The 144,179-nt window shown below is 41.5% G+C and overlaps 3 protein-coding genes across 8 annotated transcripts; all 3 read left to right on the top strand.

Annotated features, from left to right (window-relative positions):
* The first annotated feature begins 2,350 nt into the window (after window positions 1-2,350).
* On the top strand, window positions 2,351-9,784 carry irx6a (iroquois homeobox 6a). 5 transcript variants are annotated; one of them, XM_061701830.1, is made up of 7 exons: window positions 2,351-2,712; window positions 3,598-3,919; window positions 4,807-4,916; window positions 5,136-5,431; window positions 7,137-7,784; window positions 7,861-7,972; window positions 9,387-9,784. In XM_061701830.1, exons 1-7 carry the CDS (start codon window positions 2,699-2,701, stop codon window positions 9,388-9,390), a joined length of 1,506 nt encoding a protein of 501 aa, XP_061557814.1. In that variant the 5' UTR covers window positions 2,351-2,698; the 3' UTR covers window positions 9,391-9,784. The 5 variants fall into 5 exon arrangements, with proteins under 5 accessions (XP_061557814.1, XP_061557797.1, XP_061557777.1 ...); XM_061701813.1 differs by having other exon boundaries at window positions 3,548-3,856; XM_061701793.1 differs by having other exon boundaries at window positions 3,548-3,919.
* Window positions 9,785-92,346: 82,562 nt separating this feature from the next.
* On the top strand, window positions 92,347-109,614 carry mmp2 (matrix metallopeptidase 2). The gene is given in 14 exon segments (XM_061668914.1): window positions 92,347-92,709; window positions 92,801-93,027; window positions 96,338-96,486; window positions 97,765-97,893; window positions 98,126-98,299; window positions 99,506-99,679; window positions 100,919-101,025; window positions 101,027-101,093; window positions 101,177-101,332; window positions 101,411-101,537; window positions 103,552-103,688; window positions 105,815-105,974; window positions 106,056-106,165; window positions 108,599-109,614. Coding segments are annotated over 14 exon segments (1,950 nt in total). The 5' UTR covers window positions 92,347-92,580; the 3' UTR covers window positions 108,703-109,614.
* Window positions 109,615-113,634: 4,020 nt separating this feature from the next.
* On the top strand, window positions 113,635-138,729 carry lpcat2 (lysophosphatidylcholine acyltransferase 2). 2 transcript variants are annotated; one of them, XM_061668899.1, is made up of 14 exons: window positions 113,635-113,903; window positions 114,160-114,302; window positions 118,489-118,706; window positions 122,007-122,119; window positions 122,288-122,348; window positions 123,344-123,402; window positions 123,582-123,616; window positions 123,755-123,806; window positions 130,782-130,864; window positions 130,937-131,062; window positions 131,128-131,281; window positions 133,304-133,402; window positions 133,862-134,003; window positions 137,003-138,729. In XM_061668899.1, the coding sequence occupies exons 1-14, from the start codon at window positions 113,793-113,795 to the stop codon at window positions 137,170-137,172; spliced, it is 1,566 nt and encodes a 521-aa protein (XP_061524883.1). In that variant the 5' UTR covers window positions 113,635-113,792; the 3' UTR covers window positions 137,173-138,729. The 2 variants fall into 2 exon arrangements, with proteins under 2 accessions (XP_061524883.1, XP_061524874.1); XM_061668890.1 differs by having other exon boundaries at window positions 123,752-123,806.
* The last annotated feature ends 5,450 nt before the right edge of the window (window positions 138,730-144,179 follow it).

The raw sequence follows: 144,179 nt of genomic DNA, 5'->3' as shown, positions 1-144,179 counted from the left end.
ACATTTGGTCTTTGAAAAGTTAAGCAAAAGTCCAATAATTCTTCCTATAGCCGATACTAGTGTAGACTTGACCTTGAGGGTCAGAAATTGACCCCTACTACATATGAGTTTCTGACTGTGCGCGATAGACATTAGGCAAAATACTTGGTCTTTACTCGTCGGTGATTAGTACGTGACATTATTTAAAGTGCTAAGTTTTGAATATGCAGCAGACTTACAGTAACATGACACCTTTTTTTGCCATTGCACATCACATTAGAGATGTAGAGGTTGATAAAAAAAAAAAATTATATCACAATATATTGCATCGGTATCTCTTACAGTCTGGTATTGAGGCACCAAAATAACGTTGCCATCCGATGTCGTTTATATTTTAATATGTGGTCTTAATGGTGAGTCTGCTCCCCAACTAAATGTTAACTGGAAAAATTGGATTGGTTTATCCATTGGATAAAATGTGATTAATAAAAAGGGTAATATCACAAAATGTGGCTCAAAATAATGATACGTTTTAATTGACACTGTCAGAGAGGTATTCATCGAACAAACCTGTGGTTGTAGAAATGCCGAGCAACACACTGAGAAACGTGACTAATATGTTAACACTCGTTATGCCTCACAAGAAGTACAAAATATTAGAAAACATTTAGGAAAAACAATGCAATTCTACACATGCCAACTACAACCACAATAACAAACTTATTGTTACACCAACACTTCTCATATGGTGTCAAAAATAAATAAATAAGAAGAAATTTTATCCTTACAAAGGCTCATTGGACATTCTGGTGTACCTAATTTTGTGTCCCTGTTTGTGTTCTTGTCAAAGGAGATCTTTAGTCCTTCTTGGAGGTGACTCTTCAGTGCCCCCTGAAGAGAGATTAGTGTAACTGCAGGCCTCACCTCAGAGAAGGGGGAAGGGGGCCGCCACACGTCAGTCACGGTCATACCCATGGGACTCACTTTTTTATTGACAAGTCCACGCTGTGTCTCACAACGGTGGCTCACGTGATGCCAACTCATGATCACAGTGCGTGCGAGAGAGGGAAGATCTTTGTTTACTAGCGATAGTTAGTTAATAAAGCTTAAAATGAGTTCTCCTTTCCGTCGGTGTGAGCATCGTCCATTTAAAACGGACTCTCATCCAGCCCCACCCCTAATAATTAATTAGACTGTCTTAAAAAAAAAAAATCTCTCAGATTTCACACCTAAGGCATATTTTCACTCTGTTACTTGTTGGTTAAACAAGGGGCGTGGAGCTATTTGTTAATTGATACAATTACGCAGGCGGCGCGTAATGGGCACGCAAGTCTCCAGGCGCACATCAATCACTGCTCTATTGACCTGTCCAAAAATAAATAAATAAAAATAATAATCCTACTGGGGGCGGGGGGTTCCCCTCTCGCTAATAAAGAGCCAGAGGTGGAAAAAGAAGGGGGGAATGGTGCATGCTGACATTCGGAAATATTGTGAATATGTTTTCAGTATTCTTGTTTTAAAGAGAAGGCATTCATAGACGTATTAGAAACAGCTGACAGTATGATGCAGTGCAGTTGTATATCATTGCAAACTACAAAATAAAAAAAACTACATATTTTGTTTTAATCTGTCTAATAGAGAAATATAAAAAAACAATTATTCTGTGATAGAACTCTAATGAAGCCTGTGTAGTGAGGAAAGTATGTTTTTTTTGGTCACTTTAATCTTAAAGAACATATATAAAAGCGTTGACATTAATATTTCCAATATAAAGTTGTAAGACATAATGGTTGATTTATTGTCACAATTCTGTAAATGCGTCAAGTATTATACAAAGAGCTCTGTATGGTGTAGTGCATTTGCAAACTTCAACTATATCACTTCAACTTCATCTATTTTTTCGCTGTCAATGAAAGAAAAAAAAAAAGCATTTCTCTTATATTATGTACGAAGTATTATATCTCCTTGATGAAGGCTGCCCTTCTGTCTAGGGGCTGATAATAGTGGGAAGAGGGGACATTTTTTTATTTTTTTGGGGGAGGGGGGGGGGATTTGTTCACAAATAAATATTTCAGAAAAAAATAATCCACGTGTTTTTTTTATGTGCGTATTTTATGAGACTTTTAATGATAATGAGTGAGAGTGAGTAATATGTTGCCATGGCGATTAATGATGCCCTTTTGAATGTGTGCACCTTAAGGAGGGAGAGAGAAAAAAGCACAGCCTTGTATTGGACGCGAGCGGCAAAGACTTGATCCCCATTCCTGGTACACACCACCGTGGCGTTTCGGGATTACAGTGACGTCACGTCGCTACCCTTGCATGGGTGAATGCTAAAGAACGATAGAGGCACAAATAATAGCACAAGCACAGTCCATATCTTGCAAGTCTTACGTTATCCTTTAAGCCTCCTTCGCTTAACATAACATCCCCCCCCCCCCACTAATGACGCTTAATTTCATTTCTCATCAGCCCCTCGGAGGGGATTATTCATTCGTATAAAACAATCCGCAGCAAAGTCTCCCCTCCTATATGGGCGAAAATTCATGTATTATTGAGAGGGGCGAAGAGAAAGGCCGTGCGTGCGTGGAAATGCGTGGAAGAGCGCGGATTTGAAGTGGAATCGGGAGTCATCGATCCGGGCTGCACGAGGAGGAATTTTTCCTGATGGTTACAAACGAAGGCGCGATGTCTTTCTCCCAGTTTGGATACCCTTACAATGCAACTTCACAGGTAAGACTTTTTCCTCACTTTTTTTTCCCCCCCTCATAAAATATGACTCCATATTTCCTTCACTCAACTACTTCTGTTATTAGAAATGTGTGATTTTATTGACTGTTCCCACCCTCTGTGTGGTGCTTTTGTTGTTGTTGTGTCAAATATTGACACACACGCTCTGGTGTCCAATAACACTGAATTATGAATGAACTCACGTGTCGTCGTCTTTTTTTCTTTTTTTTTTCCTGGTGACAAAAGCGAGATTGATGTCACCCTGCGTGGCGCGCCGTGTGTAATTACGCACATTTCTGACGAAAAAAAAAAAAAAAAAGGCCAAAATGATTCAGGAAGTGCATCAATATAATCATAACACTCCATTTTATGTTTGGAATAAGAATTTTGATGGGAAAAGTTAGTCACTGGAGAGTTTTCTGCTCTTTATTTAACCTCAAATGCAATATCAACACTTACATTTTTACATAAAAGGGCTGGTTACTTTATAGAGTTACTTCATAAAAAACAATTTAAAAGTTCCCTTTATGTAAGTTTACACCAGCCGGGGAAAAAAATAACAATAATCACCCAGAATTTATGTTCAATTTAATGTCCAACTCCTCAATAACGTGTCACGTATTAATAAGAACTGTCAATGAAATGGCACAAAGTAAACGTTGTCATATATCAAGAACTGTCATAAAAGTGACTTACCTCAAACAAATAGAATTCTTTCTTTTTGTCCTAAACTAATTGACAGTCATTTTGCTCTTAAGTTACTTTTTCTTTTGCAGACTTTTTGAAGACTTTATAAGACTTGTATCCGATTGCCCTGTCCATCATTCTCTCTGTGCAGTTTTTCGTGTCGGCAAACCCCAGTACGACTTGCTGCGATTCGATTTCCAGGTCGGTGCCGGCGGACGGCTCCACCGGGGGAGCCCAGACCCCCGCAGCGGTAGCCGCGGCCGCCGCCGCCGCAGCCGCCTCCTTCTGCTGCCCCGCGCCCTACGAGAACCGGCTGCTGGCTGGGAGCCGCACCGAGCTCAACGCGGCTGCCCTGGGCGTGTACGGCTCCCCGTACGCGGCGGCGGCTGCGGCCAGCCAGAACTACGCCAACTACTTCCCCTACGGAACAGACCCCTCCGCCGCCATCTACTCCTCTCTGGTGGGCTCACCTCTGCCTGTTTTGCACGCGCCCGAGAGGGGGGAAGAAGGGAGGGAGACGAGGGTGGGTGAGATTGGCTAAATCGATTGAATCAATTTGGCAAATTATGTGATGACAAACTCTCAAATGCACCAACCAGTCCTTGTTCTTCTCGATAGAAACTTGTTAGAAATGCAAAAAATGTTAATGTTAATGAATTAGAAAGGATCTTTTTTAAGTTAAGAATATTTGAAAAAGATTTTAGGTGGGCAAAAAAAAAAAAAAAAAAAGAGTCAAGCAAAATCTAATCAAATCATTTTCTTTAAAGAACTCAAAACTGTGCTCAATTGCCCAAAAAAACTAAAAGCTAGACAAGTTATCACTAGGCTGTATCATGGTAACTGATCTATTGAGAAAAGGTGATATTATTATTTTTTATTTTTTATTTTTCTTTCTTTAATTCTTTTGAAGCTCCACCATTGGTGCTGGAAGTTCTTAAACCTCTCAAAGATACTGTTGTGAAAAAGTTCATCCTTACAGGTCTTCAACTTTAATAAGTAAAAAAATAAGGTATACTGTAAATTAATGTATGTAAAGAAAAATTGTTTGTCCTCAAGTCTTTTTTAAATTAATGAATAACTGATATTCTTAGTTTTCCATGCTAACTATAATTACACAATTTGACATAGTTTCACATCACATTATTATTAGGCTGTATCAAGGTACAGTAACTAAATTAACTGTGAATATTTATATTCAGTCTTATACATGCTGCACACTACACCCTAAACCGATATTTTGGGGGAATAATTTTACTGCAAATGATAATGTAATTTTTCAAAAATTGTATGTGTTCACAAGAACCAGATAAACTCGATAAACACTCGGGGATGGTTGCTTTTCTAATTGAAAATTGTGTGTTTTAAAAAGTTGCCGAAAAAAAAAAGAAACGTTTTTTTCATTTGTGGCAGAATCCACAGTACGACATGAAGGAGAGTGCGGGCACTTTGCACTCGGGTATCAGTCAAACGGCTGCGTACTATCCCTACGATCCATCGCTGGGCCAGTATCAATATGACAGGTGAGGTTTATGCTCCACTTTATGTCCACTTTGTGTCATTTGAGCTCAGCTGGGCGCGCTTGCCAAAATCTGCTCCGCTTCCACTTTTCATTAGCCAGCCACATTGAGGTCAACGGTCATGGTGTTACTCTGATACCTGGCTTCAAATCTGGTGTATATCGATTTCAAACATCAGAAGGTGTTATGTGCTATCCTTCAACCGAATGTCCGTGTGTACAGATACGGGACGGTGGACTTTAACAGCACAGCCAGACGAAAAAACGCCACCCGAGAGACCACCAGCACCTTAAAAACGTGGCTGTATGAGCACCGCAAGAACCCGTACCCCACCAAGGGCGAAAAAATCATGCTGGCCATCATCACTAAGATGACACTCACCCAGGTCTCAACTTGGTTTGCCAACGCTCGCCGGAGGCTCAAGAAGGAGAACAAGATGACGTGGTCGCCCAAGAACAAGGCCGGCGACGACAGGAAGGACAACATTAGCAAGAGCGACCACGACTGTCTCACCAAAGGTTTGTCCCACACCATTGTGTTTATCTATTCAATTTAATTTTCCAGTCTTTTTTTGGAAACATAAATAGACAGGTTACATTTCGGTCACTACATGCTACAAAACTACATAACTAATTTTCATATTTTACTAGACCAGCGGTGCAATTTTGGGATAGATCAAATCATTTACTTTCACATCAATCGCATAAATGGTATAATCCCATCCTGGAATAAAATTGGTACTGTCAGTCGATTCATACATATTTTTTTTCATGAACAAAGAAGTAACAAATTAGGCTTACTGACAAATTGACAGACAAAAACACAAATTTTCACTCTCACCATTTATCGTTATAATAGAACCCAATCCAGAATGATCACCGTAGAGTCCCACCTACCTAATACTTTGTTAGATTTATATCATCCTAAATAGAACAGGACGTAGTCTATTAAATGATAAACAAAACAAAAACATTTTGTATGTAGCACCCCCCCCCCCCCTCCCCCGTTATTTAAGGAATCTATTTTGTCTTTTTACCGTTTGTATTATAACGGAACATTAAACCAGATGCTAATGGTAGAGTCCAATCTGCCAAATACTAACGTCTTGCGTTAACCCCCATGAAGCAGGCCATGGCTAACAGATGAAAATATGCAGTTCAACAATTATTTTTACTTTTTGTTGGAGGAATGAATTTTCTGTTTTCGCTGTTCGAGTTATAAAGAAAATGTCCAGCCCCAGCATGCTAATGGTAGGGTACGTCTACGTAATATGAATATCTTATATCATCGTCTGTAGACCAGGAAGTAACTAGCTAATTAATGAATGGGAAAATATGCCAGTCCAGAATTTGTTTTTCTCTTTTCACTTTTTACAGTTCAAATTCAACCCTGTCCTAGAATGCTAATGGTAGAGTCCTTTCTATTGAATATAAATGACTTGGGTCATCTTCTATGAACCAGGAAGTCGATTGCTTAATCTTGGTGAAGATCTGTACTTGAGGACACAGTTTTACTCATCTTGGATGTTTTCTACTGATTTAGATACAATTTTGGATTGAGAAATTTGTTTTTTTGTCAGTTCGTCCCCCATTATAAATCACTATAAGGTTAGATATCAAACCAGTACTGTCAATCATTCGTAAACCAATTAAGTCAACCTCCAACAACTAGTAGCCTGCTGCCAATAAAATGAAAAAGTAAAAAAAATCCACACTTTATTTTGTAAGCAGTTTGTTATTTATTTTATTTTTTTATCGATGTTAAATTCAAGTATCAATTACCGTGCATGCCACTGCTAGGCATGCACTCGAAAACCTGAGGAAAATTGTGTTTTCATGCAGATGGTCTTTTTTTTAAATACCAGTGGAACCTTTTTAGACCCAAGAGTTGCCAACAACATTTCAATACCTGCACATATATGAACATAAAGTGCCCCCCCCCCCTGCATATTTGTGGTTAAGCATTTGTGAATTCACGGATTGGCAGATTTTTTTGCTTCGTTATTCGCTGAAAATAAAAATAAAAATTGTGCTCAGCCACGGCCAAAGCAGTAAAAGTATTACTTTGGCATCTTGGTGCCAATGAACTATGTTGAAGTGCTTTGAGGAGCTTCAATTTGACCAAAGTAGTACTTTGCTGCCAGCTTGTGGTATCTTGGTTACAATGCATTATGTTGAAGTGAGTGGAGGAGTTTCATTTGCTCTAACTTTTCATTTCTTGTAGATTCCAATGAGTGTAAGGAAGAAAAAGATTTGCATCTGAGCGATTTGGATGACATGGATGAGGATGAGTGTGACAAGCTGGATGGCGAATGTGAAAAGGTGGTCTTAGATGAGGCAGTGGTGCTTCCCGTCTCTCCCCACAAGAGAGAATGCACCTCTGAGCTTCACTTGAATGTGTCCAACAGCTTCCACCACGCCTTCCCCTACGCCATCAAAACCGCCTTCCCACCGCTTCCTGCCGACTTCCTGGATCCCGTAGCGTCCAAGACCACGTCCACCACGGGAACCTTGACCCTCTCTCACTTTGAAGCGTCAGACAAGCCTCGGATTTGGTCTCTGGCGCGTACGGCGGCGTCGGGCGTCATCTTGAGCCCGCAGCACGCCTCCGAGCTCAGGACGAGCAACCCGAGCGGGGACTGCCACCTCCAGAGGTTGGCGGGTGCCCCCGGTGTTCCTGGTGGACAATGCGGAACCATGAGAGGCCTCCAGGAAGTTAATAGCGTCTCTGGTGTTGTGAACCCTTTTCCTGAGGGTCCTTCTTTGCACTCCAAAGTCTACAGCCCAGGCAGCTACAATCACAAGGGTCTCCAGCTGCACTGTCCGTCCTACGCTGCCCTTACAGATACATGCCAATACTCCAATACTGAAGGTATGTCTTCTTTAACAACATTTATGGACATTGAGGGAAAAAAAGCCAATTTCTCAGGTGTATTATTTTGGGGGAGGATGTGCAGGATTCGCTGGCGCCAAAGCAGCAGAGGTGTCATCAGACCTCAGCCAAGCGTGTGCGACCTTGCAAGATGACAAAGTCACAGCGTTCAGGCCCGTGATGAAAAGGTGAATACACACACGGGAAGCACAATAGAATCACATATAAACTTGCATCTCAGCAAATTTGAATATTGCGGAAAGCTTATTTCAGTTGTTCATTTACTTATAAAAGTGAAACTCATATACAGTACTGCGTAACCTTGACTTACGAGTTCCCCAACTTGTGAGTTAAAAACACTTCCAAGAAGCATGGAACAGATGCTACCACTGAACTAACCACATGGTAAATGGCCAATCCGAGTTGGAGTCAGAGCTCCTGATGCAATCACTTGGCCACGCCTTTTAAAGGCACATATCAGCACACAAATACGTCTGTGTGTGTGTGTGTGTGTGTGCGTGTGTCTCCCATCTTAAAAACACTTTATAAAACCATTTTATTTATTTACATGATCTTTTAGTATGTTTAAATATTGATATTTTACAATGCCATTTTGCTTTGTTACAAAAATAATTATAAATGTTTTGGCCGGGCTGGAACAGATTCATGTTATTTCAATGCATTTCACTGGGGAAAATTATTTGATATACTGAATAAATGTAGTTATGAGCTTGGTCAGGAAACAAATTAAACTTGTAAATCAAGATTTATATAGAGTCACTAAACAGATTGAAATATTTCAGGATTTTTTTTTCCATAATTTAAATTATTACCAAAACCCACAACTCATCATCTTAAAAATAGTATAGTAATAAGAAACATTGAAAATTATATATAAATTAAGAATGAATTGTCCTTCTGAAAGGTACGTTTCTTTGAGAAAAATGAATCTGTTTAATATGAGTTTCATTTTTTTAATTCAACTACTGGAACCAATTAATCTCTACCATATTCTAACCTGTTAAGACGCATCTGGAGCTACAATAAGTTTAAGACTGTCCCTCATTCACTTACTGGACATTTCATGAAGCACATCTGTGCAATATATCACAAAGTGAACAACGGTCAGTTTTGTTAGACACTGTCACAGCGGTACAATGGAACCACTCAATTTGAATTGTTTCCCATAGGAAACTGGAAAAAGACAATTCCGATAGCTTTCCAAGTGCTGTTTGAAGTAGCATGTTAACAATTCATAACAGTCAAAGAAGTGTAAAAACCAGTCAGCCCCTGTTAATATCGTTAAGATAATGACAAAGGCTGTGTCGTATTCTCTGTCGAAATCGGGAATGGGAAAATTAGATATAAATGTATGCAAATGGTTATATTAACATAATAGGATATTGTTATATTGATACCTCACTTAGAGTATCTTCGTAAAGGCCGGATTTCTGCGAGAGCACTTCTTTTGGATCGCATCTGATTGCGCAGGTGTACCTAATGAAGTCATTTCTAGGTCCCGCGATATTATCACAGCTGAAATCCACTCCAAACACATGCTGCTGTCATACTTGTAATTTTATTTTTTTTCTCCCCCTTTAGATGAATGGAGACCGTACAACAAGTAGGAGGTTAATTATGCACTAATGGGCGTAGAGGCCTCAGTGGGACACTTGTGAGCACTGCATGTTGCAGTCAGAGCTATCAAACTGTGGAACATTTTGCACAACTTTTGTTTTTTTATGGTGTGGAAGACTTTATGCAAAAAAATCATACATATGAGGATTTGTGTGTGGCAATCATGTATCGTTGCAAACCAATTTATTTATTTGTCTATTTATTGTTCAGCGTGTTCTCTGTGTGCCCCTTAACCGTTCTGTTGAAAATGTGAATTGTGGCGAAAAAAATGGTTGGCGATTAAGTTAAATGTTATGTGTTGTTATTGTGTTAAAATGTGAACTTTTTTTGTTGTTGTCCTTTTTATTAAAAAATGCATTTTTTCCAAGACTTGTTTGTGTGTCGTGGCTATTTAAAGAGCTGAGGGGTAAGGGGCGAGCAATGAAACATGGAGGATGCAGATTTGATCAAAGTTGACCGCCCCCGCTCGATGTGCGTGAGCCAAATCCACAAGTCGAAGAAGAAAGGCGTCGTCGGCGTGGTTTAATCACCGATGACGTGGATCGCTTTGTAGCCGGAGTACGGCAACGCATGCTGAATGATGGCGCATCCCCCATGTGCTGCTCTAACTTGGCATTGTGTTCATTAAAAGGTCATTTGTAGCATCAATCCGTTCACACGGCCCATCAGTGTTGCTTTGATTGGGCTCGTTTGCTTTCAGTCCGTTTTGTTATGACTAACTAGTGGAAGATTATGATTTGTAAAAGGATGATGACAAGATGAAAAGTTTTTATCCTAATGGTACGGCAGAGGGAGGTGGCACAGTGACCTCGTGGTTAAACAACGCTTGTCAAACCTTTTACACCAAGTACTACCTAAAGATATATTTAGCTCTCCAAGTATCAATGACCAACATTAAAATACAGTAGTAATATAGGCACGAGACAGATTTTTTTTTAATCCTAAAAAGTATATTTCATATTATTGTAAGCCACTGTAACATGATGTACAGTTTGAACACTGTGCTTAATAGAGCTGTACCGTTACAGTTCGGGATGAATACATTAACCATTATACCTCTAGTGGGTGTGACTATTTGATACAATAAAATGAGAGTTTGGACCAATATTTAAGTCATATATTTCCAGAAAAAAATTTATTACTGATTATCTAATAATTAAAAAAGACAAAATGACATTCAACTTTTCACATCAACGTATTTGCCGAGAATCATTACAACCGTGGGGAGAATCATTCGAAGTCATTTAGGATTGAAGTTTTCATATTATTCGATAGAGTCCATTTCGAGGTGCTGTGGTGGTCATCTCGGGTGTCCTTGGCCATGGTAAATCCTGCCAAAATAGATGAAAATGAGAGGTGGGCCAGGAGGCAATAAATACATGCGATTACATGATGATGGGATACTCAAATGTAGCTGATAAACAGAGAAAAAAAATTGAGAGGTCACCTGTGGGTAGGACACATTCATTTAAAGCAGGGGTGGGCAAAATGCAGCATATGGGTCATAGTTTACATTTTGATTTAAATATAAGAAAACAACAACAAATAATGTAAAATTATTTGGTTTTATTATTAAGCCAAAGTAATGCATTTTTTTGTGTTCTAGCATGACTGTGCCCCAATGCATAAAAGCATGCTTGGGTGCGTTTGGTGTGGAAGAATTTGAGAGCCTTTACCTCAAACCCCATTTAATGAAGATGGCCAACAAAACTAAAGGTGCATTTGTTTCATATGATCCTATAGATGCTAATGTATTTATACATGCTGAGTGTGTTGAAACTCAAATGTTCAGTTGACACTGAACATAGCAGCACAGCATCTCCTGGTCTTTGAAAATTAAACATTTTTGATGCTATTTTCACCTCAAAAAGGGTTTTTTGCACAACTATATGCTTTGTGGGAGCAGTTTAAGGGAAGCCCGTTTTTCTGTGCCCAGTGCACAAAGCAAGGTCCTGAAAGCATGTCGTGATTAACTGGGTGTGGAAGAACGAGAGCCTTGATCTCAAACTTCGTCAAAAACCTGACCTTGTATTCCAAACAGCATCACACGTGCATTTCTTTGATGATATGCTAAACTACTCAACTAACTACTATATCTAAACATAAAACAAAACATGAGAGGTGTCGTGGCTGGTCCACCAAGTCCATAAACCACTAAAGGCAATATAGGGTCTACACGGTAACAAATGTCATGCAGCCCAATGAGTCTGCATGTGGTGTTTTAAAAACAGATAAATGATATATGGTATAGACACACATACTGTAACGCAGAGAATATATTTTATGTCATTTTCTTTGAAGAACAAAACAAAGACAAAAGACTGAGAGATCTTAAGCAGATGCTTGAGAGAGGGTACTGGGGGATGAGAGGTGGGGGTGGGCACAAGGGAGTGGGGGCACGTTATTTGTCCGACATGTCTAATCTGAGGTCAAACATGAAATCTGTAGTAAACTTCCATGTTTCGCCTTAATAAGTTCCTTAGGTAGCCTCAGCGTGGATGGGCAAATCTCCCCAATACACGTTCATCTTGGTGAATTACATTTTTCATTGGGAAGGGGAGGGGGAGAAGAATGGTTAGCAACAGGGAAGTTGGGTGGGGGTCTCCACCCTGCATAATCCAAAACAGATTTCCCATAATCTGAGAATGAGGCACAAATATGCAAAAAGAAAAACAAGCGCGGGTAAACATGAATGCTTAAATAGGTTTGACAGAATTATTCATCTGTGGCCAACAGCCCACCACCATGTAGCCCACCCTGCTGAGGTCATTGATCTTTTGTGGGTGTCATAAACTGTGCTCTTTTCCAGTGTCATGGATCACACTCTTACACTGTACCCTTGTTGATTTTGGGAGAATATTAACATTTCTCAACACCATACCCTGCGGAAGTCAGTCCTGAGAACAAGAAGCTGAAAGACCATCGGTGAGCAAACTGTGGCTCGTGGGCCACCTGAGACTTTACTACTACAAATGTTTGAAATTTACAATTATCAAGAGACCTTTAATATTTTTATGCATTAATTGTTTTTTTTTCCATTAATCATTGATAAAATAATTCGTTTGGTATTGGTTAATAATCAAATAAAATAAAAAAATATAAAATAAACAATTTCACTTATATTTAACATTTATTTTATTAAATAATTGGTTAATGAATTATAATTACATTAATTATAAATATCCACCCATCCATTCTCTGTAGCGCTTATCATAACCAAGGGTCACAAGGGTGCTAGCCTATCCCAGCTGACTTTGGGCGAGAGACGGGATACACCGTGAACTGGTCGCCAGCCAATCGCAGTAATTATAAATGATAAAAATAAAAAGGTGTATGATGTTTTATTGTTAAATTGATGAAGATACATTTTTTGTTTTTATTTTCCCATTTTTGTGGTTTATTTATTTAACAGACTCCAAAACTAACACAGTTAGTAAACACAGTAACATACTCCAACTGACCTGATTTATTTGTTACATGGTGAAAATGTACATATTTTAGGGGTCCTGAATAGCATTATTATGTTTATTTTAATCATAATAATGGGCTTAAAAAATGAAAACCATAAATATATATATTTTTTAAATGTTGCTTTATTCATAATTACCCATATTTTAAAACTCAACAGCCACATGAAAAAATATGCAAACCTAAAACAAATAAAAAATAACTCCACTAATATTAATCACGATAGTTACAAAGTTAACTAAAAAAGGTCAAACGTTTCATAAATAAAAATACACTTTTGTTGGTTTAAAGTTACAGTTGAAAAATCAATAATTACATTTGCAATTGTTATGCATTCACCATAACAATACATTTTAGAAAGAAATTGTAATTTTTGTTTTAGATTGCCTTGTTTTAACAAAAAATATTAATATAAAGTGTGTTCCTTCTAGGCAGCACATTGGTCCATTATGGGTTAACTTCTGACAAAGTGCTGTAAGTGGCAGCAATCACGGACCATTGAGGACTCCCGCTTAACAAGCTGGTAGCCGCCGTGTCAAAAGAATCTGAATTATTGTGACGCCTCTTGGTCTAAATAGGAAGCCCAAGTAACAACAACAACAACAATGTCATAAACAATCGTTTTGGCCCGAGGACTAACAAAAGTGCCAGTGCAGAGGTGCCATTTGATGTGTCCCACGCCGGGCAGCCCGGGCTCTTTGGGGTTCAATGTGCACCCTTCATTACATTTTCTCAATGCAAACAGGATGGCATATTGTTTGGGTTCATGTCTCTCTCTGTGGAATTTCAGATTGGTGATGTCGCTACAAGGTCCCTACTAATGAGTTTTGTCAATGACAATCATGAGCCTGCCGGAATGAAAAGCTGGCTTTGTGCGCTTTCTGGGGTTGGATGTTCACTAGCCCGTCTTTGACCCGTTCCTCGTGTCCCAAAACATCCCGGCCTCCATTCCCAAATCAGCGCCGGCCTCTGATCTTCTCCAACACCTTTGTCTTCGCCGCATTTGTCCGCTGACGTGACGCTAATTGAGCGTGGCACAAATTAATGTTGGTGTGCCGCCATTTCCCAGGGACCTTGTTTCACGTTTAGACCTTAGCCCTGGTACACTCTGTGGGGCGCCCTCTCCTTTGGCCCGCAATCTGACTTCCAGCAGCACGTCAGATCGCTGACAAACTCTTTGTAAGCAGGGCTCATAAATTGAACAAATGACCAACTTATTTCTTATTGGGTAAATCAAATGTAATACCACCAAAGTGGCTGAACTCCTGACTTTTGAAGAATAGTCTTTTTTTTTCTTTCAACAGTCTTCAGTTCAGCCACTTTAATGGTGTAATTGCTGATGTAATACAACTGAAGTGCCTGAACTCGAGATTTTTTGTGAAGTGCAACAAATGAAATATTGTTCAATCGCCAGGTCAGTCACCTGATTTAATCCAATATAGATATGTTGTTTGTCATTTGCCTTCAAAAAGTCTGAGTTTTTTTCACTTAAGATGTTTTGATACAACTGTAACAGATCTGAAATCATTGCACTCAAGACTTTTTGAAGGAACATTTTTCCAACAGCCAAGTCAGTCACCTGATTTAAACCCTCTTTAGAAAAAATAGTTGCTCATTTACCATCACAAATTCTTGAGTTAATCCACTTTAGTTGTGTAGCTGCTACTGTAACACAACTAAAGCGGATGAACTCAATACTTTTTGAATACAATGAAAGTAATCTCCAATGGCCAACTCAGTCACCAGATTTTAACCCAACAGAGTATGCTTTTCACTTATGGGTGACCAAAGTGAATGCAGCAAAACTGAGATGACTGACTTGGCAATTGAAGAATATTAAATTTATCTACATTCAAAAACATTAATTGTGTTTGGCACAAATTAATGCTGTTGCTGTCTCAACCCAATAGAGTATGCTTTTCTCTCAAGGAAGACTAAAGTAAAGGCATCAAGATCCAGGTGACTGGCTTGGCCATTGAAGATTTTTATTCTATTTTAAGAGTATGTTTTTGCGAAGACCATAGAGAAAATGTTTAAAGCAACAACTGAATGTGTAGACAGTTAAGGTTTGGCAAAATGTATGGAATTGTAAAAGCCTTAACATGTAAATCAATACTTTTTTCAAGGCAAAAAAAAGATGGAAGATTCCTCAATGGCCAATTTGTTTGCCTGATCACAACCCAATAGAGCATGACTTTAACTTACTGAAGTAAAACAATGAATGCAGCAGGACTCACAAACAAGCAGCAACTGAAGGCAGCTGCAGTGACAACCTGACAAAGCACCTCCAGGGAGGAAATTTTGTGTTGTTGTCTTTATCATTCATTTGTGAACAACCAATTCTGCCTGGAAACAAGTGACAATGAAAAAAAAAAAAAAACAGCAACTGAAGGCAGAGGCATTGAAGGTTTGGCAAAGTCTTCATATGCAGTTGTGCAAGGGTGAATAAGGCCACAAGATGAATTTTCCACATATTTTTAAGTCATTACTTTTTTAACAGGCGGCACGGTGGGCGACTGGTTAGCACATCTGCCTCAAAGTTTTAAGGACCGGGGTTCAAATCCCAGCCCCGCCTGTGTGGAGTTTGCATGTTCTCCCCGTGCCTTTTCTCCGAGTACGCCGGTACGCTAGGTTAATTGAAGACTCTAAATTGCCCGTAGGTGTGAATGTGAGTCCGAATGGTTGTTTGTTTATATGTGCCCTGCGATTGGTTGGTGACCAGTTCAGGGTGTACCCAGCCTCTCGCCCGAGGATAGTTGGGATAGGCTTCAGCACGCCCGTGATTCTAGTGAGGATAAGTGGTACAGAAAAAGGATGGATGGACTTTTTTAACGCAAATACCGTATTTTCACGACCATAAGGCGCACTTAAAAGTCTTAAAAGTCTTAAATTTTATCCAAAATGGATGGGGCGCCTTATAATACGGCACACCTAAAGTTCCAAAATCTGTAAATGTTGTTGTGTGACTTTGATGAGCGCTCCGCTTGACTGACTGGGAGCATTTCCTGCCGACACGCTGCTTATAAAGAGGAAAGGTGGATGTGACTGAGGACAGCATGCGGACGTTAAAGGGGGAAGGGTGCACTTGAAAGAGGACGCTAAAGGCACGCCCCCAGTAGGTATAAAGCGCCGGTATGTGCATTGTGCAAAACAACATCGGTTTGGCTAAGGACCCGGAAAATGTCACCTACGAAGAGACACGCTTATGAAGCACAGTTTAAACTGCAAGCTATCAGTTACCCGGAGGAACATGGGAATCGAGCAGCCGCGAGAGAATTCAAGATCAACGAATGGTTTGCAAGTAGAGGAAGCAAGAAAACGAGCTTCGCCAAGTCAAGAAGACGAAGCGCCGGGCAAGTTATGCCACCATATGTGAATGGATTGTGGATGCCTGGGCTAAGGTATCTGCTTTGACTGTTGCCCGAACTTTCGCGAAAGCCGGCATCATTGCTGAACAGCCCCCCGGCAATGAGACTGACTCCGACATTGACGAGAGGGAACCCGGCATGTTTGATGGAGAACTTGCCCAGCTGTTCATTTCAGATACAGAAGATGAGGACTTGGATTTGTGGATGAGGATTGATAAAAAAATAACGTGAGTACATGGTTAAATACTTCAATAAAGTACAACTGAACTCAGTTTTGCTCCCGCTGGCTTTTTAAAAACATTTGCTAGCATGCATGCTAGCGTATGTTTTCGCGTGCATGCATTCTACCGTATGTTTTAAGCTAGCGTATGTTTTATCATGCCTGCGCCCAATAATACGGTGCGCATTATCCATCCATCCATTTTCTGAGCCGCTTCTCCTCACTAGGGTCGCGGGCATGCTGGAGCCTATCCCAGCTGTCATTGGGCAGGAGGCGGGGTACACCCTGAACTGGTTGCCAGCCAATCGCAGAGCACATACAAACAAACAACCATTCGCACTCACATTCAGACCTAAGGGCAATTTAGATTCTCCAATTAATGCATGTTTTTGGGATGTGGGAGGAAACCGGAGTGCCTGGAGAAAACCCACGCAGGCACAGGGAGAACATGCAAACTCCACACAGGCGGGGCCGGGGATTGAACCCAGGTCCTCAGAACTGTGAGGCTGACGCTCTAACCAGTCGGCCAGTGCGCATTATGTATGTGTTAAATACAGAAATAGACCCCGTAACTGAGACTTCGCCTTTTAATATGGTGCGTCTTATGGCCGCGAAAATACGGTACATAGAATATTCCTCAATGTCCAAGTCCGTGGCCTGATCTCAACCCAATGGAGCATGCTTTTTCCTGACTGAAGACAAAACACAACGCAGCAAGACTCACAAACTCAAGGCAGTTGCAGTTGCAGTCAAGGCCTGGTAAAGAATTGACAATCTTTTTTTTTTTTTTGAGAGAGAGCTTCTAACCTTTTCTAAATTGTTTCTACCCAATTTGTTATAGTATCGAGCAGGGGTTACCAAAAACTGTCCACTAGAGCAGCACGATATTGGAAAAAAATAAAACCTGCGATATATATATTGCGATGTGAAATAATATAGGATCAGTGCTGGGAAAGTTCTTTTTCAACGTGAAGTAGTTCAAACTTCAGTTCATTGTTCCAAAAATGAACAAGTTCAGTTCATTGTTCATTCTTCAAAATTTTAAACTAACTTCACCGGTCCAAAAACAAACTAATTCATAGTTTTTTTTTCAGTATGTTGCTGATGGGCTGTTACCCTCAAAATACTGTCAATTCCTTTCCCAATTGTTGCCACCCATTCAGTCCACACTAGTAGCCAGCTGTAGCTTTCACCCTACAATCTCAAAAACATGAGGAAAAATATGTTGCTGGAATGGTGTTTTTTTTTTTAAATGGGGAATTAAAACAAAAACAGAACTTTTTTCCTGAATGTGCAAACAAAAACACGCAACACAGTATGACAGGAACGATGGTGAAAGGACATTGATGACTTTGCATTCCTTGAAGCTCCGGCTGACTATATTGACAAAATCATTTATCTACTCTTATATTCCAAAAGAAAATAAATTCCATTTGATCACAGTTTGATGGTACAGTGTTTAAACTAAAGCATTTTGATACAAATAATAATTTTCCTACTAGTTTCATTCTGAAGAGCAAATAGAGAATCCAGCAGTGCATTCTTTCTATTAGCATGACCAAACAGGTCCCTCTGCTGGTCACTTATAATATTACAGTTGATTCACTGAATATTACAGTACACCAAAATCGCAGCAGACCCTACGATGTGACTTTTGCGCACACATACATCGTGATGACGATGCACAAACAAAATATCGTGCAACCCTAGTGCTTGCCGGTACTAAAATTAGCTCACCATTGTGATTATATACGAATGTAGTTGAACTGATCATTAAAAAATTTTAAAAGTTGCAGAGATTTATAGAAATGGGACAATGACTGTTGTTGATACAGCTTTTGACTTTGACTTGAGTTAAAGTGTTGCATATTGATATTTATTTGTTTCCTAGCTGTCACGTTTGGGGTTTGGTCGAACGAGGAACGCAAGGACATGAAGAACATGGAGGACCCAAGTGCAGGGAAGCAGGGAGGCAATGCAGTAGTGCAGGAGTATATAAAAAATTATATTTAATTCCAAAAACAAAGGAAAATAAAGATCATGAAAAAGTCTAAATGCTAAATGAGCAAAGTACAAAATCTAAACACAAAGTAACAAAGAAACACTTGAGTAAACAAGAAACAAGACATGACTGGTGAAATAACTGAGCAACAACTGGCGACTATGACATGGCACGGACAGAGACAAAGACACCTGACAATGACATACTGCAAAGACATGTGACAACGACAATGAACCGACAAGAAATTAAAGAAACCAGGGAACTAAATGCAAACAGATTGACGAGACAACGAGGAACACCTGGACAAGACACGAGTGGCTGGAGAGAGCTGATTGGTCGACACAAGGTAGATGAGAACAGGTGGACACAACAACCTCATGAGCACACGACAAACATGGAACACAGGAAAACATGGAACAAAACTAAACACAACCCAAACCAAAACACAGACCATGACACTAGCAGGTGAAATAATTGTAGATAAACTGAGAGAACATTAACATGACCAGTGTCTTCACATAGATGAATGCCATTATTAATAAAAACAGTTAAAGGTTCATTCATTCATCTTCTGTTCCTCACTAGGGTCGCGGGCGCGCTGGAGCCTATCCCAGCTATCTTCGGGCGAGAGGCGGGGTACACCCGAACTGGACGCCAGCCAATCGCAGATAGTTAAAGGTAATTTGAGAAAATCTTACTTCAGGCGCATGTATCTAACTCATTGTTCATCACATTAGTCAGTACCCAAGAAGTAGCTCTCAGTTTTAAAAAGGTTGGTGACCCTTGGTATACGGAGCTTTTTTAGGAGCTTTTCGCCTGCCATACTCTCTCCCTGTTGGCAGTCAGTAGAAGCAGTGAAATGTAGCGAGAGGTCATTTACGTCGCTTGGACTGTGTAACTACTGGAAGAAGTGCAAATGGTTCTCCGGGGACGCTGCGAGTTTGGATTGCTGTGTTTTCAGAGAAAACACGTGCAGCAGCTCACTTGCAGACATTCTGTGAGTCCAGACCTCTGCCAGAGCCAATAGAGCTAAGATCATTCTCTTCGGAAACTACACTTTCTTCCCATGCAGGAGCCATAGTCCAACGTTCGTAGTAATACTTTTTTTTTTTTTTTTAAATGTCTATGTAAAATTTTCTGTGGAACTGGTACAGAAGTCAAAAGATGCTTTAGAAACACACAGTAGGACGCCCCAAATCTGTTTTTACATGACTGTATGCCATAAAAAAAAATCTGATATGTTTTTTGGTTGTACTTCAGCTCCTTGGTGGAGATAAACAAACAGGTCAAGAAGACCCCTCACACAGTAAAAAGCAAACAATCATAAATCTCAGCGCTAAAGAGGCTTTCATTTCTCTTTTCAGTGTTAAACTCCTGTTATCTTGTTTGTTCGGTTATGTTTGTCCGTTTTGCTGCTGCTGTCCTTACTGGGGTTGGCGTCACAGGCATCAGCATAATCTTTTGTGTCATTTTAATGCCTTTTCATAATCCCTACTCCACAGTCCACACACACATTTCATTTTTAATCTCCATCGCTCCTTCTGTTTTTCTTCTCCTCAATGTTGGCCTTTTAAGGCCTCCGGTGAAGCGTAACATAATAACTGCAATTGTCAAACTAAAAATGTTGATGACACCATAATATCATTTAACTGTTGAGGGTAAGGTTGAACCTCAGTCAAAAGTCAGTTTCAATAGTAGGAACTTTTTAAGTTACGGTGATGCACTTTCAGCAGTTTATTGACTGGGACTTATTCTTTTCCTTTCGGCTTGTGCCTTTAGGGGTCGCCACAGCGTGTCATCCTTTTCCATGTAAGCATATCTCCTGCATCCTCCTCTCGAACACCAACTGCCCTCATGGCTTCCCTCACGACATCCATCAACCTTCTCTTTGGTCTTCCTCTAGCTCTCTTGCCTGGCAGCTCCATCCTCATCATCCTTCTACCAATATACTCACTATTTCTCCTCTGGATGTGTCCAAACCATCGAAGTCTGCTCTCTCTAACTTTGTCTCCAAAACATCGAACCTTGGCTGTCCCTCTGATGAGCTCATTTCTAATTTTATCCAACCTGGTCACTCCGAGAGTGAACCTCAACATCTTCATTTCCGCCACCTCCGGCTCTAATTCATGTTGTCTCTTCAGTGCCACTGTCTCTAATCTGTACATCCTGGCTGGCCTCACCACTGTTTTATAAACTTTGCCTTTAATCCTAGCAGAGACTCTTCTGTCACATAACACCCTTGACACCTTCCTCCACCCGTTCCAACCTGCTTGGACCCGTTTCTTCAATTCCTGACCACACTCACCATTGCTCTGAACGGTTGACCCCAAGTATTTAAAGTCATCCACCCTTGCTATCTCTTCTCCCTGTAGCCCCACTCTTCCCCCACCACCCCTCTCATTCATGCACATATATTCTGTTTTACTTCGGCTAATCTTCATTCCTCTTCTTTCCAGTGCATGCCTCCATCTTTCTCACTGTTCCTCCAGCTGCTCCCTGCTTTCACTGCAGATCACAATGTCATCTGCAAACATCATGGTCAACGGGGATTCCAGTCTAACCTCATCTGTCACCCTATCCATCACCACTGCAAAAAGGAAGGGGCTCAGGGCTGAACCCTGATGCAGTCCCACGTCCACCTTAAATTCTTTTGTCACACCTACAGCACACCTCACCGCTGTTCTGCTGCCCTCATACATGTCCTGTATTATTCTAACATACTTCTCTGCCACTCCAGACTTCCGCATGCAGTACCACATTTCCTCTCTGGGTACTCTGTCATAGGCTTTCTCTAGATCTACAAAGACACATTGTAGATCCTTCTGACCTTCTCTGTACTATTCCATCAACATCCTCAAGGCAAATAATGCATCTGTGGTACTCTTTATAGGCATGAAACCCTACTGTTGTGCGCAAATACTCTAGCCTCCACTACTCTTTCCCATAATTTCATTGTGTGGCTCATCAACTTCATTCCTCTATAGTTCCCACAGCTCTGCACATCACCCTTGTTTTTAAAAATGGTCACCAGCACACTTTTCCTCCATTCCTCAGGCATCTTCTCACGCGCCAGAATTCTATTGAAAAAGCTGGTCAAAAACTCCACAGCCACCTCTCCTAGATGCTTCCATACCTCCACAGGAATGTCATCAGGACCAACTGCCTTTCCATTTTTCATCCTCTTTTATGCCTTTCTAACCTCCTGCTTACTCATCATTGCCACTTCCTGGTCCACCACACTTGCCTCTCCCTTCTCTCTCATTTTCCTCATTCATCAACTCCTCGAAGTATTCTTTCCATCTAGCTAGCACACTGCTGGCACCAGTCAACATATTTCTATCTCTATCCTTAATCACCCTAACCTGCTGCACATCCTTCCCATCTCTAGCCCTCTGTCTGGCCAGCCTGTATAGATCCTTTTCTCCTTCTTTAGTGTCCAACCTGCCATACATGTCATCATATGCCACTTGTTTGGCCTTTGCCACCTCGACCTTTGCCCTGTGTCGCATCTCAATGTATTCCTTTCGCCTCTCCTCGGTCCTCTCAGTGTCCCACTTCTTCTTAGCTAACCTTTTTCCTTGTATGATTTCCTGTACTATGATGTTCCACCACCAAGTCTCCTTCTCTCCTTTTCTGGCAGAAGATACACCAAGTACTCTCCTGCCTGGATGCCGTACTTACCCATCACTTCTTCATCACCCCTATTTCCTTCACCAACATGTCCATTACAATCTGCACCAATCACGACTCTCTCTCTGTCTGGGATGCTCAGAACTACTTCGTCTAGCTCCTTCCAGAATTTCCTTTTCACCTCTAGGTCACATCCTACCCGTGGGGCATAGCCACTAATGACATTATACATAACACCCTCAATTTCAAGTTCCAGCCTCATCAGTCGATCTGATACTCTTTTCACCTCCAAGACATTCTTAGCCAACTCTTCTTTTAAAATAACCCCGACTCCATTTCTCTTCCCATCTACACCATGGTAAAATAATTTAAACTCTGCCCCTAAACTTCTAGCCTTACTGCCTTTCCACCTGGTCTCCTGGACACACAATATATCAACCTTTCTCCTAATCATCATGTCAACCAACTCCTGAGATTTTCTTGTCATAATCCCAACATTCAAAGTCCCCACATTCAGTTCTAGGCTCTGTGCTTTCCTCTTCTCTTTCTGCCGAAGAACCCGCTTTCAACCTCTTCGACTTTGACCCACAGTAGCTGAATTCCCAACAGCGCCCTGCAGGTTGACGGCGCCGGTGGCGGACGTTGTTAATGGAATTCTTTGGATGAACGCTCATATTTGCCGGATGCCCTTCCTGACGCAACCCTCTGCATTTATCCGGGCTTGGGACCGGCCTACAGTTTGCACTGGCTTGTGCCCCCCATAGGGCTGCATTAGTTTATTGACTGGGACAAACAATCAAATACACAAATACAAAATAGAACACTTGCGGGGATACAGTATACCACACCCTCACGCACAGACTTGATGGCCAAGTTCCTCAGGTCACTCTCAGGCCGTTAAAGGCACATACTACACTTAGCATGTATTTGTGACACATCTTGTCCCAAGCAGTGGCATGCAAAGTTCAGTTGCTGCCTTGTTACCTATTTGTTTGCGTTCTTTTTTTGGCCATGTTTTTTTTTTTTTTTATAAACTTAAAATCTATAAATAAAGCCCAGGCCATGGACATTTATTTTATTCCCCCCAAAATCAAAGTTTTTTGTTTTTTGTTTTTTTTACCTCTAATGTTGATGGTTGATGTCTGCCCTAACGCGTTGAAGGGCCAACACCCCATAACCCCCCCCCCAACACACACACACTCCTTTTGGCCAGGAGACGGCAAAAGTGAATTGTCTCCAGTTTATGTCTCCAATTTCCTGAGTTTGAGCAAACACCACCGATGCACATTTGATGGCTGCAGCGTTCCATGCAAACTGTTTCCCCCTCCACTCCTGCAAAACGAGTTGCCGGTGGCCCCTATAATGAACTGCCTGCACTACCAGGACACTGGCTACTCCTACCGAATTAGCTTCATTGATATCACCGCAGGCAGGAGAAAAGCTCACAGCAGGCTAAGGGTGTAACAATGTGGTGTCGACAGCACTTTTCCGCACCGATTTGAGCTTCCTGCTCTCGCCGGTGCTCCAGTGCAAGAGACTCTAATGGAGTCTCCGCACCTGCCTGACGGCTGCATCAACTCCGCTTACTGTTAGTGCCGCAAACATACCAAGGAAATGTGCAGCACAACCATGATGATGACAAATAATCATTTGCATGCTGGTGAAAATCTAATTAAAGTGGATTTTCGGCACTTTATCGTACCACTTACAAAAAACATGGGATTTGACATCAAATCTCAAGGCAAAATCTGGAATAGGAAATCTGGAAATGTGTAAACTGCCTAACGACAATTAGGGAATGAAATAAGTATGCTTACATTAAGTTTAGGAAAATCAAATTACAACCCCTGCAACTTAAATGGTGCCACCGTCGAACAACTCAGGATTTACCTTCCTGAATTGCCGGAGCAGATGTGGAATCAGCACAACCATTGATTATGGAACAGAATGGATATATTTACATGCTGTTAGAGAAAGTAAAAGTACAGTGGATACTCATATCTTGAACAGTACTGTGGTCGAACAACTTGGGATTTGTCTTTAAATTTCAAGGAAAAATCCAGAATTGGCAGAGAAAATGTGGAAGCAGCCCAACCACGATTATGAAACACAATATGTACCTTGACATCCTGTGGGGTTTCGTAAAATTTAATTACAACTCGATCTGTTGGATGGTTTCGCAATTTAATTAAAAAAAAACCTTGCTTGGCTAATGAAATGTGGAAGCCTCCCAACCATGGTTTATGTAATGAAATCACATTTACATGACGTTTGAAAAAAATAAAATTACAAGGGATGCTTTGAACTTTAACAGTACCACAGTCGAGCAACTCGGGATTTGACTTAAAAGTTCAAAGAAAATTTCCAAATCAGCCAACGATATGTGCAAGTAGAACAACCACAATTCTGGACCTCATTCGGTACCTTAACATAGCATTTTGGAACATTTGGACATTGGACCCTTGTAAATTGACCGGTACCGAGGTCAACCTATGGGCCAGCCGTGGCCCAATGGTTAAGCTCATCGCCTGCCACTGTGGGGGACCTAGGTTCAACACCCCGACCAGACCATCTGCCAACATCCACCTGACTCACAGCTGTGGTGTCCTTGAGCAAGACACCGCTACCCCGAAATGCTCCCCAGGTGCTTCAGCTGCCCCCTGCTCCAGTGTGTTCCACAAACATGTGTATGTGGTCACTGTGATGGGTTAAATGCAGAGAGCAACTTTGGTGTACATACATGCATGTTCATGACAATAAAAGGTGATTCTTCTTCTTCGGTTCAATTTTGATTTTATACTTCAAAACCCCCCAAAAAATCAAAGAAAATCCTGAATCTACTGTGAAAATGTGGCAGCACAACTATGTAATATAATCAGTACATTTACATTGCGTTTCTGAAAACAGTGGCATGGTGGCAGACTTGTTAGCCCATCCACCTCACAGTGCTGAGGTTGAGAGTTCAAATCCAGACACCGGCATTCCTGTGAGGAGTTTGGATGGTCTTCCCCATTCCTGTGTAGGTTGTCTCAAGGTAGTCTGGTTTCTTCCCACATTCCAAAAACAACCATAACTCCCTAAAATTAGTCTCAATAATTAACACAATATCCTGTGAATGTGTCAATAAGACACACAAATTAGTCTCAAAATCACATGGCTGAAAATGAACAGTAAATTGGTCATTCTGGATAAACTCCTTCTAGCAAATTCACTCAAATGACCCTCAATTGGAAGCAGCTATAGCTACTAGACAAATGTGTGTTGCTAAAACATTTTTTGCATATGTGAGCGGAGTATGCTATCAAAATTTTATGATCATTTTACGTAATCGCCATAAAAAAGAGGGTATAGTGCCCGTTCATCGCTGTTCGCAACTTTGCATAATTTTTCTTTTGCTTGACTATTAACAATTTTCCACTTTAAAATTTGCTTATACCAGTGGCGGGCAGTGAGTTTGGGACCAGGGCCTTTAGTGACCTCATGCACCCCTTAATATCAACATTACGTCGCAAAATTAATGGACAAAAACGCTACACGTTAAACTATGTGTGACATTCTTATGGTAAAAAAATGTTTCATAATTGGGTTTGAACAGCATCCTGGAAAAGGTTGTGTTTGAATTTGACACTATCGTAGTCAAAGGTACAAACGTGTGCATGTAAAGGCACTGAGTGATGACCTCACGACAACTCAAATCACGACCGGCCCGTGTTGAACACAAACGTAATTTACGACGCACGGGCAAGCCTCCCAGCCTGTAAATCAAATCGGGCTTTCTTTGAAATTTGATGCATGGCGGCTGTCGTCTGTCTGTGGAAACAAAATGGCCTTGTTTATGGCAAACAAACAAAATAAATGGGCTGGCATAAGCACGATAGAGAGGTAGGCCGCAACTCGTAGACGAGCTAAACACGCTTTTTTGTGGCTCTTGCTTGCCAGCGGTTGACGTGATTTTGACACCTACGCGGCGGCCATGGGGCAGTCCCGACATGCTCCACATTCTGCAGCAGCAAGGTAAACAATGAGGAAGAGGAGTAGGATGAAGAAGAGGAGAGAGGGCATACAAAAACCACACATTCTCCACGTTCACCCATTTATGAAGGCTCATAAAAACACAGGCCTCCATTATGTCTCCTACCTTGCCCGGAGCTGTGTCAAATGATGGGGCATCATGATTATTTTTATTGGGCCATCTTATTCCAGCTATGACTGATGCCTGTAAGCGTTCCCATTTGCACTTTCATCTGTGCTGACTGATATTTAAGCCCCCTCGCCTGCCTGTGTCTGACCTGTTCCTAAGGAATCTGGACCCTTTATCTCAGTGATGCTAATAAATGAGCCTTCAAAAGGGACCACCATGCACGCATTATCTAAATATAATAAGTGACACATTGCATTGGCTATAAGTCATAATCATCAAGAAACACAAGCAACAGCAATGACTTCCCTCTGCTGGTCCGAGTCCAAACTACATTCAAGTCAATCACCAGTTGTGTAAAAATAAATCTGTGTTTGTATGCAATTATTCTTCAAATCAATTTCCGTCAAAGAGTCGTCTCTGTTTTGATAGAAATTTAAATATATATATTTTTAACATTGCACGTGACAATAGTGAATGCCACCATAATAAAATATTTTTGTCCTGTTATGGTAAGAAAATAGATAAATAAATAATACAGTCATATAAAATAAAACATTTTGGGAAAAATCCAAATAAAGGTAGGCCGAATGCAAAGAAATTTTAAAATGTACAATTTTCAAAACTAAGTCAAAATTATTCCTCTCAATGAGCAATGTCAAACATGAAAGTAATGGCTAAATTGATGAGTTCCAGCCATACTACATACTATATGTACATGCTTTTACATTGCCTCACATTTCTTTAAGTCTAGTCTATCTTATATCAATATTTTCTTTGTTGATTGCTTTTAAGAACACACTACAGCCAAAACTTTTATTCTGCATGTTTTATGCTTTATAGTCTAGTTTTAGAATTGCAAGGTGGACCGGTTCAAATGCTCTCTAAGGGCCGTACATGGCCCATGTGCCAGAGGTTGCCCACCCGTTGCGTTAACTCATGCTAATAGTTTTTAGCTTGCTGTATGGGCTTTGCAACACTAAAATAATGCTGCCAACGACATTTTAGCGCTTGTGTTAGCTCGCTGAGCCTCATCGCAGTCGTCATTTTCTGCATCTGCTCCGGATTTTCAGTGGGGTTTCTATATCAGGCCTTTTGCGCCGGATGCCAGTGGAGCACATTAAATTTGTTACTAATTTTGAACTTGGGATGGCGGCTCGTCGAGCCGCCGCTACTGCCACCACGACCACAACACAAACAAAGCATGTGGAAGAGTGGCTTTCAGTGTATGATGCACTGTAAATGTTTAGACTTTTTCAAAATAACTCTGCGTAATAGAATTAGTGGCAACGAGGCACCCCACTGCATGTTTTTCAGGCCAGGGAAACGTATAGTACAGCCTTATACAGCAATTTCTAAAAACAAATCACATCAAAAAGGTACACACCAGCGCGTACATGGTGGAAGGCAATGCGGGCAATACTCTTTCACTGCAGCAAGAAAAGCTCTGATTCTTGTTCCAGTTTCACTTTGCAATTTTTGAATGTGTGCAAACAACAGAGTAAGGGCTGACAGCACACTGGACAGGAAGAGGAAAAAGACACAGTCCTAAGATTCACTGAAAAACTCACCTATTTGATGTTTTTGCGCTCAGGCCAAAGGCATGTCTAATATAAAAATATTACTTGGGTGCCATCTAGTGGCATCTTGGTGAAAAGGTATCATGTTGATGTAAGTGGAGGAGCTTCATTTATTCAAGCCATATCCTTGTCTAATAGAAAAAAGTGCCACCTTTTAAAGGTTGGCATCAATTACACAGATTCTCGCTACCCCTTAGCCCCTGCAAAAGGTAGGGGAACACTGTAGTAGCAATCTGCAAAGGTTGAATCAAGGCAACTGGACTTTCCTTGTTTATTGCAAATGTTTCACATTCCATCACTGCTCTGTAATAAATCTAAATAGCTTATTAGAAGGAATGAAAATCGTCGCTTATCCTGGTCAAGGTCGCTGGAGCCTATCCCAGCTGACTTCGGGCAAAAGGTAGACTACAACCTGAACTGGTCACCAGTCAGTCACGGGGCACATATAGACACGGGCAATCATTCGCACTCACATTCACATCGTCACTGAAACAACGCTGCCCCCACCAAAGTCAGGCGAGTGTACCACTACACCATCAGTGACTGGAATCAAAAGTGCACTACAAAACAACTGATGTTTACAGAGAGGCAGGCACGACAGTAGATGTGTGGCGTGGCCACTTGTTGCTCGGCAGCATTTGTGGGGCACAATCATTTGTGCCCCAATGACTAGTGAAAATGACGGTATTCCCACTCTTAGAAAAATATGGACATGCGTTTAAAAAAAACCTCAGAGGCAGTGTTATAATCAAAGCCCCACAACAATTATTAACCTGCATATATTAATAATATAATATAATTTACAATATTTTATTCATGATTTGAAATGAAAAATAAAACAAATAAATATACAACAATACCTATCACATATAATGTATTTTTTAAATCAAATTCAATGTATTACATCAAATATTAATACAATTAATCAAAGTGAATAACTGTGATTGGCTGGCGACCAGTCCAGGGTGCACCACGCCTCTCGCCCGAAGTCAGCTGTGATAGCCCCCAGCACGCCTGCGACCCTGAGCAGTATAGAAAATGGATGGATGGATGAATATAATATAAATACAATCTATTATATTAGCTATTAATCAAATCAAATCAAGAAAGAATGCAAATTAAATCATTCAAGCCTTAAAAGGACTCCAATATTACTTTCAGTCTGCCAATTTTTGTCTCCAAATGTCCTGTCGTGTGAGTTAACACTGTCTTCCAATGTACTTTAAAAGCAGATTCAACACATAGTGTAGCCATGTCCTTGCCTTTTGAGGTGTAAAATAATAATGAAATCAACATCCTGTTCCCATGGACACGTTTCATTTCTCACCTTGTGTATCCGCAGTGTGTTTGTGACCTGTGTGAAATCACTGCTATAAGCGGCCAACACAGATATTGTGAATTTTAATCTGCAGCCACTGATAAAACATGCAGACACACACGCACGCACATACACGCACACACGCTTCATGAGGTGGATGGAAGAGAGTGTTGTTAAACGTGTCACCCATGGAACTGCAGTGACCTCTAGAGACAGCTCCCTCCACATACAGTGAGCAGGCCTGCTGAAGTGTGGCACCCATACCTTGGCGTGTGTGCGTGTGTGCGTGCGTGCGTGCGTGCGTGCGTGTGATCCAGGGAAAGCTGAGACTGTGGACAGGCTGGAGGCCAAGTCTGGATACATTCTTGTCTCCTCGAGTGGCATTTTTGTAGGAAAATTTAATTGTGTGGCACTGTGGAATCAACTACTTGACCCCAGTTGGGGTCAAATTTCACCTGTTTTGACTTGTAAGAACATTAAAAATTCCCCAAATTGTCGAATAATTTTTTCGGCTTGAAATTTGACCGCTTTTTGTAAATTAGACCCAAAATTTACAAAAATGAAAACATTTTAAAAATGTAATTCTTTTGTACAGGTGCACAGTAGTGTACATTGAGGCTGTTCCAGGTCAAATTTGACAGATGTCTACTAAAATGGATTTTAGATTTACCAATGTGTGTTAAGGTGCACGGTACAAGGTACTTTTATTGTCAATTTTTCAACATGCGTAACATACAGAGGATTGAAATTACAGTACTCAAGGGCCCGTGTTGCTACAAAAAACAGCTTTTATATTGATGTTATTATTTGTGCTAAATAAACTAGAGTATATGCAGTATAAAAGGTATTAGTTGAAGGTGCAAATATCAAAGGTCAGGTGAAGTGTGCAACATAGGGTCAGGGAATCAGTTGGAACAGTGTTCTTGAGGTAGTTTGAAACAATCCTGAGAACTCTCTGTGGTCCCACCACATTTGGAGAAGTTCCTACAGAAACGTGCAACGGTTGGTCTTGAAAGGGTCATGGCGACATTTTTAAACAGTGAAAAATGTAATTAGCATAATAATTACCATACATAGAAAACATAGGGAACAGAAGTCATAAAGAAGTCAGAGGGTGCCTTGCCGCAGGTGCAAGATCAGCACATGCAAAAACAAATGTTAAAAAAAATTAAAATTCCCTCTCCTCTGAAATATCAATTAAGGATTAATAATTCATTTATTAACGTCAGACAGGCTATTAATATATTTTGTAAAGATCTGTTCATATTTTGATATAGACAATTATTATTAGGACATTCTTGGTGCGGGTCAAAATTGACCTGGAACACATTTGTGCATGAAAAATGAACGGTTGATCAAATTCTCTGATGCGTTTAAATGTAGTCTTTAAATGACAGTGTTGTGACAAGCAAAGATAATGTCAACTATTTGTGATTCGTTACTCAGTAAAACTTCAATAGAATTTCTCAGATTCTTGTTCACGGTCACGACACACGTTTGCCCTGTCCATTTGTTGCTACAAGGAGAATGTGGTTCCCGTCGCTAATGAGAAAAATTGACAGCCACGTCCATTCGGTTGTTTGACCAATAACAAATTAGGGGCTTATTTATTAGTTACGGCTCTGTATAAAGTATAAAATGCATATTAGACGATAAAAATAGTAGCAATAAATAGCACAGACAATCCCAAATCATTGGTGATTGATGATAAAATGGTGATTGATGATAAAACTCACTTGTTACCATAGCCACGGCTATTTGGTTGTTTGTCCAAGAGCAAATTAGGGGAGCAGTGTCCCTGGATTGGAAAAGGAACCCAGAGAGAATTATTAATTTGATATTGAAAAATTCCAATAATAGAACGATAAGGTTTACTTATACACTTTGCATTTGTTTCACTGCTCTGTATCAAACATCAAATGAGTACTACAAGAAAATAAAACAACACAACCAAACAGAAGGTGATAGAGATTTATTATATAAAATGTAGCTGACTGGCAAACACGATATATTTAAAAGAAATCACAGGTTTGTATGGCCACTTTTTGCTCAGCAGAAGTTCTGCCTAGCAACAAGGCAACCCTTTACACAAAATTAGCATTCAGCATTCATGTGCTCAGTACGCTCTTTCATCAGCAAGAGAAAGGAAAGGGAACGTTGGCAGGAACAGAAAGTCACAAAAACGTCACGATAATGTTTATTTGAGCCAAATAAATCAATGCAATCATTGCACCAACTGATGAAAACTGGTGGGCCGCTAACCCATTTGCCCATAATGCAAAATCACCACTGTTTTCATAACTCCCAATGGATTATCAAGCAAGTGGTAAAAGCGAAAGAATAGGTTCAAATAAATAAGACAAAGAGGTAAGAATACAGCACCCGTCTAGACTTGGTTCAACTATTTTCCACCCATCCAGTCAGATTAAATAACATTTTACGGTTCATCCGGGTGAATAAAAAAAAAAAGCTTTTGATAACGTCACGGATGGAATTTTCTCTCACTCGCTTTCCGGCCGGTGTGGACGTCCACATTACCTCCAGTTGCACTATGAAAGCGGCTCACTTGCTTCAAAAAATGATTATACGGCATCTTCAAACGCGCTGAATGATTTGCTATGGCGTCTCTTTACAACACAATTCCACCCCAAAAAAGCCCAAGAGACAAAATTATCCTGAAGAAAAAGTTCCAAAGCAAAGATGTGAATTAACATTATATGCGGACTGCATTTGAACGTCAAGTAGAATTCATCTCACTAATATGTCACAGTGCATTTAAATATACTGTATATAAAACAAGCAATTCATTCTCAAAATGTGGTACGTGAAAGAATCTCTGAATGAAATGTTAAAAATTCAAACTGTGTATATTGTTACAAGGACTTGTTTCTTATTTTGTTTGTTTTTTAAAGCCAGTATAGTATATTTGATAAGTACAGTTGCATTTAACTTTTAAGTGCATTACATTTGCATGCAGTCTTTTAGAAACATTTGTTTTAAAACATCCATTTAGGTACACTTTTTATTTCACTTTAATGTGCAATACATTTTAATTGAATCATTTTTAGGTCATTTTTTTTTCTACATTCCTCTATTTGAGATGAGTGCGTAAAGCTACAGTGGCTTACAATAATGTTAAATGTTAGGAATAAAACCTGTGCCTCATTTTTTTGTGAACACTTGGACCCACTTTGTGACTGTATTTTAATGTGGTGGTATTTGGGGAAACAAGTATTTTTTTAGGTAAATTTTATATTTTAGGCTCATTTGGTCCTATCTGCAATTTTCTAGCAGTTCTACCTTCAAGAGTCCAGTGATGTAGGATCTGTAGTGTCACACTTTTTGGGGCCCTTTTTCCTCGTTTCCATACAGTGTTATAATATGTTATGGTTCGGTATTTTTTCATTCTGGTACTCGATTTTCTGGCATTTCTATCTTAAATGGTCACAAAATATCCAACATGGACTTCCCAACTTTTCAGTACCCCTTCACTGTGGTGAAATGAAGTACTGTATACTGTACTGCTTGGAGGAAACGTGGCTTTTCGTTAGGGTACTAATACTGGTTGACTGCAAAACACAAACCTGAATAGGATTTGCCAGATCTGAACTGTGCCTTGACAAACAGAATTGTACCGCTTGGTAGACAAAGGAGGAACAAAAAAAACTATTTATTAACAGCGTTGATTGCAGATATTGTACTGTTCACGTTTATCTTCTATAATGGTGAGTTCTGGTGTTTGTTTATATGTGCCCTGCGATTGGCTGGCGACCAGTTCAGGGTGTACCCCGCCTCCTGCCCAAAGATAGCTGGGATAGCTCCAGCACTCCTGCGACCGTTGTGTGGACAAGCGCCTCAGAAAATGGATGGATAAAAATGAATGAATAAAAAATCAAAAATAACAAGTGCAATTTTAATTAACTGAAAATAAATACAGTTAAAATTAATTAGAATGTTATATAATAAAATCTACATAGATCAAATAAATGCAAATAAAATACATTTTGAGTAAATAAAATTAATACAACTGTAAAAATATAAAAAATATTGTTTACATTAATGAAATTACAATGAAATGATATATGATGAAGATGACAATAGAAAAGGTCAAAATACACAATACATTAACTCTGTAATTAATTAATTAAATATTAAATCAATACAGAAATATATTCTTCATTGAATAAACTATCTATTTGATTAAAAACAATTCAATGATAAAAACACACAAATAGAGAAATAATAAATAAAACCCATAATAAAAAAAAAACTTGTAGCGACTTTTGTCAACAGTTTGGCCCTGGCACAGGCCAGTGATCTTTTAGTTTTGTGTCATACAGCAATAATAATAATAATAATAAAAACAATAATGCATTTTCTTTGTAACACAATACATTGTAGTGTTCTGTACTATATTCTCAAAAACAGTTGCAATATCAGATAAAAGAAGTCATAGTTCAAACCATTTAAGTTGGACAATTTTAACACAATGTAATTAATATGTTTATATATCTCAGTACGATTCTGTGCAATTGTAAACCACTGCAAACGAAAGCAACAATCAATGGATCCCATTAGATCGTGAAGGTGTACCTAATGGTGTGTCCATTGTGTTTAAGATGCCAGCCCAGAATAAAGTACACAAACTAACAATGTGACATTTCCCGGTGTTGTCTGGCACACTATGTCCAGTTGCGCTCTCATTTTCTCATCCTAAAAACATGCGTGGTAGGTTTATTGAAGAGCCTAAATTGCCCGTAGTTGTTAATGCTTGCTTGTTTATATGTGCCCTGCGATTGGCTGGCGACAGGTTCAGGGTGTAAACCGCCTCTCGCCCAAGGGATAGCTGGGATAGGCTCCATGACGCCCGTGACCCGCATGAGGATAAGCGAAAAAACAAAAATATTTGAAATATTTTAATTGAAATCTAAATTGACATTTTAAAATTGAAATTATTGGACCATGTCACATTTCTTCTTTGTGGATGAGTTTGATCGAGTCTTGCTTTTATGATGTCACACTACGTACGCAGTTGAAATCGCTTTAACCATCCCGGAAAGGCAAGACTGATTTGAAGGGTACCATAGCAAACCAAGCTGAATCCTTTGTTGTTAAGTGGGCGAACCTTTCTATAAGCGAGGGGACAATGCAGGTGATCCTGCCAAAAACGTGGGCTGGCGTGCTGTGGATTTACAGTACTTCCCCCATTAGCCTATAGCGTACAGTAGCAGGGTCGATGCGCAGATGCCCTGAGTGGTGCCATACGGATGATGGTTCATTAGAGCTGCGATGGAAGACATGAATCAAAGTGGGACCGGAGAGGAAACAATCAATCTGCCTAATGGGAATTCCCTGTGAGGAGCACGGGCCGGCCTTCCCCCCGCATGATCACACAGATGCAGACACTTTTATAGGTGACCCCCCACCCCCAGTTTGCCACCCCCAAAAAGACACCAAAGAAGCCCCATAAGGTGCTATTAGCACAGTGGGTGGGTTGCTCCCATGGGGTGATGTGGTTTCCCAATGTGACGCCACTCGCACATGTGTCCTCATCCTTCACGATGCGGGCGAGGAAAAAGGAAGCGATTTACGGTGTGGATGGCTCGCATATGTGTGTTTTTACAGTACGCAAGGTCAAGGGTAGGACATCACTGTAATGCTTTTTGGAAAACTCAGTTGAGGACTACTCATCTATTCAGTGCCTTAAAATTGGAGTTATGCTAAACAGAGGCTGATCTTTGAACCGGGCTAGGAGGATAATGTCTTGGGCAAAGGAGAGCAAAGTCTTGTTAGCAACCATGAATCAGGCCACCCGCTGACATTATTTGAAAATTGCTTAGTTGCATAGAACTCCCTTTAGTGCTGAACGGACTTTCATAAAATTGATTTTCCGAGTACAGCCTTTTAGCAGCTATAAGCTTGAAATATGAACCCTTCATAGCTGAGAGCATTTCATTTTTTTGTGGCCCCGTGACTAATGATCCAGAGGAAAGGAGGAGTGCGTTTGAAATTCTCCTCGGCGAGCCATTTCCATAATTAAACACTGCTAATTATAGAGCTTTGGATGACTTTAAACAAACACTCGCCACTTTTCACGCCCTCAATTTGGAGATTTATGCAAATGGCGTGATGTCGGCGCAGATGTCAACCGTCACCATTTTTCTGGGCGGTGGAAATCGGTACAATTCCCGACATTACAGATGTCAGATTTCCAAATAAAACAACTTTGTGTGTCTCAGTGTGTTCTTTCTGGAACGGCAATTCTCCATACTACTGTAAATGGTGAATTAAGGGCACATTCGCACAACATGATTTGACTTTTTCATACATACTACAGATGAACAGATCCTCAGCACGTGACTAACTGCTAACTAGCTATCATTGGCAGATCACTAGTTGACTTTGGCAGATCAGTAGCACAGGACTAGTTTCTATCTGACTAGCAGTCATTGGCAGATCGCTTGCAAAGCCTTTTATGACTTTGCAACTAAAGTATAACAGATAATTGAACACAAGTCTGCCTTGATATGTGTGTATTTAATTATGAATAATATGAATGTCAGCATGCCTACACCATGGGGTACGAAAAACGCAAACATCCTAACATTGTATGTAGTTTGCATTTTTGTGATGTTGGTCACGATGAAGCATAGTGTGACTTTCAGATAACTGAACGCATATGTATTTATGAATACTTTAAATATCCATTCGTCAGTACGCTAACATTTTCGCCTTGTTGTTGTTGGTTTGTGAGAAAATACCTTGAATTTTTACATTAGATATGAGATATTTTTCACAATCAGGCATTGCACAAATAGCAATACGGCATATGAAAAAAGCTAAAAATGCAAACATACTTGAGTTGTTGTCAGCAATTTGTCAGCAAATACACTACATTTTCCCACAATGAATCGTTGCACCAATATCAGATGACTGAATGTGAATTTATTTATATTTAAATATACATCTATCCGTCAGCATGAGTGCAGTACTCTGTAAGAAACAAGCTGAAACCACTCACATACTTGCAATGTTGTCGGTAGTTTACCCTGCATTTTTATGATATTTCTCACAATGAGGAGTCGAAGCAATATCAGATGATTGAATGTGTATTAATTTATTAATATGCATCCATTCTTTGCCACAACTATGAAAAAAAAGCAAGCCAACATCCACGCATTGTGGATGATATCCCCTGTCAATTTATCAGCCTTTGACAGCAAGCCACTAGAAGCCATTATATCAGACAAATTATATATGAAGATTAACATCGAGTCATTTGTTAGAATGGGAGCAAGACCAGTAATTCACACATCAACAGCGTTTAAATTATTTAAAAGATGGGAAATCATAATTGGCCGTATATTTTTTCCACCATTCTTCTCTGCCCCAGGTACTTGACATTCACCGGCGGTTTGTAATGTAAATGACATGGGAGGGGGGGAATAAGGAGCTATCTTAACACCAGAGAGTGATTGACTCGTGAATGGATGCGAGGCGGCTACAGGTGGCGGTCAATTATCATTTGAATAATCGAGTATCGGCGCTTTCCAGTGCCGAGTGTGACACATTTTTATCTCCATGCATTTCAATGAAGTCTGAAGACCGGTACATAAAAGGTTATCACCTAGGAAACATATTTGCCCAGGCGCAAGTTAAACAGGCAGCTGAGATCGGCATAGATATTCAATTTAACCAGTCAACCCTGACCTATAAATATTTCAACAAAATCCCTAGCGAGGATACCCCCCCCCCGACACCCCACCACCCCACCACCCCAAACCCTTCCTCTTTCACGCAATTCTATTTCAGCGGCTGGAGATGCAAGGAAGGACGTACGGTTAGAAAGTCAAACACAGTGTAGCTTATCTATTAGGAGGATTGTTTAATGCATCTGCCCCTCGCCCGAGGGATGTGCCTCCTGAAAAGGGGACAGATTTACACTAAAGGGGCCTACGAAGTTGAGCTGAACTAATCTATAAGTTGTGAGCTGACAAATCTGGCCTGACACGACGGAGCGTTCAGGGGGAAGACTCGCAGGACGGGCATTAATCACAGCGAGAGCTCAGGCACACTGGGGATGCCTCAAAGTGAGCTGGAGGTTACACAGGCGAGGGGATTAATCAATACGGGCCCATCACGGCGGCACACCGGCAGCACTTAAGCCCCCCGCGGTACCCCGGGCGCAACGCACTCAACCGAGTCGGGACCGACGCTCAAGTAGTCACAGAGATCCAGTTCAGAAGCAGTTCATGATGTAGTTTACAGATGGATGCTGTACCACATTCACTTTCACACACTTGACACGTTAAGTACAGAATTTTTGCCTAGTGTGTCATGGTTTGGGTTAGATGGTGAAGGATGGGTTGGTTAGAGTTGAGTTTAGAGGGTTAAGGTAATGGGTCAGGTGTTAGGGTAAAGGGTTAGAGTTACGGTAAGGGGAGGGTTAGAATGCTGGTTAGGTAAGGGCTGCAGAAAAAGTAGGGTTTGGGCTTGGGGTAAGAAGTTAGGGTAAGTGTAGGGATAAGACAGCCTAGGGTTAGGGTTACGCCCGCCGTTAGCTTTAGCGTAAAGTTGTGTTTGGCGTTAAAGGGTTAAGGTTAGGGGTAAGGGTCTGAGTGTGTCGTGCCCTGCTCTAGTACACCTGGCTCTCACACGGTTCAAAAGCGTGAGTGTGGTGTGGGCTATGGTTAGGGTTACGGTTAAAGTGCTTTGTGCTTTTTTTCGAGCACAGTACACTTCCCTGGCCCCTGGCATGGTTGGAAAAGTTGAGCCAGGGTATGCTTTCTCACGCACCGAAAGCCGGCCACACACTGAGTGACGCAGCCGTACGCAACTGAACTGGACAATCAGAAAAAAAATATTGCCGTTGACTCACACTCGCACATATATCCAACTACCAAAGGAAAAAACTCCATTATTGTGGAGCAATGTTTCGAGACGCTAAAGTACAGTATTATTTTTTATTGAACCGCAAACAACATGACACAATTGTCGAGGAAGAAGCGGACTTCCCTGGCCTCTGTAGCTGTAATACGAAGAAAGGAAACAGCTGAGAAATAAAGGAGAGCATGTGGCTATTTGAGATGCTGTTGGCCAATGATCTATCGTCCCATTCATGTTGCACTTGTGCATTTCGGCGACAGACTCTCCACGCTTCACTTTTTAGGCACAGGTACATATAAAATGATAAATATACTTAAGTATTGTAAAGAAAAAAAAAAGAATATAAATATATATATATATATATATATATATATATATATATATATATATATGAATCCATCCATCCATTTTCTGAGCCGCTTATCCTCATAAGGGTCGCGGGAGTGCTGGAGCCTATCCCAGCTATCTTCGGGCAGGAGGCTGAACTGGATGCCAGCCAATCGCAGGGCACATAGGAACAAACAACCATTTATATATATATATATATATATATATATTCTGTATATATTGTATTGGTAAGGCTTGGCGGTGGCTGGTGGTAGTTATTGTTTTTTGTAACTGTGATATGGCACGGTGACCGACTGGTTAGAGTGTCAGCCTCACAGTTCTGAGGACCCGGGTTCAATCCCCGGCCCCGCCTGTGTGGAGTTTGCATGTTCTCCCCATGCCTGCGTGGGTTTTCTCCGGGCACTCCGGTTTCCTCCCACATCCCAAAAACATGCATGAATTGGAGACTCTAAATTCCCCGTAGGTGTGACTGTGAGTGCAAATGGTTGTTTGTTCCTATGTGCCCTGCGATTGGCTGGCAACCAGTTCAGGGTGTACCCCGCCTCCTGCCCGATGACTGCTGGGATAGGCTCCGGCATGCCCGCGACCCTAGTGAGGAGAAGCGGCTCAGAAAATGGATGGATGGATGGATATGATATGGCATTATTGATTGACCATTACATCTGTGACATTGGGATGCCAGTCACTTGTGATTTAAATTTCGAATTGCAGAAAAACTAGTGGTCGACGGTCGCCCCCTCATGAAAAGTAGCGGTATAACACTGCACACTTTGCGACAGTTCAGTGGCTTTCCATTGCATCGTTCGGTGTGTAGCCTAACCCAAACCTGCACATGTAGAATGATTATATCTGCCACATTGCATCGTAGAAATAACCAAAAAGACTCAAAATAATCCACAAAGTCATTGACCTCTGTACTGTATGTGTGCTCATTCACATGCATGCACAAGCATTGACGTGTATTATAATCAGTAGCCCACGACCGTTTTTACCACCAGGTATCAATGATCACCGCCACCTTGCAAATTGGAAATAGAGAGAATGACTGGAAAATCTGAAGTAATGCAGTGTTGTATTATCCACAGATTAGTTAGATTTAGGCCATGGAGGCTGTAAAGTTCGTCATTAAGGTTAGCATGCATGCTAACGTGGCATAGCGGCAGTTTTATCTGAATAGGACAAAATGCCTTCATACAAAGAAGGCTTTTCGTCTTCCTTTTACTTAACTCTCCTACTTGTTGATCTGTTTGGCACCTAATGTGACACACAACCCAGCCACCACTTTGTTCTTTTTCAAACATTTTCTATTGGTTCCTTCCCACACGGATTGGCTTCAAATTTGAGATCTCACTTCAATTGTGTTGGGATGATACCATCGTGTCGCGACAAAGACTGGTGCCACCCGCCCCTCCTTTTGGGTTTGACTCTTCCAACCACCACCCTACCTACCCACCCTCACATCCCGACAGCAGATCTGTCAACCCCCACGTCCACCCGCAAGACCCCCTCATTTCATCCAGTCAACGAGAGTCGCTGTAGCAGAAAGCAGACAGTGTAGCAGGAGGTGAAAACTGCAGCTATTTGTCAACGTGGCGCCCGTGTCAAGATGTCATGCCCAGGGACATCACCCCCACCGAAACCCCTCCCACCCATGTATGTGCAGCTGGCCTGTTAGCGGAGGAGACAGGCCTTATGGTCACAGCACCAGCATGCTGTCAAAAGTGCTTGAGTCTGGCAATCACTGAGTGCTTCCTCTCCCTTGCTCTTTATCCATCCAGCGATCACCACTTCTTATCCACCCCACTCATCCGTCATGACCAATTTTTCTCCCCCGGAATACTTCAGAGCTGCTTGTTTTTATGATCCATCCACTAAAGCAATCTGCTCATCTTTATCTGTTTTGCCCTGCAAGAATAGAAATGAGGAAAATATATATTTTTTACCACTTTTTCTTGAAGTGCCTTCATTTTTTTGGGCTCCTTGTCGTTATCTCTGTAACATCTTTAGCTTTTCAAGGTCCTTTCAGTGAAATCAAATGCAAAATGGGGAAAGCTGAGTAAATGACTTGAATAGTTTGGGGTTCCCTGACAGACTTAGGGAGACTTTATTGTCGTTCAGGTATGCACAAGTGTATGCCGAATGACATTAATTGCATTTGGTTCAGCACAGCATTTAGAATATAAATACAAAATATAGTCATAAATAAAACAGTAAGCTATAAGGTTGTTCCTGTTTATTTCAAGCCAAAGAATGGAGTATTGTTTTGTGATTCAATTTAATGTAATATTTGAATTTACTGTTTGTGACATGGGCCGATGATTTTTATCAGTGTAAAAACTGATCCACAGACGTGACTTCTGCACTTTGTGTCCTTCAGCAGTTCAGAAGAGTCATCTATCCATGTTCTGTACCTCTTATAATCACAGGGGTTGGTTAGGTGGAGCCGATATCAACTGACTTTGGGTGAGAGGCGGTCCACACCCTGGATTAGTCACTAGGGCAAATAGAGCCAAACAAATCAGTCAATTTCACACCTTTGGACAATTTAGAGTCTGTAATATATCTAAAGAGACAACTTCAGAAATCTGAGGCGGTTGTGTTAACTACTCTCTCTGATTTTTTCCTCCTTTAATTCTATTAATAGTATCGAAGTATCGAAGGGATGTGAGAGAATCACTCTATGAATGTTCTGAAGTCCTGTTTCCATGCCACTGAAAGAAGAAGAAGAAAAACCTTGCCCAGAAGAATTTTGCCAAAGTGTAAAAATCCCCATAGCTGGCATCATGCTGTTCTTCTTTAGACAGTTGAAACTGACTGAGACTAACTAGCCATCCATCCATCCATCCATTTTCAACACCGCTTATCCTGGTTAGGGTCGCGGGACGCTGGAGCCTTCGCGGGACGCTGGAGACTTCGGGCGAAAGGCGGACTACACCCTGAACTGGTCGCCAGTCAGTCGCAGGTCACATATAGACACGGACAACCATTCACACTCACATTCACAACGTCACTGAGTGGGAACTGAACCCACGCTGCCTGCACCAAAGTCAGGCGAGTGTACCACTACACCATCAGTGACCTGAGACTAACTAGTAACTAAGTAATAATGTTAGACCTCAGCAGAGGTCTGTTGTTCATCTTTTGCTGATCTGTGTAAAAAAAAACAAGTCTTCCTGTTGACCTCTTCTGCGGGAAAAAGCATAAACATCCCAACGTTGGCGTTTAGATGTCACTCCACCCTAGAGACCTCCAATCTGACCAGATTACGAAGACGAGATAACAACAACAGGAAATAAAATCAAGTAACATATGAGACATGAAAAAAGAACATTAACAGTCCAGTATTCACGAGTGGCAAAATCATGGCTCTGTCTCGTCTTTAAGCTCCTTTTGGACTTCTTCCAGCGAAAGTGCGGAGGATTTACTACTTTGAAATACAAGCAGCATATTCATGGGTCACACGTGGCAGATTATGCCATTTTCTCTTTACTCCAGTTTCATAGAGGGTTTGACAACATTTTACAGCGTTTAATACGAAATCTAATTTGGTCATACAGGATTGGCTGCTCTTTCCTGACAACTTTGACAGCTCTGTAATTGTTTTCGTGCCTTGTCTCTTTTTCAAGTGATCGTGGTCTTCTGTATCTGCATTATTCTCCGTCCATTTTTATTTCCCATTTTTACCTCGACACCCCAGCCCGAGTCCATCTGCTACTTTTGCTGCACCTTCACAAAAAAACAACAGTGGAATTCCCTGTCCTAATTAGCGAGCGCACCCTCACAGACGGCCGAGGGGGTGCAGCACCTTGCCTCAGGAGGCCCTTTTATTGAAAAAGCAAATAAATGAGAGCGCAACTGGACATGGTGTGCCAGACAACAGCGGGAAATGTCACATTGTTAGTGTTTGTACTTTATTTTGGGCTGGCATATTAAACACAATGGACACACCATTAGGTACACCTTCACGATCTAATGGGATCCATTGATTGTTGCTTTCGTTTGCAGTGGTTTACAATTGCACAGAATCGTACTGAGATATATAAACATTAATTACATTGTGTTAAAATTGTCCAACTTAAATGGTTTTAACTTCGACTTCTTTTATCTGATATTGCAACTGTTTTTGAGAATATAGTACGGAACACTACAATGTATTGTGTTACAAAGAAAATCCATTATTGTTATTATTATTATTATTATTGCTGTATGACACAAAACCAAAAGATCATAGGCCTGTGCCAGGGCCAAACTGTTGACAAAAGTCTCTAAAAGTTTTTTTAATTATGGGTTTTATTTATTATTATTATTTGTTTATTATTTCTCTATTTGTGTGTTTTTATCATTGAATTGTTTTTTAATCAAATTTATAGTTTATTCAATGAAGAATCTATTTCTGTATTTATTTAATATTTAATTAATTACATAGTGAATGTATTGTGTATTTTGACCTTTTCTATTGTCATCTTCATCTTATATCATTTAATTGTAATTTCATTAATGTAATCAATATTTTTATATTTTTAAAGTTATATTAATTTTATTTATTCTAAATGTATTTTATTTGCATTTATTTGATGTATGTAGATTTTACAATATAACATTCTAATTAATTGTAACTGTATTTATTTTCAGTTAATTAAAATTGCACTTGTTGTTATTTTTGATTATTTTATTCATTCATTTTTATCCATCCATTTTCTGAGGCTCTTATCCACACAACGGTCGCAGGAGTGCCGGAGCCTATCCCAGCTATCTTCGGGCAGGAGGCGGGGTACACACTGAACTGGTCGCCAGCCAATCGCAGGACACATATAAACAAACAAGCATTCGCACTCACATTCACACCTAGGGGCAATTTTAGAGTTTTCAATTAACCTACCATGCAGGTTTTTTAGATGTGGGAGAAAACCCACGCAGGCACGGGGAGAACATGCAAATTCCACACAGGCGGGGCCGGGGATTTGAACCCCGGTCCTCAGAAATGTGAGGCAGACGCTCTAACCGGCTGCCCATTCATTTTTATTTTAACCTTAATTTTATTGTTTACAGTTTAAATTTATCTATCTGTTATCTGGTTCTTTGTGTGCAGGATTATGTAAAAATAAAATAGCACTTAGGCTATCTGACAACGCATTATCTTTTATAAATGTAGATTGTTATGATACAGCTCTTTTAGTGGATCTCATTACATTGTGTAGGTGTGCCTAATGAAACAGCCACAAGCACTGGCGTGAATTTGTTCTTTGGTGCCACCATGCCGTGCCTTAGCCACCATGCCGTGCCTTAGCCAGACATCCTGGACAGATCTGCGGCCAGGCCTCACGCCGATCTGCTCCACAAACTCACATCAAAGTTGTAGTGCTGGCATGTCCGACTCAGCGCGCTCTCAAAGGCATCTGCTGAGCACGTGGATGGTGGTCGGCTGGAAGGAAGCTGTAAGATTCATGGTGCTGAATGTGACATTCGCTAACTGCATGATTGATGTCCCTCATGATGTCACCATTGGAGACTAGTTTAAATGTTGAAGAGTGATTTGGTGGTGCCAGGGATAGACTCCATTACAGTACAATTTGTTTATAGAGTCCAAAAACAGTATATCCATGCGACTCCATCCATTCGTTTTCCGTAGTGCTCCCTATTAGGGTCATTGGTGAGCTGGAGCCTATTTTAGTTGACTTTGAACAAAAGGCGGGGTACGCCCTGGAATGGTCACCATTCAATCACAGGGAACATCCCGTTTAGATAAACATTTACTCACATTTACACCTATGGACAATTTAGAGTTTTCCATTAAATTAACATGCAGGTTTTTGGAATTAAGAAAACCCATGTCAGCTCCACAGTCCACACAGAGATGTTCCAATTAAGATTCGAACACAGATCTCCTGACGGTGAGGCAGACACCCCACCCACTATAACACCAAAAATGAGTTCCACTCCAGTAGTTTGGGTGTTACTAATGTCCATTACAAAGTGCCAACTCCCACAAAGAGCAAGCATATTTCATCTCAGCTCCATCTGCTGGAGCTGGTGGGACAGTGCCCCACCAATGCAAGCTGACTATAACCACAAAAAGACCTGCACTTTTTTTTTCTTATCCCAATCTGTAATATATATAATATAGATGTAATATATAATATGTGTATTTCATTGGTTCCTTCTTGACTTGAACCACAGGCCATTTCTTCATGAGGTTCTTTTTAATGCAAATCAAATACAGTACATACAGTAGTTGCCCTGTGATTGACTGGCGACCAGTCCCAGGTGTAGTGCACCTTTCGCTCAGTCAACTGGGATAGGCTCCAGGTCACCTGCAACCCTGGTTAGGATAAGTGATATAGGAAATGGATGGAATTACATAGTTTTTCTGGTAAGTAAGCACTGTAGAGGGTTTTCTTCCAATATATTGATTATAGCTTTCTCACTGTAGCACAACCTTTTCAAAATAATGTACTTGTTATACCAAATATTCAGCCTGTCTTTCCTGTTTGTCACTGGGTTGTCATTCCTGAAGAGCCAGATTAGAGGAACAGCCTGCGCCATTCACACTCCTGCCTTGCCACTCTGCTGACATACTTTGCCTGTTAATGGGGGCTCCTGCGGGCCCTCGCAAGGGGCCCAGTCAAGTCCGTGTCATAAGTGGGGGGACTTGTGGGGGATGCAGACAGCACAGGCGGCGACCAGGGTGGGTGGTTGGTGCTGGGCATCTGTGACTGGCACCGGCATGAGAGCGCTTTTCATTTCATTTCCCCAAACACACACACATCGACTCAGTGTAATGGGCAGGCATACAAGCCGAGGCACCACAACACATGTCAGGAAATACTTTCTGTGTCATCTGAGCCGACGATCATTTTGGACGGCGACAACAGAGAAGCTACCGAGAATTAAAAAGAGAATTTCAGGAATTCCATAGAGATGGCTAAATAATTTGCAGCCACTGTAAAACCAAAATCACTTTAAAATGAAGACATTTCGGACTCTATTTTCATCCATCCATCCATTTTCTGAGCCGCTTCTCCTCAGTAGGGTCGCGGGCGTGCTGGAGCCTATCCCAGCTGTCATCGGGCAGGAGGCGGGGTACACCCTGAACTGGTTGCCAGCCAATCGCAGGGCACATACAAACAAACAACCATTCGCACTCACAGTCACACCTACGGGCAATTTAGAGTCTCCAATTTATGCATGTTTTTGGGATGTGGGAGGAAAACGGAGTGCCCGGAGAAAACCCACGCAGGCACGGGGAGAACATGCAAACTCCACACAGGCGGGGCCGGGGATTGAACCCGGGTCCTCAGAACTGTGAGGCTGATGCTTTCATGACCGACATATTGTAAATACAGCGCGGCAGGCAGCGTAAATCTGCGCGGAGGCGTATTAGACCTGGTTTTCATAATTTCGCAGACGCACGCAAGACGTGTTTAAAAAAGGGCTGTCTGGCCCGTTGTGGGAGAGGACACAGCTGACTTCATTCGTCGCCAATCAAAAAGGCTCCTCTCATTTCCTTTAAATGTGGCGCAATGACAATGACAATCTCACATGGAGACATCTCTATGCGGAAGAGGACGCAGCGATCTGTGCGTGAGTGGAGCATTGTCATTGTTCTTGGCCGATGTGGCAACAGACACTGTGAGCGGGTATCCTTATTAAAATGCAGAATGAACTGGTGATAACGGGTGCCGACTCAAATATGTCCGCGAATGTCATGTATCGATCTATCTCCACTCCCAATCGTTCATGTGCCGTACTCCCCACTCATAGCTGTGTGCTGGCCAGTGGGATAAAGCAGTTCAGAGAATAGATGGAATGATGGATTGATGGATGATGATAATCACAATAATCATAATCATCATCATCATCATCCTCATCACCATAATGTGTTCAATTAATTGATTTCTAGAACGATTCAGAGGGTTTGATACCAGCCCTTCACATATTTATGAACGTATTACATCTCATATCCACCACACATCTGCAGAGCTCAGAATCTGTCTGCCTGTGCCCCGATCAAATTCACATAAATCGCCTTAGACCAGCGGTCTGACCTACTACACCGGATTTAGACGTAATTCCAGTAGGCGTAGGTTTAGACCAACGTTCTGCCACCAAATTGACACATGCGCCAGGCGCATGTCAAAGGACGTACCCTCATTGCGCCGGTATGCCCAGCTATTGGCAGACCAGTCTGCCAAATTGGCACAGCAAGCCTTGCACTAACATGGAAATCAAGATACGCCAGGTTCTGCACTCGACCCCAGGTCTGCCATCTATGAAAATAGATGATTAATTAATGTGTAATATATAGTGTAGTGCAAAACCTCTTTTATGGGACTCATAATATCAGAAACAAAAACCTTCATTTCGACGGATTAAAATAAACATTTATTAAAATGACATTTTTACATAACACATACAGTATGTACTATATAAAATGCTGTAGTAAAATTTTATTTGACCAAATCTATATGATGAACAATTATAACAACTGTTAATTGTAATATTAATTATAACTAATCAATTGAATTCAATTTAATTAATAACAAAGTTATTACTGCATTTATTGAATTCAAAATGTTAGTCCTATAATTAGTCCATTTAAATTGTATCAAAGGGTTGATTAAATTTACATTTTAATAGATTTGTATTTATTTAAATTGTATCATAATATTATATTTAAAATGTATATAATTAAAAATTTTGGCGGCACGGTGTACGACTGGTTAGAGCGTCTGCCTCACAGTTCTGAGGACCGGTTCAATCCCCGGCCCCGCCTGTGTGGAGTTTGCATGTTTTCCCCGTGCCTGCATGGGTTTTCTCTGGGCACTCTGGTTTCCTCCCACATCCCAAAAACATGCGTGGTAGGTTAATTGACAACTCTAAATTGCCCGTAGGTGCGAATGTGAGTGCAAATGGTTGTTTGTTTACATGTGCCATGCGATTTGCTGGCAACCAGTTCAGGGTGTACCCCGCCTCCTGCCCGATGATAGCTGGGATAGGCTCCAGCAAGCCCGTGACCCTAGTGAGGAGAAGCAGCTCAGAAAATGGATGGATGGATATTTAAATATAATTTATTTCATTAAACTTGGATTGGTTTTAATACAACTTGATGTATGTATTTGTTAACATTTTATTTACATATGTACTTACGTGTTTCATCAACATTTTATTTACGTGTATATTTAATTCATTCATTCGTTTCCCGTACCGCTTATCCTCAAAAGGGTCACGGGCGTGCTGGCGCCTATCCAAGCTAACTCTGGGCGAGAGGTGGGGTACACCCTGAACTGGTCGCCAGCCAATCGCAGGGCACATACTTTATATACAAACAAGCAAACAAACCTACCATGCAGGTTTTTGGGATGTGGGAGGGAACTAGAGTAGCCGGCGAAAACCCACGCAGGCACGAGGAGACTGCTAACCAGTTGGGGCCCGTATCGCCTATATGTATATTTATTTAATTATTAGTTGTTTCTTGTTGATATACTGTTTTCTAATTTATTAATGTAATCAAAGATTTATTTGTATTATTAATTGTAATGTTATGTGGTTATATTTGTTCAAATTTGATTCATTAAATTTTGATTTCCTATATTACCTGGTTGTTTGTGTGCAGGATGATGTAAAAAAAATAAATTAGAGAAATGCTGTAAACAATTTCTGCAAAACTGTGACCAGCAAGTCAAAGAATCACCACAGGGTAAAATAATCACACTTCAGTTGTTGTTTCATCCACTTATGTAAACCATGATAAAGTCTAAAGGATTGTCTGGTGGGATACATTGCGGTCTTCTCCAATCATGCATTCTGAGTGATATGCCCGTATATATATCAGGTATACCTAATGTTGTGGCTTTCATTTAATTTTAATTAAATAAAAAAATGTAACACAGTGCAGCCGGACGAGGTAGCACGGCGTGCATACATGCTAACACACATTAACACCCGTGAAACACGTCTCTCATTCTCCCCTTAATGGTCAACCATTAAACATTCATTAAACATTCACTGATGGCGAGACAACCTGCACCAAGTTTAATTGGCAAAAACATAAATAAATGAACACCTCAGACAATAGAATTGACACTAATGCTTCGGGAGCAAATACATGGCAATAAAAGGTATACGAGTTAGGTCAAACATGTTTGATTGCACACTGTTCTCATTTGAATGTTGCTTTAATTATATTATATTATATATTTTTGACTAAAACACAAAATACGCTAAGTGGGAAGAAATTGGAAGGGGGTGGCAGCTACTTGGGGTATAATGCGTACAGTACATTTACAAACACATATATTTACACAATTTAAGTCTTTTAAGGCGGTTTCCTCCCACATCCCAAAAAATGCGTGGTAGGTTAATTGAAAACTCTAAATTGCCCGTAGGTGTGAATGTGAGTGCGAATGGTTGTTTGTTTATATGTGCTCTGCACGCCCGCGATCCTACTGAGGATAAGCGGTACAGAAATCGGATGAATGGATGAAGGCTTTTAAGAACATACTGTATATACAGTACATGTTTTTGTTGACAGTGAAGACTATGAAGTAGTACAGATTTTTGTAAACATTGAAGACAATCTTCAAAGAACATAACCTATATAGAGTACAGGAAGTCCTCGATTTACGAACAAGTTCCGTTCCTTCGCTGGCGACGTAAAACGATTTTCCACGTAAGTCGGATTTCACAGTTAAAGTCGAAATTTACGGCAAAAAATACGTCTGTTACGGGTATTGTCCGACGTGATTGTGACAGCAAGCTCAGTGTGTGTGGGCGTGTGCGTCGATGTGTGAGTGACACGGGACTGCACAGGCGTCGTCCGGCGGGACTGTGAAGGAGGAAGGAGGGCGCGCCGGTGCGAGTGTGTACAGTAGCAAGTGTAGTGACGCCGACCAGGGAAGAGTAGAGATTAGCGGAGGACCTAATAAAGCCATTAAAGCTGCGAATCGGTGCTTCGTGCTTTTATTGTTGCCGCCACCCAGCTCAGGTGTGCAACGAGAGAAGGAAGTTAACCCCTACGTCTCCCGACCACGGTCAGGTGACCGTAGCAGGAAAGGTTAACACTGCGTGTAAAGAAACTAAAATACATTAAAATAAAAAAATAAGATGCTGTACTTACCATTAATGCTGAGAGTGTGAAAAAAGGCAAAGATACTCCCGGCACACAGACACAGACAATCACTATGCACTAGCTAAGCAGAAACACTATGGTTCTGGGACAAAATGGCGGACGAGGCACGGGCGTCGTAAAGTCGAAACGTCGTAGGTTGAGTACGTCGTAACTCGAGGAGTTACTGTTTGTGTTCCACACGTTCTTTTTTTATGTGCCGTACTACGTCCTGTTGACTTCTGTGTTTTCTTCCCAGCAACGTGTTCTTTTATGCAACGTTTTTTAACTTGGGATATGTGCTCCGTGAAGTGGCGGTGCAAGAACTCAATTTGCCGTCTCGTAAAGACGCTAAATCCAATGCCGTCAACAGTAAACACGGTAGCAACAGATACGATATAATATGATATGGTGGCATCTACGTCACTCCATGTCATGATACTCGGTGAGCAGTGAAAAGTTACCATATTATATATACATTCGTAACATGAGACATTACATATCATATTGGAAAGAAATTACACCTTTTTCACAACCCATAGTTATCAGTATTCATTCACACAATGTGAAAAAAGATTTGATTTTCTTTATACTGATTTATAATATGCTCAATCAATTTTTGATAATTTTTTTAGGGGAAAAAAATTGTATTATACACACAATTACTGGATGTGTTTTTGGGCGCATAGAAGACTGTGAACCTAACATAAAATGTTTTTCTTAACACAAAGAGACTGAAGCTGATGTATTTCTCCAAGTTTGTTTTTGTCAATGTCTTCAAAGAAGATAATGGATGTTTTTGTCAACAATAAAAACGACTGAGACATTTACTTTAAGACTGTAACATATTACACTGTACATGTTTTTGTAAGCATTAAAAACAGTTTAGTCGTGCTTATGTGGTTAAGTCTCCACAGTCCACACCTCCAGACTGTTTATGTACTTTGGTGCTGTTGTTTTAGTTAGCAATAGAGTTCCCACGGGCTCATCAGTCAACTCTTTACTACAATTAATGAATTACTCAGAGGTGTTTATGTGAGGGAGGTGTTTATTATTGCCTTAGGTAGATGATGCACCTTCTGTTCATATGGGGGCCACTATTTGAGGAAATACAGCAATTTAACATGCATAATGCATATGTCCAGGATTTACGGTTTTCTGTCAGTCACTTTATTCAGACGATACACATGTCATGAGTTGAATAAACTGACAGCCTAAAATAATGCGATCAGTAGTGATATAAGTCATAAGCTGTCAGAAATTATCACATACATGAGGCCTAATATATGTAGACAGGGGGCGAAACACAAACGTACACAGTCCTGCACAACTCTCTAAACCCTCCATCACTGAGTGGCGAAACCTTAACCTCCATTCAGAACAAAGTGAGGGCGACGCAGGCCCAGTTAAGAGGGAATCAAAGGGGGTAGGGGCGTGGGGGCTGCGGTTTAGCAATTCAAGGGGATCAAATGCTCGCCTCACGAGGACGCCGAACTGCCGCGTCGAGTGGAATGAAAGCGAGCTCTGTGGCGGCGCTTAAGTCTGGCGAGACACCCGCTGAGAGGGAGCAGTCAGGCCTGGAGGAGCCTTCACACTATTAAGGGTCAAACCCCCCACCTCCAAGCCTACCCGCCTCCTGCTTTCCCCCACCTCCAAGCCTACCCGCCTCCTGCTTTCCCCCACCTAACAATTTCTCAGCAGGTACAGCAGCCAGGTAACCCAACACCAATGGTAGGGCTCACTCGCCGCAGACACAGTGGCGGAGGAGGCTGGGGCACTTTTTTTTGGTCATTATTGTGTTGGCATGGTCGCTTATTTGGATTTGATCGAATATATATATATATATATATATATATATATTTTTTTTTTTTTTTTTTTTTTGCAGTTTTTTGTTTTTCACATCTCCCAAAGTGAACGATGTTAAGAAGTGACAACAATGTTTTTTGTTTTATTTATACTGTATATAGTCTTAGAATTTAATGTAATTTGTTTTTTCATATTTTACAATTCAATTAATACAGTTTTAATTCATATTTTATCATAAAGTTTATCAGAATTTTTGCTGACACATTTACTTTCATGTCAAGTTGCTCACAAAGAAGACAAAAATATATTTAGATAAGTTGTATTTTATTTAAAATGAATATGGATTTAGTAATTAAATTTTGTGAATGAATTAATTTGTATTGTCATTTTATCTTTTTTGTTATTTCTTCAATTTAATGTTTTTCTTTTCTTTTCACGTCGAAGTATTTTCATTACTGTATATTTATTTGCATTTAACCTCAGCCAAGGCAAACCTGTCAACAAAAGTATAATATAATTTGTTTGCATATGCAGAATTATGCCTAAAACTGTGCAACCATTTCCGGCAAAACTTAAACAAGCACTTTATCCAAGCGGTTCAATGGAACTGCAATTTATCTTCAGTAGTGTTGCAGGTGTGCTAGCGCCTATCTCAGCGGACTCCGGGTATGAGACGGGGTGCAGCCTGAACTGGTTGCCAGCCAATCGCAGGGCACATTACATTTGGGATCGATATGCTGTTTTCAATGTCATTCAGGACTCTTTTTACTTTTACTTTTTAGAAAACAACAGTGGCTTTTCAATTAAACGAAGGTGGGAAAGAGACGCAGGCGATGACAATGTGGGTCAAAGATTATCCTGCCTTCTGCAGGGGTGCGCGGAACAAATCCAATTTTTGCAACTTAAAGCAGGCCAAATAGGATATTGTTCATAATTACAAGCTAAAAGCTCCCCCGCCGAGTACAGCAACAATGGCCTTAATTACAGTTTTTTTTCTCTGCTAACCTCACCACAAAGTAAAAACACAGAAGACTAAATTTGGCATTGCCGCTCGCGGCAACTCTGTGTGCCAATTTTTGTCTTCACGCGCCAAGACAAATCATATTAACGTGTAACCAAAGAATACATTTGGCCTCAAACCGACCAAGTGGTGCCAGTAAACTTCATTAAAGAGAAAACACTTTTAAGGGACCTCTCCTTAATGAGTGGTAATTATAAATAAGCTCCTTCATGGAAGCCCCCCATCATGGGTGGGCTCGCCAGCTTGAAAAGAGGGCCGGCTCCGATGACAACCTTGTCGCTATAGCTTGCATAGTGGACAAAGGGCCATTTGTCAACATGGTTAAGCAATAAAAGGCTAGAACTTTGGCGCTGATGGATTGAGAAAAAAAGTCATTGGATCAAATTTAAAAAGCATCAAAAAGGGAGAGCTTGAACTCGTGTGAACACGTAAGATGAGATGATTTGAAGGCTACAATAGTCATTAAGTGGTACCAAAAACCAAAACGACATCTGAGTGGGACACTGATCTACCTCTGACCTTTTAACATTAATAATTGTCATACAAGTTTAACAATAGGTTAACTGCTGCTGATAGTAAGAAAAATTAAACTATTTTAAGATAATGGTTATTTGAGGTTTAAGGTGACTTGTAGAGCCGCACCACAAATGAGGTGTGTCAGAAAGGTTTCAGGACTAGAGTCACAAAATATATATTTCAAATACAAACTACAAAGTAAAAGTTTTCCATTCGATCTAATCTCCTTGGAGTCTAATGCACTTTCCCGGCCTTCCCTGTGATGCTGTCATGCACTCCTGGAAAGATTGTTCTTGGATCCTCCGCAGCTTCGTCGTCAAGGTCATTTGATGTCATCCACGTCTTCAAAACAAGTCCCCTTGATGACCTCATTGACCTTGGGAAAGAGGAACAATGTCTGGTGAGTAGGGAAATTGCTCCAGCATGGTGAGGTTCTTCTCAGCCAGGAAGTGTCAGATGCTCAGGGCATTGTGATCCGGCATGTTATCATGGTGAACCAGCACCTGCTGGTTGATCATCTGGCCCATATTGAAGGGGAAAACTAATTGGTTGTTTGGTTTTCGAATATATATTTGGTGACACCAGTCCTGGAACTTATCAGACACACTTCTTATGTCACTTTATCGTTCATAATGGTCATACAACTGTACAAAGAAGTTAACCACTGCTATTTTTCAGGCAATAAAACTGTCAGTCTTAGCTGTAAAGGAGATGCTATTATTTATTTATTTTTCACAATTTAAAATAGTTTTAATAACATGTCTGTGACATGTTTTCATACAAGTTCCCCAAAGATTAACAATTTTACCATACTTTACACACTTGTCACATTTCTCGTCCTACTAAAAGTGCCCCGTCTCATGCCAGTGAGAGACTATATACCCTGCCTCATATACTTCTGGGCCAATGGTGAGTCTGACCTCCAATAACCAGACTCCTTTTCTTCTGAGAGCAGAACCTGGATGGGTAAAGTGAGTCCTCATAAAAAAATAGCATTTGACTACACTGTGTCGTATGCCCCCTTTAATATGACAGTGGTTAACTCATATTTACACTTGCCAAGAAACAAATATTTCATTATTATTATGTTGTTAAACCCCATGTGGCTGAAAACCTTTCCTCCTTGGCTGAGGTAACAAACAAATGGAAGCATAACCTACTTGAGATGTTGCGAGTTGTCATCGGTGCGCCAACAGGAAGTCATCTGAGACTGCCAGTGACAGGAAGTTGATCCCTTCCCATCTCCAAACACATTGCCGCCTCCTGACAACTTCACCTCATTGTAGTCAAACGCCAAAGCGAGCGGATTTAAAGATGACGTTGACACGTGAGGACCCAGAAGATGCTCGATAGTGCGCGCCTAAACGCAAATATTTGTTTGAGGTTCAACTTGCCGCAGATGTTATTCCCCGTATTGGCGTGATGCTAAAACGGCACGCTGACAGGATGTTCACAAGACGGCAATGATGCACGCTGATACGACAGCTCGCAACTGTGATACCTGCTTAGACAAACCCTCTGACAACAAGCTAAGCGCGTAACAACATGTGGATTGTTTGACTTTCTCCTAGTCTCCCGGCCTCTCTTGTTGATGCTAAGCTACAATGTTTACACGGGCCCTCCAGGCTATTTTTACTTTCCAGCAACCAAAATAGCAGTCAAACCCCCCTAGCCACCTCCCCAAAAGACAAATGTGCATTGATGAGGATAAGAGGAGAAAGGGACAAGACAATCTCGGGGGATTAGAGGCACTAAAACACCCGCGAAGCACTCTCGACCGTCTGTCTACGTTTCTTTTGGGGAGGTAAAACAGAGGGCTAGAGTACTGCTCAGTGAGGATTAGGAGGCGTGTGGCCCCCTTCGCTTCCAATCAGGTTGGCTTACGAAAGAATAAACTGATTCAACACATTGTGAGGTTAATTCTGCCCTTTTGACGGGTAAAACTCCCGTCAAAGTAATATATGCTCAAATTATACAAATATGTTATTCAACACTGACAAAATGTATCAAATATTTGTTTTTGTTTTTTGCAAAATTACATATTTATGTGTAGTACTACATTGAGCAAAAAGACCTACAAGTCTACAATCTTAAAAGCAAAAGCTTTGCCTTTTTAAGCCAAAATCTTGAGTTGCTAACGTGACTGCATTCTGTAATTATTATTTATTATGTCGGTCATTGATTTGCAACAATAGAAGCAAAGTATAAGAGGCAGTCTTTTGTAGTCAGGAAAATGTAAAACTGACTGAAAAAAGGTCACACCTAAAATTTTGACCCCACTTAAGGGTCTATCTTACTGGCGGAGACGTTGCCCAGACTGTCACGGCTGATCAGTCGCGGCAAATCTGGGACGAAAATATTGCTTGCGCTCTCACCAGGAATATACTTGGGAGACATCTCTGGACAACTTGACAGCAAGTTCACCCAGAACACAGTGATATAGGCCTATATATTATTTAAATAAATGTAGAATATAAATTCGGCCTCGGCTGTGTGAAGTTTGCATGTTCTCCCCGTGCCTGCGTGGGTTTTCTCTAGGTACTCCGGTTTCCTCCCACATTCCAAAAACATGCACAGGAGATTAATTGAAGAATCTGTATTGCCTGTAGATGTGAATGTGAGTGTGAATGGTTGTTTGTCTGTGTGTGCCCTGCGATTGGCTGGCGATCAGTTCAGGGTGTGGCCCGCCTCTTGCCCACAGTCAGCTGAGATAGGCGCCAACACACCCACAACCCTAGTGAGGACAAGCGGTACGGAAAATGGATGGATGTGTGTGTGTGTGTGTGTGTGTGCGTGTGTGTGTGTGTGCTCACATTTTCCAGTGCAATCCCTCGCCATAATCTACGAGTCAGGCTGTTAAAACCTCAGACTTCACAATCAGAACACTGCAAGAGTAAAGAGAGGTCCATGGGATCTTAAAAGCGGAGGGGGAGGGTGCTAATCATTTTACCAACTGGGTATATGGACTGTAGCTTCTGTTTGAGGCTCACTTGAGAGCTCCTTAAAAGGTCTGGCAGTGTTTTTACTTCGGAGGTGAATGAGGAGCATCAAGAGGCGTCTGCAGACCCTTCAGAAGTCCACAAACCCTGCTTCTTCTTCTTTTTCTTCCTCCCTTAGCCTCGACAAAGAATAAAGGAAGAACAGGAAAATTCAATAATGCCTTTGAGAGGAAGGATTACCTGAGGAGACACGAGCCCCTCCTCTCCCACTTCCTCTTTCTCCCAGCGTCCCTCTTCCAGATACTTGCACTTCCCATCTTGGCTAAAGACACTCATCAAAACTTCTCTTTGAAGCCACGACAGGCAATTAACCTCCCCAGGGTCCAATGGTACAGATTGCCTGGGATGTGTCACACATTTCAGAAAGGTGGGGTTAGAACGGGCTTGTTTGTTTGTTAGTTTTTATTTATTGTTGATTTCTTTAATGAAGTGGCAGATTGGAGACAACCCATTTCTGTCAGTGCAGAAGAAGTAAAGTAGGCTAAACCTCATGAGGAAGGTCCTCGCTTCATCGTAAGCCGCAAGCCTTTGCATGCCGTTAGTTGTACTCCTGAGCGCTTCCGACGAACAACGCGGCGAGTAAAAGGAGCCCGACGTCTCGCCAATGTTAATGAAGTTGTGGGCACAACCACAAATTGATGAGGTTGATGCTAATTTAATTTAATTAAAAAAAAATATATCACCTGCAAACTCATCTACAATTAAGTTATTACATTAATTCCATTCAGATGGAAATTGCATGAGAAAGTGGAAAAACACTAAAGTTGTGTAAAGAGATTAATTAAAATTTTTGGCCACATAGATGTCATTGAAGAAGATGGGCAGACTGCAGTTGATGAAATGCATTTTGGGTAGTGTTGTCATTGCTCCGAATAACTTTTTTTTTTTTTCTTCAAATTTTAAAACACCCCTCCTGGAACCGTCACCTTATCGTGGTGGAGGGGTTTGTGTGTCCCAATGATCCCAGGAGCTAAGTTTTATGGGGCTTCACGCGCCTGGTTGGGTCACCCATGGTCTAAGCACGGCTAAAAGACCCCTATGATGAACAAAACAAATGGACGTAAGTTTCCTTTGCCCGGACGCAGATCACCGGGGCCCCCCTCTGGAGCCAGGCCTAGAGGTGGGGCTTGAAGGCAAGGGCTTGGTGGCCGGGCCTGTACCCATGGGGCCCGGCCGGGCACACCCCGAAAGGGTAACGTGAGTCCCCCTTCCCATGGGCACACAACCTGTGGGATGGGCCATAGGGGTCGTGTGCAGTGTGAGCCAGGCAGTGGCCGAAGGCAGGGACCCCCGGCTACAGAAGCTGGCTCTAGGGACGTGGAATATTACCTCTCTGGCAAGGAAGGAGCCCGAGCTGGTGTGTGAGGTCGAGAATTTCTGACTAGATATAGTCGGGCTCACTTCCACACACGGCCTGGGCTCTGGTACCAGTCCTCTCGAGAGGAGTTGGACTCTCTTCCACTGTGGAGTTGCCCACAATGAGAGGCGCTGAACTGGTGTGGGTATACTTATTGTCCCCCCCCCCCCCCTATACATTGGGGTTCACCCCGGTGGACGAGAGGGTAGCCTCTCTCCACCTTCGGGTGGGGGGACGGGTCCTGACTGTTGTTTGTGCCTATGCACCAAACAACAGTTCAGAGTACCTACCCTTTTTGGAGTCCTTGGAGGAGGTGCTGGAGAGTGCTCACGCTGGGGACTCCATTGTTCTGCTGGGGGACTTCAATGCTCACATGGGCAATGACAGTGAGACCTGGAAGAGCGTGATTGGGAGGAACGGCCCCCCCAATCAGAACCCGAGCGGTGTTCTGTTATTGGACTTTGTGCTCATCACGGATTGTACATAACGAACACCATATTCAAGCATAAGGGTGTCCACCCATGCACTTGGCACCAGGACACCCTAGGTCACAGTTTGATGATCGACTTCGTGGTCGTGTCACCGGACTTGTGGCCGCATGTCTTGGACACTCGGGTGAAGTGAAGAGAGGGGCGGAGCTGTCAACTGATCACCACCTGGTGGTGACTTGGCTCCGATGGTGGGGGAAGATGTCGGTCCGACCTGGCAGGCCCAAACGTATTGTGAGGGTCTGCTGGGACCGTGTGGCAGAATTCCCTGTCAGAAGGAGTTTCAACTCCCACCTCCGACAGAACTTTGCTCATGTTCCAGGGGAGGAGGGGGAGATTGAGTCCGAGTGGACAATGTTCCGTACCTCCATTGCTGAACCAGCAGACCGGTGCTGTGGCCATAAGGTAGTCGGTGCCTCTCGTGGGGGCAACGCCCGAACCCGTTGGTGGACACCAACGGTGAAGGATGCGGTAGAGCTGAAGAAGGAGTCCTATCGGGCCTTTTTGGCCTGTGGGACTCCAGAGGCAGCTGATGGGTACTGGCTGGCCAAGCGGCGTGCGGCCAACGTACAATTCCCCCTCATATTCGCATTGAAGTCCCCCAGCAGAACGATGGAGTCCCCACCGGGAGCGCTCTCCAGCACCCCCTCTAAGGACTCCAAAAAGGGTGGGTACTCTGAACTGCTGTTTGGTGCATAGGCACAAACAACAGTCAGTAACCGTCCCCACACCCGACGGCAGAGGGAGGCTACCCTCTCATCCACCGGGTTGAACCCCAACGTACAATTCACCCTCATATTCACAAATATGGACAATTTTGTCCTTAATGAACCTAGCATTCATGTTTTTGGAAGGTGGGAGGAAGACAGAGTACCCACAGAAAACCCACAGCGCAGGGCGAATATGCAAACCCCACACACATAGGTCTGAGCCAAGATTGAAACCCAGAACCTCAGAACAGTGAGGTAGACATGTTGCCACTAAGTCACTGTGCTGGCCGCTCCCTGACACTATTTGAGGACATCTTAACCATCAGTATTACGAGATTTTGTAGTGGAATCACTGCTTTGTATTGAAAATAAAAAACATTTTGTATTAAGACAGGGAAAAAAGACTATATTTTCTCTGTGTTGATCATTTAAAAAACAAATACTAATTTGAGACATGTGCTTTTTGTTGGACAGTGACAATAATAGAAACAAAAAAAAAGCCAAAATCATGGAGGGGCTGACTTGTGACTAATTTGTACAGAATCGCCTTCTTTAGCGCTCCCTATTGACGGGAATGTCTGGTCTTGCTACAAAAGGAAATCACCCAGCATTGTCCAATCGCATGAAAGCTTTGAGCTCATTTTCAATTTTAATGAGTATGCCATTACTTCTCTTGTCTTTTCCCCTCCAACAAAATTCCCCTCCAACAAAATGCATGTGTGTTTTCGAAAAATGTCTCACACACTTTTGTTAAGCTCAGGGAAGCCTGCGCCAGATCGCCTAGGGCCACAAGCCTACGCACCCCCACCCCACCCTGACTTGTTACCCTTCCGTGTGCACTCCTCTAAATATGAGGACAAGTGCTTCCTGCCACGGTGCGGCCCTCCCCAGGTAGTGAGGCGGTGAGGAGACAGCTGTTCTCTGCTTCAAAGAGGGGTGGCTAAAAAAAAGAAAACTAGATAAATCATTCAGCTTTTGTTCCACTATGCCACAGAGCTGCGATCACAAATCCCTTTTTTTCCCGGCTCTCTTTGTTTCCCAAAAGTAAAAAAAGGGGTGGGGATGTGACAGTAAATCCGACTTCCTCTGCAGGTTTTGTTTATGCTGCTCCATCACTTGAAGTTGTCAAATAGGAAATGACATTGCTGTCATGCTCCATTTTAGGCAAATTTAGCAGGAGAGATTCCCCATTGAAGTATACTGTATGTTGCTTAAGAATAATACAGTACAGATCTTCAGGATTCTCGTCCTAATTGTGGTGTGAGTGCCTTCCAGGCGTTGTGCAAGATTAAATATATATATATATATATATATATATATATATATATATATATAATAGCGGTTCTGTGACATAAAATCAAGCTTGTGGAAGCACATTTTTTCATTACTTTTTGACATGTTTTGATCATGTTGGATTGATTAAACGTGATGCATTTCAGTGGGTTTTATTCTAACCTTTTTTATGGTGTGCAAGGGAAATGGGGTGTGGCATCTCTAACAGGATGTTCAAGAGGCTGCGTGACTTTAGAGGTTTTGGACAGGCCTAACAAAATGCATATGTGTCTCAAAAAATGTTGGCCATATTTTTTCAGAGTGGTGCAGGAGCGTGAGGGTAAGCCTTCTGTATTGTGATGTTTAAGCAGATGCGTGACTTATAGGCTCTTGGACAGTTTCTCCATCAAAATGCCTTTGTGTTTTGAAAAATGCACTTTCGTCAAACTTTGGGAAGCCTCAACTGACACAATACGTGCGCCCCACCCCCACCTCTTCTCTTTTTAATTATTTTGTCTCATTTGGATCTTTTTTGCATGATCAAACGAACATAATGCCTTTAAATGGGCTTTGTTTTGACTCTGTTTTCGGATAGTGTGCAGAAAAAATGGGGTGTTTCTTCTCTGTTGTTGAATTCGGTGTGTGGCTTAAAAATGTTGGTTAGACCAATGCAACGGTGTGTGTGTGTGTGTGTGTGTGTGTGTGTGTTTGTGTGTGTGTGTGTGTGTGTGTGTGTATGTTTTACTTGTTTGATGCCAGCACTCCGGACTCTGACGGCCTTGGGCAGATTACATTTACATGGCAACACAGAGAAGCTGAAATCTAATTGGATACAAAATAAATCTACTTAATACGGTACTGTACATTACTGGAAGCTGGGCAGTCAAGGCTGCAAGCTATGAAATTAAGACAAAAGACTGGTGGAATTTAATTAATATATATTATATCCATCCATTTTCTGTACCGCTTCTCCTCACTAGGGTCGCGGGCATGCTGGAGCCTATCCCAGCTATCTCCGGGCGAGAGGTGGGGTACACCCTGAACTGGTCGCCAGCCAATTGCAGTGCACATAGAAACAAACAACCATTTGCACTCACATTCACACCTACGGGCAATTTAGAGTCTTCAATTCACCTACCACGCATGTTTTTGGGATGTGGGAGGAAACCGTAGTGCCCGGAGAAAACCCACGCATGTACGGGGAGAACATGCAAACTCCACACAGGCGGGGCCGGGATTTGAACCCCGGTCCTCAGAACTGTGAGGCAGTAGTGCTAACCAGTCGCCCACCGTTCCGCCTATATATTATATATCTATAATATTATATGTTTTATCATATTATACATTATAATAAATATTAAGAATAATTCATTACTTATTTATTTACATTGTAGTTGTCGGTCAGTGCAGGCCAGCTGAGAATACTTTGAAGGCCCTCAGTGTGCATTTCTGAGTTTTGTAATGGGAATTTTATGATTTATTTTATGACTGTATTCATTATTTATTGTATTTTCAGTATTTAATTTTTTTTACATTTTTACTGTTAGTGTTGTCCCAAGAGGTTCATAAGGTGAGAGACATAACTGTCCTGTGTTCCAGCTTCTACGCCCAATGCTGCAGGTATCTGCTTGTTATGCCAACACACAGCTTTAAGAAAGATTGTTTTGACTCAGATGACCTCAGTATTGTACACATGGCCTGAATATAAGGAATGTACTTTAGCTTTTATATGTCATGCATAGCATAGCATAGAACCGGATGTAAAACTGTTTAATTTCTTATGTGGGCAGAACCAAGTTTCACACTGTATGGCTACCAGTTTTCACAGTTTGTGATCTGTTGATAAGACAAAGCTTTCCATTTATTTTTTTCTACAGCTCTGAAATTCTACTACAGGTTTGAATATTGAAAAAAAAAAAAAAAAAAAAAAACACACACATTTTATATGCCCCCCTAAAATGGAGTTGAACATATTAGCTTTCCCTCAGGCTTTATTATGATGGTAAAATTAATTGGTATGCTTAACATGGAAGATGACTGTTATGCTGCCTCCTGTTGAAGAAACCATGATTTCAGTGTGATTAATGGTAAAAAGTGACAAAGTGACAGCTTTCTTTGTTAACATGGAATTAATTTATTCATTTAGCGCTTCTTGTCTTACCTCCTTATACTCTACGTATTTTTGGTGCTTAATTCTTCTAAAAGGCCTACGATGCATACAGAACAAAACAATAAATCAGAATCTGACCTATTAAATTGGATTTTCGATAACGCATAACTTGGAGATTCTTTGTTTGAGAGGAGGCTTGGCGATAATTGAAAAGCCAATAATTCAATGATTCCGGATGCAGGCTGGCATTAATAATCTTTTTATTATTTAGTTCTTCATTTCCGGCATAACAATAGCACAGTGTATAATAAGATCAAAGCGAGCGGGCTAATAATGGGCGAGCCGAGGAGGAGCAGAGAAGGAGGCTTTTACAGTATGTCAGTCAAACACTTTGAAATGGTGTCTAATTCTGTCTCGCTCTGTCCACCCCCCCCCCCCCCATCCCCCTAACCCACCCCCACATCAATGGCGCCCGGTGGCCCTCCAGCACCCGCTAAGAGCACAAAACTGTCTTTAATCTATTCTTCACTGTTACTGTTGAAGTGTTTCATGATTACATCCTCTACCACTTTTAACATTCGTCTTACATTCTCACTACATCACTGGATTTGTAATGACAATTCACTTTAAGCACCTTTGTGTGGCAATGCAAACCTTTTCTTTTACATTTTCTTTGATGGACATTCATAGAGGTGGTGAATTTGGGGAAGAAGAATTTGGGGAAGAAGGTCAAAAATCTTTGATGCTGTATTAGTTGGAGAAGGAAAAAAAGTGTCACACTAAAGGAATAAATTCCCACTACTGAATAGGGAAAATTGTATTTTTATTTAATGAGGGACAAATTTTATCCTATGAGAATAAATTATATTATCAGAATAAACATATATCTTTACGAGAAAATATTTGTAAGGTTACAAGAATAAATTCCCAATATTACAAGAATTTAGTCAGAAAAATGGGGATAGAAAATTGGATGTACTGCTTGTAAATTGTGAGATTCTGCTGTACTTACTGTAAGGACAGTGGCTTACTAATTTTAGCAAAATAAATACAAGAAAAAAACAATGTTATGAGCACAAATTTGCTGTATGAATAAATATTTGTTTTAAAAAGAGGAACTCAAAATGTTACTACAATAATGTGTTTTTATAGGATAATAATTACTTTGTCATAATAATACAACAACAATAAACTGGTATTGATGATTATTGAACAGACCTTCATAAGCACTAATCTTCATTGCACTTTTTATTGCTTGAAAGTTGTACTATTAATATTAGCCACAGTACATGTAGAACTTATTTTTACACTTACAAGCTGATTAACTGTGCTAAACAGCTTATGTGTCATAAACAGTACTTAGAAGCATTTTGATGGCCAAATTTCGACACTTTGAACCAATTGATTGCACTGTAGTTCCATTATTTCTTCTTGGGCAAACTGATTACAAAATATGTTGGCATTTGTTTGAGTTGTAACTTCTGAGGGGCCACTATGATTGGTTTTCTAAACAAACCCAGCAAGTTCACTGGCATATGTCATGGTTGTCGAACGCCATACATTTTTTGATTTCTCATTTTCGGAACAGGAATGGTAAGGGGAAAGTTGAGTCCTGATTTCAGATTTGTGGAGGGAAGCACTGAGACCAGAAGCTCTGGCCACTCGCCAGCACTAACTGTACTGTCGCTCCACTTCCCGCTGAGACAACATCCATCTCCCTCGTCAAGGCCGATACTCTGTTTATTCCCACATTCATTTGTCATGTCCCCAATCAGCCGGATGAATGAAAACGCCACGGCCGTGATGGATGAAGGCTCTAATTAAGATGAAAACAAAAGCTCCAGTCACCTCTTCATCCAACATAGGAGGTGTTGTAATTACTGTCAGTCAGCTGCAGGTCATCTGACAACAGACGGTGGTGGGATGTGGAGGGGGGGTTTTCCATATATTTTTTGGGGGAGGTGGTGGTGATGCTTTTGTTTGTTTGTTTAAAACAAAGAGTGCATGGCACTGAGAATTGTATCTGAAGGAAGTCCCCTCGGAGATGAGTTATTCAAAGGCATGCAAATGACACGGCTATGTGGTGCTTTACAAGGGGGCTATGTTCATTTGGATCTGCTTAATTGCTTCATTTCTAAAATAACTCGCCGCTTGTTTACTGGCGCGAGCAAAAGTGAGCACTGAAGCTGCACTGCATTTGATGCATCATTTTTTGTATTTTTTTTTTTATTGTGTCTGGATTATTCTTCTGGCTGCCACTCATCAAATAGTGCATGGAATGCTATTTCACTTCTAAAATGTAGGGACATACTGTACGTATATTTTTTTAAAGGATTCGCAAAAGTATTTGGGCCACAACAAAAAGAAGAAAAAAAAATAAAACTTTGAAAAAAAAAAATGTTGATGAGAATATTGTATTTATAAAAACAAAAGTATATTGTGAATAAATAAATTTGAGGCATCAGTTTTACAAAAACAGTTGCAATTTTACTCGAGTAAAGTTGTATTTTTACTAATTAAAAAGGATGGTGTGTTCCATCCATCCATTTTCTGAGCCGCTTATCCTCAGTAGGGTCGCGGGCGTGCTGGAACCTATCCCAGCTGTCATCGGGCAGGAGGCGGGGTACACCCTGAACTGGTTGCCAGCCAATTGCAGGGCACATACAAACAGACAACCATTCAAACTCACATGCACACCTACGGGCAATTTAGAGTCTCCAATTTATGCATGTTTTTTGGGATGTGGGAGGAAACCGGAGTGCCCAGAGAAAACCCACGCAGGCACGGGGAGAACATGCAAAGTCCACACAGTCAGGGCTGGGGATTGAACCCGGGTCCTCAGAAGTGTGAGGCTGACGCTCTAACCAGTCGGCCGCCGTGCCGCCAGATGGCGAATTACCAGAATAAAATCTTATTTCGATAAGAAGGAAATGATTAACAGAATAAAGCCATAATTTCATGAGGATAAAGTTACAAAAATGTCAGGACAAAAATTTAATATAAGAATGAAAAAGATTACAATATTACAAAAAAAAAATAATATTTTTTTTCTTGTAATATTGTAGTTTTATTATTGTGATTATTTTTTTCTTTACTTGACGAGTTGTTTTCTCAGACAATCAAGACCTATTTGTCATAAAACTGTAAATTTATTCCAGTCAAATTAAGATTTTATTGTAGTGATATTGACTTTTCTCTCTCTTTTTTTATCACAAATTACACTCTTTTAACATTAAACTCTATTCTTGTAATATTACAAGTATTATTTTTTTCCTGTCAGGATTTTGTTCTCCTAATTTACGATTTTATTGTTTTATTCTTCTAATGATATTAATTTATTCTTGTGTTTATTTTTTTTTCAGTTTGGCTCTAATACTCATCCGTAAACATAACACTGGCTTCCCCATGCAAAATAATAACTACCTTTTCAAGCCTCTTCTGATTGCAAGCATCTAAACATACCTGTAGCTAAGTCAGGTGAGAAATGAGAGTACTAGTGTATTTCACTATATGTGAGGTGTTGACAAGAATGTTGGAAAAAGCGAACGCAGCGAGGGGAGGAGACGCTGGTGGAAATTAATCAGGTTGGTCAGATGCAGAAAAACCATATTGAATTACGAATAAAAAAGCATATCAGTGGAGGTGAGCCATGCGTGACACGCCTGTAGTCCCCTTTTTTGACATGCAGCTATGCCAGCAGAACCTTCAGCGATTTTTTAAATAATTGAAAAGAATCAATTATTGTCAATGCAACGGGGGCAGCCAAGCGTGTAACATACGACATATCAGCGTGTTGCACTTCCCGGAGGCAAAAGCGCCCATTTGCACTATCTTTTGTCACACCGAGTGGCCAGAGCAAACATTATTCAAAGCTAATACACACCACATATATCCCTTTGACCACGCCAGTTACATTAGCCAAAGCTTCTTTGTTAATAAGTGTATCATATATATACTTGCATGAGGTAGAAATGAGGAATGGTGGCAGTATTTTCAGCTTTGCTTCAGTCACAACTTGAGCAAAGCTTCTACTGAAAATAATAAATGAATCATGTTAATATTTAAACAGACGAGTAATAGCAAGAAAAGGTAGCGCTGTATGCAGGTGAACTAATACACAATGTTTATGGATGTCTGTGACTGGCTTTCATCAAAATACCCCAAACAGCAAGAATTTATAACTTGGCATGGACTGTATTTTCACTCATGGAGGCAGCACTTCATCACCAAGATGTAACATTACATTGACATATTGTCCTAATAGTCGGTTTATGTATCGGAAAAAGTGTCCAAAAGGATGTAGTTTCTCGAAGATGAACTTTGGCAGGACACGAAAGCAGGATACACACAGGGGTTATACAGACTAGACGACTAGTGGAGAGCGTGACGTCGACTAGTCTCTAAATCACGTGTTTCTGGCTTGAGTAGGAGGCACAACCACTCGAAGCAACAGATGAGCGTGCTGACTGAAATTAGTCCGTCACCTTCACTGATTAAAATTGTCTTCTATTTCTGAATGTGCAGCTTTGGTAACTGCGGAAGAACCGGGAAAAGGAAAAGAAAGCCAGGCTCCAGCAGGATTTTCAAAATATTTTCAGCCCGCACTATTAAAGTGGAAGGACAAAAAAGAATTATTTTACCCCACAAAAAGAGGTCAGGGATTATTTGCAAACAATTCAAATGCCCCCACCAAGCAGGACCAGCTGCTCTGGTCGGCCCAGAACGAGGACAAGTCTCCTCGTTTGTCCAAGTCATAAAAATGTTACCAGGCTGTTCCAGCGGCAAGCACATGTCGCGACAGGATTCTTTCACACGCTGGAAATACTATGATGCGACAGCGGGTGAGGAATGTCTGTGTTCTTGTGTTCTAATGTGTATGTTCTGCCTAAATTCGATGTATCAACTGTCCATTGTTGGTGAATATACGGGAGATTATTGCAAAGATGCCTGTGAATATTCTCATTCATCCAGTTCATTTCATTTTCAGGGCATTGAATCGATCGCAACTGGACTGTTCTGATTAGTTTACAAGATGTTGAGCATAAATAGTTGAGTTTCTCCACACTAACTCAGGCTAGTCTGTCCTAACTAAGCCTTATTGCATGAACTAATGAAGCCTGCTCGGATGTGAGGCAAAACATCTTTGAAGAAAACCAGAAGTCGAGTTGCCATCGATTCCGTGCCCTGAGAATTACTGCAAAACTTTCCCTTCTCCTGTGATTATTTTAATTATAGAACTATACTGAAAAAAATGACCTCATCAGTGACTAGTCCACATCGATTAAACAAATCCGAAACATTTCCTCCTAACATATACTGATAATCAGGCCGAATTTAACATTTTTCTCCCCTTTCGATCAACGTCAGCAGAGGCCCATTTATCGGATGTCCCTTAAATATTATCCAGAACGATTATCCTGTGGTGTAAACCAGCCAAAAGTGCAACCAAATCCCTTAAAGATTATCCAGAACGATTATCCTATGGTGTAAACCAGCCAAAAGTGGAACCAAATGTAGTTACAAGGTAAGATAACAGATAGCCTTCCTTGTTTTATTTCTTCTTCTTTTACTACTCTTTTATTCTTCTTTGTATTTTTCAGCAGTCTTGATGCTCTGTGGCACCCTGCTGCCTTCCACAGGTCAGTCTTGGTATGATGGGCATCTGGTTTGAGTAATGAGGATTGCGATCGCCGGTGGAGAAATACTGTAATGTATGTGGTGTGATGTGTTGGTCATCTCGAGTACACCACACACTATAAAAGCAGCGATGAAAATCAGCATGTGTGAATTGTGAGTATGACTGATGATAAAAGATTAAAGTAATTAGAGGGGGTAAATCCATTCTCTTAACCACTTATTCTCACTAGGGTCGCAGGAGTGCTGGTGACTCTGGGCGAGAGGCGGGGTACAAATAATCATTCACACCTATGGACAATTTAGAGTCTTCAATCAACCTACCATGCATGTTTTTGTAATGTGGGAGGAAAGAGGGACTACCCTAAGAAAACTCACAGAGGCACAGGAAGAACATGCAAAGTCCACACAGGGGAGGCCGGATTTGAACCAGGGTCCTCAGAACTGTGAGGCAGATGTGCTAACCAGCCGTGCCGCCCAAAGGGAAGGTTTAAAACATGAAATTAAATTCCAAAAATCATCTACAAAAGAATCAAACAGAAGCTCAACAGTCCAGATGGGACTTTGAGTATTTCTTCCCCCGGTTGCAGTCTTAATCTAAGCCTTTCAAAATAACCCCAATATTGCCTAAATATTCTTATTATGTACATCGCATAACCTGCTCTGCTTCCAATCATCCCCAGAGCTGCGCTTGAGCTTCATATTGGCGAGGACACACGTAATCCCTTGTTCGCCTGAATAACACATCACGAAAAAAAAAAAAAAAAAAAAAAAAAACATCATCTCAAGTCCCCGAGTGGCAAATCTCTTTTTTCATGTTCTCCCTGAGTGGACCAGCCTTGTTATTTATTTGGGAACAAGGCAGGGAACACGGATCAGAGCTCCTGCTAAGGACTTCCTAAGGACAGAACCGCTGTTTTCACATCATATCCGGTGTATACAAGCTGTAAACCAACCCTGCTAGGGCCTGAGGCCTTTGTTAACACTTGTTTATTGGGCCTTCTCTCACCAGACACACTTGCAAATATTGATCACTACACGTTTTCTGACATTGTCCTTATCGCCACGACAACAACCTTGGAAAAATGAACAGTATTAAAAGAGAAAGATTGCTGGTTATCAGTGCTTTTTAGGGATGGGAACCACAGAGTAATTCATGATACTGTCGCTTTTGTTTTTTAATGTTACAGATAAGGTACTGTATAACAATACAGTGGTTGCATGATAAAAGTTATATTGTAAGAAAATGTCCCTAAGTGAGAAGTAACCTGCTAGGTCATAACCTTACAAACCACGGACTAGCCCCTCGGTCATAAATGGACAAACCAGGACGTAGTCTGCTAACAAACCAACAAATAAAGAAGTAGCCTGCTCGGTCATGAATTTACCGTAATTTCTCGTGTATAATGCGCACCCATGTATAATGTGCACCCCCAAAGTTGACCTCAAAATTCTGGAAAACCCTTCTACCTATGTATAATGCATTTTTACAATGCATGATTTTGTTTCTACCCATATGATCAAAACATGAAATATTTTTTCAAATAATTATTCTGAAGTTAGGCACTTTATTTGAACATGTAATACTTTTTTTATTTACTTGCTCTTATTTTGAAATTCACAGCCTTACTTTTATTTAGTAAACGAGAAAACCCATAGTTGTGTTCATATGTTTGATTAGCCAGGCAGAATTTGTAAAATGGGTAAAATTTTTGAAAGAAAACATGAATGGCTAGCCGAAACACATTTAATTGTATTTTAATGGGATTCAAATTAAACTGTCTAGCATTTCAGAAAAGCATTATCATTAAACAAAACATAACCATAAAGAAATGAATTATGGTGTTGTTCAGTCATATTTAAAAAAAATTAAAAAATTAAAAAAAAAATCACAAATTCTGCCAGGGTATGTAAACTTATGAGCACAAATGTACATACAGTATATGCAGTCATACGTACCCCTCTCATATTAGAATGAAAGTGAACACCTTTCTCATAACGTGAATGTGAGTGCGATTGGTTGTCCATGTCTATGTGTCCCCCGTGACTGGTTGGTTTCCAGTTTGGGGTGTAGTCTGCCTTTCCCAGCTGGGTTGGGCTCCAGCACCCCGCGACCCTGAACAGGATAAGTGGTGTTGAGAATGGATTGATGGATGGATGATGGAATTTAAACACCAATGAAGCCTAAACAGTGAATATTGTAATCTTTGGTGGCTCTGTGGTGGGAGCTTATGTTAAAAAAAGACATTGGAGACAATTAAAGTTCCTACGGTTGCTTTGAACCGGTGTTTTCACCATTCACCCGAACCAGGAGGACATGCTTAGCCCCGTTTTGCTGAATGCGGAAGTAAGTTAAGCAAATACTGGAATGTGACATTGAACATCAACAAATTGATCTGATCCAGTTACATTAATAATGTATCATGAGAGTTGCATTTATATGATACACCATGATATGGATACCCCTAAATCTTATGATAACTGTTCTTGTTTATAGGGCTGCTTTGCTGCTTGGTCGTCCATTATTAAGCTCACCTCATCTGTCAGAGCGAACGCTGAACAGACCTGACAAAATGGATGGCTATATAAAAGCAGGTATGAGCAAAATTATGTGGACTCAATGTAGGGGGTAGCACCCATGATGGATATGACACCGGATGCCACATATATCTTGGGAATGGAGAAATTAACTAACTGGTGGCCTGCATTCATATACTGATATACAGAAATAGGATAAGCAGAGGAAAAATAGCCAGGTCCTGGTGATTGGAAGAGAAGGTTTTCTTTAGCCAAGGTTATGCTACAAGACCCATACAAGGTCCCCCATTGCAAGGTGACGCAAAGAACAGCTAATGATGACTAATATGCCCTATGCACAGAAATGTAACAACACCAGCGATCAATGCGCCACATTACTTCAATTTTTCTTTCTCCCCCGACATGTACTGTTGGAATAATGTAAATTTTAAATTCGACAAAGACAAAGGACATGAAAACATTTCGTTGTTTCATCAGAGCAACTTTCCATTACACGTTCAAACAGCTTTACACCCAGCACTGCCTCTATAATTGAAAGTGCGTCTCCACAGCATCAAAATCGGATGTTAATTTTTTTTTGTTACCTATAACCAAACTTCACGCAGTGACAAACAACTCTTCCCTTCGCAAAATGTGTGGGTGTTGTTTACAAGTTTCCGTCATTTTGATGTCAATCCCTTCACACCCCACCACCCCTTTCACCTCATTGTGACACAACGGGCTGCATCCAATTCCACACTCACTTGTGACATCTATCGTGACATGCTCCAGTAATGTGGGGGAATAATATCTGTATTCATATCAATTCACACCCAAAGCAGGGTTGGCACTAGGTTATAAAACCTCTGAGCCAATGTGGCTAAACTGTATAAAATCTCCTAGCCACACTTCTGTGTACTCTGTGTACACAGCAAGACATGTGTTTATGTGGTTAACCCTTTAGCCACACTTAGCCAGTCCTCATCACTAGGAAGCAGATAAGCTTGTAACGATTTGGGCCCTATCAAAACTACCTAGTCTTTAATCGGAACTAGGTTTGGGAAAATACTCTAATTGCGAGGTTGTTTTCTTTTTTTTTTTTTTTTTTTTGAGACAAATATTGCGATTTTGATTTAGCATTATTGGGGTAAGTTTGTCTTCAGCATGATTCACTAAACACAAGAAATAAATTATTCTATAGTATGACCAACATGACATTGGATACAGCCAACAATAAACAACTATTTCCTGTTCGCGAGCCCTAAATGTTATGATTAATTGAAATGATGAACAAATTTGTATTTTACTATTGAATACTAAAAAGAAAAACATTCCATCAAAGTGACTTATTGATTTAACTTCATGCCTTGTACAAATATAATACTGTATAATGATGCTCTTGCCAGTAGCAGTAGCACTGTTGTTAGCCAAGTACAGAGATTTAAAAAAAAACTTTTCAGCAGGAAGATGTGATTATAAAAGCAGTTGAAATGGTCAATTATATTAAATGTTGATTAATGTTCTTATTAATTACAGTAAGTGCTGAGGTGATTCACTTATTTAATGATCCTCAAGAAGGATCGTAAGGACTTTATCAAGCTTAGGAGATTCAAAATCTTGGTGGTAAAGATACATAATTGTAACAGACAACATGGTCAAAATTACAACCCCAATTCCAATGAAGTTGGGATGTTGTGTTAAACATAAATAAAAACAGAATACAATGATTTGCAAATCATGTTCGACCTATATTTAATTTAATGAATTAATGTTCAAACTGAAAAACTTTGTTTTTAGCAAATAATCAAGCTTTGAAGGTGGAATTCTTTTCCATTCTTGCTTGATGTACAGCTTCAGCTGTTCAACAGTCCGGGGTCTCCGTTGTCGTATTTTACGCTTCATAATGGGCCACACATTTGCAATCGGAGACAGGTCTGGACTGCAGGCAGGCCAGTCTAGTGCCCGCACTCTTTTACTCCGAAGCCACGCTGTTGTAACGTGTGCAGAATGTGGTTTGGCGTTGTCTTGCTGAAATAAGCAGGGACGTCCATGAAAAAGACGTTGCTTTGATGACAGCATATATTTCTCCAAAACCTGTATGTCCCTCTCAGCATTAATGGTGCCTTCACAGATGTGTAAGTTACCCATGCCATTGGCACTAACACAGCCCCATACCATCACAGATGCTGGCTCTTGAACTTTGTGTCCATAACAGTCCAGATGGTTCTTTTCCTCTTTGGCCCGGACGGAGGACACGACGTCCACAATTTCCAAAAAACAATTATAAATGTGGATTCGTTGGACCACAGAACACTTTTCCACTTTGCATTAGTCCATCTTAGATGAGCTCGGGCCCAGAGAAGCAGGCAGCGTTTCTGGGTGTTGTTGATAAATGGCTTTTGCTTTGCATAGTAAAAGTTTCTAGTTGCACTTACGGATGTAGTGCCAAACTGTATTTACTGACATTGGTTTTCTGAAGTGTTCCTGGGCCCATGTGGTCATATCCTTTACACATTGATGTCAGTTTTTGATGCAGTGCAGTGGTCACGGGCATTCAATGTCGGTTTTCGACTTTGCCGCTAACATGCAGTGATTTGTCCAGATCCTCTGAACCTTTTGATGATATTATGGACCGTAGATGATGAAATCCCTGAATTCCTTGCAATTGTACATTGAGGAACATTGTCCTGAAACTGTTCGACTATTTTCTCATGCACTTGTTCACTTGTTGCTCCTTTTATACCCAATCATGGCACCCACCTGTTCCCAATTAGCCTGTTCACCAGTGGAATGTTCCAAACAAGTGTTTGATGAGCATTCCTCAACTTTCTCAGTCTTTTTTGCCAGCTGTCCCAGCTCTTTTGGAATGTGTTGCATCCATAAAATTCGAAGTTAATGATTATTTGCTAAAAACAATAAAGTTTATCCGTTTGAACATGAAATATCTTGTCTTTGTAGTGTATTCAATTAAATATAGGTTGAACATGATTTGCAAATCGGCGGCACGGTGAGCGACTTGTTACAGCGTCTGCCTCACAGTTCTGAGGACCGGGGTTCAATCCCCGGCCCCGCCTGTGTGGAGTTTGCATGTTCTCCCCGTGCCTGAGTGGGTTTTCTCCGGGCCCTCCGGTTTCCTCCCACATCCCAAAAACATGCATGCTCGGTTAATTGAAGAATCTAAATTGCCCGTAGGTGTCAATGTGAGTGCAAATGGTAGTTTGTATCTATGTGCCCTGCGATTGGCTGGCAACCAGTTCAGAGTGTACCCCGCCTCCTGCCCGATGATATCTGGGATAGGCTCCAGCGCTCCCGCGACCCTTGTGTGGATAAGCGGCTCAGAAAATGGATGGATGGATGATTTGCAAATAATTTTATTCTGTTTTTATTTATGTTTAACACAACGTCCCAACTTCATTGGAATTGGGGTTGTGCAAAACTCCCCTTTTGTCAGAATATTAATAATGTTGATGTTGGGGAGGGTGTGTGTGTGGACAACCACCAACCACCAAAGTGGTTGTCATGTCGTGCATTGATGAACAAGGCAGCTAGCTAGCTGCGAAAGATAATGTGAATTGCAGGACACATTGACCATCGACACGTTAAACGTAAATTGCGGTAATAGGCTTCAATTAGGTGCCAAGCGTCTTCAGGTCTTCTTCCCCGGCGCGTCGCTCCCCACAGTTGGGAAACCCCGTGAGCCTGTCTGCTCAGTGAACAGCATCTGGACGCGGCTCTCCCGAGTCTGCACTCGGTGAAAATTGAAGCATTTTAAGAAGCGGGGGGAAAAACTTAACCACTAACATTGTTAACACACAGCAAAAAGAGCACGCTCAACTTAACTTTTACCATGAAAGGCTTTTGACGCAGGCGATTTCAATTTGCCAGCGTGGCTAACAAGGGCAATATTCGTTTCGCCACATCCTTTTTCAACTAGCCATTGGTAAGGTGGTGAATGGGCAGCGCGAACACTGCAAAGAGTTGCAAAAGGACATTTGTGGATTTGGCTCTGAACATGTTATGAATAGATGGGTATAATTAAATTAATTTGTTTTTGATTGTTCAAATTTAAGAGCGAAAAGAATGTTATTGATATGAGTTGTGGGGGCAGGATAGATCCGACTACTTGGTAGCAAACAACAGTGAGCAACAATTAATTCAACCCCAAATTGGTAAACTGCCTAAACAGGTTACCGAAGAAACACCGATGTGCTGTGAACCAAGTTTGTAGTAAATCATCCAACCAGCAGAGGGAGCCATTTGATTCAGACCCATACTTAGACCCTAAACTGGTTTCCCCAGAAAAGGAAACAGGAACTGATTTGTGAAGATAGCATTTCGAACTCTAATAAGAATTGTTGTAAAATTTGCAGTCATATATATCCGGGGTAGTAACCTGCTAACTAACAAATGAAATCAGGAAGTTGTCTGCTGACAAACATCATTAAGTAGCCTAAAAACTATCAAAACAACAAGAGGTAGCATGCTTCAAACTAACAAAACAACAAGAGGTAACATGCTTCTAACCATAAAAACAAGGAACTAGTCTGCAAGCTAAAACAAAACAGACAAACCAGTAACAATGGACACACATGAAATTAGTCTGTAATCTAATAAACTTGGAGCCAAATGGAAGCCCGTCACCAACCAGATCCAATCTGCAACAGTATCGCCTTGCGGTTAATGATTTTTTATTTTTTTTTGGGTTACACATATTAAGGACTGTTTTGCCTTGGTGGAGGTATGTTGTTTTATTTAAACGAAGATTAAGAGAATTGTTGGAACTTAATTATTCATTCAACATTGTTCAAAAACTATGGAAATACATGCTTTTATTTTACATAAAAATGATCACAATTCATGAATAATCAAATTTATTTGAATACATTCTGTGTATAACTAGATATATAGACTATAATTAGAATAAAAGGAGGATATTAAAAGGGTCATAAGAGCTCTTAATAGCACACATTTGCTGAATTCTGTCAGCAAAGTGCGCTACTTTGTGATAATTGCAGTCATTAGCCTATTCATTTAAAAAAATAAAATAAAACATTCCCCAAGGTTTAGCATAATAATGCTTTCAAGCTTTCCGGAGGCTGTGCTGCACATAGCCTCCGATAGCAAAATTCCAGGTACTGGAGTGATGAATAGCAAAAAGATCCTATTCATTCGTCTGCTGTGGTTTCATGTGGCGGTGGCGCGCCGTCGGGGCCTTTGATCAGCTCGGCGGAGACAATTCAACACCACCCCAGCGCCTCAGCCCCTCACGGCACGCCAGCTTTACCTGCTGCTAAGTCAGGTATCACAGCCGGGGACCTTAAAGAGGCTTTAACCTTGCCGCCTCATCGGGCTGACATTGATTCATGCTAGGGCCCCCGCATGGATTTGAGTCCCCAACACAGCACCCAACCCCCCCTCCCCCTTTTATGTTAGGCTGTTTATGAGAATATGGAGATGGTGTTCCCGACCTGGGGCTTTGGGCCTGATCTCCCCCACCACCCAGCTTCCCCCAACGACAAGCCAGACCCAACCTCTCGACGAATCTCGTGTAGCTCACTTAATACCCGTAAGAACACGGCACACGACGCTCTTCATCTTTGGTAACAGAAAGGAATTTGAGCGCAGATTAATATTATGAACAGTAATATTCCCCCCGTGGCATCTGCATGTGCGGTGGATTACAGGGCTCCGGCGCGATTACCGGCAGGGGGAAGAAGGGTTACAAGTCCAAAAAAACTTTTCATCTTCACCCTTGGCACAAATGCGCATGCATGAAAAGACATATAAAAGTATTAGCAATAGCGTGTGCGCCTGCTGTCTTTATTAACGCACTACATATTTTTAGATGGGTACAGCACTTTTCACCTCTTGTGATGTTCTTTATGGCACCATGAAAGCCAATATCTGCATTCCTGCCTGAAGACAGATATATTTGTATACATTTAACTTGATCCTTGAAAGATCCACAAGTCACTTTGATATTCACCTGCTAAAATCTATCCAATATATGTCAAGATGTGCTAAGCAAAAGAAAAAGAATAATCACGATTTGATACATACCTTGGTTTTAAAGTCGATTCACATTCAATACACTCAAGCAGGATACAGACAAACAGGCCAAATTTAAGCTTTTTCCCCTCTCTGGCCAAGCTAAAAAAAAATGATGCAAACTGTGAAGCGCACACAAGCCAACATAAAGACAGTAAAACTATTGATTGTATTTTCACTTATGGAGGCAGCACTTCAGCCGTATTACATTGGCAAATTGTCCGAATTGTAGATTGAATGGCCAGAAGAACAGTTTGTCGAAGATGAAGTATGGCAGGACATTAATGCTTGGTATACACATGAATATAATCGGGCCACATCTGAGCATTTTTCCCCCAACTTCTGCAGCATTCAGCAATTTCTTTGTACAGTGTGCAATGATAATAAAGATTCCAAATATAATTCTAATTTCCCCTCCCTTATGAACAAAAATATTCTGATGTCTCTGAAAGATTATCCTGAGTGATTCCTCCCCAATGTGGTTGTAAAATGGTCATGGCGTACAATCGTAAAACCTGTTCATTATGTACGATCGCTGAAACCTGCAGGAGACGATTATCAGTGGAGACTAGTGATTGTCAGTGAAGATAGCATTGTGTGTGTGTGTGTGTGTGTGTGTGTGTGTGGTTTGCTGTGTTGGTGATCTCAAGTACACCACACACTAAGACCAGTAAGCACACAGACCAATTTTTCCCTCGTGTGTGTAGTCTCTCCCATTTTAAAAATTGGTTAAGGTGCTCAAAACCTGTAGGTGTGACTGTGTACCCCGTCTCAAAATAGAATTTTGAAATGTGAGACCCCACAAGACAAAAAATCATTAAGTATACTGTAACTGTGACTTTAATACTATGTAATTTATATGCCATCCTGTAAAAGTGAAGTCAACGTTAATTACAAAAACAAATGACCAGCATATTGTTGAATCCAAAATTGTCAATGTCATATTATGGAATTAAAACCTCATAAATCCACCATAATTATGACTTTTTAAAATAAGGAGATGCTCTGTGTTCTTTAACAGCATGTGCTGATAAAACTGGGTGCCTAATGAGCTAATGAAAACATGTCTTATTACATCATCTGTTTTTCTCTCGCATGTGTGCATATGTGGTGTGTTTTCACACTGTAATTACACTTTTCTACACTGTAAGACTGTACTGAACAGCAATAACATATCTATACTCTGCAATTGTGCTCGTATCTATTATTTGCGCAATACCATGAAGGATTTGATTTTTTTCTGTCCACTCGTCAATACAAAGGAGGCAGCAAAGTACTTCCTAAATGTCAAAACTGACCAGTGCATAGTCTGAAGTTGAGTAAACTATTTTATTATCTTGGGTCTGTTTTTCTCTCGCATGTGTGCATATGATTAGCTTATCAAGAAAGGAAGCATACACCGCTAATCTCCCATAGGACTGCATTAGGGATCCCTCAGGGCTGGATGTCCGGCCCACTCTGGATATTAGTTTTCAGCGAGGCATAAGGAGGACTTGCCAGGTTTTTTGTGACTCAGCTCGCTTTAAGCCTCATTATACCTCCTTGCCACCGGCCTGACGCCAAGCCACGCGTGCGAAGCGGGTCAAGGAAATCTCCCTAGGGAACTGTCTTTTTGACACGAGACTCAGCAATTTCCTCGGCACCTTTCGTGTGAGGATAACACTCGGCCCACTGTGGGCCATGTGCGAGCAATAAGTCGAGCCTAATGAATGCCAGGCGGTGAGTGCAAAAAGGGGGCAAAGAGGGGGCCTCTCGTGTCTGAAATTATCCGTGGGGAAACACTCTGACACACTGTTCTGCTGCGTGAAAAGAAAAGAAACAACACTGTTTCCATTTAGAGTTAAGTCAGAATCATAGTGCGCCAGAGATCGCACACGTGTGTGACGGATAACCGCCGGGGCATTTCCCGTCTTTAGGCAACCGCTGTTGACTTTGTAGATTCCTGCTCGGTCTGTAGGATCGAGCGGAGGAAGGAAGTCGAAGAGGCATTGCTGTGTGCCACCATGCGGAGTCTGAGCTCATCAGAAGCTCATAAGCCTCCAGTTCAAAGAGCAATCTGATAGGAAAGATGCCTTGGCAGTGGTTTCCTCCCGTGTGGCTGCCAGGAGAAGGCTTCTGTTGGCCTGCGCACAGTAGGCATCAATTAGAACGCTGAAGGGTGCCATCCACTTATTCACAAACACATGTGGCATTTGAACGTGTGGGAAGTTGCTGAAAAACAATCACGCAGGGCTGTAAAACTGCAATCTTATAAGCCACAGGCTTTTATTTATTGTTTTTGTTTCTGATTTATATTATTGTGCATTTTATATCATGTAAAAAAGAGTTATGTACAACATTTAATGTAAATTATATTATTTTCATTGTATTACTTGAAAAGATATCAATTCAATGGTCAAGTAACATAATATAATCAAATTAAATAGTTAAATTAGTTACTTAAAAATTTTTTTTCATACATTTTTACATTTTACAGAAATAGAAAATACTTACACGTGCTGGAGCCTATCCCAGCTATCATCAACACCCTGAACTGGTTGCCAGCCAATTGCAGGGCACATAGAAACAAACAACCATTGGCACTCACATTCACACCTACGGCAAAATTCCATCCCATTACAAAAAGATGACTTGTCTTTGCTCTCCATTTTGCAACCATTTTGACTTTTTAGCAAAATTAGATGATTAAATGTAGCTAACAACCAATAGAAACACATTTTATAGTGTTATTTGTTTTTAAAACACTTTAAATGTAACTTGCATGATTGTTATCGGAGAATCACAAAAGGATTGTGTCAGCTGCCCACTAGTGGTCAACAAAAGCAATTATATGTTTTTTTTGTTGTTTTTTTTTTAATTCTTATCTCTTCTAATGTAATCAGGATAGCAGAGAAAAACACTCCAAATAAAATAGAGAATTTGAAGATATTGTATGTTTTTGTGCATCAAATCTTGCATTAAACGTTAACCAGGAATTTTTTTAGAGATTTATTCAATGTTAATGTTTGTGTTTATGATACAAAATACAAACTATAATATTGTGGAAGCAGATGATATTAAAAATTGTTACATTTTAGTGGCGGCACATCTGCCACAGGGTTCAAATCCGGCCTCGTCTGTATGGAGCTGGAGTGCATGTTCTCCCCATGTATGAAGTTTTTCTGAGTACTCCCACATCCCCAAAACATGCATGGTAGGTTAATTGGAGACTCTAAATTAGCTGTATGTGTGAATGTGAGTGCAAATGGTTGTTTGTCTCTATGTGTCCTGCAATTGGCTGCTGACCAGTTCAGGGTGTACCCCACCTCTTCCCCGAAGTCAGCTAAGATAAGCGCCAGCACGCCCACGACCCTAGTGAGGAGAAGCTGTTAAGAACATGGATGGATGGGTTACATTTTAGTTTTTAAAGGTGGCTCATAAAAAAATTAAACAAAAAACAACAAAACAGATGCTAAATTATGTTTTTGAGGACAGCCTATCATGATTCCAAAATGTGAGAGACCCCCCCCCACCCCCACAACACACACACACAACCACCAATAGCTCGCGTTATAATGCATCAGTCACAGCTGCTTTGTCGTTGACAGGATTAGCATTTAGGGCACATGATAGAAAAACCATCTGTTACAGCTCTAAACCCTCTCAAATCCCCTGATCTGCCATTGACAATTTTTAGATCTGCAATGAGATATACAGATTTGAAACAAAAGCATTTAAATAAATAAATAAACATTTCTCGTTATTTTATCGGGATTGACAAGGAATTTTCTAATTGCAATAAACAATGCAATTTTCTAATTGCATGCCTTCATTAGGAAGACATCGAGATGACGAGGCCAAATAATACGACTTCTGGCAACGGAGTCAAAGAATGAGGCAGAAATCTATACTTGATGCCATTTGCATAACTTTTGATGGCGCATGGGGAAGAGCCACAGATTAAGAATACTACTGATGGGTTGATCGTTAACACTCGTTCACAAACCGCCAGCACTCCCGCTTGTCCAGTGCCTTAGTAAAGACAAGTGTTCTACATTGACCTGTTTTGGAGGGCGTGTTGTAAGAGCCTGTTAGCAACTGGATGAAAAATGTGTGAGGTGAATACAAAAGTCAAAATGTAGAAAGAAGCATACAATGCACGCCTCCCATTCAATTGCATTTGGAGTCCTTCAGGGCTTGGTGCCCAGCCCGGTAGATGTTTTTGTTATGGTTTTCAATAAAGGCACGAGGACCTGCCGTTCTCAAACACATTACTACTACTAGTTAAGGACCCAAAACAGAAAATAAAAGGAAGTATGTCATTTTGGGTTGATGCAGCCCTTTGGGTGAATTCCAGCACTCGTAGTTTGACAAATCCTTACTTTGGAATTCCCAAATGAGCTCCAGTCGGAAACCATGTAATGTATTTGTGACTCTCAAAACTTTTTTGCCCACGCCATTTTATGTCGGCGGGGCATGGCGAAAACATTTGACAGTCATTTCAAGTATTCACCATGAACTCGTGGGTGTGAAGGCCGGTTCATCACTGCTTGGCTTTCGTGTAATTTCTTTTATCATCGATACTATTAGTAGAAATGAGGTTCGTCTGAAGCATAATTCCTCTGAATTTTTATTTGCACAAGGGGAATAAATCATTAAAAGATCAAAATCAGAACCTCACTTCAATCAGATGAAGAAATAATCATGGGCTTTGTGTAAGGGCAGTATTGATGGAATTTGGGTCAACTGTGAACATTTCGAGGTGGCCAACCTTTGCCCTTGATTTAGCACATTGACGCCCAGGATACACAAGGCCACAACGTACAATGTTGTTCAGTGTTTTAAACATAACCTCTCTCTCTCTCTCTCTCTCTCACACACACACACACACACACACACACACACGCACACACACACACACTTTTGCTCTTAACCTCAACCTAACCCATTAGATTTACACTTTGTCATATGTGGAGGAATTACTTTAATCACAACTGAGATAAATCCTACCATGACCCTAACAGTCGCCCTTTATAGGGTGAGGAACCACATGCCTCACTGAATTAATACATGTGATTTCGCACTGAATTAATACAATAAATTAACTAATCATATAATACAATTAAATAAAAGTATATCATGTGGCTATAATTCATTATTGTTATATTTTTTGTGATTTTTAGTGACTTTTGAAATAAATTACAGAAATAAGTAACACCCTGTGGTGGGTTGTACTTTTTATATTCTTTATTTCAGGGTTTCTTTTTATTATCCGTCCATTCATTTTCTATAACACTTCTCCTAATAAGGGTTGTGAGTGAATTGGAGTCTATCCCAGCTGACTTTGGGCGAGAGGCAGAGTATAGGATGAACTGGTTGCCAGGAAATCACAGGGCATACAGTATCTACACAAACAACCATTCAAACTCATATTCATAATAATAATTTAGTCTTGAATGAACCTGATATCCATGTTTTTGAAATGTGGGAGGAAGCCGCAGTATCCTGTGAAAACCTACACAAGCATGGGAGACAACAAGCATTATTATCATTATTATTTTTAGGAGTAGTAGTAGTGGCAGTGGTAGTGGTAGTAGATATACTGTATTGTGAAGGTAGTAGCTGTGGTCATGGTTGTCAGGTAGTACAGTAAATATGAAGTTTAGTAATTCAAGGGACTCTTTGATTTAATTTCGAAATAGTTTTAAATCTCTGTTTTGATCATTTCAAGATCGTACGTGAAATTACATGTGCTTTACTTTATTAAATAAAGACTACAGTAGGTGGCTTAGCATTTGGGGTCCCTCAGGGCTCACGAGCAAGTCCAAAGGATATTTTGGTTTTGTTGGTTCTCTGTGAGGTATAAGGCCCTGCAGACCTATTCTGGTTTACATTTGTAGTGTTTTTTTTGTTATCTTTGATTTGTATTACGATCACTACCTGTTGATTTAGTTTTTACTTTGTGTGGTGTTGAACAAATTATATATGAAAAATGCCTTGTAACAACTTATAATGTCAAGTTTAGCAGTATAGCCTCTAATCTCAAACGTTTCTCAAAGGGCTTCACAGACCCAGAGTTGGCAATGACTAAAGACATCCCCAAGTCAAAACCCCCCAATCGGGCAAAGAAAAACTAAAAATCCCATTTGGGGAGAAAAGAAGTGACCACAGATGGAGGGATCCCCCTTCCAGGATGACCAGTCTGCAATGGATGTCGAGTGGGCAACATTTATCACACACTATGGTGCTGTACAATGTTCATTAAGACGCCATAAGAGTCCATTTAATGAGATGAAGCGCCAGAGGTAGTTGCCTTCTGGATAGTGGTTCTGCCGCAGGACCTGGCGCAGTCTGTCAGAGCAGAATCCTCCACAGTAATGTCTCTGAGGAAGTGGTCCACCTCAGATCTTGTTTCAGAGGGTCGGTACGGAATCCATGCAGCAACACCCTCAAATTTGGTCATCGCCACCTCGTCCCCTCCCCAAGCAAGAGAGGAAGGGGGAGGAGAGAGGAGAAGCAACAGTAAAGTAGGCCTGCGTGTACTTTAACTAAATGCCAAAGTGTAAAAATAATAAGATTTAATCATTACTACTCTGCTACCTGAGTAGTAGGTCAGGTAGCCTAAGGTCTAATAATCGTGGGTAGAGCATTCCAGAGTACCAGAATCCGAATAGAAAATGCTCCAGAGCCTGCTGACTTCTTTGTGGCTCTCAGACTCGCCAAACTCCAGCGTGTTGTGAATGTAGGTATTTGGACGGAATATATGGTATCACTAAGTCAGCGAGAGTAGAGTGCTAAGATATGTAATATTTTACGTACGTAACAAAACCTTAAAATCGCATATCAAGTGGACCGGGAGTCAATGGAAGTTGGCCTCATTAATCTGAGCAAAGTTTGTTATCCTTGTCAATGTGACATTAGATAAATGTCCATCCATCCATTTTCTTTACCACTTATCCTCACTATGGTCGCGAGCTGCTGGAGCCTATCCCAGCTATCTTCGGGCGGGACACGGGGTACAGCCTGAACCGGTCGCCAGCCAATCACAGGGCACATAGAAACAAACAACCATTCGCACTCACATTCACACCTACGGGCAATTTAGAGTCTTCAATCAACCTACCACGCATGTTTTTGGGATGTGGGAGGAAACCGGAGTGCCCGGAGAAAACCCACCCAGGCACAGGGAGAACATGCAAACATAGGCGGGGCCGGGATTTGAACCTCGGTCCCCAGAACAGTGAGGCAGGTGTGCTAACCAGTCGCCCAACGTGCCGGCTATTAGATAAATGTGGAAATCTAAATATTTTAATATTTTAGACCAGAGGTCCCAATTTTATACTTTTTTATGAACTGTAAATAAACAAAGACAGGAACATACACGCACGCATGTGTATATATAGAGTATGCACGCATGCGCATACGTACACACACACACGCGCACGCGTACGCGTGCACACGCACACACAGACACGCACACATACACAAACACACACATTCACACAGTGAGATAATGAAATCAGGTCTCATTGTGCCCCAGATACTGAGGAATATCTCCAATATAATAATAATGTGTTGGATTATGGCTCCATATCAGCTCTTGTGTGTGCAAGAAAAAGCACCCGCCCTTGATATCAACAGGATCAGTGGATTAATCACAGTGAGACACACACAGATGGTCAGACGGGCAAAATTAGAAAATATGCAATATGAATACATTTGTCCCACGTAATACCAAGTGTGATTCATCTATCAAAGGGATATAATGGCTTGATGCATTGGTGTACTTAGCAGAGAGACAAAGTTAATTTCTTTATAGGCCAAACATTTCCACTGATACTGCGCGCTGCAGTATAAACGATACTTCTGGGAAAATTACGTAAATTAAATGTAAGCCATCTATCTAGCGAGCAAAGCAGCCTTGTGCATTAATTCATTTGTATGCAGCACTCGGGGAGTGCCTAACATGTAATATATTGTTTCATACAGGACCTTCCATCATTTTGTTATGGCTTTTATAAGGCAACAATGGTGTTTTTATGAATTACTTCAGCATTAGTAGGATTCTTTTTTCATATGAAAATTGTCATAATTTACGTAAATGACAATTTTTTTTCAAACCATCTGTTATGCATCTGTCAAAATACCCCAAGGTTAAGCATTTTAACACGTGGACGCAGCATTTCATACACTATGCTGTGTATATGTGGTTTATGGACACGTCATGTTGTTTGTTAACATTCTTAATTGTCATACAAGTAAAAAAAGAAGTAAACCAGTTGTATATCCATCCATCCATCCATCTATTTTTTATACCGCTTATCCCAGTGGTTGTCAAACTGTTTCTCCAAGTACTGCCACAATTATCAATATTAAAATATAACAGCATCGTAGGTTTTATTTTTAAAAGTTTTTTTTATTATTATTATTATTATCAGAAGCCACATTATATACAGTTTGCAAATCAGCCTGGTGCTGCTTAAATATAGGAAAATATAAAAATTGTACTTTTAAATAATAATTAAATTAAAATGTATTGTACGTAAAAGTTAATTTAAAAAATTGGACATACATAAATGTTTGAAAACAAAGATTTCTACAGAATTAAATACAAATGCATTGTACTTAAAAAGTAAATACAGAGGTACCGAGGTGGTTAAAAACCAACTTTCGTATTCAGCAAAACAGGTCGAAGCACTTCCTGCAGGCTCGGGTAAATGGCGGAACCCTATAGCAGGAGACAGACACCCGTACGTCTACAATGTCTTTTGTTTTACACAAGATGTCTATGTTTAGGCTTCATTTGTGTTTACATATATCATATCATATTTGTATAAATAAAAGCTATATATGTATTTTACTTTTGTCTGAAGACACCAGTCTGAAGACACCAGCCATGACGAAAACAGAATTTCAGTCTCACTTCAAACCACCGTTGTCATCAACCTGCAGTTATGCTTGTTCTTCCAGGATAAACAGGAAGTCCGCTAACCTGTCCAGCTTCCTCCCAAATTCCCAAAAGGTGTATTAGGGTCATTAAAGACTCAAAATTGTCCATAGGTGTGAATATGACTTTGAATGGCTGTTTGTCTACATGTGCCCTGTGGCTGTACCCAGCCTTAAAGTCAGCTGGGATAAGCTCCAGCTCACCTGCATCCCTAACGAGGACAAGCCCAACAGAAAATGGGTGGATCATTCACTGCTCTATCCTGCAGAGCCCTCTGCTGTATCTGGTAGGGCACTTTCCTACTTTCCCGTAATGCACAATCAAATCAAAGAGTTCCTTGAATAGAGTGTCATCGTCAGACTTCAGTTGATGAGAAAGGTAATATGCTAATCTTCACCACCGACACTCCCCAATGGCCAATGGGGGCCCCTGTTTCCTGCAAGAGGTCTTTCTCAATATCCTGTAAACATGGCACGCACGTCATCTGGCACAACAGCAGATGACAGGTAGCAATAGGAGGAGCAGGAGGCCTTCCGCGGTAACTCACACATCACGCAACAAGGATAGAGACATTTATGTTTCAACGAGAGACAACGATTAACAGGAGAGGGAGCCGGCAAAAAGGAGGGAAAGAAAATTGTGTGTGTGTGTGTTTACGCATGCGTGTGTGTGCATTTGTATGTTTTGTTGAGCAGTACATATATACCAGCCCATGCTTTTAGTCGAGCTCTACGCTTTTCATCACTTTCATCAACTTCTTTTGACAACAAGTATATAATATAACAAGGATAACAAGTGAATCAGCTCTTGTTGGTGGAGTCTAGGAAGTTGAGGTCTAGCTTTCAAAACGGTTTTGAGACCAGCGAGGCTTGGATAATAGTCTCGGGCCTGGTCGTCATCTTTGATGACGTTCCATTTCCATCTTAGTAGAAACTTTACACGTGACAAACAAATCAAATTACCCACAAAAATGCACCAGAGTCATTGGGCGAAAAAGAAACGCCAAAGCACGTTTTGAATATTTCACAATTACTAAAAGCAATCCCAGGTAGCAATTCATATTTCATGACTGCATCCTGCATCACCACCTCGGCGTATCTTTGAGGCTAATTTGTTTCTGACGTGAGTGAGACATTAATATTAGAATTTCTTTAAAGATTGCAAAAGCAAAGTCCATGATGACTCCCCCAGGGAAACTACGTACAGTTTGCTTGTCCTCGACAGGGACGACCTTCTTTTTACACTGCAAACAAATCTCGGAAGAAGATGAGACAGCGACAATGAAAGTGGGTAGTGAAACCGCAAGTGGTTTGAGCACTCGAAACCGCTCCCTTTTCCTTTTTTTGCACCAGCTGCATCACCATTGGTGTTTTAAGACCTTGTTTTAATGCTATATTTTGCTCTTTTTTGTACTCTTAACAATAAGGCAGCACGGTGAATAAGCACATTTGCCTCACAGTTCTGAGGTTCGGGTTTTGAATCTCTTTTCCAGCCTTCCTGTGTGGGTACTCTGACTTCCTCCCACGTTCCAAAAAGATGCATGATAGGTTCTCGAAAGACTCAAATTGTCCATAGGTTTTAATGTGAGTGTGAATGCTTTTTTGCGATTGACAGGCGATGATCAGTCAAGGGTTTACCCATGCTCACGCAAATTCAGCTGCAAAAGTCCCCAGAGTGGACAAGTGCTATCGAAAATGAATTGATAATTAACCATTCGCTACTTTTCCAAATACTGCAGGATTACTGTTTTCGCTTGTGCAATGTTCTATAAACTTGATATTCTGATAAAAGTTGAGCTCGAGTAGACTTTCTGGCAGTGAATGCAGTCCAGCCCCTGTGTCCTACAAACACACACAAATCATTTACACGGTGTACTCATCAAAGGCAACTTTCCCTCGTCCCCACTGAGGCCTGACGTAGAGCTTCCAAATCAACGTCCCTGAGCGCTTTTCTAGGAACCTCCACCGCTGCCAAGGATGCGATGAATTTTTTAAATACAGCTGTTGACCTATTATCGCGATACCCCCTCTCTTTTGTATAATGGCGTGCGTTAGACACATCAGTGTTTACAAGGCGTGCTTGAGGAGAAACAGAATGCAGCCATTACAGGAGGCAATCGAGCTGTCGCTGCGGGCCTGGTGTGCAAAAAAAACAAATTGTCAATCAAATGCCGCCATTCTTTGATTCGGCGACACAACGTGCAATAATGATTACCCCGCAGTGTTTAACTCCTCCTATGTCTTGCCGGCATCATAAATAATATATGCCAGAGATAATGGATTTATGCTTAATAATTCATCATCGAGTGATATAGTGTGTGTCGCTGGGTTCTGTAACACAGCGCTTAGCCAAATTAAGTTATCATGAAACAGATTTATTGACAGCGCTACTGCCGAGTTCATTTACTCAGCAGCCATTGCTTAATTACTCCTGCGAATGCAGAAATAAACAATGCCGACAGACTGATTCTAAACCACTCAGTGTCACGAGAACCTAGAACGGATGACTTTTATTTCAGTGTCACTGTTCTGTACCAGTGTCATCGACACAGATTGGGGGACAAAATTCACCAGGCGATTTTCCAGTATTTTAACATGTTGTTCTGTACAAAAGACACAGCATAGGGGAATGGAAAAGTAAACCCATACATGTATGAACAGCTCCAATACTTAATCTGGGGATGAAGTCCACCCAGCAATTTTTCGCCATTTTTTTCTGTGTGGGATTCCTGTGTAAATCGCACCGTCACAGAATGGGAGGACCATGTTGACAGAGCAATGTTTTCCTTTATTTTTGTCGTTGTCATGGAATGGGGAGGACGGTCCTGTCATGTCCGATGAGTATATGATGCCATATGCTCGTTCAGGGTCATCCAGCTCATCAACAACTCCCATCATTAATAATGAGGAACGGATGGCTTCTTACAGGAATCCCAGCACGGTGGCCTCCTCTCGTGACCACGAATGGGACATTCTGGAAGGGAAGGTGGGGCGAGTCACTGGTCTCCAGTTGGCTCGCTATCTTCAGGCACACTTGTTTAACCCCCATCCAGCTGCACAGACCTCAGGCCTGGATGTCAGACCCCCACCCCCTTACACTCATCCCTGGCTCACTGCAGCCCCCTGGCTTTTGCGAGGATGAGGACAGATTCTGTGATGGGCCATCAAACCAGTGCTGATCAGTCCATATGGCGGATTTACAAATATGCCAAGCAACGTTGCCCAAACAGTGTAGTTTGGGCATGTGGTTAAAAATAGCCCAGGGGTGGGCAGACTTTTGTGCTCAAGGGCCAAATTTGATTAAGATTGTGAAAATGTGAATTGAAAACTATTTATTTTAATAAAGATAAAATAATTCATTCAGATTAAGTATAAATAATACAATAAAATGTATTATTGATACTTCATTTAGTTATGTTGTAAAAGTATTTTACTGATATTATGGTATTTTATTATTTACAATAAATCAATTATTCATTTATTTACGGTAATCAAAGTGCATAGTTGTGGTTCACTATTCACAAATTCAGCTATTCATTTTTATTTCTTTGTAACCTATCCCCAGATATTTGCCGAAAAAGTCACCTACGCTGTACAGGTATTTTGATTTTTGTGCTCTTTGTGAAACACCATAATATTCCACAAGATGGCGCCAAATCCCTGTCTAAATAGGAAGTAAATTGAAGTGATCAGAATCAGAATCAGAATCATCTTTATTTGCCAAGTATGTCCAAAACACACAAGGAATTTGTCTCCGGTAGTTGGAGCCGCTCTAGTACAACAGACAGTCAATTTACAGAACACTTTGGGGACATCAAGACATTGACAAAAAACAATTGTGCAAAAAGATGCAGAGTCCTCGAGCACTTAGAGCAGTTCGAACGACTAATATTGCAATAGTCCGGTGCAATGACCATTGTGCAAAGGGTGCTGAGACTTCAAGGAGTGTATGCGGTTTAAAGTGACGAGTAGTGCGATCATTTGGGACAATATTGGTTGTGCAAATGTTACAGATACTCCTCAATCAGTGTGCAAATGGAGCAGATGCTACTCTGGCATGAGTGGCCAGTATATGCAAATAGTGCAGCATGGCGAGACAACTACAGTGAGTGCACGAGTAATACATAATTGGCCCCACAGAAATATGACAACGAACTGATGCAGCTAAACTGAGCTACAAACTTTGAGTTTTGGGGAGGAGCTAAAGTTGGGTTATCTGTGTAAATTATGGAGTGTCTTCACAACAAATGCATGAACACTCGCACTCAGTGGACTTTGTTTTTTTTTATCAAATCATCTGTAAGCCATTTATTTTTTAGGAAAATTAAATTACTTGTGACCTCGTGAAGATAAGCCTTTCAGAAAATGGATGGAAAATTAAGTTGAAATATATTAAACTGTTTGGAAATTATGTTTTGTACAGTTGAAACTACTAGGGTGTCAATTACTTGCAGTTTTGTGATAGGACTCTGTCCAAATTCCCTATCAATAACTGGGAATTACTTAAATGAGACAAATAATCAATAATAATTAATACAAGAAATATTTCTCCACTCGGTCACTGACGGCATAGTGGTACATTCGCTTGACTTTGGTGCAGGCTGCATACTTTCAGTTTCCGCTCAATGATGGTGTAAATGTGAGTCTGATTGCATGTCTGTCTCTATATGTGTCCTGCGACTGACTAGCAACTTCTTCAGAGTGTAGTGTGCCCTTTTGCCCGAAGTCAGCTGAGATTGGCTCCAGCACCCCATGACCCTAAACAGGATAAGTGGTTGTAGAGAATGGATGGATTGATAATAGCATCATTGATGAGGTAAACGCTTGGTGGGTTGGAACAAAACGGGCTGTGAGCAGTCCACAGGCCATACTTTGCCCACCACTGCAATAGTGGCTTTTACACAGAAATCCCACAAAATGGCTTCAATGGTTACAGCTCGTAAGGGCTTTTCACTCTGCACATAGCAGGGCGCAACACGCCGTGGACGAACCCATTCATTGTGTATGAGCTGCAAAGGCGCGACAATGGAATGCTGCAAGGTGGGTGATTTCAGAGTGCTAAAAGCAATAAACAAACTAGCAAGAAAACCATCCATGGTAGGCCGATAAACAACCACTTCCAAATATCGGCAAGCTTGCACTGGAGCGTTGTCGTCCATGTGCCCTGCGGGGAACACCCAAAAAAGCAAGTGCAGTGTGCAGGCCTTTATACAACCTCCAAAAGTGGAAATTCTCTAGGTCGACCTTGTCCCATTTAATATTGGTCGACAGCTGTCATACAGAACAGCAACGTGGCATAATGGCCATCTGCCACCGTGTATTAGGTGTTAATATTAAGTCCACCATCCGAGCACCAAAGAAATCCAAATGAAATTCAACATCTAAACACATGCATGCAAAAAAAAAAAAAAAAACAGTTGATCAAAACACACAACCTGAAGAAACCAATTTACATGCAAATCAAAACCTTATCATCCTTTTTGTCTGCAGAATTGCGCTCAAACGCACAGAGGCATTCAATTAAGTTAAGCCTAGCTTCTCTCACAGTTTTTACTGGAAGAGACTATCGGGCCCACGTGCATTTGATTGGCAGTCATTCTGACATTCCGGGCTCTGCGAGGGATCAAGCATCACTTAAGAGGAGACGCCACACATGGAATAAGCGACAAGCGCCTGGATGTTGTCCGTAGAACAAACTCTAATTTCACTTCATAAAACTAACTGTAGCATGGCTAAAGGGGAGAGGGGAGATATGATTGTATGATACACCACCAAATCTTCTTTGGAAGCAATCGTCTGTCAAAAGTGCTTCAATTCACTCTATTAGAGCTCGTTGTGGCACGTTAGCATTAATTCGCCACAAGAGCGGAAACAAGCGGATGTCAAGGGGAGATGGACTTAATCCGAAATGTATGCCAGGAATCTGAAGTACAGTAGAGGAGTCGCACAATTGGGGCCTGCATTTGGAGGTGCAAGGCATACTTTGGCCACCAGAGGACAGTAAAGTTATGTTAGAAATTGCTTCACAGTAAATCTTTATTATTATTAGTCATGCATTTATTCATTTTCTCCCACATATCCTGTATTATGACGATTTGAATATATATTTTTACTTAGTGTTTCTGACATTTCATCTAATACATACATTTCAGTATTTAATCATGTATATATTATGTGTGTTTTAATAATTTGATAGATTTAGATTTAGTTATTTATTAATATTAAATCTCATCATGTGACACTGATGTGGCCTCCTCGATGAGTCATTGCCGGTCTCTTCTGGTAATCTTTGTAGGCTGGACACTCCTGGGAAAGTTCATCACTGTTCCATGGTTCACTGGAATCCTTAAGCTTTCGAAAATTACTTTGGTAACCCTTTCTAGACTGATAGATGTCAATTTATTTCTCAACTGTTCTGGAATTTCCTTGAATCATGTCATTTTGTTGCAGCTATTTTATATCTTTTGGCTGATTTGATGTTGTCGGGACAGATTCTGTTTAAGTGATTTCTTGATTGAACAGGTCTGGAGGTAATCAGGTTTAGGTGTGATCAGTGAAAATTAACCAAAAACTGTGATTAGCCACAATTAATTCATGATTTAACAAGGGGGCCATTCCTTTTTCACACAGGGCCAGGTAACTTTGAAAAAACAAATGTTCCTTCATAAATTAAATCACCATTGAAAAGAGCATTTTTAGTTCACTTGGGTTATAGTTTTCTGCCATTTACATTTGTTTGATGATCTTAAAAATTTAAGTGGGAAACTGCAAAAATATATGAATTTGAGAAATCGTTTTTCACGACAATCTATATGTAATATACAAAAAAATCGATTGATTCATCAATTGTCTATATTACTTATCCTGTTTGAGATTGTAGGGATGTGCGTAAAATCACTTAGTAATACAATCCATTTATTAATAATGTAATATTTGAAATTAATTCTTTTAATACATGAATTAACCAACTGGGCAGCACATGACTGGTTAGAGCGTCTGCCTCACAGTTCTGAGGACCGGGGTTCAAACCCCGGCCCCGCCTGTGTGGAGTTTGCATGTTCTCCGGGATTTCTCCGGGCACTCCGGTTTCCTCCCACATCCCAAAAACATGCATGGTAGGTTAATTGACAACTCTAAATTGCCCGTAGGTGTGAATGTGAGTGTGAATGGTTGTTTGCTTGCATGTGCCCTGCGATTGGCTGGCAACCAGTTCAGGGTGTACCCTGCCTCCTGCCCGATGATAGCTGGGATAGGCTCCAGCACGCCCGCGACCCTAGTGAGGAGAAGCGGCTCAGAAAATGGATGGATGGATATAATTAACCAACTGTACGACAAATGGCAAATGCAATGAAACATTTTTAATGAAAGGTATTCCCGGACTCTGGATAAATGCTTATGGGCCCGGATCAAAGAATGCAAAGGGCCTTACTTGGCCCTCGGGGCATACTTTGTCCACCCCTTAGACAGACACTACCTCCTACTTTCAGCTCTGCTTTCTTCACGGCTCCGAGGCTGCACACAAAGAAGGAAGAAAAAAAGTGCAAGTGTAGGCAAAAAATGAGAAAGTTGTGAAAGCTTGAGGTGCAAGGAAAAAGAAAGAAAGAAAAAAACTGCAGAAGAGCAGAGGCGACCCATGCAGGAGGACCTTCGAGAAACTTTGAACAACTTTTAAGGACACTTGAAGTTTTTCAAAATGGATTACGTGTCCATGAGTGTGTTTTTGCTCCACTTCATCCACTTTAAATCGACGTCTGCTGCCCCTTCTCCTATCATCAGATTTCCTGGAGATGATACTCCCAGGACAGACAAAGAGGTTGCACTGGTAAGCTTCTTTTAGTCTTCTTTTGCAACAAAAAAGTTATTTTGTTTTACATATGTACCCATTTTCCACTTATTTTTCCTCCGTTTTGTAGCGCTACCTGAACAAGTTTTATGGGTGCCCGCAAGACAGATGCAACCTGATGGTGCTCAAGGACACCTTAAAGAAAATGCAAAAGTTCTTCTCCCTGCAAGAGACTGGTGAGATCGACGCCAAGACCGTAGAGATCATGAAGAAGCCCCGCTGTGGTGTGCCAGATGTTGCCAACTACAACTTCTTCCACAGAAAACCACTGTGGCAGAAGAAAGACATTACCTACAGGTCAGACCATGGACTTTTAAGGACATCTTTAAATGTTGAAATTTTGAATGTGAACCTTGAAAATGTTTAAAATGCCAGAACATGATGAAAACTGGAAAAATTCTAAAATACTAATAGTTTCTATGCTAACATATAGCAGGTTAACGACCTGAATTCAATGAATCTTGCCCAGTCATCCAGTGTCATTTTGAATAAAAATATATCAAATGCTAACATGCTAACAGTCGATATGTTAACATACAGCAAGATATCAGTCCGAGTAAAGAAAATGCCAAGACAGCTCGATCAGCCCTGCGTAGATCTTGTTCTCTATTCAGCTACCGTTTCTGAGGGTTAATGACATTTTAACATGCAAGCAGTTGTTACGCTAACATATTGCATGATAGAAACCTTGGTCGAGAAAATGGTAAGGTCAGTTGATACGTAAGGATTTTACATCTTCCCCTGTAGTTGAGTGTCATTTCAAATGAAAATTAAACAAAGGTTAACATGCTAACAGTTGGCATGCTAGCATACAGCAAGATAGCAAGCAGTCTGAGGAAATAAAGATCCATCCATCAATCCATTTTGTAACGCTTATCCGAGGTCGGGTCGCGAGGGCAGTAGCTTTAGCAGGGACGCCCAGACTTCCCTCTCCCCAGCCACTTCATCCCGAGGCGTTCCCAGGCCAGCCGAAGGACGTAGTCCTGGGTCGTCCCCGCTCCTCCACGCGATGTGGAGGAGCAGCGGCTCTACTCTAAGATCCTCCCGGATGACCGAGCTTCTCACCCTATCTCTAAGGGAGAGCTCAGACACCCTGCGGAGGAAACTCATTTCGCCCGCTTGTATCCGGGATCTTGTTCTTTTGGTCACAACCCACAGCTTGTGACCATAGGTGAGGGTAGGAACGTAGATCGACCGGTAAATCGAGAGCTTCGCCTTTCGGCTTAGCTCCTTCTTTACCACAACGGATCGATACAAACTCCGCATCACTGCAGACGCTGCACCTATCCGCCTGTCGATCTCCCGTTCCATCTTTCCCTCACTCGTGAACAAGACCCTAAGATACTTTAACTCCTCCACTTGGGGCAGGATCTCATCCCCTACATGGAGAGCGCACGCCACCCTTTTCCAACTGAGGACCATGGTCTCAGATTTGGAAGTGCTGATTCTCATCGCAGCCGCTTCACACTCAGCTGTGAACTGCTCTAGTGAGAGTTGGAGATCACGGCTTGATGAAGCCAACAGAACCACATCATCTGCAAAAAGCAGAGATGCCATACTGAGACCACCAAACCGGACCCCCTCTATCTACACCTCGGCTGCGCCTTGAAATTCTGTCCATAAAATTTATGAACAGAATCAGTGACAAAGGGTAGCCTTGGTGGAGACTCGTTACCCTCATCGGAAACGAGTCCAACTTACTGCCGGGTATGCGGACCAAACTCTGACTCTAGTTGTAAAGGGACCGAACAGCCCGTATCAAGGGGTTCGGTACCCCATACTCCCGAAGCACCCCCCACAGGACCCCCGAGGGACACGTTCGAACGCCTTCTCCAAGTCCACAAAACACATGTAGACCTGGTTGGGGGAACTCCCATGCACCCTCGAGGACCCTGCCGAGGGTGTAGAGCTGGTCCACTGTTCCACGGCCAGGACAAAAACCACACTACTCCTCCTGAATCTGAGTTTTGACTTCGCAATGGACCCTCCTCTCCCGTACCCCTGAATAGACCCTACCAGGGAGGCTGAGGAGTGTGATCCCCCCGTAGTTGGAACACACCCTCTGGTCCCCCATCTAAAAAAGGGGGACCACCACCCCAGTCTGTCAATCCAGAGGCACTGTCCCCGATGTCCATGCGATGTTGCAGAGGCGTGTCAACCAGGACAGCACCACAACGTCCAGAGCCTTTAGGAACTCTGGGCAAATCTCATCCACCCCCGGGGCCTTGCCACCGAGGAGCTTTTTAACCACTTCGGTGACCTCAACCCCAGAGATAGAAGAGCCCGCCTCAGAGAACCCAGACTTTGCTTCCTCATGGGAAGGCGTGTCGGCGGAATTGAGGAGGTCTTCGAAGTATTCTCCCCACCAGCTCACAACGTCCCGAGTTGTGGTCAGCAGCGCCCCATCCCCACTATACACAGTGTTGATGGTGCACTGCTTCCCCCTCCTGAGACGCCGGATGGTGTACCAGGATTTCCTCAAAGCCGTCCAGAACTCTTTCTCCATGGCCTCACCGAACTCCTCCCATACCCAAGTTTTTGCTTCAGCGACCACCAAAGCTGCATTCCGCTTGGCCAGCCGGTACCCATCAGCTGCCTCAGGAGTTCCACAGGCCAAAAAGGCCCGATAGGACTCCTTCTTCAGCTTCACGCCATCCCTCACCGTTGGTGTCCACCAACGGGTTCGGGGATTGCCACCAGGACAGGCACCGAGCCCCTCTCTGGGCAGACGTGGCCCAATGGTTAAGATCATCGCCTGCCACTTTGTGGGACCTAGGTTCAAGACCCCGACTGGACCATCCACCAACATCCCCTGGACTCACGGCTGTGGTGTCCTTAAGCAAGACACTGATACCCTGAAATGCTCCCCAGGCGCTTCAGCTGTCCCCTGCTCCAGTGTGTTCTACTAACATGTGTATGTGTGTTGGCTGTGATGGGTAAAATGCAGAGGACAAGTTTCGTGTGCATGCATGTATGTTCATGACAATAAAAAGTGATTCTTCTTCTTCAACTGGAGTAACAAAAGCACTAAAGCAGATTGGTAAGGATTTTATATCTTGTCCTATAGTCAGGTACTATTTATAATGACAAATGACGAAATGCTAACAGTTGACATGCCAACATATAGCAAGATGGTGACTAAACAAACGTCCAAAACCATGCTCACATGTAAACAGTCCCTGAAGGGGCCTTTTAAAACCAAAAATGACTGTTCTAGAATTTGTTCGCATATTCAAGCGGACCTCGACTTGGCCCCGTTTAACCCTCCGCACTTAAACAGCCCCTCCCTCAACATTCCCGAACACCCCCCACTACCCACTGGGCCATGACACTGTTATTTTTACTAACACCAGTATTGTTATGCAGTAAGCGTGTGTCAGGACTTGTGTTTGAAGGTTTACAAAAATATGCAGTTGGTTTTACCAGATCAGTGCTTTTATGTCCCCTCTCATCTGCTGCCTGCTGCATTTTTCGCCACATGATTCATGGTCATGTTGTTGGCTGGAACCCCCCTCCACACTCCCCCCCTCCAGCCGAATTCTTCCGCAATCTTTGTTTCTTTGAGAAACGTTGCATCTTCTTGAAACAACATAATAATTCTCTGCAGAATCCTCGGTTACTCTCCAGATCTGGACGAGGAAGTCATCAACGATGCTTTCTTCCGAGCCTTCAAAGTGTGGAGTGACGTCACGCCACTCTCGTTCAGTCGCCTCATGGACGGAGAGGCTGACATTATGATCAATTTTGGCCGCAACGGTATGAAAAAACCCACTCCAGTGTTATCCTGGCCACGTCAGCTTCATAGTTGTAACAATATGTAAAAAATATTTAAACAACAAATAAATGCAGAAATTGTTAAGAGATAAGTTAATACAAGTAATGTCAAGCAGCTATTCACAATACAGTACAACAATTGGAAATACCCCCCACCCAAAAAAAAAAAAGTTGGGTAACCTAAAACATTTGCCTGTACCCTATTTTCCTCAAATAAATAGCCTTTTCTTTAATAGACGCCTGTTGAATCACATGCAGTGACCAAAAACAAACAAAAAAAGTCTCCTGTGTTAATTAATGGAATGCCCCCAGTTAATCGCATGCTGCACCATCCACTTGAATAAATCATTGCCTTCGCTCTAGATAATAAATTGTTTGAGGAGAGGTTTGGGGAGGGATGACCTGCATATATTCAATTATACACCTATTGTAAATATTTGAAAAAGAGTTCCTGTAATTAACTTAAAACATTTGAATATCACTACATGTACAATATTGGGCTCAAATAAAAGGCGTCTCCGCTTCCTCCACTTGAAAAAAATAAATGCCTCCAGTCTTACTACACAAATTGCCCCCAATTAATCTGAGTGTATCGTTCACTCTTGAATAAATCAATACTCCTGTTTTAATAGACACTGTGCCCCAAAAAATTGCCAGTTCACTTGAATAAATAAATGCCACATCTCAAATAGACAACTTTCAGCTCGAGGGAAACAAATAGCAAATGGTGCCACAACTGTAGTTACTTTAACTCGGACTGATATCGCCATAAAAATGCATTTGTAAAAATAATACCTGTAATAGATGTTTGATACTCACCTTAGTTGAGTGATCATATGCTTTTCCACAGATCCTGTAAAGTGACCTTTTTAAATTACATGCCACAATTGGTTAATCTCGCACTGGAATAAATTAATGCCATACCTCAAATAAATGTCTCCTTTTTTTCAAAGTCAAGGAAGATAACTGGTGGTGCTACAACACTGCTCTAACAACTTTTACCATGACGGATAATATTATGCGTCCTGGTCGATATCATTATCACAACACAAATGATCAAGCACAGCGTACATGACATGTATAAAGCTGAAGTTTACGGTGGAGTTTAATTATGAATTAGCCAATGCATTGAAAAAAAGTGGCTAAATCTCCAAACCATCAGCAATATATTACTCACACTATACTGTGTGGCATTTGTAATGTTGACTATTGCCAACGTCTAATCCTGTAGTATTGTATGATAAACTGTGTCATCAACAGAGCACGGCGATGGTTACCCATTTGATGGCAAAGATGGCCTCTTGGCTCACGCCTTCGCTCCCGGACCAGGAATAGGCGGCGACTCTCACTTTGACGATGATGAGCAGTGGACGCTTGGAGAGGGCCAAGGTAAAACTGCCAAAGTTCTGCACCTCATCCGCAGCAAAGTACAGCTGACATGCACATTACGACAGCGCCCATACAACGCCAACAAATGTAATTGTATGAACTTTCTGGCACTGCTGCATGCATAAATCCTTCGCCTATATGGAAGGTGAACAGAACACAAAAACTCCCTTTTGCAGCAACTGACCCAGATGAGTTAGAGAAAGTTTAAACCTATTGGTTCTCTTTCCATCAGTGGTAAAGGTGAAATTCGGCAGCGCAGATGGAGAGTTCTGCAAATTCCCCTTCCTGTTCCAAGGCACCGAGTACAACAGCTGCACCTCTCAGGGCCGTGACGACGGCTTCTTGTGGTGCTCCACCACTTACAATTTTGACGAAGATGGCAAATATGGCTTCTGTCCTCATGAATGTAAGTCATAGCCTTGTTTGGCCTGAGAGACCAAATCGTATTGAATTATTTCTGCTGTGTAAGACTAACAGAAAGTAGGCTGGGTCGCGTTTCCAGAAAAGCATTTTTTTGTTGTTGGTTTTAGAGGGAACTTGTGGTGGGTTTCTTTCTAAAGATACTGCCCCACTTTAGGAAACTGGGATTTATCAAAAAACATCATTTGTATCTATGTTCCTTGTTTGGACATGCCTGTCATAGCTATGTGCCAAACGTGTTTCATACGACGTTAACATGAGTGGGGCCAATTCATTCTGGAGCTTTCTATTGATGTTTTTTGGGGGATTACATCAAGAACCCTTTGCCTTCTTAACAAAAGCATTGTACACACACGGCGTTTGTTAACATCTTAACTGATTTTTAAAATGTTAGCGACTATAATTACATTTTTCTCCGTGGAACTTATCCTCAGATTTTTGAAAAAAAACACCTGTTTGCATGTTTTTGTAATTTTTCCATAATGTCCTAAAATGCCACTAGATGGCGTCAAAGCCCAGGCTAATAGGAAAGTAGTAATTGTTGTCAAGAAAGTATTGAGTATATAGAAAGTATTGAGTTTATAGTTCTTTGTATGTCATGGAGTAGCCCATGTTTAGCTTGGGTTGTTTGATGGAAGTTGCAGTGTCTTCACTGCATGTACATGCGCACCTCCGCAGCATTAATTCAAAATCAAATCGCCATTTATTTTTAAGATATGTCGATTCCTCACCTCTCACCAATTTGTGACAGGTCTTGGTCCCTATCCCCTGCAAATAGTGTGTGTTTAACGTATACAAACACTCAGCACAACCAATTGACCCTCTGTGTACGGCATCAGCGTGAGCCTTTGATTGCTTTATGATTGAATTTCAGGTCACAGTCACAGAGTTCATGGCTTGGCCAAACTCGGTGTTGACCAAAGACATCAGGATTTGCGATCATAAATGGTCGTGACTCGTGATTTAACATTTACAATTGTCAGCCATGGCCATTTACAGAGTATATCGGGGAGGCAAAATCACTCTAAACACATCCCAAACCACAGGACAATCTTTCCTGATAATCTTCAGAGATCTCTGAGAGCTGGGCTTTTGCTAACTTTAATGGCAAAGAGAGGGAAAATGTTCAAATTTGGCCTGATTGGTGGTATGTGTGACTCTCGCTTTGTTTCTCTGAACCTTTGTATTGCAGTGCTCTTCACCCTGGGTGGAAATGGCGACGGCACACCATGTAAATTCCCCTTCACCTTCCAGGGCGAGAAGTATGACGGCTGTACCACCACTGGTAGAGATGACGGCTATCGCTGGTGTGCTACAACCGAGAACTATGACCAGGACAAAACCTACGGCTTCTGCCCTGAAACTGGTTGGTGGTGCCTTCTTCTTTCGGATTGTATCAGCTTTGTTTGCAGGACGGTAGACTGCCTTGATGGGTGTTATCCTCTCCAGGGAAGTTTCATTTGCGGTTTTCCGGTCTTGTTCATGGTCTGCCAAAGGCATGTGAAAATATTTCAATGTGCTTATTTTCCGCTCGGTCAAGTGGGACTGTTTTTAAGGTTGTGAGAGAATCAGGGTGATAGTGACGTATGACCATTGGGGTTTCTGTGTGGTTAGCACATTTACCTTATGGTGAGAAGCTTCTGGGTTTCAATCTCACATGGGCTATGTGAAAGTTGTGGTTAGTGCGTCTGCCTCACGGTTATGAGGTTCTGGGTTTGAATCTCGGCTCTGGACCCTCTGCACGTTATCCTGCTTGTGTGGGTTATCTGTGTGGGTTTCTCTGGCTTCCTCACATATTCTCAAAACGTATATGTTACATAAATAAAGAACTCTGAATTGTTGGTAGGAGGAAGCCCAGGTAGTTAGACTGTTGGCACTGCCCCATTCACTAGTATCAAGTTACCCATGAAACCATGTTGTCTCTGGTGAAAGTTTACAAAAATATCTGGCGTAAAATGCGTACTGCAGAGTCAGCTGTTGGTGTTGGTGTTCGGCTCGCCATCGGCATGTGTCTTCAAAAAGTCAATCCAGCGCTTTTTTATTTCCTCATTTTTTTGGGAGCTTAACAAAAAGTCACTGAGCAGTTCTGTAATTTGAGGCATCCAACGAAGACACATGTTTGGGGTGTAGCCATCGTTAGTTTGATAACTGCAAGCTGGAGTGGTAAATGGGCCTTGTTATGGACACTAAGCACAGCAAACTCACAACAGAGCAGCCAAAAGAAATGACGACACTTTGCACTTATATAGTGGGTGAGGGAACCCGCGCTAGAAAGTATACACCGTGTTTTAGCCCCACCCACAAAATCAGGAAAATTCAAATGGATGCTTAAGCTATATCTCAACAATTCAGCACTATATTGTTGTAATGTCTGCATATATTTTCAGCAATTATCTTCAAACATATTTAATGTATTTAGAAACAAAACAATGATATCTGCTAGAGCACCTTAAAACATTCATTAGACACATGAAAGTCTAAAGGCAATGACGTTTGTGTCATTGTCATGGTTAAACATCAAACTGCATAAGGAAAATCACTTTGTTTTTTGTTTGTCTAACATGTGGTTGTCATAAAAGTCATTACAAGAGTCGTTCTTTTGCAGCCATGTCAACCGTGGGAGGTAACAGTGAAGGCAGCCCCTGTGTCTTCCCGTTCACATTCTTGGGAGACACCTACGAGTCCTGCACCACGTCCGGACGCAGTGATGGACAAGATGTGGTGCGGTACAACCAGGAGTTACGATGATGACCGCAAGTGGGGTTTCTGCCCAGATCAAGGTAGTGACCAATGAATGCATATCCAATCGTTGAATCCTATCTGCAAAATAAATATCACATTTCATTACGTGGATTGTTTTCAGGCTACAGTTTATTCCTGGTGGCTGCTCATGAGTTTGGCCATGCCCTTGGCTTGGAGCACTCTGAAGACCCTGGTGCACTGATGGCCCCCATCTATACCTTCACCAAGGACTTCCGACTCTCTAGCGATGATATTAAGGGCATCCAGGAGCTCTATGGTGGGAAGGAAATACCATACCATCACAGACTGGTTTTATTATAGTCCGGGGAATAACGATGTAGCCTTATATTTATAGGCATTCCCACAGACAAGCCTCTACCTCCAACCCAGGGACCCGTGACCCCCATGGACATCTGTAAGGAGCCTGTTACTTTTGATGCTGTTGCCCAAATTAGAGGCGAGACCTTCTTCTTCAAGGACAGGTAAGCGAACAAGAGGTGCAGCATTGTTTTGGACCAAATTTGATTCCAGTAACCACACATATACCAGAGGATTTGCTCCATTAAATCCTGCTGAGTATTCTATATACAATACAGTATATCTATTAATTCACGCACAGCTGCCACATTCACAGCACACTCTCATTCTGTTTAATCTTTTAGCCTGATAGATATTTGGAGATTTTTAATTCTTTTATCTTGTTATTCTTGTTTACTGTTACTGTCCACTTTGCTGCTTTCAAATCTTATGAAGATCGAATCTAATACTGTGTTTGCTTTTATTCCTTGTTTACCAGAACTGGAATGTCTAACCACTTGACGTTGGTGGTTGGCTTAAGAGTTCGTACTAAAAAAAAACCTACAATACAAATAGCTATTAGCCATAAATGCTGTGTACACTGCTTAACACGCACTGGTGTGTAAGCATTTACTCATGCAGCAGTGAAATGCTGCGTTTGTGCATCAGTCTTCTTGAAAATTGTGCAAGCAGTTGCGCATTTTGCTGACTAAGATTTTTTTAGAATGCAAAATAAATACAAGCTTTGATACTTGGTTTTGAGTAGTGAGTCCAAAGGAAATAGGACAGCCTGAAAAAGAATTAAGTGTTTCTCCTGGACAAGCTAGAGTTTGAATCAAACCAAAATCCTACTCGCAAAATCTGCTTTTATTTCACTACATTTGCTGGATTCAAATTCTTTGTAGGCCTGGAAGACTTTGGCCTGTTGTCTGGAAATCAAGCGGTGCTGCAACTTGATTCCCTGTGACTCATAATGCTTGAGGAGTTCAAGCAGATATTTAGAACAGTCTGATAGCCTAACCTTATTTTTGGTCTTAAGTATAGATATCCTGTTCATGCATTTTTCTCTCATACTAAGTTGCAAGAGTTAATTTTATTGAAATTTCAAAATATTTTTCAAAGTGCAGAGAAAGGATTTTCAGCTAGCCACACCACCAGTTCACTGTGTTCACAGGTTCTCTGTTATAACTCTGATAACTGTTTCATTGTTATTCCTTGCTGTTATTGGGGTAAGTTGCACTTGTTTCATGCACAGTTCCCAAAGGGTTTGGAATAACTGTTGGGTTTTATTTTGGTGGTTCAGAGGTCTGGAAAGTACTGAAAACAAAAGAAAAGTTATACCATGACGAGAAAAAAAAAGGATGAGAATGAAGTTTAAATTTCACACAATATAGTCACTGCTATACAACTCTACTTCTGGGACATCACTTGAAATTTTACCGAAAAAACAAAACAAAATGTAATGTTGAGCAAAACTACTAATGCTGATTACCAAGTCACTGCGTTAATTGTAGTTGCAGTAATATCCTGCCTTTGCTGGCTCCTGTGTGACACGCATAGGTTGCATATTGCGGATTCGTCACTAATCGAAGGATCAATCAACACTGGTATAATGTTGCCATGCATCTAAATGTCAGATTACAGTATGCCGCGTTAGTATGTGAAGGTGGAAACAGTTGTGGCAATATTCTGTCTTTGCTGGGTTCTATCTTAAAAGCAATATTACGGGATCTCTGTCTTAAAGAGGCTTAAGGTTGGGAAAAGCTTGTTGTAAATGCAAAGGAGATCTGTTGGAACCTGCAGACAGATTCATTAACATCACATTTAGATCAGCACTGATGCAAGCAAACAGTTTTATTTCTCGTTTTGATTTGACACGATTCTTGCTCTACTTTAAAATTAGTATATCATTTGCCTATTGAAAACTGGGTCAGTGGAAAAGCGTTTGGGAAGCAGTCGTCATTGTTGTTATTGCGTAGCTGTATTGCGAATCCGGGCAAGAAGGGTCTTGTTCCACTGGCGTCGGCAGCCTCGGGTTTTAACGAGAACCAGATGCTCATGAATCACGCCTTTGTGTGCTGACTCGGCCAGTGGAGAAGTCGAACCGACTGCCAACCCCCCTTCAACTCCATACTCTGAAACATTTAGCCCACCACCACCTCCCACCCTCTTTTTACTTCTCCTCTCTCTTTGTGCCAGGTTCCTGTTCAGGTCAGTAAACTTCAGAAGCAAGCCCAGTGGACCCATGCTGGTGGCCACCTACTGGCCTGACCTGCCCAGCAAGATAGACGCTGTCTATGAAAACCCAGTGGAGGAGAAAACAGTCTTCTTCTCAGGTTGGATGAATAAATGTGCTGATTTCTGGGAATTGTTTTTTTTTTTTTGCATCAGAAACAAATAGTTGTCTTTGCTCCTTAGCCACTGGGTTGACTTTACTTTTTACGGTCAGCCATTTCCATTCTCTGGAACTGTTGGTGTGGATATCCCATATCCCAATATGCACTTATTAGTGGTTCTTTAAACATGCTTTGCATTTGACTTCACCAAATGAACTAGTCATGCACTACGATAAGCTTTACGTAATACGTATCAGCTGTAAAAACATACCTAGTTTGGCTATATACAAAAGTAGCCACTGACTAATACATAAATAAATGGTTAGTGTTGTGTTTATATTATACATTAGATCTCAACTAGGGATGGGCTGTTGATTTTTCTTGGTCAACAGTCATTCATTGTTATTTTTTTTATGGTTAATGTTTTGAACTCCTGTTCCAATGCCACGGCCATGTTGAGCAGAATAATCTAGCCCAGTTAAATTTAATCTGAAATCATGTTGGACTTCTTGTTGGACTTCTTTAGACAAACTAGATGAGAGTAAATCAACAGCACCTCTGCTGGTTGCAGCCATGCACTTTATTTTTCCTCAAATGCATGAAGACACAATTATCAAAAATCAAAGTAAAACAACTTTGTTGAATTTACAGCATTTTTATCATAGCATTGAAGGGTCAGCTACAATTGAAATTTACCAACTTCCCCACTGGGTAGAGCACTTCTGCCTAATTGTTTGTAATCCTCGCATCTCCAAAAAACTGCATGTTTTTTTTATGCCATTAACATTGCGCCGTCAAAAAGAGCAAGCCATTTTCAACACTTTAGATTGGTCAACAATTTGTAAAAATAAGAGACCTACATTTGGGACTAGACTGACCAATAGTATTGATTTGTGAAAATATATGAAATTGACAACATTTAGACAGGAGGTTTCCGCCCTGCAATGCAAAATATACACACACGGCTCATGGTCTGCCATAGATCAAAGATGATGGGAAAACTTTTGACAACTGACGTTATTTGATTTATGGTTCTTTGTGCAGTGTTTGCAAATTTTATTTGGTATTAGTATTTGTGATTAAAACATGGGTGCAGGTGGCATTCTCACTTCAAAAGCTTTTAGGTTAATGATAGTTCTGTGTTCAAATCATGCCACGCATCATTGGAATTACATGTACACGGTATAGTTGTTCCCAAGGACGCGTTGAGACCACAAGTCATGGTTTTATTCATAACAAGTTCAAATGCAGGGGTGGAACAGTGGACGACTGGTTAGAGCGTCAGCCTCACAGTTCTGAGGACCGGGGTTCAATCCCCGGCCCCGCCTGTGTGGAGTTTGCATGTTCTCCCTGTGCCTGCATGGGTTTTCTCCGGGCATTCCGGTTTCCTCCCACATCCCAAAAACATGCAGTAATTGGAGACTCTAAATTGCCTGTAGGCATGACTGTGAGTGCGAATGGTTGTTTGTTTCTATGTGCCCTGCGATTGGCTGGCAACCAGTTCGGGGTGTACTCCGCCTCCTGCCCGATGACAGCTGGGATAGGCTCCAGCACGACCGCGACCATGGTGAGGAGAAGTGGCTCAGAAAATGGATGGATGAAGTTCAAATGCATGTACTTGTACTAGAATTTGTGATCTGAACATTGTCCAAACATTTTATTTGCTTCTTCAAATTTCAAAATTTTGGGAACATTTAGGTTGTTAATGTAAATTGTTCAACTTTCCTATCGGTAGAGAACTCTCTAATAATCTAAAATAATAAAAGTAAATAATAAAACTAGATTTGTATACAGGGAAGGCAACAGTGAATTATTAAACTAACCACAAAACTTGTCAAAGAAGTTTATAGTGTATTTTTTTTTATAGTGTATTTTGTCAATGGTACATACTGTACTTATTGCATGGATTTACAGTTCGCCTACCGTGCTTGCGGAAGCAAGCACAAGATTTATTCATAACAAGTTCACAATTTGCCAGTATTGGTATTTATCAGTACTTGAGGTCTCAACATGGACCAAAAATGGCATCTCTTCTTCAACTTTGACAAATTCATTTCTGTCATTGCAAATCAGATGACCAAGGGACTATGGTTTCTTTTAGCCATCGTTGTGCTTATGTCATACAGGCAATGAGATGTGGGTATACAAGGCCGACGAGTTGGAGAGAGGCTACCCCAAGAGGCTCGATACCCTCGGCCTGCCGAGCGACCTGGAACAGATCGACGCCGCTTTCAGCTTTAGGAAGAACAGGAAGACCTACCTCTTTTCCGGGGAACAATTCTGGAGGTGAGAAACAATATTTTTCACTATCAAATTACCTGGACTGTGATTTCTTGCTAAATTAGCTTTTGTATATGTGGCTTGCAGATACGATGAAAATACAAAGACAATGGACAGCGGTTTCCCCAAACTGATTGCTGAATCCTGGAATGGCATCCCAGATGGGGTTGACGCTGCCTTCAGTCTCAATGGAATTGGTAATTTTCCATTTTTCTTGATCATTAGATACATGTTAAAACTCCGATGAGACACAGTACAAGAGCAGTGTCAAACCTGAGATTGGTCGGCGACCAGTCCAGTGTGTACCCTGCCTCTTGCCAAAGCCTGGGATAGACTCAGGCTGAATGATGACAAGCGCTATAGGGAATGGATGGATGGAGCGGTATCAAACATATTCTTTTTCCAAAGTTAAAGTATTTCTGATATTTTAAGCCCCATGTACCAACCCACCAATGTTAGCGTAATATCAAAGTAAAGCAACGAATGTCGCACAATTCTTGAAATGATCATCCATATTTGACGCCATGCCCTGTCCACAATAGATGGATAGACAGAAAAGCCTGGCAATTTAGCATTGCCCATCTGTCAAATGCAGTATACCTGCTTCTGATTCGTGCTCATTTGGGTTAATTCCCGAGGAGGAGTAAGCTACAGTACGCGCCCTGGAACACGGTGGCTTCAAGCTAAAACAGACAACTTACTGTTCAATTTGTTATGCATGGGTCCCCGAGACTTTTTTGTGCATCATATTATGATAAACATGTCCACCAAAAACTCGAGTTGGGGCACATTTTTTTTGCACAAACACAAAAAAAAAAAAAAAAAAAAGTTAAAAAGGTTTTCCGCCGTATTGAGGCCGCTTTTACTCTCCTCACCTAAGGCACCCTCCCCTATCCTATTTTTTTCCACTTCCAGAGTGATGTTTACATTATGCATAAGTGTGACTAGATAAAGTGATGTAAGCAACAAACATGATCGGCTAATTTATTACTATTGCTAGATACGAGGGAATGTATGGTGTCCCTAAGGTGACAAAAAGACGTGATGTCTGCAAAGCATTCCACTATAAAAGCTATGATGAATTCATGAGTTCTCATACAGTAAATAAGCGATCACATTGACCTATTCAGTCAAGTTATTTGTGGGTATGTGTAACGTTGACTACTTCATGCAGTCCACAAGGCAGAAGATGTAATGCTAACTTTGCTTCGGATGGAACAAAAGAACAGTACAGGAAGGTTGAATTTCAGGAATGCGTGTCAGTGAAAACCACCTTCAGCCTCCTTTTGAATGGAAATATTTTGCCAGTGGCATGTGACCAGGGTTTTTTTTTTTCCATTGCGGCTCTGGTAATACGCACAGTCGCTTGAGCATCTCAGAGTGGACGTCTTTATATAAAGTGAGTCTGTGCTGCTCGACAGACAAGCCTCTGTTTGAAACATTTGGAGAAATCAGAAGGTGCTGTTGGTCTAAAGTCTATGTTATATTTAATAAAGCGTGGGTGGGACGGTGGACGACAAGTGAGCACATCTGTCTCACAGTTCTGAGGACCCGGGTTCAAATCAAGCCTCGTCTGTGTGGAGTTTGCATGTTCTCCCTGTGCCTGCGGGGGTTTTTACAAGGTACTTCAGTTTTCTCCCACATCCCAAAAACATACAAGGTAAGTTAATTAAAGACTCTAAATTGCCCATAGGTGTGAATCTGAGTGTGAATGGTTGTTTGTTTATATGTGCACTGTGATTGGCTGGTCTCTTCTTTACAACTAAGAACAATTTAGATTCTTTAATTAACCTAAAATGAATGTTCTTCGAATGTGGGAGGAAACTGAAGTACTAGGAGAAAACCCACACAAGCACAGGGAGAACATGTAAACGCCATACAGGAAAGCCAAAGCCCGGATACGAGCCTACAACCTCTAAACTGTAAGGCGCATGTGCCAACGAGTCGGCCATCGTGGTGCCCTGAGATTTTATTACCTTAATGCATAGGCACACAAATTCACCTGCATACTGTATTTATGGTTTTCGTGATCTTTCTGAAACGCCCTAAGATTCCACAAGATGCCACCAAAGCCCTATTTCAATAAATATTATATTAATTGGTGTCAAGGAAGTATGTCAAAGTGATACATCCTGACTGAGAGTCAAACTTTGTATGTCAGGGAGGAGCTTCAGTAAATTTAGCCTGGGTTGTTAGTGGAAGTTAGGGGGAGCCTTTGCCACAACTCCATGTGCAAATAATCTGTAAACCGTTTATTTTTACGGGTAATGTTTTAAAATGAGTTTGGATTGACATCAACGATGTTTTAAGATCATAGTTTGTTATATATTTATGGTTTAAACTATTGATATTGGCAATTATAACCATTTTCAGGAGGTGTGTTAGTTACTATTTGGTATTCGCAGCAGGACTCTGTCCTTATCCAGCGCCCATTTCCTTGCTGCCCGTAATCTCCTCTTGGATCAAATTTATCTGTTTTTTACCAGACCCTCGTTCTCTTTCATTGTTGCTGGTGTGTTTTTTGCAGTTTATCACTGTTCTAACCTGCTGATTTCACCACATTTCCCCTACCAGCTTGTGGTCTCCTGTAGTAAATCCTCATTTTGTGCTATGTGCTTTCTCTTTACCAGAATACAGCTACTTCTTCAAAGGCAACCACTATTTCAAACTGGAGGACAGCAGCTTGAAGATCGTCAAGTTGGGTGAAATCACAAAGGACTGGCTCGGCTGTTGAGCGCATCCGGCTATTTCCTGTGACAAGAACATTGCCACACACTATCAAACTCGACCCGAGACCGCGGCAGTGCACGTTATGTTTTAATCCTGCATTGGAGGCCTCCATTGGACTTTTCTACACAGCGAAACACAGCTTCGTTAAGGTGTGACATTTTATGTGTCACGCCCATGCACATATACTACATCATGTACTCTTTCTTTTGTATTGTTCTTTGGTTTTACTCTAGTTTTTAACAGAGACATCAGGTATGTCCACACTGCATTGAACACAGTGCTTTTAGCATGCTGTGACATGAGTTTGTTGTGAACAGTAGGAGGATTCCAGGTTTGGCTTAGATATAGCCAAAGTGTTTTAAGTAGTTTTATAAGAAATGTATCTGTTTTGACTATAGTTGATTTGCTCATGGTTGTGCAATACGTTTGAAAAAAATGACTTTTGCACAATCTCTGTGACCGAATATGGTGCTTTAGAAACTTTCTCATGAAAATGCACACAATGGAGTGTCAAACAAAAGGAGAACCTTCCACAAATGTAGTCATCATCTTCTTTTAATTTGACACTCATTTGTATATACATGCATTTCTATATTCTCTGTAATCTCTGACGGGGGGAATTTCCAGGAGCAATATGTTCAGGCAGACATTACTTTCCTCTTGGTTAGCACTTTGTAGGACCTTTATTGTTCTAGTTTGGTACAGAGGGATCGAAGGCACGGGTTGCCTCTTAAGGTTGCGTAGGTTTGCTGGATGATGAACTCATGACAACAGTACCACAGTAGTATTGTTAAAAAAATATTTTTGTTTGTGAGTTTTACCCTCAACTTGTCAATACAGTTGTAGTGATTAGTGTTGGTTTCCATGCTTGTGCACTTTGTTACTGTCATCAATAAAGATGGTCATTATAAGGTAATGCGAGATGAGTGTGATTTACATAAATAATTACATCAAACACGAAATAACAGTGATATTACGTATACTGCCCCAGCATGGCTGTGCCTCAGTGTGCAAAGGCTCCACTTTCTGGACCTTATATATATATATAGATATATATATATCTATATATATATATATATATATCAGGAAAATTGGTACACAAAAAGAAAGACAGGCAGAGAGATACAGTATATAGATGTAAAAAAACTGCGCCATCTTGTGGACATTCTAGTACAAACGTAAACATGGTTTCAACAAATCACTGCAACAATTGCTTCGTTATAGCAGGGAATTTTTCACACGTGGATAAAATTGGTTGGTACCCCTCTGTTAATGAAAGAAAACCAACAGTGCTCACAGAAATAACTTGAATCTGACAAAAGTAATAATAAATACAAATTTAATGAAAATGAACCAATAAAAATCAGACATTGCTTTTGAATTGTGGTTCAACAGAATTATTTTTAAAAACAAACTCATGAAACAGGCCTCTACAAAAATGATGGCAGCCCCTAGAAAAGATATATTAAAAAAAATAATAATGTGGCCATAGGGACATGTTCAAACAAGGTGTGTCCTCTTATTAGCATCACGTGTCTTTAAACTTTTTATCAGTCAGTTGGCCTATTTAAAGGGTGAGAAGTAATCACTGTGCTGTTTGGTGTACTACACTAAACATGGACCAGAGGAAAGAAAGGAGAGAGTTGTCTCAGGAGATTAGTAAGAAAAATATAGACAAGCATTTTAAAGGTAAATGCTACAAGATCATCTCCAAGGAGCTTGATGTTCCTGTGACTACAGTGTGACTACATCTTATTCAGAAATTTAAGATCCACGGGACTATAGCCAACCTCCCCAGATGTGGCTGCAGAAGGAACATTGATGACAAATTGAAGAGACAAGAGAGTCCAATCTAAAATAAGAACCAAGAAAAACCTCCAAAGAAATTAAAGGTGAACTCCAAGGTCAAAGTACATCAGTGTCAGATTGCACCATCCATCACAATTGGACCTTAACACGGAGTAGAAATTGGGGCAATTTGCAAGTGTTGCTATTTGTTTAGTCATTGAGGCTTTATAAATAGATATGTTATAAGTTTAGTTGTTAATAGTGTCTTTCTTTGCACATCTAGAAAAGCTCTTTAAAAAAACTATTTAATAAACTTCTTGTCAGGAGTGTCACTGTAAGAAGTATTGTACTCTGTACTAGACTACTTAATTGTTATTTTTAACATACTATATTCTGAGGGCTGCTAAAAAAAAAAAATAATGTACGGTGGGCAGCAAATGGCACCCGGGCAGTATTTTGGACACCTCTGGTTAGAGATGCAAACTGGCCAAACACAACACAAGAAGAAGAAGACGGTACAAAAAATCTTGACTCTCGCTGAAAAAGTAAGGTTTTATTTCCTCGGCCTTTATCTGATTCGTCCATATAGTTTGGTCAAACTAGGTTCAAAATCGTTTTAGCGTAATACTTCTTGCACATATTTTACGGAAGTGTATTGCATTCAGTCACCTTGTCGTGGTGGAGGGGTTTGTGTGTCCCAGTGATCCTAAGAGCTAAGTTGTCTGGGGCTTTATGCCCCTGGCAGGGTCACCCATGACAAACAGGTCCTAGATGAGGGACCAGACAAAGCACGGCTCAAAGACCCCTAATGATGACGACAAACAATGGACTTCGTTTTCCCTTGCCCGGACGTGGGTCACCGGGGCCCCCCACTGGAGCCAGGCCTGGTGGTGGGGCTCGAAGGCGAGCGCCTGGTGGCCGGGCCTGCACCCATGGGGCCCGGCCGGGCACAGCCCGAAAGGGTAACGTGGGTCCCCCTTCCCATGGGCTCACCACCTGTGGGAGGGGCCATAGGGGTCGGGTGCAGTGTGAGCTGGGCGGTGGCCGAAGGCGGGGACCTTGGCGATCCGATCCCCGGAGACAGAAGCTGGCTCTAGGGACGTGGAATGTCACCTCTCTGGCAGGGAAGGAGCCCGAAGCTGGTGTGTGAGGTCGAGAAGTTCCGACGAGATATAGTCGGACTCGCCTCCACACACAGTTTGGGCTCTGGTACCAGTCCTCTCGAGAGGGGTGAGATTCGCCCGGAGTTCCTAAAGGCTCTGGATGTTGTGGGGCTGTCCTGGTTGACACGTCTCTGCAACATCGTGTGGACATCGGGGACAGTGCCTCTGGATTGGCAGACTGGGGTGGTGGTCCCCCTTTTTAAGAAGGGGGACCGGAGAGTGTGTTCCAACTATAGGGGGATCACACTGCTCAGCCTCCCTGGTAAGGTCTATTCAGGGGTGCTGGAGAGGAGGGTCCGTCGGGAAGTCGAATCTCAGATTCAGGAGGCGCAGTGTGGTTTTCGTCCTGGCCGTGGAACAGTGGACCAGCTCTACACCCTCGGCAGGGTCCTCGAGGGTGCATGGGAGTTCGCCCAGCCAGTCTACATGTGTTTTGTGGACTTGGAGAAGGCGTTCGACCGTGTCCCTCAGGGAGTCCTGTGGAGGGTGCTTCAGGAGTATGGGGTACCGAACCCCCTGATACGGGCTGTTCGGTCCCTGTACGACCGGAGTCAGAGTTTGGTCCGCATATCTGGCAGTAAGTCGGACTCGTTCCCGGTGAGGGTTGGACTCCGCCAAGGCTGCCCTTTGTCGCCGATTCTGTTCATAACTTTTATGGACAGAATTTCTAGGCGCAGCCAAGGCGAAGAGGGTGTCCGGTTTGGTGGCCTCAGTATTGCATCTCTGCTTTTTGCTGATGATGTGGTTCTGTTGGCTTCATCAAGCCGTGAGCTCCAACTCTCACTGGAGCAGTTCGCAGCCGAGTGTGAAGCGGCTGGGATGAGAATCAGCACCTCCAAATCTGAGACCATGGTCCTCAGTCAGAAAAGGGTGGCATGCCCTCTCCAGGTCGGGGATGAGATCCTGCCCCAAGTGGAGGAGTTTAAGTATCTTGGGGTCTTGTTCACGAGTGAGGGAAGAATGGAACGGGAGATCGACAGACGGATCGGTGCAGCGTCTGCAGTGATGCAGACTTTGTATCGGTCCGTTGTGGTAAAGAAGGAGCTAAGCCGAAAGGCGAAGCTCTCAATTTACCGCTCGATCTTCGTTCCTACCCTCACCTATGGTCATGAGCTGTGGGTCGTGACCGAAAGAACGAGATCCCGGATACAAGCGGCCGAAATGAGTTTCCTCCGCAGGGTGTCCGGGCTCTCCCTTAGAGATAGGGTTAGAAGCTCGGTCATCCGGGAGGATCTCAGAGTAGAGCCGCTGCTCCTCCGCATTGAGAGGAGCCAGATGAGGTGGCTGGGGCATCTGATTCTGATGCCTCCCTGGACGCCTCCCTGGTGAGGTGTTCCGGGCACGTCCCACCGGGAGGAGACCCCGGGGACGACCCAGGACACGCTGGAGAGACTACGTCCTTCGGCTGGCCTGAGAACGCCTCGGGATCCCCCCGGAAGAGCTGGATGAAGTGGCTGGTGAGAGGGAAGTCTGGGCATCCCTGCTAAAGCTACTGCCCCCGCGACCCGATCCGGATAAGCGGTAGAAAATGGATGGATGGATGGATGGATGTATTGCATTCACTTGGATTAAAAAAAATCTTGTTTTTCTGATTAATTCTTTTTCTCAGTTTTGGTATTGTTATAAGTCATTAGAAAAAAATTAGTCAGAAAAACAGGGGGCGGGGAGGAAATTTGACAGAAAAACTGAGAAAAATAATGAGTCAGAAAAACAGAAAAAAATATTCAGAAAAACAGAAAGAAATATTCAAAAAAAACAAAGCCCTCAAAACAATTACTCAGAAAAACAGGAGGTTATTTTTTTTTTATCCAAGTGAATGCAATACGCTTCCGTACATATTAAACCACAGACGTGAAAGAACAAGATTAAAATTGCATGGGCGTTAACCAAAACAGTGGCTGAATGGATAATTACTGCACTGCGTGGTTCAAAGCTCCCGGTGGCGCAAGGAAGGCGGAGCTTAAGTTGGCTCACTTCCGGCATGGCTCTCTGGTTTGCTAGCATGAGCGCTGTGCTTCGACGTGTGAAATAGGCAAAAGGAGAAGAAGGGAGAAGGGGTAGATTAGAGCCTCCGACGAGGAAGTGTAATGATAACATGAAGCTGCTGCTGTAAGTGCATCCTGCGTGGTTTTATTGCCTCACGATGCCGTCTCAGCGCGTCTTCGCCCTGCCGAGGCAGCAATCTCTGCTCCTACCTGCCGTCATCAACCCGTTTGTGCAGGACACCCAGCTCTCCAGAGCCACCATCATAAAAGTAAGCGACAATACCGTGTTAATATCAATGCATAGAAAGGAATAAATACGCGTCGACATGTGTGAGATTATGTGCACGTCGCCTGGGCCTTTGTATATGTAATCTGCTTCGCTATGTTGTTGTGCACCGCAAGAACAATGAGAGCCCCTTATGTGCAACCTACTGATCTGGATTTGAACACATGGAATGGAAACATGAATTGTGTGTTTCTTGACCGCATTCCTCCCTCATCATGTGCATGTGTGATTGTGCGCAGTGTGTCCTCCAGGGAATCGTCCTGGTCCCTCTTCGAGCCATCCTCATCTCATTGGTCCTGATGGTGACCTGGCCAGTGGCTGTCATCATCACCTTCAAGCATCCTCTAAAGGGATCAGTGGCACCAATGACAGGGTGGAGAAGGTAACCTGTCATATGTCTGATACAGCCATATGAGAAAAAGAGAAAAAAACGAAAAAGCAGATGGCGCAGTACCCTGACTGAGTTTAATGCATTCTCTGACCAAGCTCTTAACTCAATTTACTTGAATAACAAATTGATATTACCCATTTGAAATGAATTGAAATTCCATTAATCTGTTCGTCTCCACAGTTTTTGGAAAATAAAAATAACACTGTATTGTATAAAAACATAATACAACATAATTGAGAGTAGGGCTGCAACTAATGATTATTTTAATAAACAATCTCTGTTATTTTTCGATCGATGAGTCTGATTAAAATGTTCTATTTGGAATTTCCATCAATTCATTCATAAATAGGATATTTTATATATATATATATATATGGATAGGATATTGACAGTGCATATGCACAATAAAAAATGTATCATGATAGAGTTACTAGTTTGGTCCATAACATGTCAGAAAATAGGGAAAAATCTTGATCAGTCTTTTCTAAAGTAAAAGCAGATGTTTGTATATGTCTTAAACACCAAGATAATCTGGATGAAGTGGCTGGGGAGAGGGACGTCTAGGCGTCCCTGCTAAAGCTACTGGCCCCGCGACCTGACCTCGGATAAGCGGTAGAAAATGGATGGATGGATGAAATAATACAGGATCAGTGTTGGGAAAGTTCATTTTCTAGTTTCTAACTAATTCAAATTTCAGTTCATCGTAGACTTTACATTGATCTGATCGGCTTGATCGGTATCGGCTGATAATTAGCATTTTATGTAGATCGGCTGATCGGCATAATGTCATCATTTGTTCATCTGATCAATGACGTCATTGACATTGATAAATTTGCATACCTCACATCTCTGGCTGACTATATTAACAAAATGGATCTACTCATATTACAAAACAACATAAATTCCATATCAGTGTGATCATACAGTGTTTTAACTAAAGCATTCTGATACAAATAATTTTCTTAGTAATAAATGTTTTCAATTATGTACTGTATTACAAAAGAACACCTTCACTCCCATTTACGCTTTGTCCCTAAACGCACCTCACACACTGACGCAGCTGCCACGTGCCAACCTGCAGTAGTTTCATTCTGAAGAGCAAAATGGAAATGCAAGCGTCTACATTCTTTCTATTAGCATGTCCAAACAGGTCCCTCTGCTGGTCAGTTTTAATATGACAGTTGATTCACTGTATATTACAGAATACCATCGCAGCAGAGCCTGCAATGTCACTATTGTGCACACGTACATCGTGTTGACAATGCTCAAACAAAATTTCTTGCAGCCCGATTTCAGACAAAGATAACCCAAGTAAACATAAAATGCAGCTCTTTGTGCATTCCTAGATGAGTTGTCACTGGGGTAATTTTTGTAGGCCGGCCACTCTTGGGAAGGTTCACTAGGGGTCTGTGTTTTGTGTTTTTTGAGAAAAATGGCTCTCACTGTGGTTTGCTGGCATCGTAATGCTTGAGAAATGGTTTTGTAAACCTTTCCAGACTGATAGACGTCAATTACTTTATTTCTCATCTCTTCTTGAATACTTTTGGATCCTGGAATTTTGTTGCAGGTTTTTGAGAAATCAGAATCAGAATCATCTTTATTTGCCAAGTATGTCCAAAACACACAAGGAATTTGTCTCCGGTAGTTGGAGCCGCTCTAGTACAACAGACAGTCAATTTACAGAACACTTTGGGGACATAAAGACATTGACAAAAAACAATTGTGCAAAAAGATGCAGAGTCCTCTAGCACTTAGAGCAGTTCGAATGACTAATATTGCAATAGTCCGGTGCAATGACCATTGTGCAAAGGGCGCTGAGACTTCAAGGAGTGTATGCGGTTTAAAGTGACGAGTAGTGCGATCATTTCCGAAGACGAAAAACATGGCGGCGCCCCTTGCATAGACCTGGACACAATAACCTAAAATCGTATTAGGGATGCACTCTTTACCACTCACCAGCCATGTGGCGAGCGAGTGACTGCATTTATCCAGACAACCAGCCAAATAAATCCTCTAATGACATGAAGTCAGTCTGAAGAAAGGTTGAGGAGTTAAGAGAGCTGACAGGTTGTGAGAGATGCTGTGACAATGCGAGAGATTGCATGATTTCCGAAGACGAAAAACATGGCGGCGCCCCTTGCATAGACCTGGAAAAGCAGCTAGTTGGGAGGGTGGCTTTGGGTCCCTGCGGCTTCCTCCTACGGCCAATTGTCGTGGTGCCTCGGTGGGGTAGACGGACTACCCTGGGTCCCTCGGTGTGTGACGTGTCCCATCCGCCAGGCTGCCCTCGGGTGCACTCCTGGGCCCGATCCCGCTTTGCGATTGATTGGGTGGGGTCCTCAGCCTCCGTAGTGCAGGCACAACAAATACAGGACACTTCTGTCCGTCATTGTGCATACGAAACAATGTCAATTCACTTGCATGTGTCCACAGGCACACAACCCTGAGACTTTTTTCGCTGGGTGTGGGGCCACTCACTTACTGCGACCAATAACTCATGAATATGCAAATTGCTTGTGTAACCCCTCACTCACACTGTGGTCCTATAGACATTTATAATTTACATAGCCACTCCCACCATACTTCAGTTGTACAGCCGGGTTCACGACCCTTGTACTGCATGCCTTCTCTCCTGTCCTTGTCCTGTCCTATCTTGTCCTGTCCTTCCCTTATAGGGTGTAGCGCTACTGCCCCATACAACACTCATATCTAATGTGTCATTGTTCTAGATATATAAGGATTTACTTTTCACATCTTGTTTAGAGTTAGTGCTTTGTCTTTTGTTGTCTTCTCTTCTCACTCCCTTCTCGAAACCTTGTTCTGTTCGACTGATCGACTCTGATTCTCAATAAATATCCTTTATAATATTAAGAAACCACAGTGCCACCTTAAAAACTCCACTGTGACACAGTTAAACTGTTCCAGTATAAAAGGGATACAGATCCTCCATTCTGCTTGACCTAACAGCCGAACAGGACAAAAAAAAAAAGATCTTTTGGCCGATGACATTTTGTCAAATAGGTTCTATTTCTGTGATTTCTTGATCTAACAGATGTGGAGGTAATCAGGCTTCGGTGTGGTCAGTGAAAATTATCCACAGTTAATGCATGATTTTACAAGGGAGGGCATTGCATTTTTCTTTTTTTTTTTTTTTTTTTTTACCCAGGGCCAGTTAGCTTTGAATTGTTTTTTTGTCTTTAATAAAAAAGATCACCATTTAAAAACAGCATTTTAGATTTACTTGGGTTATCGTTGTCTATTTACATCTGTTTGATGATCTTAAACCCTCAAGTGGGGAAACGATGCAAAAAAAAAATTATAATTTGAGAAAGGGGTCAATACTTTTTCATGCCACTGTACCCATTGTGTCATGCTAGCGTGGCTCTGATGCAGCATGTTCTCGGATATACCATCCAAACCAAAAACACCCATCAGCAAAAGCAGCGTATCATCAAAACAAATAGACATTGACATTGTTTGTATTAAGTGCTTGTCGAGATCATATCTACTCTACTCCATCAGCGTTGCTTCGGCTCTGTTCCCAGAACACAGACTGTGAGTGCCATAAACTGTTGGGTTCTTCCTTTTTTAAGCTTTCACTCCTCCATTATGTGGTGATCTAATTGAGGTATTCAAACTGAATGTCTTCTGTCAGAATGATTGTGGAAGCTGACAACTTCGGCAATGAGGAAGTGAATGGCGGAAGTCAGAAGTGGTACCAGTGTAATGTTGAAGTAAAGTACAATGTTGAGCAACCCTCATTGCAAAGACTTTGAAGCCAAAAAGTCTAAACAAGTGACTCGATAATGGCTCTTATGTTAACCTAAAATACACTGCTACTTTAGGTAAGCCTGCAGAATAGAATGAGATCTAAAAACCTGAACATAATGGACATTTATCATAGACACAGCCTGGCATCATATCTGAAGCCAACTGTCAATCAGCTGTTGGCCAATTGACCAAACGAGGAAAACTCGTAAGTTGGTGCCCTTGTAAGTCAAGGTACCACTGTATTATTTGATTCAATTTCAGATTTTGAGGTTATCATCACATTTTCCTCCTTGCCTTTACTGGTACCGTCTGTGGTGCCAAAAAGAACACAAAAAGCCCAAAAATTAGTTAACCCTTAGGAGGCTCAGTGAGTTGGCGTCTCTAACTAACCTCGTGCCATCCGCAGGCTCTTGTGTCAGAGCGTGATGGCCACCCTGGGGAGAGCCTACTACTTCTGCATGGGCTTCCGGGTGGTGGTTAAGGGCAAGCAGGTGGGCAGCGGCGATGCCCCCATCCTGGCTGTGGCCCCCCACTCCACCTTCTTCGACGGCATCGTGTGCATCGTGGCCGGCCTGCCCTCCACTGTGTCCCGTGTGGAGAACCTGGCCACACCCATATTTGGCAGTGAGACACTTTTTTTTTTTTTTTTTCCTTGATCATTGGATCACTTTATAGTGAAAGGAAACATTTTGTGTTGAGATAGTACTTGAGATCTCTACATGTTGAATAGTTTCATTTCAGCTGATCTTTACATATAACCATACATAGTGTATTTCTTTCAAATCCCCCAAGAAAATACATTAGTAACAGTGTTACCACAGTTACTTTGAAAAAGTAACTTAGTTACTTTACAGATTACTTGATTTCAAAAGTCACGAAGTTAGATTACAAGTCACTTTTTCAGTTACTTTCAGCAGCTGCCATGTGGTAGGAATATCACTTATCCACAGTACAAATAGAGCATTATCTTAACCGTACCCATTACCTGGTAATATACACCAAACAGGTTACAGAATGACATCATCAACATGAACCAATAACTAAAATATTAGCGTAGTTGAAGCCGCATTAAATGAGCGACTTAGTGCAGACTTGACATGCCACGTTTAGTAAGGACCCAACAATGTAAACAAGCACATGATTCTCAAATACACTTCTCTAAAGACACTTAACTGATACATAAACAGACTGTAGCAACCCTGGGTATTGTTTGAGTTCTATGGTTTCCGATTGTGCAAGTGTCCATGAAGGCAACTGTGTGTGTGTGTGTGTGTGTGTGTGTGTGTGTGTGTGTATATACCCCCCCACCCCCTATCTTGCTTCCACTATCGTAATTTTAATGCAAATAGCGAGAATTTTTTTTTGTTGCCATTGAGAAGGTTTCGCAACTGTTTAACTAGCAAAGCTGTGGGTGATTGACGGGGGGGAGGAGCACTTACTTACACGAACGTCAGCGGTGCACCGCGTTAAACCAGCTCATGAGCAGTCCGGACTCCAGACAAAGTTGAAAGCTCTCACTTTTCATCCATCCATTTTCCGTACCGCTTATCCTCACTTGGGTCACGGGCGTGATGGAGCCAATCCCAGCTATCTTTGGGCGAGAGGTGAGGTAGACCCTGAACTGGTCGCCAGCCAATCACAGGACACACAGCAACAAACAACCATTCACACTCACATTCACACCTATGGGAAATTTAGAGTCTTCAACAAATCTACCATTCATGTTTTTGGGATGTGGGAGGAAACCGGAGTACACGGTGAAAACCCACGCAGGCACGAGGAGAACATGCAAACTCCACACAGGCAAGGCCGGATTTGAACCCAGGCCTCAGAACTGTGAGGCAGATGTGCTAACCAATCGCTCACGGTGCCGCCACTCACTTTTCATTGTAAATGTTATTTAAGATGAGTATTGTAAGTCCTTCAGTGAGTCAGTCCTTACCTCCATGACGATTTCTGACTGCGCATTTCGGTATAACTATTTAACCCACAGTGTATTGCGTGTGTAACACAACAGTAAAACTCTTTTTTTAATACAATTAATGTTGGTAATCCTAATTAACCTAAAACAGGAACATTTTAGTCTTATATCATGCCAGACAGTCAGGGGGGGAAAAGCATCTTTGTCTTTTAAGTCATAACTATCTGCTGTTCCGGCTGTACACGCCTTGGCCTTTTGGGGGCAGTGTGGTGCGATGCATGCATGGAGCTACGTATTACAGTGAACTGGGGGAAAAAAGAGTAGAAGAAGAAAGTCGCAATAAGACTTGATAAGCTAGTTTTTTTGAACGCTCCATAAGTGTTAAGGCATAGAGGTGTGTGTGTGTATGAACATGTGCGTCACACGCTTCATCTCCTTTATCTTTTTACTGTCATCTAGCTCCACAATTTCACACCCTCCATATGGAGTGAAATGGCCCCTGTCAGATGTGAAATGCAAGCCCGTAGGACATTATTTTATTACATAGTTAACAGTCGAGGGCCTTGCCAACAGTTTTTTTAAATGTGTTGTCATGGAAATAAGTGTAACACATTGTTGGTTTGAGCATTCATTATGGGATGTTGTGAAGGTGAATAAAGACAACGCTTATGTTGTGATGCTATGTCTGTGCTCATATTTGACAAAACATGGAAAATATTCTGGTCATCTATGTGTTTTTCCACCATCTATGTGTTTGTCCACCTTATTGAGATGTCTGTACTATTACCGCACCGTACTATTGACACTAAGTTGTAAAATTCACATCAAATAGCCGTTTGAGAATAATGTTGATATGCTTGCTTATAATGAAGAGAGAAGTGTCTCTGCTGTTGCCACGACAACCCCAGGTCACTTTACAGATATAGGATGTTGGTGGACCAGCCAGGAAACTTCTCATGTAGTGTGTTGTTTTATTTCAGGGGGTGATTTTAGGAACTACCGTAATTTCTCGTGTATAATACGCACCCATGTATAATGCGTACCCCCCAAGATGAGCTCAAAATTCTGGAAAACTGTTCTACCTATGTGTAATGCATTTTTTACAATGCATGATTTTGCTTTTACCCATATGATCAAAACATAAAGTACTATCTGTATTTTGTTGTTGTTTTTTAAGCACTTGGTTTCAACACTTAATCCTTTTTTTAATTTACTTGCTTTTACTTTGAAATTCACAGCCCTACTATTATTTAGTAAATGAGAAAACACACAGTTGTGCTCATAAGTTTGATTATCCAGGCAGAAATTGTAAGATGGGTACAATTCTTTAAAGAAAACATGAAGGAAACACACTTAATTTGATTTTAATGGGATTCAAATTAAACAGTCCAGCATTTCAGAAAAGCATTATCATTAAACATAACATAACCATAAAGAAATTAATGATGGGTGTTGTTCAGTCGTCAGTCATATTTAAATAAAAAATAAATAAATTAAAAAAATTTCCAAAATCCTGCCAGGGTATGTAAACTTATCAGCACAAATGTACATATATGAAGTCATACGTACCCCCTGTCATATTGGAATGAAAGTGTAGATACACCTTTTTTATAACCACTAGTTGGCGGTGGCATTTTGGAATGAAAGTGTAAAGCTTTTTCATAACCACTAGATGGCGGCATATATTTATAAAATGTGAAAGTTTTTTTCCATTGGCCCCAATACCCATGTATAATGCGCACTATTGGCTTTTGGCAACTTTTTAGGGAGAAAAAAATTGCATTATACACGAGAAATTACGGTACTTTATCCATCAATCGTCTGTAGATTAAAATTGACTTTTACGATTAAGTGTTAAAAAACAAAACAAAACAAATTCAGCTTATCTACCTATCGAGATCGAGTTACCGGTATAGGCTTTTTAGCTTCAAGTGTATGCTATAAAGATAATTCCTGTTATGTGCTTCACCAGACTCCACATTTTTCTTCATCCTTTCTCGCAGGGTTCGTACGCTGCCTCCAGCCAGTGCTGGTGTCCAGAAAAGACCCTGACTCAAGGAAGAACACCATCCAAGAGATTGTCGGCAGAGCCAAGTCAGGAGGCCGCTGGCCGCAGGTATGAAAGAGGGAAAAAAACACGGGAAAAAAACATGGCTGTTGTTAGTCAAGAAGAGTTTCGGAGTTTAATTTGAAACATGTTGCATCACTTACTTTGAATAAAACCCTCGTGCCAAGTAGCAAATTTGCATTTTATTTATTTATTTTTTACTGGTTTGTCCTCCAGGTTTTGATATTTCCTGAGGGGACGTGTACAAATCGCTCGTGTCTTATCACATTCAAACAAGGTAATGTATTAAAACCCATCCATCCATCCTTTTTCTCTGCCACTTGTCCTCAAGGTCACGGGTGAGCTGGAGCCTATCCCAGCTCACTTTGGCCAAGAGACAGGGTATACCCTGGACTGGTTGCCAGCTAATAGTACGGGACATTTAGCCAGACAAGCATTCACACTAACATTCACACCCATTGACAATTTAGAGTCTTCAATTAACCTAACATACATTTGGTTGAAATGTGGGATGAAGCCGTAGAGTTCGGAGAAAACCCAGGCAACATGAGAACATGCAAACTCCATGCAGGAAGGATTTAAAAGATTTTTTGAAAATCGGCGAGTAATTGATGCCGCCTAAAAAGGTTTTGATTGGCTATAGATACTAGAGGCCGACATTTTTAATTTCAGTTTTTATCATGGGAGGAGCGGGAGCAAAAGTCAACAGGAGTGACTTTGAAAATATGAATGCAAATGGAGCAGGATGACTGGGAGTAAAAAGGGGGGAAGGGGAAGGTTGTAAGTGGGATATATTAGAATTTTTGCTTGGGAGTGGGAGAGAGTGGGAGTTTTTTTCAAACACCTACTCAGGATTGGGAGGGAGTGGGATCACTTCTCTGGGAGTGGGAGGGAGCTAGACTAAAAATCCACTCCAGTGTCAGCCTCTAATAGATACACCCAGATAGCGGCAAAGCTCTACATAAAGCTGTTCAACGAATTTCAACATAGTTCCTTGGCATCAAAATGCCTCAAGATGGTGCCAAAGCACATACATTTTTATTAGATTGTGTTTGGCCTGAGGACAAAAACAGGGAATAGGTGACATTCAGCTAATAACTGAGGACAGGTTACAAAAAACTCATCATATAGGTGTGAATCCACAATTCATGTATTGAAACTATTTGGGGAAAACTGTTCTACTTGCTCAAAGTTAGGCTGGAAAAAAGAGCAAATATCTCCAGAAATTCTGATATTTAGTTTTTGTTTGTTTGCTTAAATTCTCTCCTATAGGTGCCTTTATTCCAGGCGTACCTGTGCAGCCTGTGATTCTGAGATATCCCAATAAAATAGTAAGTTTTTATATTTACAATAAACATAAAGGCAGAAATGTTACTTTATTACAGCTCTGGTATTTGATCCCACTGGATTCTGCGTGTTTACCCAATTATGTGGCAACTGAACATAGCCATATTAATGTCCTTTCCATGTTCATCACATTTGTTGTATTTGTCCATTTCCTTCCATCCAGGATACAGTCACGTGGACCTGGCAAGGTTTCAGTTCGTAAGTGCACTCATTACAAGAATTTGTCTTTCCTCCAAGGATTAGAAACATACACATAAACACCTTTTTTGTTGCATAACTTGCTGCTGTTTTAATACATTATGTAACCAGCTGTTCTGATTAAATTGCTTGCAGAAGGACCCTACTGCTACTCACGCTGTGTCAGCTGTACACCACAGTGGAGATTGAGGTAACCTTGGCCTTATACAATTTTTTTAGTTTATTTCTTATTTTATTTCTTTTTTGTATCTCAATTATTGCCTTTTGAACTGTGGAAAAGTACCTGAAGTGCTTTATAATGCTTAAAAGTCAAAAAGCTATGCAACCAGGGGTTACACTAGTCACTGGATATATTTATAAACATGAGACTGTGTTGTTCAAAAAATGTATAGCAGGGGTAAGCAAATATGTTTTTTTTTGTTTTTTGGGTAATTGACAAATGAGCCAGGTCATTCCTACACGAGGTTTATTAAAAAAAAACAAGTGTATGTCTATTTAAACTCTATAAAAAATCTATTATTTTAATAATGGAAGAATAATTACTTCTCATTTATTTATCATCAATTCAATTATAGTTATTTAAATAATGTTAAATGTATTTTAAAAAATATTTGCTAATATATTGTTCAGCGGCACGGTGGTCGACTGGTTAGAGCGTCTGCCTCACAGTTCTGAGGTCCCGTAGGTGTGAATGTGAGTACGGATGGTTGTTTGTTTGTATGTGCCCTGCGATTGGTTGGCAACCAGTTCAGGGTGTACCCCGCCTCCTGCCCGATGATAGCTGGGATAGCTTCCAACGCGCCCGCAACCCTAGTGAGGAGAAGCGGCTCAACAAATTGGGCATTGACCAGCATCCTGGAGTTTATTGTGTTGGGCCCATGCAGGTGTCTTTTAAGGTGCTGATAAAAATTTTTTTGTTTATTGTCATATTTTCAATTACAAACATTCCTTTTACCAACACTCAATAAGCATTTGGGAACTAAGGACTAATTGTTGAAGGTTTGTAGGTGGAATTATTTCTCATTTCTGCTTGAGAAACGGCTCAGAAAATGGATGGATAGAATATATTGTTCGTATCAAATTAATGAACCAGTTTATGACAAATTCATAAAATAAAAAAAAAAATTACATTGTAATGAACATTTTTTGGGAAAAGAAACAGCAAAATTAACAAAACAAATATTACAGGACTCTTGATAATGTACCGTAATTTCTCATGTATAATGTGCATTTTTTCCCAAAAGCCAATAGTACGCATTATACATAGGTAAAGGAAAAAATTAAAAAGACATTCACATTTTATAAATGCATGCCGCCATCTAGAGTCTATGAATAAGCTGTACACTTTAATTCCAATATGCCACCGCCCCGAGAGGTTATGAAAAAGGTGTAGTCTACACTTTCATTCCAATATGACAGGGGTACATATGACTGCATATACATACAATTGTGCTCATAGGTTTACATACCCAGGCAGAATTTGAAATATTGTTGTTGTTTTTTTAAAATATGACTGTTGACTGAACAACAACCATCATTAATTTATTTATGGTTATGTTTTGTTTAATGATAATGCTTTCCTGAAATGCTTGACAGTTTAATTTGAATCCCATTAAAATAAAATTAAATGTGTTTCGCCTGGTCCTTCATGTTTTCTTGTACACATTGTACACATCTTACAACTTCTGCCTGGGTAATCAAATATATGAGTACAACTGTGTGTTTTCTCCTTTACTAAATAAAAGTAGGGCTGTGAATTTCAAAATGAGAGCAAGTAAATAAATAGAAAGTATTATGTGTTCAAATAAAGTGCTTAACTTCAGAATAATTATTTGAAAAAACTAACAAAATACAGATAATACGTGACATTTTGATCATATGGGTAGACGCAAAATCATGAATTGTAGAAATGCATTATACAACCCCAATTCCAATGAAGTTGGGATGTTGTGTTAAACATAAATAAAAACAATGCAATGATTTGTAAATCATGTTCAACCTGTATTTAATTGAATACACTACAAAGAAAATATATTTAATGTTCAAATTGAAAAACATTATTGTTTTTAGCAAATAATCATTAACTTAGAATTTTATGGCTGCAACACGTTCCAAAAAAGCATGTTTACTACTGTGTTACATCACCTTTTCTTTTAACAACATTCAATAAACGTTTGGGGACTGAGGACACTAATTGTTGAAGCTTTGTAGGTGGAATTATTTCCCATTCTTGCTTGATGTACAGCTTCAGCTGTTCAACAGTCCGGGGTCTCCGTTGTCATATTTTACACTTCATAATGCGCCACACATTTTCAATGGGAGACAGGTCTGGACTGCAGGCAGGCCAGTCTAGTACCCGCACTCTTTTACTACGAAGCCACGCGGTTGTAACACGTGCAGAATGTGGTTTGGCATTGTCTTGTTGAAATAAGCAGGGGCGTCCATGAAAAAGACGTTGCTTGGATGGCAGCATATGTTTCTCCAAAACCTGTATGTACCTTTCAGCATTAATGGTGCCTTCACAGATGTTTAAGTTACCCATGCCATTGGCATTAACACAGTCCCATACCATCACAGATGCTGGCTTTTGAACTTTGCGTCCATAACAGTACGGATGGTTCTTTTCCTCACGTCCACAATTTCCAAAAACAATTTGAAATGTGGACTTGTCGGACCACAGAACACTTTTCCACTTTGCATCAGTCCATCTTAGATGAGCTCGGGCCCAGAGAAGCTGGCGGCGTTTCTGGGTGTTGTTGATGAATGGCTTTTGCTTTGCATAGTAGAGTTTCAAGTTGCACTTATGGATGTAGCGCCAAACTGTATTTACTGACATTGGTTTTCTGAAGTGTTCCTGAGCCCATGTGGTGATATCCTTTACACATTGATGTCGGTTTTTAATGCAAGTGCCATCTGAGGGATCAAAGGTCAAGGGCATTCAATGTTGGTTTTCGGCCTTGTCGCTTACATGCAGTGATTTCTCCAGATTTTCTGAACCCTTTGATGATATTATGGACCGTAGATAATGAAATCCCTAAATTCCTTGCAATTGTACTTTGAGGCCTCTCCTTGAGCCGTCACCTTAACATGGTGGGGGGGTTTGTGTGTCCCAATGATCCTAGGAGCTAAGTTGTCTGGGGCTTGATGGCCCTGGCAGGGTCACCCATGGCAAACAGGTCCTAGGTGAGGGACCAGACAAAGCACGGCTCAAAGAAACCTAATGATGACGACAAAAAATGGACTCGGGTTTCCTTTGCCCGGACGCGGGTCACCGGGGCCCCCCTCTGGAGCCAGGCCTGAAAGTGGGGCTTGAAGGCAAGCGCCTGGTGGTCGGGCCTGCACCCATGGGGCCCGGCCGGGCACAGCCCGAAAGGGTAACGTGGGTCCCCCTTCCCATGGGCTCACCACCTGTGGGAGGGACCATAGGGGTCGGGTGCAGTGCGAGCTGGGCGTTGGCCGAAGGCGGGGACCTTGGCGATCCGATCCCCGGCTACACAAGCTGGCTCTAGGGACGTGGAATGTTACCTCTCTTGCAGGGAAGGAGCACGAGCTGGTGTGAGGTCGAGAAGTTCCGACTAGATACAGTCGGACTCACCTCCACGCACAGCTTGGGCTCTGGTACCAGTCCTCTCGAGAGGGGTTGGACTCTCTTCCACTCTGGAGTTGCCCACGGTGAGAGGTGCCGAGCAGGTGTGGGTATACCTATTGCTCCCCGGCTCGGCGCCTGTACGTTGGGGTTCACCCTGGTGGACGAGAGGGTAACCTCCCTCCGCCTTCGGGTAGGGGGGACGGGTCCTGACTGTTGTTTGTGCCTATGCACCAAACAGCAGTTCAGAGTACCCACCCTTTTTTGAGTCCTTGTAGGGGGTGCTGGAGAGCGCTCCCGTTGGGGACTCCATCGTTCTGCTGGGGGACTTCAATGCTCACGTGGGCAATGACAGTGAGACCTGGAAGGGCGTGATTGGGAGGAACGGCCCCCCCGATCAGAACCCGAGCGGTGTTCTGTTTTTGGACTTCTGTGCTCATCACGGATTGTCCATAATGAACACCATGTTCAAGAAGAAGGGTGTCCACACTTGCACTTGGCAACAGGACACCCTAGGTCACAGTTCGATGATCGACTTTGTGGTTGTGTCATCGGACTTGCGGCCGCATTTCTTGGACACTCGGGTGAAGAGAGGGGCGGAGCTGTCAACTGATCACCACCTGGTGGTGAGTTGGCTCCGATGGTGGAGGAATACACCAGTCCGCCGTGGCAGGCCCAAACATATTGTGAGGGTCTGCTGGGAACGTCTGGCAGAATCCGCTGTCAGAAGGAGTTTCAACTTCCACCTCCGACAGAACTTTGCTCATGTTCCGGGGGAGGCGGGGGACATAGAGTCCGAGTGGACCATGTTCCGCGCCTCCATTCCTGAGGTGGCCGACCGGAGCTGTGGCCGTAAGGTGGTTGGGGCCTGTCGTGGCGGCAATCCCCGAACCCATTGGTGGACACCAACAGTGAGGGATGCCGTCAAGCTGAAGAAGGAGTCCTATCAGGCCTTTTTGGCCTGTGGAACTCCTGAGGCAGCTGATGGGTATCGGCTGGCCAAGCGGAATGCAGCTTTGGTGGTCGCTGAAGCAAAAACTCAGGCATGGGAGGAGTTCGGCGAGGCCATGGAAAAAGACTTCCGGACGGCTTCGAGGAAATTCTGGTCCACCATCCGGCGTCTCAGGAGGGGGAAGCAGTGCACCATCAACACTGTGTATCGTGGGGATGCGGCGCTGCTGACCTCGACTTGGGACGTTGGGAGCCGGTGGGGAGAATACTTCAAAGACCTCCTCAATTGCACCGACACGCCTTCCCATGAAGGAGCAGAGTCTGGGTTCTCTGAGGCGGGCTCTCCTATCTCTGGGGTTGAGGTCACCAAGGTGGTTAAAAACCATCTCGGTGGCAAGGCCCCGGGAGTGGATGAGATTCGCCCGGAGTTCCTCAAGGCTCTGGATGTTGGAGGGCTGTCCTGGTTAACACGCCTCTGCAACATCACGTGGACATTGGGGACAGTGCCTCTGGATTGGCAGACTGGGGTGGTGGTCCTCCACACCGGAGGGTGTGTTCCAACTACAGGGGGATCACACTCCTCAGCCTCCCTGGTAAGGTCTATTCAGGGGTACGGGAGAGGAGGGTCCATTGCGAAGTCAAAACTCAGATTCAGGAGGAGCAGTGTGGTTTTCGTCCTGGCCGTGGAACAGTGTACCAGCTCTACACCCTTGGCAGGGTCCTCGAGGGTGCACGGGAGTTCGCCCAACCAGTCTACATGTGTTTTGTGGACTTGGAGAAGGTGTTCGACCGTATCCCTCGGGGGGTGCTTTGGGAGTATGGGGTACCGAACCCCCTGATATGGGCTGTTTGGTCTCTGTACAACCGGAGTCAGAGTTTGGTCCGCATATCCGGCAGTAAGTCGGACTCATTTCCGGTGAGGGTTGGACTCCGCCAAGGCTGCCCTTTGTCACCGATTCTGTTCATAACTTTTATGGACAGGAGTTCAAGGGGCAGCCGAGCCGTTGCGGGGGTCTGGTTTGTTGGCCTCAATATTCCATCTCTGCTTTTTGCAGATGATGTGGTTCTGTTGGCTTCATCATGCCGTGACCTCCAACTCTCACTGGAGCTGTTCGCAAAAGTCGGAAAAGGGTGGCATGCCCTCTCCAGGTCGGGGTTGAGATCCTGCCACAAGTGGAAGAGTTCAAGTATCTAGGGGTCTTGTTCACGAGTGAGGGAAGAATGGAACAGGAGATCGACAGGCGGATAGGTGCAGCGTCTGCAGTGATGCGGACTTTGTTCCGTTGTGGTTAAGAAGGAGCTAAGCCGAAAGGCGAAGCTCTCGATTTACCTGTCGATCTACGTTCCTACCCTCACCTATGGTTACGAGCTGTGGGTCGTGACCGGAAGAACAAGATGAAGAACAAGAACAAGCGGCCGAAATTAGTTTCCTCTGCAGGGTGTCCGGGCTCTCCCTTAGAGATAGGCTGAGAAGCTCGGTCATTCGGGAGGATCTCAGAGTAGAGCCGCTGCTCCTCCACATCGAGAGGACCCAGATGAGACGCTGGAGAGACTACATCCTTCAGCTGGCCTGGGAACGCCTCGGGATCCCCCCGGAAGAGCTGGATGAAGTGGCTGGGGAGAGGGAAGTCTGGGCGTCCCTGCTAAAGCTGCCGCTCCCGCGACCCGACCTCGGATAAGCGGTAGAGATGGATGTCCTTAAACTGTTCAACTATTTTCTCACGCACTTGTTCACAAAGAGGTGAACCTCGCCCCATCTTTGCTTGTGAATGACAGAGCAATTCAGGGAAGCTCCTTTTATACCAAATCATGGCACCGACCTCTTTCCAATTAGCCTGTTCACCTGTGGGATCTTCCAAACAGGTGTTTGATGAGCCATCCTCATCTTTCTCAGTCTTTTTTGGAACATGTTGCAGCCATAAAATTCTAAGTTAATGATTATTTGCTAAAAGCAATAAAGTTTATCAGTTTGAACATTACATATCTTGTCTTTGTATTGTATTCAATTAAATGTGGGTTGAACATGATTTGCAAATCATTGTATTGTTTTTATTTATGTTTAACACAACATCCCAACTTCATTGGAATTGGGGTTGTACATAGGTTGAAGGGTTTTCCAGAATTTTTAGGTCAACTTTGGGGTTGCGTATTATACATGGGTGTGCATTATACATGAGAAATTATGGTATGTGTGTGTGTGTGTGTAAATATATATATATATATATATATATATATATATATATATAGCATATATATATATATATATATATATATATATATAGCATATATATATATATATATATATATATATATATATATATATATATAGCATATATATATATATATATATATATATAGCATATATATATATATATATATGCTATATATGTATATATATATATATATATATATGCTATATATATATATATTTATATATATATATGTATATATGCTATATATATATATATATGTATATATATGTATATATGTAGAGCATATATATATATATATGCTATATATAGCCAGTAACTCTCACCTGTGGTGTGACAACTACGCAATATGCAATTGACCAATGACAAAATGGCTGCTGGACGTTCCACGTGACCTTCTTCATGCGATGTCCTTCAGTTTCTGCCGCCTCACGTCCCCACAGAGGAGGAGAAGAAAAGTCCTGCTTTGCTTGCCAGCAAAGTGAGAGACATCATGGCCAAGTGAGTAAAGAAACGCATCCAAAGAGTCAATCCTGCCTTTTCTGTGTATAATGTGTTTAACTACGCCTGCAGGGCGTTGGGTGTCCCCGTGACGGACCACACGTATGAAGATTGCCGTCTGATGATCTCCGCTGGCGAGTTGACGCTCCCCATGGAGGCCGGCCTGGTGGAATTCACCAAAATCAGTCGCAAACTCAAGTAGGACTTCAACGAATAACATCACATTGACCTGACACCACATGAACCCGCTGATTCTTCTTTAGTATCAAGTGGGACAACGTGAGGAAGGAGTTGGACGGTTTTGCCGCAATGGCCAGCTCTTGTAGAGGGGGACGCATCACCATCAAGGAGTTTGCCAGCTTTCTCAAGCTCCCCGTCAACCCTGCCCTGGAGGAACTCTTTGCACTCTTTGACAGGGTACAATATCTATTGTCTTTAGTTCTCCAGCAAGCACACAGACTTTGGGTTGAATGTCCGCAATGATACATTTAATGTATTGTTTACAAGACCAGGGATCTCGTCTGATGTGTCCCCGTCCTAGACGCACACAAATGATCAGGGATGCATTAAGCATGGTGAATGCCACTGACGCACAACATTGCTTACTGACGTATGTGTGCAAGGCTCTAATTAAGCTGTCTCGCATCGCAGTTTGCGAGTCAATATTTGCATATTGCGCATCAAAAAACACATTGACAAGCAAAACTGCAAATCAGGTTTACCGTGGAGACGGTCGTGAAGACAGACGCAGGCAGGGGTGTATGTGACACAGCCTGCTTAAATCACCTATGCATGGATGCGGAAGTGAAGTGATTCGATTGAGGAGCGTGAAGACAGCAATGTCATTCCGCATTGAGGAGAGAGAAAAAAGTCAAATGGCAAATGTGTTAGTATTTCATAGTGAAATGCAAGGCGATCGCCCGTTCGTTGTAACACGGACCCTTCTCTCGACCGAGTATGACGGCGCGTTGCAGGACCCGAGAGAGCGGTGAAGTTAACACAGCGCAAATCAGTGAGCTTAACATTAGTCTTCTTTACTAACATAATGTTAGCGCTGCGGGCTGTGGAGTGTCTCTTTTAATTATGAGTACAGACCCACACCATAGCACAAAAAGAAAGGTTATGATTCAAGACATATGGGGTGCTTCTATTTTAAGTGGCGTAACATATTTCAGGCTTTACGGTCATGATGAACTGTACCAAACAATCACATGAGAGTTCCGCCACCCTTTCAGCCAATCAGATCTGCATCACAGGCGATAATTACTGAAACACTTTCGCTTATCTTGAAAGTTTTTGGAAAACTATTTTGTTCTAAAAAATATTTGCTATTGTGGCAGGCCTAAACATAATATATTGAGAGAGAGCAAGAACAATGGAGGACACAAAAATATTTTACAAACAGTATAAAAGATTAAAGAGCAACAACTGTAATACAAATCTGCAATTTAGTTGGACCGTGAAGCAAGACCTGCGATGAAGTGGAGGATTACTGTATCTGTGTTCCGTGATGATAAATTGCAGGGACTCATTGTTTGCATGACATGTGCATCCATCCATCCATCCATCCATCCATTTTCTGAGCCGCTTCTCCTCACTAGGGTCGCGGGCGTGCTGGAGCCTATCCCAGGTGTCATCGGGGTACATCCTGAACTGGTTGCCAGCCAATCGCAGGGCCACATACAAACAAACAACCATTTGCACTCACAGTCACACCTACGGGCAATTTAGAGTCTCCAATTAATGCATGTTTTTGGGATGTGGGAGGAAACCGGAGTGCCCGGAGAAAACCCACGCAGGCATGGGGAGGACATGCAAACTCCACACAGGCGGGGCCGGGGATTGAACCCGGGTCCTCAGAACTGTGAGGCTGACGCTCTAACCAGTCGCTCACCGTGCCGCCACATGTGCAACCCAGGACTCATATAGTCTCAAGTCTAGTGATAGTCTCAAGTCAAGTGATTTTCATAATTTAAAACATTTTGCGGGTGTCTTTATGTCTTTGGCTTTCTTTTGTCAAAATACCCCAAGAATCAAGAATTATAGCATAATTTACACCCAATATTTAAACCTAGTTTTGAGGGAGTGGTCCTGTTTCACAAAATAAGATACTGCTCCCCTCCCCCTACGGGGCCAATGCAGAGTACAGGTTTTGTTAGCCTGACAGCCGGGGTTGCGACAAGGTAAGTGGTGACAACTAATCCAAAGTGTTAAGACTGTAAAAGCGTCAATTGTGTTTTCACTCACGCGGACAACTCTCCATCACCAAATGGGTCGACAGGCCCTCCAGAGACCCATATATTTGAATACAAGCAACTAAAAGAGTCAATTTCCTAAAATATGTTCCCTTTAAGTAACATTTTCACACTGTTCATTGTCATGTAAGTGTTGAAATAAGTTACTGTAACATCTCTATTTGCATGTTTGTTTCTTTCCCAGAATGGCGATGGCACCATAGATTTCAGGGAGTACGTCATCGGAGTGACCATCTTGTGTCGACCTGCTAACACTGAAGATGTACTGCGCATGGCTTTCCGGGTATGTTAAGTTTGCAATCTAAAGTGACTAATTAGCGCCATTCCACCGACGTTAAAGGAGAATAAACAAGGATTTGTATAGCATAGATCAATGTTATTTAATAATAAGTATGCTTTGGTTTGAATAATACGGAACAAGGCTGAAAGCTGAGTGTGTGGCTCTTTTGTGAATTGGAAGCAGACAGCTGCATTCAGAGACATTTGGATCATGTCACAGTAATAATCTGTGTCTGCTGCTGAGCGCCGTGGGAGTTGTGGAGTCAGTCTCGGAGTCAATTTCCCCTGACCAGGACAACAAATGTGGTTTTGGACAAGGGCTGAAAGAAAGAAAGAAACAAACAAACAAAATATCTCATTAACAAAGTTTCAGTTCCCGGATGAACTTGCACAGGACCAACTTGTGGGATGTTTATTTGCACCAAACACAGGCGTATCATCCAAATATTTCTTTGTGTTTTAGTTGTTCGACACCGACGAGGATGAGAAAATAACTCGGGAGGAGTTCACTGCCCTGCTGCGTTCAGCTTTGGGCGTCTCCGATCTCAACATGGTCAAACTTTTCAAGGAAATCGATGCAGACAGCTCGGGTTTTATCACTTTCAGTGAGTATGCAATGTCTATAAACACTTTTATAGTTTTTCTTGCCTCTTGAATTTATATGAAAATGCATATTGAAAAGCATGTCTCTCGTTTCCTTGTTTCCACTGTATTTTGTTTTTGTTGTATACGTATTATTATTTAAAAGAAAAAAAAACTAGGACATGGGATAAAATTCGACAAAAAAGCACATTTGCAGTAAAGTCAAGCAACAGGTGGTGCTGTAACGCCTAACTAAGCAACAGGTGGTGCTGTAACGCCTAACTGTAAAGCCATTTTACCCAATAAGAAGCCAGAAGAATGCAGTTTCCAGGAAAAAGTACAGTACAAAAACACAAATAAATGAAACTAACCATCCATCCATTTTTTTTACCGCTCAACCTCACTAGGTTGTGGGTGAACTCAAGCCTTTCCCAGCTTAGGGTGATATTGCTCAACAAGGTATCTCCCTGGGATTGATGAATATTGGTGGTCCATTTTGCATACGGCGTATCCTTACTCGGGTCGCGGGCGTGGTGGCACATATCTCAGCTAACTCCGGGCGAGAGGCAGGGTATACCCTGAACTGGTCGCCAACCAAACACAAGGCACAAATAGAACTGTGAGGCAGATGTGCCAACCAGTTGTTCACCATGTCGTCTGGATGTTCACTATGTGATACATACAGCGGCTGAATAAAATATTTAATACGCCATCATTTTTCTCACAAAATATATTTCCAAAGGTGCTATTGAGATGAACATTTCACCAGATGTTGGGAACAACCCAAGTAATCAGAAATAAGATCAGAAATTAAGTTATGTGTAATAATGTGAAATGACACAGGGAAAAAGTGTTGAACACGCCAACTGGTATTTATTTAATACTTTGTACAAAAGCCTTTGTTTGCAATGACCGCTTCAAGACGCTTCTTGTATGGAGAAACTAGTCGCATGCATTGCTCTCGTGTGATTTTGGCCCATTCCTCCACACAAGCAGTCTTCAAATCTTGAAGGTTCTGTGGGGTTCTTTTATGGACCTTGAGTTTCAGTTCTTTCCATAGATTTTTGATTGTATTCAAGTCAGGTGATTGGCTGGGCCATTTTAGCAGCTTTATTTTTTTCTTTGAAACCAATTGAGAGTTTCATTGGCAGTATGTTTTGGATCATTGCCCTGCTGAAATCTCCACCCTTGTTTAATTTTCATCATCCTCACAGATGGCAGCAGATTTATGTCAAGAATGTCTTTGTACATTTGCCCATTCATCCTTCCTTCAATAATGTGAGGTTTACCAGTACCATTTGTTGAAAAGCAGCCCCACACCATCATGTTCCCACCTCAGAACTTCACTGTTGCTGGTGGTATGGTGTTTTTAGGGTGATGTGCAGTGCTATTTCTTCTCCAAACGTGGTGTGCATTATGGCATCCATCCATCCATCCGTCCATCTATCCTTCCATCCATTTTCTGAGCCGCTTCTCCTCACAACGGTCGTGGGCGTGCTGGAGCCTATCCCAGCTATCAACGGGCAGGAGGTGGGGTACACCCTGAACTGAACCAGCCAATCGCAGGGCACATACAAACAAACAAACATCCACACTCACATTCACACCTATAGGGAATTTAGAGTTGTCAATTAACCTACCATAGCATGTTTTTGGGATGTGGGAGGAAACCGCAGTGCCCGAGAAAACCCACGCAGTCACGGGCAGAACATGCAAACTCCACACAGGCGGGGCCGCGGATTGAACCCCAGTCCTCAGAACTGTGAGGCAGACGCTCTAACCAATCATCAACCGTTCCGCATCATGACATCCAAGCAGTTACATTTCGCTCTCATCAGACCAGACTATGTTCTCCCATTATTTAACAGTCTTGCCCAAATGTTCAACAAATTTTAAATGAGCTTTGACATGCTTTTTCTTTTTATTTTCTTTTTATTTATTTTTTTTTCCCCGTCAAGCAATGTGGTCTTGCATGGTGAGCGTGCATACAGGCCATGGCGACAGAGTTCAATTTTTCACAATTTTCCTTGTGACAACAGTACCTGCTAATTCCAGGTCTTTTCGAATCTCTCCACATGTGGTCCTTGGCTCTTGGACAACTCTTCTGATTATTCTTTGCACTCCTCTGTCAGAAATCTTACGAGGAGCACCTGATCAAGGCAAATCTATGGTGGTATGATTGCCTTTTCCACTTCCATATTGTGGCCCCAACCGTGATCACTGAAATATTCAGAAGCATAGATATGAGCCTGTAACCAGTGCAATCATTATGTTGTGCAACAATTAGTTTGCGATGGTGTTGAGATAGCGCTTTGCTCTTACCCATCATGAGATGTGTCTGGACTCACACCTTGGCAATGAGACCTTTTTGTAGGTCATCAATTAGGACTGAACCAGCTGATATTCTTTTGCACTGACAAGGGGCTGGATTGCTGTTTGATTATTGATAGATTTTAGGTGTTGTCTTGTTTTTCCATCACTTTTTGCACCCCTTTCTTCATGTGTTCAATTCTTTCCCTTTGTCATTTTCACATTATTACACACAACTTAATTTCTCATCTTATTACTTTGTTTGCACGTATGAATTACTTGGGTTGTTCCCAACATCTGGTGAAAATTGTATGTCCACAGCACCTATGGAAATGTATTTAGTGAAAAAAACCGTGACGTGTTCAATACTTATTTCTGCCACTGTATATCTCTCAGGGGTGTAACGATTCGTTTTAGCAACGATTCGATTGGTGAATTATTCTGTTTATTCTTATTCCATGAATCCAATATTAATCGGAATACCCTGTTTTTACTACTGTGGCACATTCGACGTATTATTGCGTATCCTTTGGGTTCAGTTTCCCTTTAACAAAAAAATACAACCCTCCATCAAGTGCACCTGTGTCCCGCAGATGACACTACTATCAACCAAAAAAATTAATTTTGTTTCGGAAAACAGTCCTTCAACTTGGCCCAGAGTTGTCGAACAGGTCTCTCTTTGAAAATATTCCCTGTGTTGGGGATCCCTCAGGTGAGTTTCAAGCCTTCGCCATGACCCACCCGGAGTACGCCAAGCTCTTCACCACCTATCTGGAGCTCCAGCGGTACCAGGCCATCCAGGAGGCGTCACCCGGGGATCTGGAGCTAAGCGGTTCTGGAGAGAATCAGGAAGACAGCATCTCGGACAAGAAGGACGACTAACCGAATCCGTGGTCCACTCCCTTTGGTCTTGAGAACTGTCTTGGTTATGTTGCTTGGCTTTTTGATGGACATTTTAAAAATGCTTTTATTTTCAGTCTTAGTAGTGCCTTATGTGGCAGACACACTATATCCTCGTGCTTTGGAGCACCTGTCAAAGTTACTGCTTGGTCACAACTTTCCTCTTGTGCTTTGTTTCTTCTTTGTTGATTTTTTTTAGGCCACATTAATGGCAATTCTGAGGAATACGATGGCACAATGCTTTTAAAAATTTACCCACCGAAGCCCGTTCCACTGCAACACCGCAATGTGAAATTTGGTAGACATGTCTATCACAAGTAGACAAACAAAAATGTTTCAGAACCTATGCCTGAAAAGACACAGGAAGTCAGCCATTCTTGTTCAAAGTGGCCATTTTAGAGTCATCTTAGCCAGTTTCAAAGACAAACTCTTCGCAGAGTTTTTATTTAAAGATTGCTGTCAAAATTTAGCTTTGTTTTTAAAAATGCAGCCCCAAAGCTAACTTCAATTTGCAGCATGAAATTTGGTAGGCATGTCTTGCAGGACAGTGGCCTTTTTTTTTTTGTCTTGTTTGTTTTTTTCTCCCCCAAGAATTGTGGTCTAATCCAACTAGAGTAATTTTGGAAGCAATGTGAATATAGGAGTAAATTTCATTTGAATAATTTTAGCAAAATGTAAAAATAAATTAATGAAAATACATTAAAAATAAATGATTTCTTATGCACATTAGTTATGTTCACCCCCAAAAAACAACAAATAAGAATTTGGTCTTTGGTGTTTTTATCTTAATGTGTTTTTGCTTGCTGTTTCATTATTCCTTGTGTGCTTTCCACCTCATGTGACTTTGTGGGAGTTTACAACACCTTCCTTTGTTATACATAGAGGCAAAGAGTCTCAGTGTACCAGTGTAATTAGTGTACACTAAGCTTTATTAGGATTCCAAGCAAGCAGTTGTTGTGTTTGTATGTGTGTACTCAGGGACATGGGCCTTTGTAAGACAGATATGTAATTAGCCAGAGCTTTTTCTTTGCGTGTCCTGTCTATTTGCATCTCCACTCAACATGCTGAGACAGCACTAAACCGACTCCAGTGCAAATAAAATAGGGCAATTTGTGAGCAAAAAGGCAAACTGTGTATATTCCAGAGGGCGTTCACGCCAACAAGCAGTTATGTTTTGTTTGTTGTTTTGTAAACTCGGCATATTTTTAAAGTAAAATGAATACGTGTTTAATTAACATTGTTTTGCACTGAAGAAACTTATTTCATAATGAGGCACACGTTGACTTAATAGCCTACCACTGTGTGACATTTACTGAGTCACCACCTGGTGGCATCAGTCATCTGGGAATTTTTTATTTTTTTTTTTAATAGCGGTTCCCCCCTCCCAAGCATGTTATTACTGCACTCTGAAAGACAATACTTCCATGAAATTAACTCTGTTGATGTTACTGATACTCCAAATGTTTACACAGTGTGCACAAGCAAATGTGTAATTGTTACGTCATTGTGATTGAACTAAAAATAAAACGCCAACCATGAGTCGAGTGATTTTTATTTATTTGTATTTTTGCTCATTTGCGTTTAATTAAGTTAACAATTTAACTTCTAAATACATAGGTAATAATGAAATTGTGTTGAGTTATGGCCGTTACCTATCAACACCATAGCATTTTGTTGCATCCCTTCGGCATAACAATTAATAACCAATAAACTTGATTGGCAACAAACGCCACATTTTTACCCTTCATTACTCTGCAAAACCTGTCTGGTAGGGTGAGTAGTTTTACTTTTGGTATATGGCGCTTAACTTGTCTTTACATTTGTATAATATTTAAGAATGTTCAAATGTTTCTTAAAACGTCCTTACTGTCAATAAAGGTTTTATGACACTAAGGTTTACATGATTTCCCATGGAGAAAATTTGTTCTGAAATTAGGATGACTTGGAAGTCAACCAGTGGCGTGTTTGACTTGGATGTTCCACTTTATTGTACTGTATATTTATAAAGATATTAAAAATGTCTCCCTCTAATGGACATTCCCCATCAATTTGTAAAGCTAATAGAAAATAAACACCTCCTCCTAGTAGGCTCCGTCGTTTTCCCATCAATTTATTAAGATAATGAAAAAGGCTTCTATATAATAGATGCCTCTCTTTTCTCATCAATTTATAAAAATATTGAAAAATAAACACCTCCCTCAAAAAGATGCCTATATTTTTGCATCAATTTATAGATATAGAAAAAAATCACCTCACTCTAATAGAGGCACCCCTCCCTTTTCACATAACTTTATAAAGATATTGAATAATAAACACTTCCCCTTTCCTATCAAATAAAAACAAATATCAATAAATATCTCAGTTCAGAGACACGCCCGTTCACCGACGGACATTAAAAATTTAACCATTTGAACTTTTTGCTAACCAAAACAGCAGCATTGTAAATAAGTTGCTGCTGGATTGTGGCATCATCCCACATGTAAGTATTAAGATGATTTCATGCTATGTAGAAAATGTGCCTTTTTGTACATGTGACAACAGTATCCCGTCTTGATCATACCGTATATGGGCTATGGTGACATGGAAGCTCGGCTACATTTTGCAAAAACGCACTTGAAATCCCCCAAACACATGGCAAAATGTGTTATGGTCCAGTAAAATGAAGGTTGAACTTTTTGGCTTTAATTCCAAAATGTATGTTTGTGTTCAAACACAACACTGCTCATTACAAAAACAAAAACGTCACACCGACAGTGAAGCATGGTTGTTGCAGCATCAAGGTGGAGGGAATTATGAACAGCTCCAAATACCAGTCAGTTTTAGCACAAAACCTTCAGGCTTCTGCAAGAAACCAAAAAAGGTCAGAAAAAGCCAACTAGAACAGATGAACTTTATTTGGGTCAATCAGAGGCACTTAAATTGATGGCAGTTGTGTGTGGACTTGCATTTAATGAGTTTAAATGTGATTTGTAAATTATGAAAACAGCCACATCCTCAGATATAAGAGGGTGTGCACACTTGTGCAACTGCATTATCTCAATTTATTTTTACCTCCCCTCGACAAAAAACCTGAGTTGTACAGGTTAGAAGTAACATTAATGGAGGAAAGTTTTGAAATGGTTAATCTTAGTCTAAATTTTTTGTTGGCGGTCGCTCTGCAATTATTTGTCTATCATGTTTATGATTTATAAATTTCACCCAGTCTGCTCCTATTTCTCCATAATAGTAAGTAGTAATCATTTTTATTATGTTTTAAACTGCAGTTTAACTTGATATATAGTACTGTATATTGTAACCCAGCCTCTATTTATTTGACGCCTTCCCCATCTGCAATTTAGTAAATACGCTTGCAGTCATTATTTTCCTATCTTTCCAATCAGCTGTTTTATCTTTTCCACATTTTTAGGCACTGTGAAATTAGTTCATCCAGTGTACAGTTTAAATCTAATGATACTAAAAATAATGTACATACATACCGTGGGTGGGCCTGTGGATGAATGAGGCCCTATCCACTCTTAACTGTGTCCTTTGCTCGTTCACCATAGACGCCGAGATAAATGATTTTGGGGTTTGTGGCTTTATTAACAGCCCCACCGCTAAAACAAACTTTCAATTGGATTTAACCTTTTGAAAACATCTCATTTCATTTAGATCCAAGCTGATAAGATCAATGGAGTCACGTACCTCTTGTCCCTTTTTAAGACGATGGGACTTTGTCCTGTGTGCTCCCCACTGACCCTCCTCACTAACACACATGCACACACACATATGCACACACTAAGCCATCCCTCTTACATTGTATATTGCTGTATCCATTTCAGCAATGCCTCGAGGCTGATTCTGTCGCAGCAGATTGTGGGAGATACACACCCACTAATCTGATTTGGTGGCAGGACATGGCTGATCGAGCATGCATGGAGTAAAGGTTAGAAGGGACCAGCCTTGTTGTTAAGCGGTTGTGATGCGACCGCTCCTCTTCACGAGTAAATCGGACCCTATTTTGGAAGAGAGCGGGGTACTCTCTGGACTGGTCGCCAGCGAATCGCAAGAAACATATACACGAACAAGCATTCACACTTACATTTACACCTATGGACAACTTAGTCTTCATTGAATCTAAATTGTATGTTTCTTTAATGTGGGAGGAAACCGCAGTACCCAGAGGAAACCCATGCAAGCACATGGGTTCTCCCTCCACACAGGAGCCAAGATTAAAACCCCAAACCTCAGAACTTTGAGGAAGGCATGCTAACCACCATTACAACATCCATCCATCCATTTTCAGAGCCGCTTATCCTCACAAGGGTCGCGGGAGTGCTGGAGCCTATCCCAGCTATCATCGGGCAGGAGGCGGGGTACACCCTGAACCGGTTGCCAGCCAATCGCAGGGCACATAGAAACAAACAACCATTCACACTCCCATTCACACCTACGGGCAATTTAGAGTCTTCAATTAACCTCGTATGCATGCTTTTGGGATGTGGGAGGAAACGGGAGTTTGACGGTTATCATTAAACGTTTATAGTTTGATATCACAAAAATATTTTTTAAAAACGTCAAAGAAAAAAACAAAACACTGGATCAGTCCTTTTGGATCAGCCTTTCCTTGCCCTGCAACATCCCAACTGCCGAGACCTGCCCCCCCCCCCACAAAATATTTGGGTTGAACTCCAAATTGTACCACTTCGGTGATTCCACTCAGTATTTAATATGAATGGATGCTACCTGGGTGGAACGGTGGACGACTAGTTAGAGCATCTGCTTCACAGTTCTGAGGACTGGGGTTCAATTCCCGGCCCCGCCTGTGTGCAGTTTGCACGTTCTGCCCGTGCCTGTGTGGGTTTTCTCCGGGCACTCCAGTTTCCTCCCACATACCAAAAACATGCATGGTAGGTTAATTCACAACTCTAAATTGCCCGTAGGTGTAAATGTGAGTGCAAATGGTTATTTGTTTATATGTGCCCTGCAATTGGCTGGGAACCAGTTCAGGGTGTACCCCGCCTCCTGCCCGATGATAGCTGGGATAGGCTCCAGCACGCCCGCGACCCTAGTGAGGAGTCTAGAGCAGTCTCGAACTTGCATTCTTTTATAATGAAGCCACACCGTTGTAACACATGAAGAATTTGGCTTGGCATTGAAATAAGCAGGAATGTTGAAAAAGATGGCTTGGATGGCAGCATATGTTGCTCCAAAATCTGTATGTATGTTTCAGCATTAATGGCGCCTTCACAGATGTGCAAGTTACCCATGTCATGGGCACAAACACACCCGAGTAAAGTCACAGATGCTGGCTTTTGACCATTGCACTGATTACAATCGGGATGGTCCTTTTCCTCTTTGGCTCAGAGGACACGACGTCCATGATTTTCAAAAACAATTTGCAATATGGACTCGTCAGACCACAGCATACTTTTCTACTCTGCGTCAGTCCATCTCAGATGAGATCGCGCCCAGAGCAGCTGGCTGCGTTTCTGGGTATTGTTGATATATGGCTTTCGCTTTGCGTGGTAATGTTTTAACTTGCATTTGTAGATGTAGCGATGAATGTTGTTAGCTGACAATGGTTTTCTTAAGTTGTCCTGAGCCCACATGGAAATATCATTTACACAATGATCCCGGTTTTTAATGCAGCGCCGCCTGACATTCAATTTTGGTTTTCGGCTTGCCGCTTACGTGCAGAGATATCTCCAGATTCTGGGAATCTTTTGTTGATATAATGGACCATAGTTGAAATCCATAAATTCCTTTCAATTGTACTGTATGTTGAGAAACATTGTTCTTAAGATGCTGGGCTATTTGCTCACATAGTTCAGTTAAGTCAAGTTTATTTGTATAACCCTTGAGTCTCAAAGGGTTTCACAGGCCCACAGTTGGTAGTGATAGATGACATCCCCTGATTGAAGTTGTTCACAGAGTGGTGAGGCTCACTCCATCCTTGCTTGTGAACAACTTGGGGATGCTCCTTTTATAGCCAATAATGGCACTCACCTGTTTCCAACTAACCTGTGGAATGTTCCAAACAGGTGTTTTTTTTAGCATTCCTCAACTTTCCCAGTCTTTTGTTGCCCCTGTCCCAGCTTTTTTTGGAATGTTTTGCAGGCATCAAATTCAACAGGAGAGAATATTTGCAAAAAACAATTACATTCATCAGTTTGAAAATCTGTAGTGCATTCACATTCTTTCGGGGTATTCAATTGAATATAAGTTGAAAAGAACTTGCAAATCATTGTATTATGTTTTTATTTACATTTTACACTATGTTCCAACTTTATTGGAATTGGGGTTTGTATTTATCAATATCATGGGTTTGAATTGGTGTGGTCCAGTACAGGGCTCCTCGGTTTATGACCGAGTTCTGTTCCTATGGCGGCAACACAACTCGGATTCATACAAAGTTGAAACACATTATAGTCTATCACTAACCTATGTTAATTGTGTCGTGAAGTCATAATTAGAGTGAATATTTGCATTAAAATGAATATTTGAATATTTGCATTAAAAACTATGAATATAAAACAATCAAATCAAAACAGTAAGTACGGTGGCTACTGAACCTTTGTACCGTGTGACAATGTAGTCTTCTGCGCTAACTAGGTGATGAGCGTTCGTATCCCCAAAATGTTTTAGGTCGGTACCACTGTAAATCGAGGACTCATATATAATTATGTTGATAGGTGACCAAATGACTAGACAAGCTATAGCTAACAGACAGCTACAACTAATTGGTCTCTTCACCTTGTATCATGCCAGAATCTCTGTGTGTTTATTCAATCTGTAATAATGTAGTTTCAAATGTTTTGTCATAGTAAGTTGTACAAAACCTGATAGTTTTCTGTTAGCTTTTCACGCTCATGGGCTAGCAGCTTGTTAACATGCCACATTTGCTTACTTTCCTGTACGTAGCCAGGAGACGACAGGTAGCGGTTATTTTTTAGGCTAAGTTCTACGTAACAGATAGTTTTCTGTTAGCAGGTCAGACATAGGGGCTA

Source organism: Phycodurus eques, chromosome 2, assembly GCF_024500275.1.
Source record: "Phycodurus eques isolate BA_2022a chromosome 2, UOR_Pequ_1.1, whole genome shotgun sequence".
Taxonomy (NCBI): domain Eukaryota; kingdom Metazoa; phylum Chordata; class Actinopteri; order Syngnathiformes; family Syngnathidae; genus Phycodurus; species Phycodurus eques.
The sequence above is the reverse complement of the archived record's forward strand: the minus strand, read 5'-3'. Positions and strand labels throughout refer to the sequence as shown.

Coding starts and splice junctions, on each gene's coding strand:
- irx6a (XM_061701793.1), top strand. CDS start 2,647: ATGGTTACAAACGAAGGCGCGATGTCTTTCTCCCAGTTTGGATACCCT. Junction 5,432..7,136: donor CCACGACTGTCTCACCAAAG/GTTTGTCCCACA, acceptor CATTTCTTGTAG/ATTCCAATGAGTGTAAGGAA. Junction 7,785..7,860: donor CCAATACTCCAATACTGAAG/GTATGTCTTCTT, acceptor ATTTTGGGGGAG/GATGTGCAGGATTCGCTGGC.
- lpcat2 (XM_061668890.1), top strand. CDS start 113,793: ATGCCGTCTCAGCGCGTCTTCGCCCTGCCGAGGCAGCAATCTCTGCTC. Junction 123,617..123,751: donor ACCTGGCAAGGTTTCAGTTC/GTAAGTGCACTC, acceptor AATTGCTTGCAG/AAGGACCCTACTGCTACTCA. Junction 134,004..137,002: donor CTCGGGTTTTATCACTTTCA/GTGAGTATGCAA, acceptor GGGATCCCTCAG/GTGAGTTTCAAGCCTTCGCC.